This window comes from Vulpes lagopus, chromosome 5 (assembly GCF_018345385.1).
Source record: "Vulpes lagopus strain Blue_001 chromosome 5, ASM1834538v1, whole genome shotgun sequence".
Taxonomy (NCBI): Eukaryota; Metazoa; Chordata; class Mammalia; order Carnivora; family Canidae; genus Vulpes; species Vulpes lagopus.
In genome coordinates this window covers 24195488-24339666 of record NC_054828.1, presented here as the reverse complement: position 1 = coordinate 24339666, position 144179 = coordinate 24195488, and the positions used below count along the sequence as shown (strand labels likewise).

At 40.8% G+C, this 144179-nt stretch overlaps 2 protein-coding genes and 1 non-coding gene across 4 annotated transcripts in view; 1 reads left to right on the top strand and 2 right to left on the bottom strand.

The window, feature by feature from the left end:
* Nucleotides 1-15644: 15644 nt before the first annotated feature.
* LOC121492245 lies at nucleotides 15645-15752 on the bottom strand. Its single transcript, XR_005988155.1, has one exon. It is a non-coding gene; the product is annotated as a U6 spliceosomal RNA (small nuclear RNA).
* Nucleotides 15753-37325: 21573 nt separating this feature from the next.
* On the top strand, nucleotides 37326-132460 carry SLC9A2 (solute carrier family 9 member A2). The gene is made up of 12 exons (XM_041757209.1): nucleotides 37326-37699; nucleotides 72171-72634; nucleotides 79185-79435; nucleotides 98934-99151; nucleotides 99534-99736; nucleotides 110928-111017; nucleotides 111781-111851; nucleotides 117664-117825; nucleotides 123507-123603; nucleotides 125456-125587; nucleotides 127078-127168; nucleotides 128461-132460. Exons 1-12 carry the CDS (start codon nucleotides 37405-37407, stop codon nucleotides 128829-128831), a joined length of 2445 nt encoding a protein of 814 aa, XP_041613143.1. The 5' UTR covers nucleotides 37326-37404; the 3' UTR covers nucleotides 128832-132460.
* Nucleotides 132461-137135: 4675 nt separating this feature from the next.
* MFSD9 (major facilitator superfamily domain containing 9) overlaps nucleotides 137136-144179 on the bottom strand; it is a 15056-nt gene continuing 8012 nt past the window's right edge. Inside the window, exons 5-6 of one of the 2 annotated variants that reach the window (XM_041757207.1) lie at nucleotides 142949-143158; nucleotides 137136-139847 (exon numbers count right to left, since the gene is read on the bottom strand). In XM_041757207.1, the coding sequence (XP_041613141.1) occupies nucleotides 139057-139847; nucleotides 142949-143158 (1001 nt within the window). In that variant the 3' untranslated portion in view covers nucleotides 137136-139056. The remainder of the gene's footprint in view (nucleotides 139848-142948; nucleotides 143159-144179) is intronic. The other variant, XM_041757208.1, reaches the window with a different exon arrangement.

Here is a 144179-nt window from a genome sequence, read left to right as displayed (position 1 = left end):
ACCCCTCCCCTCCTCACTCATGATCTCTCTCAAATAAAGAAATAAAATCTTTAAAAAAAAAAAAAAAAAAGCTTACCAAGGTGAGAAGTTACTGCTGAAAATTGTATAGGAAAATAATTTTCAAATTGTGTGAAATGCCATAATTCTCTCCTTAATGGATACCTATCTTTCAATGATGAGAAGACTTTAAACTTAATATAGAAAATATTCATTAGATCTAATATTTGGCACTGGTATCTTGGAATTAAGAAATCTGTTCATGATTGATACTTTATGTATTTGTATTGTTTCAGATTTTCAACTGAATGAGACAACAGATTAGCCTTATAAATTCAGTATACAATGAATATTTAAATGATTGAAATAGTACCATGATTTTTAAGTAGCCATCTTAGTAAGATTACAAAAGGCAATGGAAGTAAAATTATAATAAGTTTGATTTGTCGGGATCCCTGGGTGGCGCAGTGGTTTGGCACCTGCCTTTGGCCCAGGGTGCGATCCTGGAAACCGGGGATCGAATCCCACGTCGGGCTCCCGGTGCATGGAGCCTGCTTCTCCCTCTGCCTATGTCTCTGCCTCTGTCTCTCTCTGTGACTATCATAATAAAATAAAAATTAAAAAAAAAAATTTTTTTAAAGTTTGATTTGTCAAATGTGGACTGACCTTAAAAGTTTAGAGAAATAGCTGAGCATCTGAATTTTACATTTGTAATTTTAGTAAATTTATTATAGATTTCTTCTGCTACCCAAAAGTAGTGCTCCCATGAAATCTTTCCTAAACTGGCATAAAATGGCATAAAGCGAAGAAACAGTTACTATTCATTTATATGGAAAAAGTTTTGAGCATTCCCAACCGCAAAAATCACCTCTCTTAGGCTTCTTCTGATACCTTAGCACACATCTTACTAACAGATGCACAGAACAAATTGAGATAAAGCCCAGATGCTCACTGACACCGGTCAGAGCTCAGGCGGTGTGATGGTGAAATGCTGAGTGTAGCTCAGGGAGGGGGGCGGTGCAAACTGCCTCTATAGTGGCTCCTGCAAAACCAACAATGAATGCTATTTTCCCTTCTTTTGTAAAAGGAAAAGTCCTTTCTGGATTTCTTTTGGTTAAGGAAATCAAGTACTACTGTAGGTCTTTTGTAAAGGCAAAGTGAGGTAATATGACCTTTCAAAAATCAAGGGATACCTGTATTACCTTTTTAAAACCAAAGGAAACCTCTGAATAGCTTTTCCATGCACAACACTGCCCTGTAGGGCACCAATACACATATATCTATTGTGAGTTAATCTCTTGCTAAGCTTTCTGCGTGTTTGACTTTCCATTTGGCATTTCTTCAAATCCTCCTAGAAAATGCCTTCAGACTTGGGCATGGCGGCATGGGAGCTAGGGACAGAATCACTAGGTGACACGTGAGGATCATGGAGAGTTACCAGATGGGTAAGCACAGCCAGGCTGTAAACTAAGAGAACAGCAGTGACTTTGGGAGTCATCAGTATGCAAGTATTCAAGAGACTTCACCTGACCTCTGACTTTAATTTGGAGAACATCAAATCTTAGACTGAAGTACATGCTGTACCCTTCCACCATAGGGATCCAAGTCCCAATATTTGGTCTTATTATCTTCAATGATAAGGAATTAAGACCTAGAGTGTGTTTCACTCTGAAAGTCAGTGTGAAGGGTTGTTTCTGAGATAATCTTTTGTTAGTCCTTGCTTGTTGGGGTTTTGTCTTTCCCTAAGGGTGAATTCCCTGGCACGATGGCCAGCTCCCTTCTCTATGTGGATGCTTTAGCTGGCAAAAGAACTGAGGTTGAAATTTGAGATTGGCTTTATGGGTGAGGTTCCTGTTTGTTCAAAGCCACCTCCTATCTTTCCCTTCTGAAGCCACCAAAGAAAACTCTGAAAATCCTGGAGTGACCCTTAATTAAGGCAGCTCCGGGAGGAGGTACAGAGTAGCTAAAATAGAATGTCTTTCTTTTTCTGTATAGCAAATATAGTCTGGCTGAAAGGCTTTTATGGACTAATCAGTTTTCCCTGGGTTGATCTACTATCTGACTAAACCGAAACAATCTTTCCTCTGTTCCTTTGAGACAAGGGGCCAGGTTTGAGTGAGTGGGTCCTTTAGCTCCAAATAGCCATGTTTCTGGGAGCACCAGCCATTGTCTCCAAATGGCTGTTCCCTACTCTCGAGGGAAATAAGTGGTAACAGGGTGGGGCTGGTCATGGGAAGTGATGTCGGGGGTCAAGGTCTTCTAAAGGATCCATCTCCTTGTTGCTCAGAACACCCCTCCCTTCCAGACCTCACCCTGCGCCCCCTTCCTTTACCAAAATGCCTCCTTAGGCAAGTTCAGAATAAGCACTTTACATTTTGGTGTGTTAGATCTCTCAGAGCCCTGACTTCTGAGCCTCATTAAAGGAAAATGAGTTTCTGACATCAAAGTAGTTGGAAAGGGTTTTTAGGAATTCCCTCTCACTCACATAAGAAGGGAGGCTTTCTTAAAAGAAAACATGATACATTCAGATCTGTATGCGACTCCATTTTTCCAGAAGAAAAATTGGTCTGAACTAGTAGATAGCTGAACTTGAACTGACTTAAAGCAACCACTTTAAGCAATCTATTGAAGCAAAAACTAGAAAGCACTTAGGAGTCTATTTTAAGCTTAGTTGAAAGGAATGCAAAAATGTGCCATCTTGCTTTTGCCGTGCAATTTTACATTGCCTTTTCTTCTCAGGGAAGTCTTTTGATAGAAGCACTTGGACAGGTAGAAAGGTTAAAAGGGTTATTTTCTGGACATTTGCACATTCCAAATGTTTTCTTAAGAGCAAGGGCAATCACCTGTAAAACGTTGTACCAACATTTTGTCTTAATGATTCTCAGTCTTTATTGTGCATGATAATTACCTGGGGAATTTGTTCAAAGCACAGATTTCTGCACACTCGCTCTCTTCTCCCCCAGATAATCCAACAGGTCTGTGCTGGGGCCCAATAATCTGCATTTTGAGAAATAGGCAACAAAGTTGAACTGGGGAAAAATCACAGGGATTCATTTAACTGGCAGGACTACATAGCTAACTGATTAGATTGGACTGCTCTCTCTCTTTCTTGGCTGTGCCTGGGCCCAGCTCCCTTTGTCCTTCTTTGTCCCCTTTGCCTGTAGTCCTCCTCCCTTCTCTGGGAAGCTAAGCCCTAGGGCACCATACATTGAGTCCCTGATTGTGACTTGGCCCTTTGGGGGAGTGGTCACATGGCAAACAAATGCTCACTTCCTCTGGCTTCATTTCTCCAGGCTAAGCTATCTCTCCTTGAGGAAATGATCACCTTAGAAGCATGTCATGCAGATCTGGTTACTACACTTTAAGAAAAACATAGCAGATCTGATTTCTAAGCTGCAGACATTAAAACAGCACAGAAGGTTTCATGGGAGGCAGAAGAAATAATTACAGGTCTGTACATCTGGGAAGTCAAAAATTCCCCAGGAGGGCTATAGTCTGAGAACCAGTTGGCACCATAGAAATCATGGAATGCTAGTCTCTCAGTTCAGAGTCAGCGGAAAACATGTACATAAGAGCAAACCAATGCAGCCTTACTTCCTAATGAAAAAGACCTATCACAGCTTGGAAGAGATCATTTTGCAAGATAAAAGAAATATATTACCCAACAAGTTCTGGATTAAATGCAGACAACTCATTATTAGCAAATAAATCACATAAAATATTTAAAGAGCAGTCTTGAGATATTGATGCGTGTTGGATATATGAAGAAATAATTTAAAAAATTAACAGTGTTCAGACAGATCTCTAACATTTGAAAGAGACCAGTGCAATCTCTCCCAAATGGATTTCTTTTTCCTCTACTTTTTAAAAAAAGTCACTGGTTTGCTGAAGCCAGGTACTTCTTCAGTCAACAGGTCCAATGAAACCTCAGGACACCTGTAAAGTAATGCACATAGTATAACAAGAAACATGGCATGCAGCTCTCTGGAATGTCCAGTATAGTTGGGAGATATATCAATGAACAGAAAATAACTAAGCATAGCTAAGCCAACAGAATCCAGTAGTTGGGGAAAGGGCCTCAACACCATGACACATAGAATAGTCTAATTAGTCTTTAGAGATAAAAATTGAGATCTAGGGTCACACTTACCAGCTTTGTACTGCAGTTTCTTCATCTTTAACGTAGAGACAATGGTAACAGTAGTACTACCTACTTCATAAGGTTAATATTAAATAGTGCATGTAAAATGTATGATATCCAGTACAAGAGCTTAATAGATAAGATCTTTATTATCACTGTGCCCTTTCTTTTTGAATGTTTTCTACCATGCCATACTTTCTTCTAACCTGCTTAATTCTTACTCACACCTCAAAACCCTGCTCAAATAACACTTCTCTCAGGAAGCTAGCCCTGATTCTTTGATTTGGTTTTGGAGTGCATTACTATCAGCATTGATCACTCAGTCTTTGGCCTCCTCCACTAGATTCCATGGTCTCTGATGACAGAGAGCAGGATTTATTTGACTGTGTCCCCAGGGCTTAATAGCACATTCAACATATCAGAGGTACCGGGTGAACAGTTCTTCATTAAATGAAATGAATTTTTAAAATATTTTATTTATTTGAGAGAGAGAGCGAGAGCAAGAGCGAGAGCACACAAGCAAGGGGGAGGGGCACAGGGAGCCTGACACAGGGCTCCAACCCAGGACCCTGGGATCATGACTTGAGCCAAAGGCAGATGCTTAACCAACTGAGCCACCCAGGGGCCTTGGAATGAATTTCTGAAATAAGGATAGCAAGACTTTATACTAAGTCTAAAGGTCCAGATAAAATCCTAAAGGACAGTGATGAGAAGGGCACAAAATCTCATGAATGATACACTCTTGGTTTATATGCATCTTCAAAGAAACTATAATCCCCTCCTCCTGCTGGTCCATATTCCTCTGTTGGAAATTTACTTACAGGATATAATTTTTAATTTGGGTGTTGATATCTGGATTGTAACTCCACCAGACTAATTTAAAGAAGCCTGACAGAATTTCTGCTTCATAAATTTATTATCGTCATTAAATGTAATAATAAATATTTGGAAGCAGAGTCACCCAATATTAGTGTACCCAGTGTAAGTTCATAGCACTTTTGTTAATCCAGCAAGTCTTTCCTGTCTCACGCTGTGGAATATGAACCCCATGCAGGGACTATCTCTTTCACCATTTTAACCAGAATACTGGCAAGTATTAAGTTCCAAGTAACCATTCAATAAATACTGGTAGATAGAATTCATGAAGAATCACTGAATAAGATGGTATGAACTTTTTTTTTTCCCTCAAGAAAGTGGTTTATTCACACTTCCCCAACATGCCTTCTGCACTCATGGATTTCTCCCCTTTGACTGACCAGTGTTCTATCCATAGCTGGTTAAGAAACTTTACACAAATATCTGCCTGCTGATATCCTCTCAGATTTCATTTTAGATGCCCCCTCCTTCATTCTAGAGCCTTATTAATCCCCCCCAAATAAACTATTGTCTCTGCAACTCAAGTCCTGTAATAATTGTCCCTTCTATTATAGCAAAGCTTGAATGCTGCTTGACTTTTTCTCACCCTTACCCAGGTCTTAAGTAACTTATCTTTGTTCCTTGAGCTTTGTGTAGACTCATTTTTGATCACATGTATGGCATGAGCTTCTGCTATGTTGCTTCACAGTTAATTTTTAAGTCATAAAAGTAATGACTTAAACATATCAACACATCTCAATATGTTATATGTAGATATAATGTCTTATATAATGTATTGTTAAGCATTTAGATTCAATTACTTGCCAAATATTTTCATTTGTGGATATTTAAATAAACATACATTCTTGCTCTATTTCCTTAATCTTAATTTTAAGAAGTATTACTTTTTGGGACACCTGGGTGGTTCAGTCAGTTAAGTGACTGACTCTTGGTTTCAGCTCAAGTCATGGTCTCAGAGCTCGTGGGATTGAGTTCCTCCCTGTGGGAATCCTCCCTTAGCCGGAGTCTGCTTGAGATTCTCTCTCTCTGCTCTCCCCCACTTGCATGCACACACACTCTTTCTCTTTCAAATAAATAGACAAATCTTTGACAAAAAGAAAAAAGAAAAAGTATTACTTTCTTCCCCTTTGAGTTCATAACATAGTGACTTGACAATCGTATATATTACACAATGTTCACCACAGCATGTGTAGTTAAAATTTGTTGCCAGAAAAGGTATTACTTTTTGTGGATTTAAAAAATGATGTTATTATATATATTTATATTATTTTATATATTTCATATATCATATATTATATGTTATTATATTTATATATTTAAAAGTGGTTCTATAATTTGGGCCGGTTCTGATGTCTCAGTGATTTAATTTCCCTGCTTCCCAGTTTTCAAGTTTGTAAGGTCGAGTTTCCTGTCAGTGAACATCACATATGTTATAAAGTTTATTATTCTTTCATAGTATTTAACTATAATACTAAGAACATTGTGTATTATATTGATTCATATTACTTAGAGTATGAATTTTTCAAAGCTGTTGTCAGCATTGTCAAATTATTTTTCAAACATTTTTTTGCCACATTATGTGGTCTCCAGCAATGGACAAATATACCAGTCCCATCCATATTTTCACCTGTACTACATGCTACAATTTTAAAAATAATTTAATAGAGGAAATGAATTTAATTATTGCTTTTGTTTGAGATCTTTCACTAGAAATGGAGTTGAACAATTTTCACTTTACTCAGACATTTTTATTTCCTCCTACTCTTTGCGTACTGTGTCTGGTATGGAAAAAATATTTTAGCAATTTTTATGTATTAAAAATAATCACTACAGATTTCAATAAACTAAATGTTTAAAACAATCTTTTTAATAATACCAATTCTCATCATGCAGTAAGCGTTTACATAGCTCAGAGCTCACTTCAATGAAAAGAATAGTCACGGATTAAGAGAGAAGTCCTAAAAATCAAGTCATGTACCTAGATCTCTTTAACAATCAGCTTCTGTTAATTACAAACCAGGGGCAGAGATGGAGAGACTGTTTCTATTCTAAACCAAACTAAGAGAAAGGGAGGCCACTTATCTGGCGAGCACAAAGCAAATCAGACTCTGCTCCTTTCCCGATTCCACCTTTGTTTGCTTATTTAACCAGGCAAAAGTACTTAACTACACAAAACAGCTTCTACTATATTGACATAAAACTCATTTCACATGACCCACAATAATTGCTGGCAGCCTTCAAAAGGGTACCCGCTCACAACTCCATCGTTTCCTTAAAACTAATTGTGGCAACAGCCCTACATTCAGTTTGTGCAATTTTTCAAAATTTTAGAACCAAATGACCCTTCATTTGTCAAGCAGTTCCCATGAGAAAGATTTTAAAAACCCTAACAACACATTTATTAAAAAATCTCATTTTCAGTGTTAAGCATGAACCCAATTTGATGACCAGGGCTGAGGACATCCTAGGGCACTGGCTCTCATTCGTGGCCTGCACCCTGGAGTCTCCTGGAGCTTTAATAGACACTGATGTTGCCCCCCTGCCGAAGGTTCTGATGGAATCGGCCTGAGATGAAGCCCAGCCATGGGGATTCTTAAAAGAGCCTCAACCAGGAGCCTCAACCTTGCTGCTCTAGAGGAAAGTAATGGATAGAGTTTCTATCCATTATTGCTGTAGCGACTTCTGTTTGTAAAAGGTAATAACACATGTGAGTTTATTTCTCAAAAACAAACAAAAAAAAAAGAGATTCATGAGGATTTTTTGTTGTTTACTTGTTTGTTTGAAGACATGCCTACAAGGTATTTTGAAATACAGAATAAATATGATGCAAATTAATCAAATCTTTTTAAAAAAATAGTTCTTCGGGTTGAAGACTTTATATAACACCGTTAAAGGCAACACTTGCCAGATGTAAATAGGACATCAATGGTTTGGCCATTGATGTTCTGGCACATGGTCACTGTTCTAGCATATTTCCTGGCATCCTCTATTCCTACGCCTCTACATTCCAGTGAAACCAGACTGACTCCTTTATGCACCTCTTTGTTCTTACTGCCTGGCGGTAGTGCCTGACACCATCCACGACATGGTTGTTGACTGCATTTTTCCGTTGTTCCAATAGCTGGCCAGGCTGTTATTAGTAGCAGTGCCACAGTGACCTCTCTTGATGAAACCAGAAAGTGCAGTGAGGAATTCCAGATAGGAGTCCTTGTAACTAACAATAGTCAAGTTGAGGTTGAAATGTGAGCCAGTCCCAGTCTTGGACAAAACTGAGGAGGAAATAATATCAAAGGAGCTTAGAGAACACGGGAAGCAGAACATCACTGTTGGTCTGTTTCCGTAAGTAGGCTGGCCCAGCTTTTTTGTTAACTTGTCTGAATCTTTTCCCTCCATGACCACGGAGAGGCACAAGCTTAAACTCACTCTTGTAAATGACTTTATGGGGTTTTCAACAAAGATTTAAACGTTTTGTACTAGGGATTGATTTTTCATGAGTCACCACAGCATTCTAATCAAGGCAATTAAAAAACCCATACTGCATTTTGGAAGACATAGTCACAATACTTTAGTTTTTTTTTTTTTTTTTAACTCCTTTTAGTTTATATTTATTCTTATTATTTATGTACTGACACATGCTTGGTGTAAATTCAGAGGGAAGAAGAAATGAAAGAGACAGCTCTTGATGCCACAGTCAAGGTGATAACTACTTAAGAAATTAAAGGCAAGAAAACTCTATCCTAGGGCCACCTGGGTGGTGCAGTCTGTTGAGTGTCCAACTCTTGGTTTCAGCTCAGGTCATAATTGGGGTAACGAGATCCAGCCCCACGTCAGTCTCCACACTTAGCATGGAGTCTGCTTAAGATTCTCTCTCCCTACACCTCTCCTCCTTGCCCTCTCTCTCTCTCAAATAAATAAGTAAATCTTAAAAAAAAAAAAAAAAAGAAAATTCATCCTATGAAGCCAGTACAAACGGGAATACTGTCATCAGATCATAAACACTTATGCTATCGGGGGTCAGCCAGCTAACAGCTAACTTGGAGACTCGGGGTTCGGTTTCAACCTTTGCACTGACTGAATCAATTAACTTTCTGCCTAATTAACTCAGCTCTCTTATGAGGCTACACAGAAAGCATCCCATATGGACAATGGCCCTATTTCCCCCTCTACCAACGAGGTATAAAATTGTTTATCTGCATACTGATAACTTACAGGTTAAAGAAAGAGCAGGAGATAGGATGTTTATTTGAATAGAAATATAATATTAACACAAATATTCTTTGAACAAAATGATCATTTTAGAGATGGTAAGAAAGGAAAGAGGATACAACAGCCAGGTGAGGAATTAGAATATTTTCTTCCCTGAATGAAGGACAAAAACACCCTGGTTCCTCACTCCATTGACATTTGAGGGGCTTCACCAACAGGACCACCTTCACAGTGGGCCTACGCTGCACACCTCCTAATAGCAATAAATAGACCTTTAGCCACAAAACCGTTTTAGATGGAATCCAAAACAAATAATTTCCTTATCAAATTACCAAACTATTTTTGTAAGACTGCAGGTTAACTATTTATTTTTCTTCACACACCCTGTCCCCAAGACTTTTAAAGAGTGCTAAAAATGATACAAACCCCAAGAAGATAATAACAATAATAGAGCAGAAGCAACAGAATAAAGGAAAATAAAGATAAAGCCAGAAAACAGAGCCAGAAAAGAGGCTAAAAATATGCATAAACACAGTATGGGTCACAGATGTGACTCTAACCTGCTAGCAGCCACAGTGAATAAAATAGCCTGGTCAAGTGCTCCTGTACAGACTCTTAAAGATAAAAACAAATAAATTTCACCGAAGACAACCAAGTCTTCCTAGTATTTAGACCAGAAAACAAAAACAAAAACAAAAACAAAACCCAACAAAACAAAAACACTTCTGAAAGTGAAAGTCTATTTGTGAAAAAGAAACTAGATGATATAACAAGCAATGTCCTCAACATTATCTTAATACAAAGTTTCATAGGACTTTGCCTTAAAAAAAAAAAAACTCCTCCGGATGGGGTGCCCAGTTTCATCTGAATTTCAGATAAACAAGCCAGATAGACTCCCACTAAACAATTACTCATTGTTTGTCTCTGATTCAAATTTAACTCAGCACCCAGTATATTTATTTGCAAAATTTGGCAACTTAGGGTGAAGGCCTCACATAGAATTGCAAATCCCTACATCTGCGCAGGTTGATAATACTGATCAAAATGTGTGACAGCATTCAGGCACCAGCCATGGGCAGATCAGTGCTACAGTTGAGATCTCTTGAGTATCTAGGGGGAAAATAATCACTGAAACTTAAAAATTAAAACATTTGATGGGAAAGCACTTCCTGGGGTCATTAAGAACTTAAAGAGGTCTTACTAAACAATGCACATAAAGGGGGGTCCCTGGGTGGCTCAGCGGTTTAGCGCCTGCCTTTGGCCTAGAGTGTGGTCCTGGAGTCCCGGGATCCAGGCCCACATCGGGCTCCTGCATGGAGCCTGCTTCTCCCTCTGCCTGTGTCTCCGCCTCTCTCTCTCTCTCTCTCTCTCTTTCTCTTTCCCTCTCTCTCATGAATAAATAAATAAAATATTTTAAGAAAAATGCATGTAAATCTACTGTATTGGCAAGTCATTACTACTCACCTATAGACAATTTGTGGAATATCAGTGGTTTTGCTTGTTTATTTTTTCTGGTTTTGGTGCCATATAAAATTATTGGACACTGACATAGATTAATTATCTTAAAATAGAACTTCTAAATCATTCCTACGGAATGTGAAAACCTAGTAAAATATTCCAAATGCATTTTAAAGCACTAATTAGTGACCAAAAGGCACTTGGCAAAAATAGCACTGTACACATTTTTAAGTGTCTTTGATGATTTTAGATCTGGCTATATGATAGTTCATATATTAAAATAAAGCTCAAAAATATTTCTAAACACTATTAAACTATTTAGTACCAATTCTAAAATAAAATTTAGATGCTTGGAAAGAAAATGCTGTCATCAAACCATTGGATTTCCCTTTTTTCTAAATGAATTGCCCCTTACCATGGTTAGTTGTTGATATCAGGAAGAGTATATAGATCTACTTTATTTGCTTGATAACTTCTCCGATTAATTTTAGTTTGAAATAATTGAATATTGCATCTTCTCACACAATCAAGATGGGGGACTTACTTTCCCTTTTTTCACATTCACCTCTATCTTTTTTTTTTTCCAATTCTATCCTTTTAAAGATAATTTTAAAAATATGACTTAAAATTTTGCATCTCTAATAATGAAATTTACTCCCAACACCTTAGAATTCAAAATGAATCTCTGATTTGACATTCAAGAATTTTACTGAATTCACTATAGATTGTAAATATAAAATTTCTTGATGTTTATTAATCTCTTAAGAAATTGGCCAATGTGGGATCCCTGGGTGGCGCAGCGGTTTAGCGCCTGCCTTTGGCCCAGGGCGCGATCCTGGAGACCCGGGATCGAATCCCACGTCGGGCTCCCGGTGCATGGAGCCTGTTTCTCCCTCTGCCTATGTCTCTGCCTCCCTCCCTCTCTCTCTCTGTGACTATCATAAATAAAAAAAAAAAAAAAAAAAAAAAAGAAATTGGCCAATGGAACGAGCCAAGTTGATGAGTGCCAAGTTTCTCTACAAAGCTACATGGGTATCAGTTAATCAATAGTGAGAAAACAACACAATGTATTTTAATTAAGTTTGTATTGAATCTTAGGGAGAAAATATAGTTGATCTCACAGATCAGTAGTAGCTGAGACAAAAAGGGGATTTGCAGTCTGGTCAGGAATCTGCAAAGCCGGTGATAATTCCTGACCACTTTGGCTGGTTCTGATGTCTCAATTGCTTAACTTCTCTGATCCCTAGTTTTCAAGTTTCTAAGGTGAAGCTTCCTGCCAGTAAACATCATGTATATTGTAAAGTTTAATTTGTATGCCTCATATAAAGGGCTTATAGTTATTATGAATTTTGTATTAATCTAATAATTTTGTAATAATCTATGTTTGTGTAAAGAATTAAACTATTCTCTAAGGGGTTTACTGCAGGTGTTCCTACAGTGAAAAATGTTGGATATTCAGCTTACAAACATTTGCAATGGAAAATTCCTTTTTTTTTTACCTTAATGCAAGAGTAATACATTCATGTTTAAAAAAATAAATAGGATTTTTAAAAAGATTTTATTTATATATTTATTTATTTGAGACAGAGAACTTGAGCCAGGGGAGGAGCAAGCCCACTCCATGATGAGCATGGAGCCTGACATGGGACTCAGGCCCACAATCCCGAGATCATGACCTGGATCTAAACCAAGAGTTGGGTGCTTACCCCACTGAGCCACCCAGGCACCCCTCACTAGGATTTTCACTGAAAGGTGCTCTTTTCTACTCCGAACCTGTAATTCCCTTTCCAGAAAAAAAGCTGATTGACAGGTTCTTGTGAATCCTTTAAGAAAATTCTATGCATGTATACAGCATAGATGTTACACATGCCTCCCTTTTATCCAATCTTCTGTTTTTATCATTTTTATTTTAATGAATGTGTGGATACCATCCACCCTGTTTTACAGCTTGGTTTTTTTTAACACTTAAGAAATTCTTTGAGATCTTTTCATAACTACAAGGTTTTTATACATTGTTTTATTGTTTAGAGGTACTATAATTTATTTGACAAGGTTTGTATTGATCGACACTTAATGCAAATGGTTTCTTGTCTGCCTCTGCCTTATAAACAATGCTGCCAAGATCACCTTTGTAAATCTCTTCTGCAGGTATATGTTAGGATTGCTTTTCAGGGTGCCTGGCTGGATCAGTCATTAGAGCAGGTGACTCTTGATCTGGGGGTTGTGAGTTTGAGCCCCATGTGGAGTATAAAGATTACTTAAAAATAAAATCCCATGCAGGGGGTCGCAGGTGGAGGACAGTCCTTTGGACATTTGGACCCTCTGGGGGAACTGATGTTTAGGAGAATGACCCAAGAGCAAGAGCACTGGTTGATGCCACAGTCATCATGGTGGAAGCTGCAGTGTGAGTGTCTGGTGCCTGCACTGTGACTTTGGCTGTGGTTCTTAGCATTCAGCACTCCAGAGCTCTGTGGCCCTGGTCTGGTTTGGAACATAAGTTTTTACTGCTCTGAGCCCCAGCTATCTCTCCAAGCATCCGTTTCCTTTTTGAGAAAATCAATGTATTCCTTCTGCTTGAAACCACAGATGCTGGCCCAATTGTACCGAGAGAGGTTCTATCTAATTTTCCTCTAAATAGTGAATTTGTTAAATAGTGAGTCTTTCCAGTGCATGAACATGATTTGATCATGGCTTATATACAATTTCCTCAGGAATTCATCAGTGGTATTATGCAAAGTATTAAATCTAAATTACAAAAGAAGAGTGATTAGAGTGAACCCATCTGGAGGGCAGTACTATCAGCTCTCATTAAGGACTGGGGCATTTTAAAACAAAACTATTATACTGTGGTATACAATGGGGTTCAGGTTTGGGGCATGGAACATAGTGATGGAAACTGAAGTTTGTTGATTTCCAGGTTCCAAGATTCATAAAAATGACTCAGCCCTAAATATAAATACTTTTGTCTCAGCTCACTAGCTAATGTGGATGACTATGCCACCTCCAAATATGCTGCTTTGGTATAATGAGAAACAAGAAGACTTTTAAGAGTTTCTCTCATCTGACTCAAAGCAGAAGCTTCTGAAAATGAAAACTACTCCAAATCCCCTTTTCCCAGGGAAGCTCTATGGCCATTTAGAGGATGGAAAGTTTGGCCCCAAAGTGGACCTGCACAAACAAACCTTGCTAAGAGGGCCCTCCTTTTCCATCAGTTTCTCCCATAGAGTCACCCTCTCATAGTCTACAGCCCCTAGAAACCTAACAACCCCTTTCCCTTTGTCTTGTCACTTACCTACAAATTTGTCATTCTTTGTTAAGATGCCATGTAAGTCCACGTCAGCACCACCCCTTTCAGTCGCCCATCACTGAGTTTCTCCCACCCATATACATACTGTTCATATTAATAAATTCTGTTTTTCTCTTGTTCATATGTCTTTTGTCAGTTTGTTTTCAGGTTCTAGCTGGAGAACCTAGGTGGGTAGAGGGCAAAGATTTCCTCCCTTCCCTACGCTAGCACCAAAGACAGTACCGAATAAAAATACCTGTGCCAAGTAAGTAGCTACAGCTGCCCCGGTCTGAAATTCCACCAGGTGCAGAGCCCAGATGAAAGCCATTCCATTCAAGCAAACCTGAAGTCTCGAGAGTTCTATGTGTGCACTGTTAGGCAGGAAAGCACCACGTCTGCCTCAAGTGTCTACTTACCTTGTGATATCTTGTACAGCAATGTCTTGCTATGCAAACTTTGTAGTCTCCTGTGCTCTTGGTGGTTTCAGTGTTCTTACTGCAGCATGGGTCTTCAGGAGAGCAACTACCTCAGAACATATGTAGCAGCCATTCATTCACAAATACCACATCTCCCATAGAAAGTACCATTTCTTTTTGTTATTAAATTGTGGATACGGAGAGCACCATCCCTTATCATCCCTTATCAAATGGTCACAAAACACTACAACTGCCCTCCTGAAGTGTAGTCATAAGTTTTGATTATTTCTCTTCTATTCTCTGTATGTGTCTCTTTCTCACCTGTGTATACATTCTCCCCATCCCCTTTGGCCAGAACAATCTTTTATGGATGTAGCTGTATAATTTACACATGATACATAGATTTTAAGTGTTCATTCTGAAGAGTTTTGTCAATTGTATATACCTGTTTAACCACCATCTGAGGAAATAGAAAGTATTTCCAAAACCCCAGAAAACACTCAAACTTCTTTCTAGTCAGTTCTACACTATTTCCACTAAAACAAAACAAAACAAAACAGAACAGAACACAGGTTTCTAACACATAGATTTGTTTTCCTTTTATTGAAATTCATACAAATTGCATCACAAAATTTGTGCCTTCTTGGTCGGGGGTGGGGGGGTTGATATAATGTTTTTGAAGTTGATCTAAATTGTGTGTGTCAGTAATTCATTCCTTTTTACTAAGAAGCATTCCACTGTATGACTTTACCACAGTGTGTTTATTCATTTACCTGTTGACGGTTATTTGGGTCATTTCCAGTTTGAGGCAATTATGAATAAGGCTGCCAGGAACATTCTTCTCTAAGTCCTTTTGTAAACATATATTTACTTTGCATAAATTCTATACTACTCTACTGGTGTGACACCTGGAAGTGAAATTTCAGGGTCATGGGGCAAATTTAACTTTATGAGAAATTGCAAAGGAGTTTTCCAGTGTGGTAGTTGGACATTTCTATACTCCTGCCAGCAATAGATGAGATTTCTGGTTGCTTCTGATACTCATTAACATTTGTTCTGTCAGGTTTTTTTATAAGAACCCCACTAATGTATGTGAAATGATATCTCATTGTGGTTTGAATTTGCATCCCCTGATTGCTAATGATGTGGAATAGTTTTCCATGTGCTTATTGGCTATTTTGCATACATTTTTGTGAAGTATTTGTTCAAGTGTGGGGTTTTATTTTTTTGGTCATTTTAAATTGGGTTGTTTGTATTTTTTCTTATGAATTCTTTATGCATTTTGCAAATCTGCATTCATCCTTGTGCAGGGGACATGCTAAGCTACTCTGTATTCTTCCAATTTTAGTATATGTACTTTCAAAGCAAGCACAGTTCTTTATGTATTTTGGATTCAATTCTTTAGTTAGATATAGGTACTGTAGATATTTTTTCCAAAACTATTATTTTTTAATGAGCAATATCAAGTACATATCACAACCATTCTCTGGAATAGCTATACCCAAACATTCGAGTGACAGATATACCAGGCAGTTATTGCCATCACAAAAACTTTGGTAATAAAAAACTATCCTAAAACATAGCAGCTTAAAACAATAAGCATTTATATAACAACCAAGGGTAGAGGTCAGTTGAGGTCAGCTGACCTAGGCTGGATTCAGCTAAAGTGTCTTGGCTGGGGTTGTTCTGCTCCATGGGTCTCCTATGGAATCAGTAGGTGGGCACAGCCATTTTTTTCTCGTGGTTTTGGCTGAGCCACAAAAGGACCAGCAGAAACATGCAAGGCCTCTTGAGTCTGAGACTCAGACCAACACTGTGTCACTTTCACATCTACCTGTGGACCACAGCTGAAGTAAGAAATGTGTCTGGCCCACAGTTAGTGACCTTTGTAAAATTACTTGATTAACGGCATAGATACAAGGAGGAGTGAAGAAATGGGAATTAAAGAAATCTGCTGAAAACCTGTAAAAATCATAAGTTTACAAATACATTTTTATTTATTTATTTATTTATTTTTAAGTTTTTTTTTTTTATTTATTCATGATAGTCACACAGAGAGAGCGAGAGAGGCAGAGACACAGGCAGAGGGAGAAGCAGGCTCCATGCACCGGGAGCCCGACGTGGGATTCGATCCCGGGTCTCCAGGATCGCGCCCTGGGCCAAAGACAGGCGCCAAACCGCTGCGCCACCCAGGGATCCCTATAAATACATTTTTAAAGAATATGTGATAGAAAACAGACATTAAGAAAAATTCACAGAATATTTTGCCCTCATTCACTGTCTTACTGAGCATTTGATTTCCCTCCCTAGGCCCAGTTTATTCCATTTAGAATTCAACTAGTCCTAAAACCATGCATTTATGAATTTGTGAATTTATTTAATAATTATTTAGAATATTTTGTCTATGCCAGGTACTGTATGCTAGATTCAGAACCACAACAGTGAACAAAAGAGGCAGAAATTATGAAGTTCAGAATTGGACACAGACAACTGAGTAGGAGATTTCATTCAGTAGGATATTATGAGAGTCCATTAGAAGGGCAGTTTCCAGAATTCTGGTGTGAAGGGAGGTTTTACAAAGAAAATGACATCTAAGCCAAAGCCTAACCAATACATGGGAGTTAAAAAGGCAAAGGTGGAGAAGAAGTAGATTAGCCTGTGCAAGAAGTGATGGAGGGCAAACTGGCTTGGAAGTGAAATAGTTAGATGCAGCCCAGAGTTTGAGTGGAGAGGTGACTATGGCCACAGAATAAAGAGTAGATCAAAGACATGGAGAAAGAGGAGGCAGGGAAGCCACTGCAATGTCTAAGCTACAGGTGATAGTTCAACAACCAAGGGTGGATGTAGCAGGGGTGGAGAGATGGGGATGAATTTCAGTGACATCTTGGAGTCCCAGTGAGGGGGCATGGAGTTTGATTCCATGGAGGATGAATGGAGAGTGAGAGAGCAAGTTTAATGCCCAAATTTCTTGACTAGTCAAATTGATGGTTTTACGTTTAATGAAACAAGAGCCAGAGGAAAGGGTCACATTGGGCTGGTGGGAGAAACAGATCAATAAATTTTATTCTAAAATATTGAATATTTTAGAATTGAATATTCTAAAATATTACCTGGGTTGAAAGGTAAACTGAGGCATAGGAAATATTTTAAGGGTTTATATGAGCAAAAATCAATTGAAATCACGTATCATTTAATCTAGAATACAGAAAGGAGGTCCGAGGAATTGTATAAGAAGGAAGACTTATATGGGCAGAAGGAAGCTGGAACAAGAAAGATGGAGAAGAGGCATATCAGCATGTGCAAGGTTATGGCAAAGTTACTTTTATTTGGGGGATGACAGGGGTTTCTCTGGTAGATTACTTAATTAGTGTTGGTGGGATTATTCCTGATCAACTGGTTTAATATTCCATTTCTGGGAGAGCTGAAACTATAATGAAATTAAGTCTTGGTTTGGTGACAGGGGGCTTAGCATAAGCGACTCTGTTTGGGATCTATTGTCTTATTTTTAACACTTGTGAGATATCTAGGAGGCACTGCTTTCCACTTAGCAGTAAATATGAACCTGAAATTTAGTAGAGAATTTAGGCCTGGTCACAAGTATTTATAGGTCGCAAGTATTGTCAGAATTGAACATCAAGGGAGAGGGTGCAAATGCTCATGGAGAATATACGAAGTAAGAGAGCAGTTGGTGAAGAATATCAGTCAACAGGTCAGCAAGGGGAGGGTGGACAGGTGAGAGGATCTTGCCAGGGAGGCTAAGAATGTGCAGCCTAAGCCATAGGGAGGAAGACTATGGAGGAAGGGTGTATATGCACCTGCAGGGAGGGAGAGGCTGAATAGCAAAGAGCAAGGGAATGATCAGTATGCTGACATTCCTGACAAGACCCAAGAGAATGACATTTGAAGATCAGATGGAAGAATAAAATTTAGATAGCAATCAAGGCCCTCCTCAGTAGGAGAAGAGAAAGAGATGGTATGGAAGCAAATAAATGCTTGATCTGGTGTAGGTGAGACAGTTCTTGTTGATGGTTTGATGGTTTCTTTCCTTCCTTTTTTTTTTTTTTTTAAGAAGAAAAGAGTGGTTTGGGAAGGAGGTAAACAAACTATTATTCCTTAGGAGAGCAGAGCAAGTTTGAAAAAAAAAATGGGAGAGAAAATGATTCTCCTCAAAGCATTTAGGTCTCAGGAGTGGTGAGGTACTGTGAATTTCTCATGTCCCAAATCTTAATGACTTCTCTGTTTTCCATCGTTGTTCAGAAGCACATAAAGGGAAAGCAGACATTTGGCTTGATTCACTCAGGTGGCAGGAAGACAGCAAGAATGTAACAGATGCATTTCCTTTGGTGGTAACCTGATTACCTCTCACCTTTAAGGCCCTTCACTGAAGAATAGCCAGAAGAATTTTGAATTTAAAAATAATCCAAATATTTGTCTTCACGTTATCAATGCTGTGGTATACTCTTAGTGTATTGAAAAATTGAAGAGTAAAAGAAGTATGTTCACTTCTATTCAATCAGTTTGTGTAGCGTCATATAAAGGTTTAAGACTCAGTGTCCATCAAAATGTTTTAGATATGATACTGTTTCTCAAGGGAAGTAAGGATATTTTGTATATTAACTATGCAGAATAAAAAAATGTACTTTACCTTACCTCTGTCAAGTGCAGTGCCTGCCAGAAGGACAATGGAACAAGAGATGTGAGGATAATGGTTTTATTTTGCTCAAAGCCAACTTCTTATTTTGTATTTTAAAAGTGTTCGTAGACTTGATTGAAAATTTCAAAATTTTAGTTAGTTTTTTTAAAGATTTTATTTATTTATTTGAGAGAGAGTACAAGTGGGAGGAGGGGCAGAGGAAGAGAAACACTCCCTGCTGAGCAGGGAGCCTAACTTAGGCTGGTTCCCAGGACCCTAGGATCATGACCTGAGGCAAAGGCAGAGACTTAACCAACTGAGGCACACTGGCAGCCCTGAAGTTTAGATATTTTTGGTCAGCTTCTCAAAAAACAACTAACTCTTTAGTCAGTAGTAAAGAAATAAAGTGAGTTTTCCTTAACAATGCAAATTCATTGCAATCTCTTGCTCAATCTCTTGTTGATAGTCCTAGGTTTGTTTTCAGGTGACTTCAATGGACAAGATTAGTTTGTTTACGGACTTTATTCTCTATGCCCAATACTTTAGGGGCATATCCTGTATGTATGGTAATTTACCATGACTTTTTTTTAATTTACCATGACGTTTTAAACATTTTTGAAAAAAAATCTATATGGATCAACATTAGGAGATACACCTTTAAATAGGTATTATTTCAACCACAGCCTTTTGAATCAAGGTTCAACAATGCCTGATGAAACAGATTCCCACTTCTCAGAGTACAGCACACTTCAGGACAGAAGCACACTGAGATGTTGGTGGAAAACATAAGTATGCCTTTATTTATTTATTTTTTTTAAGGATTTTATTGATTTATTTGAGAGAGAGGGAGACAGAGAGTACAAATGGGTGGAGGGCCAGAGGGAGAGCAGGAAACCTGAAACAGGCCTCTATCCCAGAACCTCAGGACCATGACCTGGGCCAAAGGCAGAAGCTTAGCTGACTGAGCCACCCATGCACCCCCATGATTATACCTTTAAATTAACAAATTATGATAAAGCATCTTTATCAACCCATGTCATCAGTTGTTGAAATGGGAGCAATTTCATTATAAAAGGGGGAACCCAGGTACTAGGAGAAGACTGTAGGTCTGCTGAACAGAGACAGCTACATAATATAATGAGAAGATTTATAGAAGTAGGGCTCTTCTTGGTACAGTCTAATAGAGGAACTGGTTTTACAACTTTGTTTGATGTCTCTGAATTAAACAACAGGTCTTAAAAACAGGTTTATAAGAACTGGTTCTTAAATAGTGAAAGCTAGATTGCACCATAGGCATTTCTGAAGAGTAAACTACCTCTTACCTTGAGTTGAATATACACAGGGTGAGTGAGCCAAAATATTTCATATGCTTTGCTGGTCTTCACCATATAAGTCATATGACTTAGGCAGTGAGCCACCTCAGTTGTTACAAATGATTTAAACATAAGCCAAATAATGTGTTCTTATGAACACAGCTTGGCCACTACTTTTAGATGAATGGGCATATCCTTTTTTCCCCTTTGATGGCTAACTTCTAGGTTTTCCTTGGCACTGTTACAAGCCAAAATCTTATTGTATTACCTTTCTAGGACCTTGGCAAGAATGGTCACGATGGGGAGAAGTTGAGAGTAATCTGAGAGGCTTCTTGACCAATTGAAATGCAATAAAAGCCTGGGGCCAAAGAGACCTGGAGGCGGTTATAAAGAAAAGGAAGCATGCCTCCTTGTTTAGGTGCAGAAAAGTTACAGCACTGGAGAGAGAGAGAAACAGAAGACCGAGTGAGCTAGATATAGCAATACTGTCACCAAATCATCACTGAATTCTCTACGCATGGCTTCAAATTGAGGTGTATGTGTGCGCATGTGCATGTGTGTACCTGTGCATGTGAGAGGAAAGATCCATTAGGGAGAAGGAAGGGGGAGAGGCGGCAGGACAAGGAAGGAGGAAGAGGAGAAGCCAAAGAAGAGAAGGAACAAGAGGAGGAGGGGGAGGAGGAGGAGATATACCAGTAGAAAAAACTATGAAAAGCACATGGCACAGTCCCTGCCCACCCCAGGGGATCATTTCCGGTTCCCTTACTGTCTTTTGCAAAGATACAAAGAGCAAGACAAAACACATAAATATACAGACTTGCATTTATGAATGTATATTATGCACTTAAGAACAATTAATAACAGAGACCATATATAAAAGTAGAGAGTCATGTAGGAATGGGAGCATGACTGCCTTACTTCATTCTTCTAGATAATGACAAAATTTTCCATTTGTCAATAGATGGGTACCTGAAGTCTGGGAATAGTAAGGACATCATTAAGTGAGTAAACAGAGAACAGGGGGGAAAAATGGAGATTTCTTTTCTGATTTTATTTCCTCCCTATCAACAACTATGGAGATTCTTATCGCAGCTGACCTTTGTTCCTACGCTTTAGACTTGGAGGAGACCATTATTCTCAGTCACTGAAAACTTCTCTTCTGCAGCTGTTTTCCCTAAGCAGCGGGGGGGGCAGGCAAGGTTGTGGGAGTCCTGACAGCAGGGCAGGGGAGGCAGCAGGTGCTGGTGTCAGTAAAGGCCCTGCCTGGCTTTTCCCGCTGAGGACTCAGGCCATGGCTGAACTGGAGGGGGTATGTGCAGGCGCATATGCTTGTGTGTGTGTGTGTGTGTGTGTGTGTGTGTGTGTGTGTGTCGCAAAATACAGTTTCTTGGGTTTAGCTAGATTTGATTTCAGCTTCTCAGCGAGCCATTATTTTCACGGCAAATCAACAATAACTTTCCGCAGTTCTTTCTTCTCTGCAGGTAGGAGGGTAGATCACGTTGTGCCTGCATTCTTTGGGATCAGAAAAAATCATTTCACTTTCTCTTCTGTCCCTAGCTATTTCTTTCCTCCGAAATCTCACTGTCCTTGACAAAAATATAATATTTCACAATGGTAATCCAATAGTATGGAAGCTTGTTATGTCTTAGCAACATCTGTGATTATGTTCTATTCATACAGTATCTTTATTTAGGCCAGACATTCACAGGGAAAACTTCCAGTCAATCCCAGATAGATACCAAGAAACATCCAAGGTACATTAACCTGATGGGCTCATCAAGCTACCAGGATTATTAAACTGAATGGGAAGATATCAAGTTGTAAATCAGGTTAGAATTCTTTTCTTGGATATGGTACTGACTTTTTTTAAAATTATTAAGTCAGTGCATGTGTTAGGACTCTTCTGTAAATGCAGGCCTCGGAATAGAAAAGACTGTGCGCGTGTGTGTGTGTGTGTGTGTGTGCAATTAGGAAATTGGAGACGTTATTTCTTAGAACTGACACATGGACATTTCACTTCCCTGTTTCCTTCTCCTTCTTAGCATTGTGGGGACTGTCATACCCCACTCTAAGTATTACTAAAAAGGCATCTGAATCCATTCAGTTTCAGTGATTCATCCGGCTCCAGTTTATAAGCCTGGGTCATCTGGCTCATACCTGTGATGTAACAACTAAACACGAACATCTGGGAAAACAGTGTGCATGCAGGCCAGTGTAACTTTGCACAAGCAGCTGCTTTGGTGGCCACAATGTGTGTTTTTCTACTAAATTGTTGTTGGAAGGCCTTTCTGCTAACCTTTGACTTCAAGGATGACACAGAGTTCCTGGATAATTGAACTGTTAACTCCTGAGCATGGTAACTGCGTCCACATTTTTGAGTCATTGTAGGTGTGAGTCCATGAGTCCATGTAGGTGTGAATTTAATCTAAAACTCAAACCTGGATAGGCCTGAATTTAAACCTGAGTAGGCCTGAAATTAAGTCTAGTAGAACTGAAACTGATTTCTTATTTGCATATGCAATTGGAGTTAGTGATTCTGGATGTCCAGTGTACCTATATAGATCCAAAGGAAAAAAAAAAAAAAGATCCAAAGGAAAATGATGGGCTGAGTACACAGTAAAAACTGGTGCTTTGTTACTCACTCCTCAACCTCATTATTTTCATGTCTTGCTGATTATTTTCATAAGTGCCTAATTAGAAATAGAGAAATAAGGTCACAAGTTAATTTTGAATCATTAAAATATTTGAGTCCCTTGAATACATAAAGGCAAAGAATTTCATTTCTTACCTGTATGTGGGAAGGAGTTATATTTCCTTCAGTTCTGAATGGCATACTTTACATAAGTGAAGTGATGCCAAGTCTAAATATTATTCTTAGGATTCCTTGGGATTCAGGTAAGACTCAAGTGTTATTGAGCAATATCAGTGGTCATTAGGCATTACATGATGTGATACAGAGAATTTTGAGGCTGCTAGGGACTTCCAGTGACTATGTAGGAAGGACAGTTAATATTTATTTAGTGTGTGCTCTGGGCAGACCTGCACTGGGAACTTAACCATACATTTTCACAATCAATCCTGACAGCAGCTCTCTAAAGGAGACAGCATTACTCTAATTGCATATATGAAAAAATAAAGAAATTGATGTTTGTGAAGCTATAAAAATGTACCCACATAGGGACCCTAAGAAGTATCATGCACATTCACTATTACTATGTTGTTGGTGTTGTTTTTTGCCACTCAGGCATTCGTATGTGTATCACATTTTTTTCTCAACTAACTCTAGAATAGAAAAGATATTCACAATTATAAAATGGAAGAACAACTCAGAAATATCAGGATGGGTATAAAATTTATGTGGAACTATCAAAGGAATGTTAACAGTAATAAGCACTGATAAACAATCAAGTCTAGTTTTTGGTCAATTATTCCAGAGAAGGGAATATTTTACATCCTCAATAGAATTCTTAGGAAACCTCACTGCAACGTGAAATTTCGTTTTCAGGGCCAGTGATTGCACATACGTTAGTCATGTATGTTGATGATGCCATACTGACCTCCCTTCATCATTGAATCCCTTTTTGCATGTTTTTAGTCTTTGCCTATTTTATTGGACACACACTATTATAATGCAGTAGGAGAGTACTATTATTATTATTATCATCATTATTTCTAGTATAGGAGACTATTTATTCTAGAGTGAGAGCAAGTGAGAGAGAGCAAGGGGGTGGGTGGGCAGAGGGTGAGGGAGAAGCACACTCTCCTCTGAGCCCGACCTGGGGCTCAATCCCAGGACCCTACCTGGGTTCAGGGATCACTACCTGAACCAAAAGCAGACATTTAACAAACTGAGCCACTCAGGCACCCCTCTGATATAGGAGACTATTCACTACATACTTTGTTATATGTACCTGTTAGTTGGCCTAAGGCATACTTATCTCTTCAAAGTGGTTCCATTATTTTTCATAAAATTAAATCTGTATTATAACCTAGAAGAACATTAAATATATTAAGTGCATACCACAAAATATGTACTTAAAATTAGTTTTAGAGAGTAAAACTTTCTTAATATTTCAAACTTAATTTCTGTGGAAGCCAGACCAAGTATCATTGGAAACAATATATCTGAATTATCTCAATTCTCTAAACCCAGAGTGAGTAAAATATTCTTTCTCTGACATTGTGATATAAGCAAGAAATATTTACTGTTTTCTAAAAATGTAAAAATTGAAAAGGAAAATAGTATATTAATCAAATTAAAAGTGATGTGCAGTATGGATCTGCATTGGTTTCCAATTTCCTTTCTAAGAAGGAGCATCAGGAGCCCTTACATGAGGTGGTAGGAAATGTCTTGGTCCTGATTTCCTTTCATTCCTATTTATTAGGTTCGTCCATTTTGTATCTCCCATTGTCATAATAAATTTAAGATCTAATTTTTGTATATTTAAGGTTTAAAGTACAATGGTTTGACTCATTTGGAAATGTTTGTGAGGACCTACCCTGCTACTGGTATGGTCTTAGCCTCAGAGACCAGCATGCACAGCTCTGGAACTCCAGTGGACTTGAGATGATTGCAATCACAGTGTCCTTTCTTTCTTTCTTTCTTTCTTTCTTTCTTTCTTTCTTTCTTTCTTTCTTTCTTTCTTTCTTTCTTCCTTTCTTTCTTCTTTCTTCTTTCTTCCTTTCTTCCTTTCTTCTTTCTTCTTTCTTCTTTCTTTCTTTTTAAGATTTTTATTTATTTATTCATGAGAGACAGAGAGAGAGAGTCAGAGACACAGGCAGAGGGAGAAGCAGGCTCCATGCAGGGAGCCCAACGTGGGACTCGATCCCAGGACTCCAGGATCATGCCCTGGGCTGAAGGCAGGTGCCAAACCACTAAGCCACCCAGGCATCCCTACAGTGTCATTTCTAGAAGGAGCGGAGAGGTTACATTTTGAATTGAAAATGTTTCATTTTCTGGGGCATCTGGGTGGCTCAGTAGGTTGAACATCTGATTCTTGGTTCTGCTCAGGTTGCAATCTCAGGGTCAGGAGATCGAGCTTCTCCTGGGGCTCTGTGCTCAGCACAGTCGGCTTGAGATTTTCCCTCTCCTTCTCCCCCTGACTCTCCCCCTTCTTGCTCTCTCTCTCTCTCAAATAAATAAATAAATAAATAAATAAATAAATAAATCTTTAAAAAGATTTACCTTAAAAAGAAATTATACGTTGGGATGGCTGGGTGGATCAGCAGTTGAGCACCTGCTTTTGGCTCAGGGAATGATCCCAGGGTCCTGGGATTGAATCCCGCATCAGGCTTCCCCTAGGGAGCCTGCTTCTCCCTCTACCTGTGTCTCTGCCTCTCTCTGTGTCTCTCATGAATAAATAAATAAAATATTTTTTAAAAAAGAAATTATACCTTAAAAAGAGAACAAAAACATTTCCTTTTCTGAAGGAAGTTCTGTAATAACTCCTTTGGATTCAGAGAGGCAAAGGTACTGCTATTCACCTGACTTGTTGTACCTAACTACTTTTCATTGAGGCTTTCATATAAATTGACCATTTCATTACTTTTCAAGTTAGTCAATTGCCTTTGGCATTCCACATAGTCATTTTCACCTAAGGAGGAAGCCACCAGGGCATCATTATAATTGAGAGGACACTCACACACTCCTGAGTAGAAAAAGCCCATTGCAAGCTTAGACTTGCTAGCATATCATTTGGCTCACTTTCCTTCTCTTTATTGGCATAATTTACAATAATGCAAAAAGCATGTAATAAAGACCAAGGAGAGTTGAGATGAAAGTGCAAAGAGCAAACACTGGACAGAAGGACAAAGAGAGTGAAAAATAATTCTCTAAGAATTAAGTAGGACATGTCCAGACAGCAAATCAACTGTTCAGTGATTTTTTTTTTCCCCTTCCAGTCTTAGCTGCCCTCCAGGTGGCAAGATGAGATGTGTGTCAATGGTGAGGACCAGAAGCCTCCTTTGAGCAGCAGTCATTCGAATTCAAGATTTTGGGGGCACTCATTGGATAATAGGTACTAAAGCCATCAAGGAGAATACCAAGATTCTGGCTCTGGTTTGGGGCCCGTGTGGATGTTTAGCAAACATTCAATGGGTCGAATATGCAAATCATATGGCATGTTAGAGGTCAAAATATACTTAAGAGAAAAAAAGAAAAGCAGAGTTGGCTGCCAGGATGGGGTGGGCTGCGACTGTCAGAGATGCACACCTGCCAGGAAGGGCATCCCAGATGGGGAAAAAAAACCCCAATTCAACCACTGGCTGAGTATTTACTATACACTGCCATTCTACCAAAACTCATGGCCTCTCTCAACAGCAGCTCACATTCTTAGAAGGGGTACACACATAGATTGACAGGGACAGAGAATGAATGAACACAGGGAAGAGAGCCATGGACTATCTCATAAGCAAATAATGAAGGGCTATATAAAGTCTTCTGTAAGGATTTTCTCTGTATAATATTCCTCAGAATTGTAGGATTGACAAAACTACTCCTAAGTAATGTCTATGGCTCAGAAGGAAGTAGGTTCCTAGGGCAAACCAGGGCATTGTTTTTAACAGCCTGGGTAAATTCTAGCTCAGGTTAAGCACTGGAAATTTTTTGGAAATACTTTATTGGTATTTAAATCTTGCTTTAAATTTGTACAGTTCTTACTGTGTGTATATATATATATATTCAGTATATATATTTGTACAGTTCTTACTATACATATATTCATATTAGGGATAATTTATTTAATATAAAACAGCCCCTTTTACTCAAGTACAGAATTCTGAAGAAATTCCAAGCCTGTGCAAAAATAAATTGTGATCTATATTGGTATATAAACTTGAGTCTTTAAGACCAGTCTCTTATGGGCTGCTCATTTGCTTCTTTAGTTGGAAAAGTCTTTAAGCTTGAATTACCATGTAAGATTTGTACCAACCCATGAGAAAATGAGCTTTGTTAGTTAAAATACTTCATGTTGTACAATGAGAGTCTCTGTCCCAAAGTCTAAAAGAAGTCAGTTGAATAATCATTTGTCAAATGAAGAAATCAATGTGACCACATTTCACAAATTACATTTAGCTTTTGCAGCCCCCTTTTCATAAATTTAAGTCTATGTGAAAATAAATCCATTAATAAATTCAAATATTAAAATTTCTACTCTCCATGCCCCTTCATATCTCTCAGGTTCATTCCTTCAAATACCCTAACCGTATCAATCCTGGCCTTCACTATGAAACCACAGTATAGGTTAATCTAATCTCTGCCCACTACATGCCTGCACCTGTACAAGAGAATGTGGATCCAGAAAACACACGATTAAACTGACTGGTCCCTTTTTATATTCTGGTTATAAACCTCAGGTGAGGGATCCCTGGGTGGCGCAGTGGTTTGGCACCTGCCTTTGGCCCAGGGCGCGATCCTGGAGACCTGGGATCGAATCCCACGTCAGGCTCCCGGTGCATGGAGCCTGCTTCTCCCTCTGCCTGTGTCTCTGCCTCTCTCTCTCTCTCTGCGTGACTATCATATAAATAAATAAATAAATAAAATAAACCTCAGGTGAGATCTAATTGTGTTTGGAATTCATAACTTATATGCCTCGTCATTTACTCTTCCTTGAACATATGCTTTATATTTTCATTTTTTTCCTTGAATCTCCAATGCTGCTCTCATTAACATCACTCTCATTGAAGAATCAAAGCAATGAGCTCAGAACTTGTTAAGCTGTTGTCATCACAAGTGCTCACTCACCGGTCTGTGTCCTTCTTTCCTGCTGCTGTGAATAGACTGTCCTTGCTCCCAGCCCAGCCCTGTCCTTCCACCTGCACACTGGATACCATCCCTCTCATCTAACCAGGATAGTGCTTCAGTGATTTTTTTTTCTTTCCCTTCCTTAGTGACTGTTGTTGCTTGGGAAAAAACCTGCCCAGTCAGAGATTATATTTCCAAGTTCTCACATCTAATTATGACCACTAGTCTATTTCTTGCCAATGGAATATGAGTAGAAGTAATCTGTACTTCTCAAAAATTTCCCATGGGCATCATTTCTTTTTCCTCTCTACCAGTGGGGTGATGGTACCAATTGGCAAGCCTCGATCAGCCTATCCCTTAGTGACTGTGTGAAACCCTTCCCCTGAGATTTCCCTATTCCCCAGTATGGATCAGACTTTAATGGACTGAGAAATTTCTATTAATTTAAGCCAGTAAGATTTTGCATTTGAGTTTCAGCTCTGGTCACTTAGGGGCTGTGTTTTTCTGTAGTAGCAACAGTATTGCCCTAATTAATACACCAATCTATTAGCTGATGACTCAGATTTATATATACATTCTGAGCTTCTCTCCTAAGTCCCACACCTGAATATTCAACTCTTTTGGACATTTCCACTTGGAGGTCTGCTAGGCACCCTCAGCTTACCATTTCCAAAGTTCCTGATAAACACCCTCTAAAACACCTCCTCCACAAAATTCCTTGTCTGTGTTAAAACAAACAAACCCAGAACTTTCTCCTTTTTTCTTTCTTAAAAGACTTTATTTATGTATTTGAGAAAGAGAGAGAGAAGAGTGAGAAAGGGAGCTTGAGTAGGGGGAGAGGCAAAGGGAGAAGGCGAAGCAGACTCCTCGCTGAGCAGGGAGTCTGATGCAGCCTGATCCCAGCACCCTGGGATCATGACCTGAGCCAAAGGCAGATGCTTAACCAACTGAATCACACAGGCACCCAAAATACAGAACTTTTAAAAGGCAACTCCATTTTCCCAGTGGCTCAGAGAAGATAGCTTACAGTCACTCTAGATTCTTCTTTTTTTCCCACTCTCCAAGTCTGGTGTTTCAGATAATAATGTTCATTCTACCTTCGAAATACACCCATAATTCAAATATACTCAGAATCCAACCACTTTTTACCATCACTACTTCCCCTACGTGGACGCAAACTAGCATCATCTCTCATCTGGTTGATTTTAAAGGTTTCCTAACTTGCATCTCTGCTTTTGTCCCTGCTCTCCTAAACTCCATTGTCAAGGCAAGAACTGGAGAAATCCCGTTTAAATAAAAGTCAGTTGGTCTCATTTATTTCTGTTCAAGCTTTTCAAAGATTTCCCATCTTAGCGCAAATGTCAATGTCCTTGTCAGGGCCTCCAGAGCCCTCGGTGCAATGGTCCCCATTTCTTCCCGGATCCCCACTTCTGAATTCCATAACCTTTATTATTTATTTCTCTTGTGGCTTCTATCACATTTGAGGCATTCTCAATGTATGCACAGCCTACAAAAATGGAAAGAAATTTCTGTTCTCATTTCAGTTCTGTCACTTAGAAGCTGAATAACTTTTGATCAATTTTCTTGTAGCTTTGTGGCACTTCCTATTTCCTGTATCTAAATGAGGATGGGGGAATAGTGCTCATCATATAGGATGCAGTAACTAAAGAAAACATACTGAAAGCTCTACATTCATGTTGACATCATATTTAACATCACCACCACCACCCCACCACCATCATCATCACTGTCATTCATCACTCTCATTCATCATCATGATCATCATTACCTCCATCCATCATGATCACCACCACCATCCATTATGATTATCACCACCATCCTCACCATCATCATGATCACCCACCCCCACCCATCATCACCATTACAATCATCACCACCATTATCACCATCATCATTTTTCTATAGCACAGAGTCTAGTATAGCCTCCAGGGTCAAATTACCTGTACTCAAAACTCAACTAGCTGGCTGACCTTGGGCAAGTTCTATAACTCTTCTGTCTATAGTTTCCTCATTTTTCAAAGGGCTCTACAAATAGTATCTATAATCTTAAGGTGTCAAAAGTATTTAATGAGATGGTAGATACAATCTTTGAGAAGGAGCCTATCTCATTGCATGTCATCAGCAAATGTTAGCTATGGATAGTCTATTGATTCTATAATGGTATATAGTTCCCAAGGGCAAGGTTCATATGGTCTATTTCCTGCAACAATGAGTGCTTAGCACAGAGTCTCAAAAAGTTAAATAAATACTTGAGGCTTGGTTGTACAAATAAATGATTGAATGGATGGATGAAGAAAATATAGGTCAAAGATAGGCAGAGCATAATATAGCACACGTTCAATTTCAAACTAATGTTGTCTCCTTAAGATGTTTTCAAGTTTTAAGGCTGATAAAGAGAACTTTAGAAGGGAGACTGGGGATTCAGAGGCATGTATGCTCTATTTTGCCTTGTACACACTGGGAATCCAGAGAAACAGTTCTCTGTGAACTGTCTGGGCCAGAGTTCAGACTGTTGATGCAGCTGATGAGATTTTCTCAGAGTGAACCCTTAATAAATGAGATCTGCACAAGCATGCCTTTATAGTGATCTTTGGAGAGAGAAATTAAAACTCAAAAAGCAGGATGCCTGGGTGGCTCAGTGGTTGACCTCTGCTTTCGGCTCAGGGTGTGATCCCAGTCTGGGGATCAAGTCCCACATCGGGCTTCCTGCAAGGACCCTTCTTCTCTTTCTGCCTCTCTCTGTGGGTCTCATGAATAAATAAATAAAATAAAATAAAATAAAAACTCAAAAAGCTTTAAGGAATTCTTCAGATCAAAAACAGTAGAAAGTGGATAAAGACACTTGGGTGAAGATTGGTGTTTTATACTCTGCTTCCTTTATTTTCAGGCTTGGGTTTAGTCAGATTTCTATTTCCAGTATGGTAAGCAGTTCTAGAATACTAAACAAAAAATACATTTGCAAGGGTATTCTTCATTTCCAACTGTTTCTAGAAGCATTTCTGCCATGATCCTAAAGAGTAGCAGAATGAATATGCCATCCCCAAATACGCCACTTGGGTACATTGATTATTTTGAGCTGTGGACATTTGAAAAACAGCAGATGCAGGAAGAGGCTTTCTCTGAACTCCCTTTATCTGCCTAAAGACAGATTCTCCAAAAGGAAATTGACTGCCATACATCTTCCTGGGAGTTTCATCAACCAGGGAAGATTGACTTGTTACGGAAAAGGAGACCTGAAGCTGACACCAGACAAACTGTGTCATGAAACTATCATCTCCCATCACTTATTCTAAGGGCCCATTCATCTTCCCTAATAGTCCTAACCCCTCAGGTTACATCTCCCCTTCCCTTTTCCTACAAAGATGGCAGTTCATCCTGAATTCGAAGCCACCCTGGTGAGAGACTCATTTTTCCCTGGATAGCTCCCATGTTTGCATGAGGCACACGTGATAATAAGCTTGTTTTTCTATTGTTAACCTTTTATTATAGAGGTCTCTGCTAAAACCTCAGAAGGGTAGAGGGAAAGTGATTTTCCCTTCCCTACCAAGCCTTGAAGTTCTCCTATTTATTGGGCCCTTAAAGCTTAGCAAGTGCACAGTCTCACTTTATAAATATTTGTTGAATTGGTGAATGGGTGGGCCTTATACATATTAACGGGATGCTATTCAGAAGTCCCCGGGAGGTTGTCTTTTTGCTTTCTGAGTGCTCTGCATATCAGAATTGAGACATAACACAATAGAGCTCAAAGGAGAGGGAACCTCTCCTCCCACACCTGACATCACAGGGCCAGAGGAGGGTGATACAGGATGTAGGTGCATGCCTCTTGTATACAATTGTATTAGATTCAAATCCTAGATTTTAATTAAGCCTTTTGGAAAGACACATAAAGTTCTTTATTCCAAGTCTTTTACACAGGAAAACTGAGGCTCTGAAAAGCTTAGTGGTTGAATATCTGAAGACAGAATCTTATTTTTAAATATACCAGTAGATTTCAATATTAAAAGCACCACTCTTGGGATGCCTGGGTGGCTCAGTGGTTAAGCGACTTCCTCTGGCTCAGGTCGTAATCCCGGGGTCCTGGGCTCGACTCCCACATCGGACTCTCCACAGGGAACCTGCTTCTCCCTCTGCGTATGTCTCTGCCCCTCTCTGTGTGTCTCTCGTGAATAGAGAAATAAAATCTTTAAAAAATATATTTAAAAAAATAAAAGGACCACTCTTGTTTATCTACCTTCAATTTGCAGAACGTAGCTTTTCAGATAGCAAAGCAACTCTCTATTGACATGAAACAAGTATCTTGGCTAAAAAGAGAGAAAAGCATATAATTCCGCATTAAGCATTCACACCACCGCATGATCTTTGTTAGCGCTGTTTGAGAAGAGGGCTCTGGATTTTTGTCGAGGACTGTCTTTAAAAACAAAACAAAAACGAAAGTCGTTTAGACTTTAAGACTTTCAAATACAATAATAAGATTATCAAGTCAATGATACTACAAATGCTGACTTTTTAGAGGCAGAAATTTTGGGTTGAAATCTCACTCTAAAATTAAGGGTCAGTGGTTGTACTACGCAGGTTTCAAAGGAGAACTTAAAATATGAATATGATAAAAAATATGTACAAAATATATAGTGCGAAATGTCAGTTCTAAGCCTTCTGTTAGGAGGGGCTCAGTAGTACCTAACGGGGAGCCCTTCCCTGCTCCCAGCGCACAGCCGCCTGGATCCCCTGGAGCTGAGGCCTGTGGGGAGAGGGCTGGCGCCACCCTGTGGTGCGAGGGAGCCACTGCCACCCACGGACACATCATCTCCTCTGGGTCAGCCTCCACTCTGCTTCTGGAAAGTGGGGTTGATACCCTAAACCTTCTGGAGTCGTGTGCTAGGGTATGGAGATCCCCGCCTGCTCCTCCACCCAGAAGCTCCTGGGGGCTCAACGCTTCACAACCTCGCTTAGCTCCAAGTCCCGTGTGGTAAGCCACCAAGTTAAATCCCAGGACCTCCAGAGCTTTCCAGGGCAGGAGGCAGGGGTTTAAGAACAGCCTTGCCCTAGGCACGATGATCCTGAGCTTCCCTGCAGAGCTCACATTACTGTTTTTAAACGTGCACTTTCTCTTAAGCTAAATTCTAAAGTTCTTGGTGAGTGTGAGTGATGCCAGGGGTACTGACTGGCTTGATGACTGTATGATGCAGGGTTGGTGCCCTTACAGGACTCCACTACATACACTAATATTCCAATAGACCCCTTAAGCTCAGAGGGCAGAGAAAAAGATTCATGTTTCTCTGAAAGTTTATAAGATCCTAGTAAACACTTCTGTGCTACTATGTGACGGTCATGCTCAAATCAGGTAATTATAATAAATGAACGTATTTAGAAATCCTGTCATGTGATTGGATTTTCAAAGTATTTGGGTAGAAAAAAAAGGAGATGTGAGATCATAAAATATGAACCAGGGATCACTGGAGGGAAACATTTCATGTGGAATTGTGCATGTCTGTCCTGCCACTGAGACAACCATGGAAAAGCCTGGGGCCCATATTCCTGAGGCAGGAGAGCTGTCATCTATCTAATACATACTAAGTGATATTTATTCTAGGCACTGTGCTAGGAACTAAGGATAAACAAGTGAATCAAATCAATCATCCTTATCTTCACAGAGCTTTTTTGGGGGGGAGTAAAATGATTAAGTGCTAAGACAGAGAGGTATCAAAGGGCATAAAACAGGACTCTAATTAGTCCAGAAAGGCAGGTGTCAGGTAAGACACCCTTGCATCAGTTACCTTTGAGCAGAGACCCTAGGAGGAATTAACAAGGTGAAGGGCAGAGAGGAGAAAGCACAGAATGTGTAAAGGTCCTGAGGTGAGAGAGAGCCTGGGATTTTGGTCAGAGTTCATAGAGCATTGGTACTGGAGGTTGGGGGAGTGAGGTAGTAGGAGTGAAAGGCAGAGGTCAAATCAGATAAGTCACTGAAGGATTTTAACTTGGTAGAGACATGATCTTGATTTCGGTTACTTCATGGGTACAGTAATGGGTGAGGTCCTTTCAGGACTCAGGGGTTGAGGTCCTAGTCATAGGGCCCTTTGAAAAAAATGGTTCAGTCAAGTCCTCATCAGCATGAAGGCATAGCTTACTTCCTTCTTGTTTGCTTTTTAATTTAATTTTAATTTTTATTTTTTTTAAGTTCATGAGAGACACAGAGAGAGGCAGAGACACAGGCAGAGGGAGAAGCAGGCTCCATGCAGGGAGCCGGACGTGGGACTTGATCCTGGGTCTCTAAGATCAGGCTCTGCGCTAAACCGCTGAGCCACCTGGGCTGCTCTCTTGTTTTGCTTTAGGGGAAAGATGAAAAGATTGTTTTTAAAACTGTGTCTTTCATCTTCCATTTATATACAAGAGTACTTTTGTAAATGTGAGAAAATGTTGATAATCTTTAACTACAGTAACATAGATTTATAAAAGTAAAGTGATACTAGAGTCTATGATTTCCACAGTTACTCTGGGCAGTAAGATCCCAGAAATGTAGATTTATCATTCATCTTCTTGTTTATAATGCACATTCTTTAAAAAAATCTTTTAAATATTTATTTATTTTAGAAAGGAAGGGAGGGGAGAGAGAGAGAGAGAGAGAGAGAGAGAGAGAGAGATAGCATAGTAGTGGGAAGGGCAAAGAGAATCTAAAGCAGACTCGGTGCTGAGCCCGACAGAGGGCTGGATCTCATGACTCTAAGATCACCACCCAAGCTGAAACCCAGAGTCAGATGCCCACCTGCTGTGCCAACCAGGCACCCTGATGCGCAATTGTTTTTAAATTGTTTTTATTTTTTATTATTTTTTTTTTAAATTTTTTAATTTATTTTTTTTTAAATTTTTTTAATTTATTTATGATAGTCACAGAGAGAGAGAGAGAGAGGCAGAGACACAGGCGGAGGGAGAAGCAGGCTCCATGCACCGGGAGCCTGATGTGGGATTCGATCCCGGGTCTCCAGGATCGCGCCCTGGGCCAAAGGCAGGCGCCAAACCGCTGCGCCACCCAGGGATCCCTTTAAATTGTTTTTAAAAGCATTATGTGACTCAAACTCCTAGAAATTATTGTCTGCATGTGTCCTTGCCCTATTATTATTTCACCAAACTTGTAGAACTGGCCTGATTTGCTTACTGCAAATAAAACTTTATTCTGCTATGGCTTTTTTTTTTTTTTTTTTGACATTCCCTAAATTATCCTCTACTGTTATATGTAAAGGCCCTTGAGAAAATAACCTGCCATTTACGGGTAACTGGTTCCCAACTGGAGGGTGGGCTGAAACCAACGTTAGCATGGACAGGCTGTTTAAATGCCTTCTAGACCCTTTTTGATTGGTAAACTTGGATACATCTGTTTGTTTTTAAACATTTCTTCATCTAAAATTCTTTGCTTACAAAATGGGTACAAGAATGTATAATGGATACAAGAGTGTCTATCTCTTTGGGGCTTTGTGATAATCGACAAAGAAACAGATAAAGCGCCTTGCATGGAGCTTCCCATGTTGAGCTACACAGTTCTACAAAGTTATTATTTCCAGTGAATTTAGATAGGGAGGCAGATTTTTGGATGGTTCAATGATTCTTTTTAAGAAGATAGGACGTCCATACATTCAATTCTGTCGCACTTTTGAAACACTAATGCTTTATAAAATGTTAACTGAAGTACTCTGTGTCTTCTCCTAGGATCCTTCTCTAATTTTATCCTGGACTTGTCCCTGCATTATTTTCAGTCTTAAGATGACTGCTCCTTATATGCATCGATCGATTCAGGTGGAGAGTGTCTTTCTTTCCTTTTTTTTTTTCTCTTTTCTTTTCTTTCTTTTTTCTTTTCTTTCTTTTTCTTTCTTTCCTTTTCTTTCTTTTTCTTTCTTTTCTCTTTTCTTTTTTCTTTTCTTTTCTTTTCTTTTCTTTTCTTTTCTTTCTTTTCTTTTCTTTCTTCTTTTCTTTCTCCCCTTGTGTCCTCTGTTGACATCTCATGGATTCCCTACGTTAGAACTTTGAAAGAAAGAAATGCGCTTTAAATTTTGAAATGCCCAGTGCTTAACGGTAGGAGTCACGTTTCGATATTCAAAAAATTTGGAGGGAAGAGAGAGAGAGAGAGAGAGAGAGAGAGAGAGAGAGGATTTCATTTCCTAAATATCGAAGGGGAAATCGAGCGACACCTGGTCTGCTTTTATGTCTTTTTCAGTTTCTGGTGATAAAGATGCTGGGACAGTAAGAGGCAGCGGGCAGAGGCTCCGAGCGCGGGGTGGGGGGGGGGGGGAGCGGCGGCGCCGACGCTCTCCGAGGCCCCCGCGGAGGTTCGCGCGCCCTCTCCTTCCCCTCTTAACCGCAGGCGGCCTGTAATTAGCGGAGCAAGTCGGTCCGAGCGAGGCAAATCACCGGCTTTCCGCGAAATAATTATATTGCTGCAGCTCCCGGACATGTGCACCTCGAAGCCTGAGACGCAGAGAGACGTTTTCCTTCCTCGTGGCCGGGGGCAGGGAGGGACAAGTGGAGGCGGCGGCGCGTCGGCCCCGGTGCAGGGAGCAGAGGGCGCCCCGCGCGGGGAGCAAGCGGGGCCGGGGGCGTGGGAACGCGGCGCACAGCGCCCCGCGCAGGCGGCGCTCGGACCTCCCCGGGGCGCGGCGCGGAACGGGCCCCCCGCGGCCCCCCGTGCGCCCCCGCGGCCCCCCGTGCGCCCCGGCCCCCGCGGCTCCCGGCCCGGCCCGTAGCGCCCCGTCGCCGGAGCCCGCGGGGGAAAGGGCCCCGTGTCGCTGGAGCGACGCCCGACGCGGCCTCCGGGGCGGGGACTGCCGGGCCCCTCGCGCCGTCCCGCCCAGAGCCGGCGCGTTCCGGGGGTGGGGGCCGGGGCGCGCGGTGCCGGCCGGAGCGGAGCGCGGCCCCGCGTCGCCCGCGGCTCGGGCAGGTGCGCGGCGCGTCGGCCCCGGTGCTCGCGCCCCCCCCCCCCCGCGCCGCGGCCCGGGCGCCGCGCCCGCCCCGCCCCGCCCCGCCCCGCCCCCGCCCGCGGGCCGCCCGGGGCAGGGCCTGCAGCTGCGGCCGGCGAGCGGCGAGCGGCGCGCGCGGGGCATGGGCCGGCGGCCGGCGGCGGAGGGCGGCTGAGGGCGGCCGAGGGTGCGCGCCCGGCGGGACCGAGCCGTCGGCGGCACAGAGCCGGCCCCGCGGCGGGCGGCGGGCGCGGGCGCGGGCGCGGGCGGGGGCGCGGGCGGGGGCGGCGGCGGCGCTGCCCTGCCCGGAGCGATGCGCTGAGCGCGCCGGGGGCCGAGCGCGGGGCTCGCCGGCCGCGCGGGGAGCCGACCCCATGGAGCCGGCGCGCACCGGGCGGAGCCTGCGGGCGCCGCCGCCGCCGCCGCCGCTGCTGCTGCTGCTGCTCCTGCAGGTGGCGGGGCCGGCGGGCGCCCTGGCCGAGACCCTGCTGGACGCGTCGCGGGCCGTGGGCGCCAGCTCCAGCCCGCCCAGCCCCGCGAGCGTGGTGGCCCCCGGGACCGCGCCGTTCGAGGAGAGCCGGCTGCCGGTGTTCACCCTGGATTACCCCCACGTGCAGATCCCCTTCGAGATCACCCTGTGGATCCTGCTGGCCTCCCTGGCCAAGATAGGTGAGCGAGCCGGGTCCACCGGCTGGGTGGGGGCGATCGCGAGGAGCCGCGGGTGGGCGTCCGAGCCCGCCGGGTGACCGGGTCGTGGGCCGGGGCAGGGGCGACAGCGCAGCGCAGCTTCTGTGCCAAAGGGACCCCGCGGAGAGCATTTTCACGCGTTGCTTCCTAAGTGGGCATTGGCCTTGAAATAGCCCCAAACTCTCAGCCCCGTACAGACCCCGCTGGGGACTCGCTGCTTGCTTTTGCCTCACATGCCCAGTGGGACAGACCTGTCTGCCGAGGGAGGAGGCGAGGGGGAGAGGCTGCAGCATCGGGAGAGAGGCGCAGGCCAGCGCGGAGGCTACAGCAGGGAAGCCCTGGATGCTCTGGGCAGAGAGAGGCGCCTTGGCCACGACACAGACCCCGCCATGCACCTGACTAATGAAGTGCCTGGGAGGGGACCAGGGACGACCGAGTGCCTGCAGCTGCGACAGAAACAAGCCTCCTCCCTCCTTTGGGCCGAGGCTGTCACTCTCCAGGAAGCGTTTTCTTAGGTGACCTAGGCCAGTGAAACGAGATGCATATTTAAAGATAACCCACTTTCCAAACTATCTCTTTAACTTTCATTTGGAAAGCAGAGGCTCAGAATGTGTTTTCTTATCTTTATAACCCCTTCCCCCCACCCCCCACACATAAACTTTTGTTGTGATCATGGGGCTTTACATTATTTTTACTTGATATTTTAAATACTTTTTCATTTTAAAATATGTCAACTACTGTTGTTGTTAAGATTCAGAGAAGTTACTAGGTCAAAAGAGCGTCTGCGTTATTGCATACATCTTCTGCATTTGTCCTGGGAAAGATCCTGTGCTGTTCAAGTAAGGCAGGTCCCCATAAAGGATGAAGACACCTTGCCTGTCACCCTCCAGCTTATTGATTGGCGGGAGAGATGTCACACACACCGGTGGCCGTAATACAGGGAAGTGCTAAGTAGTGTGACCCAGTCAGAAAAGATAATGTGGCAGTGTAGGAGGCAGAAATCACTTCCTCCTGCAAAGGAAGCATTTAAATGGGGTTTTCAGGGATGACCAGGATATGTCAGTTGGAGATGAAAGGGAACAACGTTCCAGAGAGAAATAAACAAGGCACTCGTTTTGGGGGGGGGGGGGGGAAGGCACAAAGCAAGCAGAAGAGATGGTTTGTACGGGGGTGGAAGTTGAGGTAGGTAAGCTCCATGGCAGAATAAGCTAATTTGATTCTATAAGTGCTGACCAAAGGAGGCACATGCTGTGTTTAAGGACTTTGCAGTCTGCAATTGCCTGGCTTTGACATGGTTGTATTAGTTGTGTGCTTTAATTCCACCTGAGAAACAGAAGCAGAGGAAATGGATTTCCCCACCTATCGAGCAGGTATGCACATTTGCATGAACTTGTTGCCGGTAATGATAAGCTCAGGTACTATCTCCACATATGGTCCTCACAACAGGTGGGAAGAGTAGATATTAATACCGCCCCCCCCCCCCACACATATACTTGGTAGAGGTGGAAACTGAAACTCCAGGGAGTTTACATGAGGTGCCCACAGATATACAAAGTGGGGAGCCCTGTCCACTCTCTCTCCCAGCCTCCATCACTGGCCTAGTGCTTGTGTGCCCTGTTTCCATTACTGCTTCGTGGTTGCCATTTCTATTCAATTACAACTCTTTGTTTTGTTCTTCGCTCTCAATTATTTTAATCTAATTAATTACACTAATAACAGCCGCTGGTAGGCACTTAAGTTCATTATCTCTAATTTTCACAACCATCCTGGGTAAGGATGATTACCCCGTTTCCTATGCAGGGAAGCAGAAGTGGGGAGGTTACCTTGCTGGTGGGTGGGGAGCCAGGATTCCACCCAGGTCGGCCTGATGTCTCATCTTTGTGTCTGTCCTGGAGGCTTGTTTTCTTATATGAGGATTAAATGAGACTACCTATGTTTAACATTCTTAGAAAATCCTGGGCATGGAAGAAGCGCTGAATATTTCATCATTAGCAGGAGTGGAAGAGGAGTGACAGTAGCCTCACGCAGTGCTCTGGCACCGTGTCTCCTTTTCCACTGTGCTGGGCTACCTCCTGCCTTTCTCTGTTTCTGTTTTAGGCTCAGCCTTTTCCAAGTGTTCTTATTTGCATGGATTGCTTTTTCATACTTGGTCTTTTTCTATCATGATCTATTCATCTTGTTTGACCTTATGTTAATTGTGTAATATTTTATTAAAATGCTTGTATGAGTTCATAGTTGTATTTATTGATCTGCCCATTGGTAGGATAGATGATAGATAGATAGATAGATAGATAGATAGATAGATAGATAGATGTGTTTATATTCCCTGGTACTTGCTGTTCTCTGGATCTTTCAGCCCACGCCTCCCACCAAATTCTCAACTTCACTGGCTACTATCTTCTCTTTCTCTCCTGCATCTGGGGTGACACAGAAATAGAAATACAGACAGATGTTCATATGTCCCAACCAGAAGTGTCTGAGTGGAGATTGCCATGGGCGGGGTGAAGGGTATAGTTCCCAAAGCAGCAAGTGTAATTTTTTACAGCACCAAAAGCTGGCCCTTGGAGGTCTTTCCTAGGTTTTTCCTGTATATAGTCCAGCCCTGTCCTCCTGATGTTCCAGGGTCCTCTGTCCTTTGAGGAGCCTGGAAATGCCCAGATATCCCCCACCTAGGCCCTAAACTTTCTGTTGGCTTTGGGGACGACTGTCCTTGTACTGCCTTTCCAACCCATTGAGCCATATCTAGTCATTCAAATTCTATTTTAACTTCTGCACTGGAGAAACTGTTGGGGTGACTTATATGACTACTTATATGACTTATTTTGCTCATATTTGGGGCAGGATGATGAATTGAGCTGTGCAGGGGACTTGACACGATGAGATAACACATGTGTTAACTTATGCGATATGCTGTGGTTTCTATTTGGGGCACTTTTATGCCGTGAACCCAGTGTACCTGAACTTACCTGCCACAGAGAACATGAAGACCCACTGCTAGTGATTAATCTAAATAAAGGTAACAGGGTGCCCCAAATGGAGGCTCCTAATCACATCTGTAGGAGGTTTATATCATTCCTGATGGTAAATTCAGAATAGTTTGCTAGATAGCAGCACAATATAATCTTAGAAATGTTGCAGTCAGAAGTGAGCAAGTGCATTTTTGGCAGAGTGTTGAATGATTCAACTTTTCATTGTTTTACCTGAGTATCAGGGAAACTCAGTTTCTGAATTATTTGGTCAAAAACAAAGTTCTGTAGTCATGATGACAATTCAAATGCATATGTGAAGTAGGTTAAATAAATATAAACATAGCAAATTTAGTACACCTTTGAACAGTCTTAGAATTTTGGGAAGAAACATTTCTCAATTTGTTTTTCACTTAGATCCTTACACATGTGAACTTGTATTGCTCCTTTTAATTTTGAATATTTATATTTTGAATAACTATTGACTTTTTTTTTTAACAGAAACACACGCCTTATTTGGTAAATCCTATACACAGGGGTAGAGTTCTGCAGCATAGAATAATAGCCAAAGAACTAAGAAGAGGAACATTTCCTGGAGTGTTCTAAGATGGTCTTCTCTGATTTCCTTGCCCAAGAAGTGGATCAGTGGAATTTGTCCTAAACTGGGTGAACTTGGGCATGTATTCTTCCCTCTATCAGAGTTCAGGGCCAGAGCATTGGGCCTCTGCTGTTTAAAGCAACGGAACTCTCTTTCTTGTCCACAGTGGCTTCCCAGATGTCCCCTCACTTACCTTGGAGGCTTGAGCTGGCCTGTTTGCCTCTTCCAGGTGTCAGCATGCATTCTGCCCTGTTCATTTCCCTAACCCTTAAACTTGGGGTTAGGATGCAGAATTTTCCACTTCCCTCTACCCTGTTGTCTTGACATTAAACAACTTGTAGTATTGTTTTAAGGAAAAGGCAAAGCAATTTGGTCCATGAAGGTTTCTCCTCTGGGCTCTAGCCTGTCCTGATTTTAAATATGAAACCAGATAATTTCTACAGTTGATATCTATCTGTATTTGCTGAGACCTTGATCTCTTGATCTGGTTCTCTTTGTTGTATTTGGTTTTCCTGAAGCATATAACAGCAGCTGGTTGGTCAGCGGATTAATCTCATGATTTTTACCTATTTTTCTGAACCACATCTCATTTTGAACAAATTTCTGAAGCTGTCTTCCTGATGGCATGTGTTTGTTCTTAATAAAGCTAAAAGGAGAGTTTTGAATTCTTTTTGTCTCAAAGCTTCCATCTTTTCCCTTTCGGTTAACCATATATTTTATGTTTTCTGTGTAAACAGCTCTCTTGTATTCTTTCTACAGATCATTTTAGGTGCCTTTTAGAATTTTATCACTGCCCTCTAATGTAACAGGTAATTTTTCACCAAAAATGTTACTCTCTGTATCAACTTCCACAATGACAATAATAATTGTCATTAATGGGATACTTTTTCCAGAAATTTTCACATATTATGAAACCCTAAAATTATACAAAGAACATTTTGTATAAATATATTTATTTCTTGTAGGGTTGTAAAAAATTACTTGTAAAACCAAATGAATTTGTTGATTTGTATGTGGATAGATTTTTATCAGTAATTCAATTGCCTTTAAAATTTGTAGTTCTACTTGGCTTATCTATCTTTTCTTCAGTCAATTTTAGTATTTATGTTTTAGTTTTTCTGGAAAATCATTATTTAATTTGAGTTTTTAAATTTATAGGAAGGAAATTATTTTGTATTATTTAAAAAGTATCTACATTATCTGCATGTTTTGTCCTACCTTTATATTCCTAAATGTTGTTATTTTTGTTTTTCTTTACCTTGGAAAAATTCTCAGAAGTTTGTCTATTATATACTTTTTCAAAGAACTAGATTTTGATTCGTTTTAGTTTACCAATTTTTTCTCTTTATTATTTAGCTTTTCCTACTGTATTGGCATGTATTTTGTTATTTTCTTTTTCCATTCCTGAATTTAGAGCTTAGCTCGTTAGTTACTGAATTCACTGGTTTTCTAACATATTGATTCCCACTATACAAGGGTAATTAATCCCTGAAAAAGCACTTACAGTTGAAAACATAATTAATATTACTTTCAATAATTTCAATGACAAATATTTTTATAAACTCCTGTGCTCTAAACTTGGCATACTCTTATGTTCAAATGACATCGGTCTTATTAACAGGGACAAAACTACTTCAATAGTTTTTTAGTTATTATAACTCCTAAGAAGCCATTTGTCTTCATCAGTTTCTCCAAAATACAGCTATTTACTTGTTTTCATTAAATTCAAAGCTATGATAAACTGACACTTAAGACTATGTTACAAAGCATAGTCATGGTAATTCTAAGTTTATGTAAATTCATCTTTATTGCAAATTATAAGAGAGTGGCAAAGACTAAAGAATTCAGGGAGGTGATGCAGATGAAATTGTACTTTCCTAATAAATTGCATGAAATCATTTTTGCTAGTAACTGACAAAACATGTATATTCTGAGATGAGAATTTAATACAACATATCAGTGATAAAGCTGGAAAGATGACTGATGTATCTTATGTATCTTATCAGGGGCACTCTGTCACTAATTTAATGTCTGTAAAATCTAATTTAGTCTTTATGAAATCAAAGAAATGCTTCATGAGCTGAAGTAGGAATATTAAAAGAAAGTCTTCTTAAGGGTGGTTTCTCATGATCCAGATGGGTATATCTTAGAGGAATGGCAATCTATGTATTGAAGGCTAGAAATACTTTGTTTTGTCCTATTTTAGTTGCATTGTATAGTTTTGATGTGTAGTTTTCACTATTTAGTTTTCAGTATTTTAAAATCTCCTTGTGATTTTAAAAAAAGATTGTATTTATTTATTTAATACTTCTTTATTTTTGAGAGAGAGGGAATGAGGGAGTATGTGAGCAAAGGGAGGGGCAGAGGAACAGACTTTGAGCTGAGTGTGGAACCTGATGTGGGGTTTAATCTCTTGGTGGTGAGATCAAGACCTGAGCTGAAATTAAGAGTTGGTTGCTTAACTCACTGAGACACCCAGGTCTGCCTTGTGATTTTTTTTTTTATTCTAGCCCAACAATTATTTAGAATTGTATAATTTTTAGTTAGTAAACATATAGCTATATGATAATTTTTTAATTTTTTTCATATTTTATTACATTTTTGGTTAGACAAGCCTGATACTGATTTTTATATTGCTTGGGATATTCTCTGTGATTTAATATGTGGTCCTTTTTAATTTTTATTTAAATTTTAGTTAGCTAACATAAGGTGTAATATTCAGTGATTCATCACCTAATTGTATGGTCCTTTTTAAACTGCATTTTCCATGTTTTCTTGAAAAAGATTTTATGTTCCCTATTTGGTACAGGATTGTATAAAGGCACATGTGCACATATGCATATACACATACACAGATGAAATTGAATTTGTAATTATCATGTTTAGATCTTTAATAGAATTACCAGGGTTTTTTTGGCTATTTTATTAGGTTATATGATACATTAAAATCAGTCTCTGAGATCGTGATGCCAATTACTGTTTATAATTTTAATTTTTGCTTTGTATATTTTGATGCTATGTTATTAGGTGCATACTAGTTTAATATTATATCTCCTGAGTGAATTTGTCCTTTAACTATTAAGTTATGAATTTCTTTATTTTCAATAATATTTTTGTGGCTCATAGTCTGTTTTTTCTGTTACTACTATTACTATTCAAAATAAAACTAGATTTTACACATCTTTTTTCTGTATCTGTTTTCCACATCTATGTTTTCCAGACATATCTTTTCCTATACCATTACTGTCAATCAACTAGATAATTTTCCTTTTGGTATATTTTATTTTTGTCTTGAATTTAAATTTTAATAATACTTGTAATTTCAAAAGAAGTGCAGTTCCATTTATTATGAGTATTATATGTGGGTTTACTTTGTTCTTTACTGTCTTTTACTTGGTGTCTTTAGTTTTCTTGTCATATTTTGGCTTGGTCAATTTTTTCCCTTTATATTTTATATATTATTATACATTCTGTTTCTTTTCCTTTTATAGTTACTCTTTAATTTTAATCTGATTACCTGATTTAAAGGAGCCAGGCCAGATTGCTTTGGCTTACATCCCAATTGCATTTTCCTACATATTTTGTAGTTTTATGATATTGTGTGCATAACTTAAACTCTCTGGGTTCAGTTGCTTTATTGGTTAAATGGGTATTGTAAAAGTACCAGTGTCATAGGCTGTTGTAAAAATCAAATTAGTTAATATATGTAAAATCTTAAAATATTTTTTTGGAACATGGTAAGCATAGTATTTGTATTACTGTTTTATCAAAGTATTGATAAAAAAAATTATTACTTTCTGAGTAATACTTAAACTTTAATTTTTTAAAAAAGATTTTATTCATTTATTCATGAGAGACACAGAGAGGCAGAGAAATAGGCAGAGGGAGAAGAAGGGCCACCTGTTGGGAGCCTGATGTGGGACTCAATCCCAGGGCCCTGGGACCACACCCTGAGCTGAAGACAGAGGCTCAACCACTGAGCCACCCAGGCATCTCTAAACTTTAAAAATTTTGACAGCTTATCTGCCTATTGTAGAATTTTAACTTTTGTCTTATAATCCAGACCTGGCTTATAGTTAACTTCTTCCAAATGAGATTTTAATTCTTAGACCTGGTTTGTATTTAATTGCCTCCAAGTTAGTTTTTAATTTTTAAAAGCAGTGTTTACATTTGCAAACATGCTTACCATTTTTTTTTTTTAAATTTACTTCTTCTGTCTCCCCTTTTCCCCCAGTTGTTTTCTTTTTACTGGAATATGTTCTTTGGTGGATACTTCAGGGAGGGTCTTTGAATGATAAATTCTCTTAATCTTTGACGATGTCTTCATCTTGGTTATTCTCTTGAACAATTATATAACAGAGTATAGGGGTTGGAAATATTATCACTTATTAGTTGAAAGACATTATTTCATTACTTTCTGACCGTTTTTGTTGCTGAGGAGAATTATATTGTCCCTTTCATTGCCCTTTGGAATTAATATGACTTTTCTGTTTGCTTGTATTGAAGAATCTTCATTTGGTTATTTTTGATATTCCTCTCTTTCTTCACTGTGTCTAGGTATTGATTTATTTTATTTTCGTTTTTTGGAACTTGGTATTTCCATGTTTCTTAATGCTGTTTCGTGTTTTTCATCTCTTTGGTTTTCTAATTTTTGGTAGTTTAATCAGATGTTTTTTTCTAGTACCCCATTACTCTTAGAGTGTTTCTGTGCTTAACCTACTCATTGAGTTTTTCATTTTAATTTTCATTTATGCTGTTTTGATTCTTTTTAAAGTGTATCTGCATTTTGTTCATACTTTTCTACTATTTAATTACTTTTTATTCCTCCTTCAGTTTTTTCATTTATTTAAACTATACTCATTTTATAGCTTCTCTTTAGATTTTTCTGTTATTTTTATTTGTTCTTATGTTAATCACATTCCTATGTTTATCACATTTACTGACTTTCCCTTTTGGATATTTATTTCCTTACATAGATTATGTTTTTTATTGTGAGCTTAGCTTCAGCAGGGGATGTTTACTTGGAAGTGGTTTGTTTCCCTTAAGTTATGAATGGTTCTTAGAAAAATGGTTTTGAGTTTTCATGCTGGGACCCAGAGTTTTAGTGGCTGGCTTTTAGTACTAGCTTGGTTTTCCTATATGATTCAAGTGGACTTTATACCTGTATGTGGTGTAAATCTGGAATTTTACAATTCACAGGTAAATTTTCCCTCTGTCCAAGGCCATAAAGAGTTGATGTGTTTCCTTCTATTTTTCCTTGGCTATAGGCATCTTTTAGTATTTATTTATTTGGCACAAAGTAGCTCTTTGAGACTCAGGAATTTATGCATGAATGCTTCCCTTATTGGTCTGATGTCAAATTTCTTGTCTTCATGTAGGTGTTCGAACACTGAGTCCTAGCACATAGGGCAAGTAACTTGTCTGAAATCCACCTAGTTCACTGTGGCTTAAAATCCTACTGTCATCTCTTGCTTTGATTCCTCTCTTTACTTCTGGCCTTCCAGACATTTTCCTTTATTTTGAATGTGGCTAGATAGTAATCTTACATGTTTGAAGTAAGAAGTGGCTTTATCTGTGTTCACATTGTTGGATGGCTCAGTGACATTTTACTTGGCACTTTTTAAACAGATGCTTGCTATATAATGTTTAAAGTCCATGAATATGCTCTACCCCTAAATTATCATAATGGACTTTCTTTGATAAGGTAAGGTGAATGTAATATGTGGTTTCCTAGTTTTTCCATGTGTAGGATGTGAAGATGTGACTATTCTGCTTTTATCTTTTTGTTTTCTTGGTTGGGTAGAAGAGAAATAACTCATCAATTGAAGAAGTGTTGGACCTAAGTTTTGGAAAAGGTGTCCTCAGATTATAAGTAGGAAGACCCTATTGCAATTTGAGTTCTGCCATCAACTTTGTCGTATGACCCTGCCAAGTTTTCAACTATTTGGTTCTCACATTTAATTAGTAGAAGTAGGGATATGTATCTGCCCCATCTGTTTAAAATTTCCATAGGGATAATATGAGATAGTCTGTAGGGGAGGAAGTAATTTATTACAAAGATTTTACTTTTATAGCAAAAGAAACTTAAGCCAAGAGAAGCATGTGTTTATTATATTAAAGTGATGTGCACACATGGGCGTATTGTCATTCCAAATGAGGCATGCACAATTACAGGTTACTCTCTTGCAATTACATCTTTTAAATGTAATGAATCATAATTGATGTACTTCCTGTAACAATCCTGCACATTGTTCATCACTGTCCAAGGGCTTTCTGATTTTGATTTGTAAAATTTTTGAAGATGTATGTATTCCTTTCTCTCTTCAATAATTCCAGGGGAGGGCATGGGAACTCCTTTGAAAGTGATGTGTCTGTGACATAATCATATTTTAAAGGTGAATTTCATGTTATTACTTAGCGTTGACATACAAAGGCTCACATGTAAAACAAGAAAAATCAGATTGACAATTGTATTTAGAAATTTCAACTGAAAATGAGACTGATTGCACATGACTGCCTATATGTGAAAGTGCTCTAAAGAAGCTTTAAAAATTTAGTGATCCATAGAAAGTTCCTCATGGAGTCCGAAGCCGTGGAACAATTGTTTCACCATATTCCTGTGACTCTGCCACTGGCAATTCTGCTACTCCCTATTACTAAGCTTCTTTCTTAGGGATCCTGGAGCTGGGAAATCTGATCAGTGTAATGCAGCCGAGCAGAGTCTTTTACTGTGGCATTGGACGGTGGAGATGGGTGGGCCCAGATAATCCCTCTATCACAGTTTCATTAATAAAATAATAATAGCTAACAAGGATGAAGCATTATTCCATGCCAGGCACTTGGGCCAAGTGTTTCTAACCCATTATCTTATTTAATCTTCACAGCAACTCTGGTTGGTAGGCACCATTATTACCCCCCGTTTTAAAAAATAGATGAGGAAATGGGTTGAGAGAGCTTAGGTAACTGGTCCAGGGTTTCACAGTTCTTAAGTGGTAGATGTGGGATACGTGGCCAGTGTACTTCATCGATCCACTGTATTTCACCCTGGAGAAGAATGTTAAGTTCTAGGCATCTGTCTGTGGTCTCCAGAGCACCTCAATGTGCCTTATCTCCTACACTCTTAACCTTAATCTTGACTGTCTCAGGTTTTTCACTATAAAATCAGACTATGATAATTACATCCTGTTTACTTCACAAGACCATTGTGTGGACCAACTGAAATAATGTTTGGAAGCACATTTGACTCCACGGATAACATTAGTCTCAACTCACTACAGCTCTGTATACTGGTGGGACGGAAGGAGCTATGGGAGTTATGGAAGGCAAGACTCATAAGAGGTATCAGAGCTGGAACTTGAGTCTAGAATTTCTGAATCTTGGTCTGGTTTTTGCCATCATGCATAACTTAGGGAATATAGAATTCTAGTGCTTTTGAAAAAATGTAGATTTAACATGTTGAGATTCATAGGATAAGAGTTCAACTCATCACTTGGGCTACCATGTAAATCTTAATAGGCCAAAGTACAATTTCAACAAGTTTCCAGGAGAGAAGGTGTTAAATCTGTTTTGTGGTTGCACGTGCATGCACATGTGTTGAATTGCATACACACATATGCACCTGCAGATACATGTGTACACATGAATGACATTCATTAGGATGGAAGCTCTATGAGGGAAAGGACTTTGTCTTTTTGACTCGCCATCTAGAACAGTGCTTGTCACACAGCAGGTACTCAGTAAATAAGTGCTGAGAAAATAAATCACTAAATAGTATTCAGAGACACTTTTTGTTTCACCTCAGCTTAATTATGTGGTAATTAAGGTAACTGTGCACCCTGGTTTGTCCATGATACCCATGATTAATTTGAGTTCAATATCCTAGTGCCTGCATTAATAGAGTGCCCTTTACTCTCAAATACACTAGTTCACATGATCATTTATTTGGTCTCTCTACTTGTAAAATATATACTGTTACTGCACATACTTTGGGTGGTAACTTCAGCTCTGTTGCCCAAAATCTGAGCTCTGCCACTTGCTCACTGGGGAGTTTGGGTGAGTTAATAAACCTCTATAACCTCAATCATTTCATCTGTAAAATAGGCTAATGGTAGTAGCTTCCTCTATTAGGTTGTTGTGAGGGTACAGTTAATGCACTTAGAAAACTTGCCACCTTCGGATCTGAGAAATGTGGTTCATGCTTGGATAAGAACAGAGGTCTTGCTTCTGCCTCCAAAGCACAAAGCCATCGCACCAGGAAAGTCTGTTTTTTCTAGTTATTCTGTAGCGAGTTGTTAGATCACCTGGATGGTTCTGTCACCTGCTATTGGGGTTATGCCTGGGTTTAACCCGGCATATATAGATCATATATAGTTCAGTTGTCAGTGCTGCATAAATTAAAAAAAAAAATCTATCTGCTTTTGTAAGTTAATTTGCAATGGGAAAGAAAGGCAGTGCATACGCTTTGTTTGGTCCCAGGGTCCTGTGTTGGAAATTAAAGGGTGAACAGCCAGGTGTAATAGGTGGGGGGCTGAAGAGAGGGCCCCCCACACAGGGCTCCTGGTCCGGTGAGACCTTCTCTGTGAGCTTTCTTGTTGGCCCTTCTCCCAACACCCTCTGAGCTGCTAGGGATATTCAAGTGCCCCCAGGGCCCCCAGATATGTCAGTTCACACACAGGCAGGGGAAATGTGTTTCAGCGGATCATTTCCAAATCCTTTGGTACTTTTTTTTTTTTTTTTTTAAACTGTTTCTTTAGGAATCGAGGGGGGAAAGGATTTTAAAACAAAGTGCTGCCCCAGGTAATCATTACCATTTAAAAACTGTCAACTGGCCCTGCATGTGAGCAGTATTCTAAGGCAGAATCACACACTGGCTGAGTGTCCATTTTCTCGAACGAAACACCAGGATGGTGTGGAAATTGTCACTGCTCCTTTCCATCTGGTTGAAATGTTGGGTCTTGAGGATTGACAAGAATGCACTGTTCATTTCCACCAGTCTTCTTAGGCGAATGGCATCATTCTTTGTGCATCCCCTGGTGACCTGTCTGGAAGGGGCTGAAAATGCTGCCTCTGGCCCGAGGAGCTCACATCTTTAAGAGAACTAGAAAGTATATGTATGCCTGTGTGAAGTAGCTCCTGCCCCGGTCTCCTGGGTCCTGGTGTGTGGGCTGCCTTCCTTCAGCACCTTTATCACTATCTGACATGTGTTTATTTATTCATTAGTCACCTGTGTGTGCTCACTGTCCCTCCCTTCTCAAGTAGAGGCTCTGGGGCTGGGGGCCTTGGGCCTTTTATTTTTGTCTACTTTGGTGGCGCTTAGGAGGCATACAGTTAAAACTAATGATGTCTCCATTCTCAGTACTGTTTTGTATTTTCAGCTGTTTTACATTTATAGCCTATTCTGATACTCACAAGAGCCTTCATTTGGTTTTGTTTTACTGCTGACATTTATCATTCACTCACATGCTTACATTCTAAGCTCAGTGGGTGAATGCTAATGGTTTTGCTAAAGGGATTTGGTTGATAAGACTGCTAATTTATGTATTTAATGACTTTACTCCCTGTGCGGTGATTTTTTTTTTTTTGTCTCTTTTCATTTGGTCTTGATGTCTCAATTTTGTGTTTTGCTTTTTTTTTTTTTTTAAGATTTTATTTTTATTTATTTGAGAGAGAAAGAGAGCATGCACTTGTGCAGAAGCAGAGGTGCAGGGGGAGAAGGAGAGAAGATCTGAAGCAGACTCCATGCTGCGTGTAGAGACCAATGTGGGGCTCGATCTGATGACCCTGCCTGAGATCATGACCTGAGGCAGAACCAAGAGTGGGGCGCTTAACTGGCTGTGCTGCTCAGGCACGCCTCAATTTTGTGTTTTGAAGCCACTGAAACCAGGGGAGTTACTGTTATTACTGAATCTCTGAACAAACATGTATAATTGGCAGGACCCCAGTCTTTCATTTTTCCACTAAATATGTTAGTAATATTGATTATTATTTTACTAAAATGTAATGATTATGACGATGGTGGAACCATAGAATTCTTATGATCTGTACATCTTAAGAATTGAAATTCTCCTGCCCTTTACAACAACAAGCAAATGGAAAGAAACATGGATGTGTAGAGACCACCGAGTTGGTCATCGGAAGCTGGAGAGGAGGCAAAGTGAACAAAAATATGATGATTCTGGAGGTTTAGAAAATAGTGTAATTTACCAAATAGGGCAGTTTCTTTTTTCTTTTCTTTTCTTTTCTTTTCTTTTCTTTTCTTTTCTTTTCTTTTCTTTTCTTTTCTTTTCTTTTCTTTTTTTTTAGGGCAGTTTCTTAATTTAGCTCTAGCCGCTGGTGTGCGCCCAGCTCCCCTCCGTGTAAATAACTGGGGACTACAGCTAAGTGTTAGCAACCACTTAATTGAAAAATGAAATTAGGTAGCAATTACTGGCAATTGTGGGTTCCTCTGCTATACTTTGATCTATTTATTTTAAGCAAGTGGTAAATTTGTTTAGAAGTTGGGCTTTCAGAGGAATAAAAACCAAAAAGGATATAAAACTCCAACACAAGGTGGTTGAGTGGGTGGGGTAGGCTCCCTGGATAACCGTGTACAACTTAATGATCGGTGGGCAAACAACAAAACCAAAATTGGCTTAAATCATTTACTAGCACATGGCTGAAAGAATAGCAAATCTGGGGATTTAACGTCTAGCCCGGGGCAATAGAAAAGAAATTGCTTTCAACTGTTGACCTGCAGGGAAAGTTTTGACTCTCGGGTAGAGTACACCAGAACCCTCATCACCTCTCCTGGACTTCGGATCCTGGGGCCACCTCCCTGTCCTCCTTCCCGATCCGCAGAGGGTCTATTCAGGAATAGTTAGCAGAGCCTAACTCCTTGGATTTTGTCATTCCCTCTAAATAATGCCTACACCCGGGAAAGTTTTCACCCTCGGAAGGATCTGTTTAAATCTAACCCTTTCTTGGCCAATCTCCATCATCAAAGGGTATTACTAAAATGGGGGGGAAAAAAATAAAGACAGAAAGAGAAAAGTGTGGGCCCAGAGCCACAAGGGGGTGAAACTCAGTAAAGATATTTAGAACATGCGGCCTTCGAATCTGCTTCAGAGCTGTAACATCTACACCTGCCGTCCTGACAGATTCAGAACGAGTTCTGCGATGACTTTATGTGTACTTCATGAGAAACATGAGTCGAGGACTTTTCTAAATAAGAATTTGCAGCGTGTCCAAGGGATTCTCTCATCATTTTAACAGCATGGATCTTATTTCCCACCTGGCTACATGAGAAATTCCCCTGGTATCTGTGGATTACTTTACTTGGCATGGGGAGGCACATATTTCACACCCAGACATAAAATATGCGAGAATACTTGGGACACTGTCCAGCATCATTGTTATTTCCTGGTGCAAGGGTTGCTGCCTTGGTGGGAGGTGAGGGTACACCCAAACCAGTTACAATTTCTGGGTTGTGTGGATGGGGCGGTATGTCTCTTCCATCTTGGTTGCATGGCGCTCACAGAACATTCTGCAAAACTCAGAGGACATCATAATCTGAGCATGCTGATAGCAAGAACTGAACATCTTTGAAATCCATCCCCCTGGCCTATCCCACCTGTAGCTTCAAGAAGGAGACTGTGATGCATTAAAAGAAAGTAGTCAAAGATGGTCTCCTCCGGCAGGAAGTAACCAAGATGATGAGGTACATCATTGGTTTTGATCCTCTGAAAACCCGTTAGCGGTAAGCATTCTAATATAAAATTGGAAACCATGAATAACTTTAAATAAAAAGCAAGAGGGCAGCCCTGGTGGCGCAGCAGTTTAAGGCCACCTGCAGCTCAGGGCATGATCCTGGAGACCCGGGATTGAGTCCCACGTCGGGCTCCCTGCATGGAGCCTGCTTCTTCCTCTGTCTGTCTCTGCCTCTCTCTCTCTCTCTCTCTCTCTCTCTCTCTCTCTGTGTGTGTGTGTGTGTCTCAATAAATAAATAAAATCTTTAAAAAAAATTTTTAAAAGAAATATAATTTATAGGAAAACACAGTGTTTATTTTAATTTGTTCTTTCTTCACTGGCTTTCCTGACTCTTTAAGCACAGTTTCTTATCTTGGAAAGGAAGAGCTTGATTTGCTTTTTATAAGGTCATTACACAATGTAATTATGGTAGGTGTACTTTACGTAGATGCTAAGTTAGCTAGCCTCTTGCACGACAGTCTCTCTTAAAATTCTTGGGAAAATAGTGCATTTTTTTTTTTTTTTGGTCACAAGAAGTACCCAAGGAGCATCCAGGGCCTGCGATTGTCACGTCATGGAATTGATTATTTATAGAGATATTGGAGGACTGTGGATATGCTGTGAGGCACAAGCCTGGGAGCCGCATGCTCGCCACTGTGGCTCAGCATCTTTCCCAGCCAGGAGAACTCCTTTCGGGAGTGGCCTGCCCAAAATTGACGTGGGCAGCAAAGTGTGGAGAGGCTCTGGGCCATTTGTTCACCCTCCAGGCCCCTGAGAGCCAAGGGATTCAGTGCCCCCTTCCTGCTCAGGGCATCATTCCTCCCAAACACCTCCATCTGTGGAATCAAAAAATTCTCTGTCCTTTGAAGGGAGAGCTTGCTGTTGTTTCAGTTCATGACTTCCCTTGGAATCCAGAGAGAGAGGGGTTCTCTTCTTTTTTCTTCACCAGATTTCTGAGAGCAGCACCTCCAGTTGGCCCCAGTAAATATATCTTTTGTGGGACATAAAAGTCTTAGTCAGCATTGGATACCGTGTCTTCCACAAGGTGTGGCAAACCAGGAGGACTCACAGATGGCTCTTGTGCATGTGTCTGCGTGTGTTACATGTGCCGCCATATGCGCACACACACAACTTTTAAGTCCATCGTGAGCCATCACAGGGTTGCCAATTAAAAACTGAATATGAACTCTCTGCTCATGGATGTTTGCATAGTCTACACAGCCAAAATACTTTTCCAGCCCTTTGGTTATGGGCTAAGGCTTTTGGCCCGACTTCTTGTAGAAAGGAAAATGTAATACTGAGAATTGATCTTATCTTGAAGATGGCCCAGGAATGCAAATAATGAGTGAGACTGAAGAAAGGGTTTAATGCAAGTGGTAATGAGGCAAGGGCATGAGTCAATCCTGTGCCCAGCCCTGGCTCAGGGGTCAGATGAGGAGGCAGCTATCTTCAACAGAGAGGAAAGCCCACAGCTGGCAGTGCCCTCCAGAAATTCTCTCAGTTTCTGAGACTGAATGTGAACCAACTCTAAGTGTGCTGCATAGGCCCTGTCAGGATGTCCCATTGACAGAAACCAGCCCAGTAAGAACGGGGAGGTACCCCCAAGGAGCTGAGCCCTACTCACTTGCTTCAGAGATGGGAAGCCAATCCTATAAGCCACAGAATCATGGTGCTAAATTGTGTTCTCATTGCTTCAGTTCAAGATTTGTAGTCAGAAGTCTAAAAAGAATGGTGAAGAGAAAGAGAATGAAAAGTTTCCCGCCCTCATCTCCATTGCTGTCTTAGGAGCCTCTGAAGATTGGCTTTCGGACTTGCAGTCTAGTCAGGTAGCAGACAGTGTGGCCCTATGAGATGGGTGGAGGAGGATGCCAGGGGTGGGGGAAGCTGGCGGGCAAAGTGGAGAGCCAGCACTTGCCCTGACGACAGGAAGCGCCCGCCCAGCTCCACCCCATTGCCACCCTGCACAAATTGGGAGACAGAGGGCCCAGTCTGCTGATTTTTCAAGATAAACTAACCAGAGCATTTTAGGTGTGAAAATTCTCGGTTTCCAGAGGCTAGCTCAATATTCAAGAACATCAGCTGAGCAAAGAAAGTAGGTCTGTGGGCCACAATGGGCCCATGGTCCATTGTGTCACCTCTGGTCCAGACTTTTTCACGTTACTTGAAAAGTTGCTTCTACCCTTCATATTTGCTTATAAATGAGGGATCTCAGTCTATTGACTTATGCGCTCAGGATGGGTTGGAACTTGTGAAGTTAATAACAGTCAAAATGAATACCATCCTCCAAATGTGATTGTATCACAAAAAGAGAAATAAGTAAAAGTGATGACGTCCTCTTAGCATTGATAAAAACGGGGAGGCCCTTATGGAATCTCTAAGTTAAAGGTGTTCCCGCTTTACACCTTGAATGAGCAGCACAGGTGTGGGAGGTCAGGCTGCTGGCACATCCCTCTCATGCTGCCTCTGACATTTAGTCGAGTCACACAGCAACCTCATTATTTATGAAAGATAAATCCTGTGGATAAATCAGATGCTATCCTGACAATTGTTAAACAAGACAAGCGTTACTTCCCTTCACTAAAATGTCTGTTTTGTCAATTTAAATAAGAATATCTGGTCTTAGGGTCTCAGCAGATGACCAGGTCCCCTACCAGAGGTGCTTTCCTTTAAAAATGTGTCTGTGAAATAAAAATAAGTGAATTTAACCATTTCAAAGATAATAAAAGCAAATAACATCTTTTGCTGTTGTTCACTGAGCATCATTTCGAATAAACCCATAGGAGTATTGCCGTAATAGACATATGTGCTGTGATGGATTGGGATGTCACAGCAGCATGTTGTACCTCACTCAGGCATGTCCGTTCTTTGATACTTTGCTGCTAGCATTTTTGTAGGAATTAGTTATTTTACCCTTTGCATTGCAGAGAAGTCTGATTTTTTTTTTTTTTGCTTTTTATTTTTGGACAGCCTATGCTTTGCACATTTTGTGGTTCTCAGTCATTTCACCGTAAACTCGTTTGCTGCAAGCGTTTTGCCACATGTCTAATTGGCTGTAAGGCAATTTTGCTATAAAAGAGAAAATCATGAAAAATAACAGGAACATTCATTAAAGAGGACATAATGCAACGTGGAAAAATTAAAGTGCCATAAAGATATTTGCCATAAAAGCTAAAGCCATGAAAAATAAAACAGGGGCATTTAAAAGGACATAATTAAACATGAAAGAATTAATGATAAAGTTCATTATTAATGTCTTCCTTCATTTAGAGAGGTGTCAGTTTTCCAAATACTAGGATGAACATTTGCAACCGAGCCTTTGTATTGCGCTGTGAAAGGCTTCTATGCTGCTATTCATTCTTGACATATTGTCACATGTCAGTTCACAGACTTTCCAGAGTTCTACGGGGAATGTACAAGACATACTAATGCTGTAATGCATTTTTAACTGGGCTTTGTTATCATTGTAACTGAGGTGTTATTTTCTGGTGTAGTACGCAGTCCAGCTTTATCCTCTCTTATTTCCCATTTCCAGTAAGTTTTATCACCGTGTTCTCTGGCCAGTCCATACATTAGTTATCGTCCACTTTGTTAAGACCACCGTGTCTGCTCATCCCTGTATAGAACATTATGGGCTCTAGCCAAGAGTGAGATAATGTCAAAATGGGAACTTTGTCAATGGAGAAAAACCAAAGTGTCAATCAGTTCTTCTGTCTTTTACAGCAGAATTGCCTTATGGTCAATTAGTTAGCAACAAAAATGTCTGCAAGTGAAAATGCTTGTGGCAAGGATGTCTGCAGTGAAAATACCAGACACACGTTTTACATCACCACTCTGAGAGTGGCCTTTCAAGGCCCCATTCAGAGACTGTGGGTCAGCTGATCAGTTGGTTATTTTGGGTTATGTGCCCTGTGGCAGTGCCTATCAGCAGAAATCAGTTTTAGCTACATCTTTTCATACCTGTTTGCTTAGCAGTGTTTGTGCAGCTATATCAATATTTCCTTTTGTTGTGTCATAATTATTTCGTAAGAATGAGTAGCAAAGTGAGACACAAAAGTGAAAATTTGTTTTCTATCATGGGAAAATACACATAACATAAAATTTACCATATTCACCCTAACGAGTACAATTCAGTGGCAGTAAATCCGTTCGCAGTGTTGTACAATCATCACCCCTCCTATCGCCAGAACTTTTCCATCTTCCCAGAAAGAAACTGCCCATGAAGCAATAACTCCTCCATCCTCCATCCTCCCAACCCCTGGGAACCTCTATACTACCCTTCTTCTCTGTGAATCTGACATCTCTAGATACTTCATGGAAGTGGGATCATACAGTAATTGTTCTTCTGTGTTTTCTGGGAGTGAAGTTTTTTTTTTTTTTTTATAAGAAACACTTTGAATGTGTGTGTGTTTTTTTTTAATTTTTTAAAATTTATTTGTGATAGTCACACACAGAGAGAGAGAGAGAGAGAGAGAGAGAGAGGCAGAGACATAGGCAGAGGGAGAAGCAGGCTCCATGCACGGGGAGCCCGACGTGGGATTCGATCCCAGGTCTCCAGGATCGCGCCCTGGGCCAAAGGCAGGCGCCAAACCACTGCACCACCCAGGGATCCCAGGAGTGAAGATTTTTAAGGAGGAACAGCAGAGCTCTTACAACATTAGGGAAATTGAGGCGAAGGTAGAAATTACCATCAGTGATGAAAGCATAAACCTTTAGGGTAATCAGATACAAACCAGTTGGCAGGGCATTCCATGATAAATAAAATAGCAAAACTGCAGATTAGAGAAGATGATAGGAACATTGGAACTGAGAATGTGAGTGGAGACTGTGATAAAAGGCGAGGCCCACAATCCTTGCTGTCAGGTGCTTGACACCCCCAGCCACGGCATGCACATGTGGTGCATTTTTGTGCTGTGTCTGTCCACAGGCATGGACTAAAACCCCTCAAGGAGAAGAGCTAGACCAACGGGAAGGTAAAGAGCTTTTCTCTCTATTGCCATTTCTGTCCACCTGCTCCGAAGTAGGCAGTGCACTCCGAAGGAGTGCAGAATTGAGAAGAACTTGCCACCACCCTGAGAATGTGTCCTAGTGGGTGAAGCAGACCATCAAGTGGATCTGTGCACCCTGCTGCAGTAGGTAGTCTGCTAACAGCCTCTGCACAATGTGACTGAGGACACAGAGGCCCATGAGTCCTCTCTGTCCTCTCAAAACGTTTTATAAACGTCTTTGTGGAGAGTATACCTGTCCTTCACATCATTGCCCGTACTGGGTATTACTACTTCCCAGTACCTTGAGGTAAATCCAAACTATGGGTTACAAGGCCTAGGGCACGTTACTCTCACCCTCTCTTGGATTTCTCGCAGCGCCTCTTACGGGCCACACTTGGTGCCCACCCTAGTGAGCTTTGCACCTGCTGTTCCCTGTGCTTGGAAGCCCCTTCCATGTCTCTGGGCCTTGCCAGTTCCTCCCCCTCATTTTCTTAAGGAGCCCCTCTCCAGTGGGGCAGACAAGATTAAATTGAGACCTTGCAGTGGTTCCACGGTGACTTGTATTCCCTTTTCATAACAAGCATAACATTTGTAACAACTTCTTTGACGTCCTTTGTCCCTGTAGATGGTAGACTCTGTGGACACAGAGCCATCTCTGTTTTGTCTCTGGTGCCTTGTACACTTCATAATGGTGAGTGCTTGGGAATGCTTGTGGGTCAATAAAAGAATAAGTGATCATGTAACTTATTGATCAGTTTTTAGAAAGGATGAAGATTTTCTTTGCAATGATTTTTCCATCATATACATGGTTTCCATTCTAATGATTTACAAGCTGTTCAGTCATTTCTCCAACATATATGTCTCGAGCACCAACTTGGGGTTGTAAAAGTCAGCAGGCCACCTTTCTGCCATCTATGTATTTTTTTGCACAGTAGTTACAACTTGGCATTTGGAATCAGGATTTTGTAGATGATCTTTTATCAATTTCAGAAAGTTCCTTCTATTAGTAGTTTGCAGAGGATCTGTATCATGAACGAACGTTGAATTTTTGCTGAACACTTTTTCCGCATCAATCGCATAACTTTTCCTCTTTATTCTCTTGATCTGATGGGTTACATTGGTTGGTTTCTGAATACTGAGCCCCATTTGCATCCCTGAAATAAACCTCACTTGGTCACAATGTGTAAGTCTTTTTTATATATTGCTGAATTTCTTGCTAAGGATTTTTGCATTTTTTTTTTTAAATTTTATTTATTTATGATAGGCACACAGTGAGAGAGAGAGAGAAGCAGAGACAGGCAGAGGGAGAAGCAGGCTCCTCACAGGGAGCCCGACGTGGGATTCGATCCCGGGTCTCCAGGATCGCGCCCTGGGCCAAAGGCAGGCGCTAAACCGCTGCGCCACCCAGGGATCCCGGATTTTTGCATTTATGCCACAATCCTGCACCCAGTTCCAGCGTCACCAAGCAATTCTTGGACACCACATAGGTTCCCCTACAACTCAGTTCTGCCACCATCTACCAAGAGGTAGTGTCAGATCCCCCAGGTTAAGGGCTCAGTCCCACAAGACTGCCCTCTTATCAAACAAAGCTCTGCACTGGGAAAGGCATTGAAGAACAAATATGTATTTCTTATTATAAATTATCATATCATAATGCTTATAAAGGACATTGGTCTGCTGCTTTATTTTTTTGTACTCTTTGTTTGCTTTTGATATCAGGGTAATACTAGTTTCATAAAATCAACTAGGAAATGTTCCTGCCACTTCTGTCTTTTGGAAGAGATTATATTGAATGGCATTATTTTGTAGAATTCACTAGTAAAACCATCTATGCCTAAATATCTGGGGTTTTTTTAGGAGTTGTAGATTACAAATTCAGCTTTTTTTTTTTTTCTTTGCTAGTTACAAGGCTGTTAAATTAGCCCCTTCATGTTGGGTAAATTGTGGCTGTTTGTGTTTTTCAAGGACTCAGTCAATTTCATCAAAGATGTCAGATGTGTTTGTAAAGTTGTTCATATCCTCATTTTGATGTCAGCAAGGTCTGTAGTGACTGGTTTCTTTCACTTAGCACAATGTTTTCAAGTTTTGTCTATGTTATATCATGTATCAATAGGTCGTAACATTTTATGACCAAATAATATTCCATCTTTTGCCATGTTTTGTTTATCCATTAATCAGTTGATGGGCATTTGGATTGTTTTCATCTTTTGGCTATTATCAACAATGCTGCTATGAATGTTCCTATACATGTTTTTATGTGGACACGTTTTCGTTTCCTTTGGATATGTACCTGAGAATGAAATCTCCTGGCCAAAGAAGTCTGTGTTTAACTTTTTGAGGCACTTCCAGACTGTTTTCCAATATGGCTGTATAGTTTACATCCTAACAGCAGTGGATGAGGGCTCCTGTTTTTCCACATTCTCATTAATATTTGTGATTACCTGTCTTTTTTATTATAGCCATCCTAGTGTGTGTGAAGACCTTTAGGTTATTTAGAAGAGTGTTGTTGAGTGCCTACATTGAGATTTTCCTGTTTTTTTTTTTTTTTATTGTATGTGTTACTGATTTCTATTGACTCTATTGTGATGAGAGAATATATGCTCTATGATTTCAGTTCTTTTTAAGTTTATTGAGGTTTGTTTTTGCGGCCCAGGATATGTTCTATCTCAATATATGTTCTGTGGATTCTTAAATGTGGATTCTGCTGTTGTTGTTTAGAGTCCTCTATAGAATTGATGGTCTAGTTATTCCATCAATTAATTGAGAGTGGGGTATCGAAGTCATGTATTTGTCTATTTCTCCTTTTAATTCCATCACTTTCTGTTTCGTGTATTTGTAGTTTTGTTGTTTGGTGCATATGCATTTAGGCCTGCCATGTCTTGATGAATTGACCCTTTTACAATTATGTAATGGCCTTTCCTGTCTCTGGTAATTTTCTTTGCATCAAAGCTTATTCCTACTTTCTTTTGATTAATGTTTAATGGTATAACTTCATCTGTTATTTTATTTTCAACCCAGCCCATATCCCTGTATTTGAAGGGAGCTTTTTGTAGACAGCATATAGTTGGGTGATACTTTTTCATCTATTCTACTAACAGCTGTCTTTAATTGATGCATTTAAACCATTTACATTTTACACACACACACATATGTATATATATATGTAGGAATGTTTACATATATACATATATGTGTGTGTATGTGTGTTTAAATCTGTGACTTTATTTTTCCTTCTCTGTTTTCTTTTCCTGCCTTCCTGTGGGTTAGGAACATTCTTTAGAATTTCGCTATACTGTGAAATTCTAGTGGGTTATTTGAACATTCTTTAGAATTTCACTATACTGTGAGTTCTAAATCTGTGACTTTATTTTTTTTTTCTGTTTTTCATTTCTCTGTTTTCCTTTCCTGCCTTCCTTTGGGTTATCTGAACATTTTTTAGAACTCCACTTTTATTTATGTATAGTGTTTTTGGGGAGTGCCTCTTTGGGTAACCTCTTTAGTGGTTCCTCTCTATATATATATCTGGTGTAGTCACTTACCACTTTGAGTGAAGTGTAGACCTTACCTCCTGTTACATCTTTTTATTTGCCCCAACTTGTCATATAGTCAGCTTAAACCTTTTCTCTGTATACATTGAGAACCACATCAAGGAGTGTTCCAATTTTGGCTTCCGTGGTCAAACTTAATTTAGAAGATTTAAGAGGAGAAGAAAAATGCATAGAATTTGCCCATATTTTTATTCCTTGTGTTTTTCTTCTTTCCTGATGTTCTAAGATTCCATATTTTATTTTTGAGAATTTTTGTTAATCATTATTTTAAGGCAGGTCTGCTGGCAACAAATTTTCTTAGTTTTCCTTTGGCTGATTAGGTTTGGATTTTCCCTTTATTCCTAAAGGATATTTTCACTGGATATACAATTCTGGGTTGGCAGTTTTTTTTTTTTCTCTCCTGCACACGAATAATGTGTTACTTCCTTATAATCTCCATATTTCTGACAAGAAATCTGATGTTCTATTTTCCTTCCTGTAGAGAAGGTGTCATTTCTCTTTGGCTTTATCATGATTTTTTTCTTTTTTTATATTTTCAAAAGTTTGTGGGATGAATTGATGTAGGTTTCTTTGGATTGATGATATTTGGGGCTCACTCAACTTCTTGATTCTGTAAGTTTATGTCTTCTGCCAGATTTGGGGAGTTCTTTGTCCTTATTTCTTTGAGTACTTTTGTAGCCCTTCCCTGTTTCTTTACCCTCCCTGGGACTCTGATGACAGGAATCTTAGATCTTTTGCCTGTATATCCATAGGTCCCTCAGGCTTTAAGTCTGTTTTCTCTCTATTGTTCAGATTGAGTAATTTCTATCATTCTATCTTCAGGTTGACGAATTCCTTCCTGTCTACCGCATTCCGCTCTTGAGCCCATATAATTAAATTTTTTATTTCAATCATATTTTTCAGTTCTAAAATTTCCATAAGGTTCTTTCTATCTTCTGTTTCTTTGGTCAGGCTTCCTATTTTTTTCATTTGTTTCAAGTATATTTGTAATTGTTCATGAAACATGTTTATCATGGCAGCATTCAAATTTTTTGTCAGCTAAATCTCACATCTCAGTCATCATGGTAGTGATATCTATTAATTTTCTTTTTTCATTCAGTTTGACAATCTTCTTGATCACTGGTACAATGAGTTATCTTCTATTGGAACATGAACATTTGGGGTATTAGTTATGAGACTCTGAATATTATTTTTACTTTCTGTTTTAGATGATTTCTTATGATATTAAGTGGGAGAGGGAGGTGCCATATCATTACTGCCAGTTGGGAGTAGATTTTCAGGTTCCCCCTTTGCTTGCATGGACTACCTGTGGGGAATGGACTGCTCCTCTTTACTATATGAGGGCTGACAATTCTGTATTCTTACTAGCTCTCTCCTGATACCTATTTGGCTGATTGGGGTCAGGAATATCTAATTGCTTTCCTCTGGTGATCTCACTGACACTATAGTGGAGTGGTGGCTTTGTTTCTGTTGGGTGTAAGTGCAAATCCTGACTCCACTTGGCCTCTTTTGACCCACATCAGTGAAGAGGATGTGGGATGCCTCATTATTGCAGGTGGTGGAAGCCTAGATCTTCCACATCATCTTTATTGGCACCATGGAAGGGAGTTACCACCCAGTGGTGACCTCCCTACTTTTTCTTTTCTAACAATACCCCTATAGGGAAGTTGAGGTTTTCCTTATAGTCTAGTGGTTATAGAATCTAGATTTCCTACTCATATTTGGCCAAGACTGGGACCACAGTTTCTTTTTTTTGGTATTCACGAGTAGAGAAGCTATTACCCCAAAGTTTTGTTTTTCCCTGCTGTTTCTTTCCTGGTCCATAGTATAGACAGAGTAGGCTTTTGTTGGGACTTTTGTTTGTGATCAGTGGCATTTTCAGCCCGATGGCTTCTTCAGGTCTGAGATATGAGAGGCAAGAAGAAAATCCAAGAAACTCACAGCTGTGTTGTTCTTCAGATCTCAAGGTCCCTAGCTGGTTTTCCTTCTTCTGTCCACTTTTCAGAATCTCCTTATATTTGTTTTGTATATAATGTCTAGGGATTTTATCTCTCTTTACTTAGTAGGAGGAATAGAGGAAAATGCATACTCCATCTTTCTAGAAGTTGAAGTTGCTTCTTTTCCTTTAATCTTCTTACCTGTCCCCCCCCCCTCCAATCTTTAAAAGGTGAATAATTCAGGCATACCTAAGTTCTGTCCTAATATTCTTTACTTTTGGGTCACTGATTGTAATATATCCCTGCTTTATAAGAGAGATGATTGCAGCATGGGATTTGCTTGTGTGTTTTATAGATTCTTCTTTCTTTCCTTTAATGCTAAATTCTTCAGTCTATATGGAATTTCCCCAAACTCTTGGATTCATCTTTGATTCATCTGTCTCATGGAGAGAAAAACATTGGTTTTTCTCCCTACACTTATACACTTTTGGCCACCAGATGTGTGGGTTTTTCTACACTGAGCAATTCTCCAGTTCTCTGAGGACACCAACTGGGTGTACTATAATTCAGTTTGGTTCTGACGTTATCTATGGAGTTAGTGTCAGAGCCCACTAGTTAAAGGCTCACAAGGTTGTTCCCATTTCAGATGCCAGTTGTAAGTCCCTGGACTTCTTACTGACCAGCAATAAATCAAAGAGTTGCCTCATTAGAACCAAAGACACTTCTATGACCCAGGAAATTCCAAGGGTTTTAAGAGCTCTGTGTCAAGAACTGTGATTAAAGGCCAAATAATAGAAAGATGCTCCTAGCATCTCTATCACTTAGGAAATTACAAAGCTTTTAGGAGCTTGAGATGAAGGCCTGGAGCTTGGGATGAAGACCAATATATATATTCCAACAGATTTTTAATGTTTCTGTTATATTTTCATCTTTTTCCCAATTATTTTATTATGATAAGTTCTTTGCAACCTCATAAGGGGACCAAAATTATTTCTTTGACAGAGAGAGAGAACACAAGCAGGGGCAGCAGCAGGCAGAGGGAGAGGGAGAAGCAGACTCCCCGCTGAGCAGGGAGCCTGATGCAGGGCTCAATACCAGGACCTGCGTGGAAGGCAGATGCTTAACCGACTGAGCCACCTAGGGCCCCCTCACTGCTGCATTCCTAATGCCTGATATGATACCTGGCACATAGTAGAGTCCCAGCATAATGTATAAGGAATGAGAAATTTGATTGGATGACACTGATCATTTGTATTGCTTCTGAATTTTCCCTATCATATATCATTTTGCAATATAGCAGTTCCCTGTTAAAATATAAGTGTTATTTTTCATTACTATGTAATTGTGCTGAGCCTCCTCTCAGACTTCCCTTTCTAAGATAGATAGATCCCTTTGGAGTTTGGGCTCTTAGCCTTTTTAGTCACATATTTGCATCAACATCTTATTTATTTTCACTGATGGCTAATCAAATCCATCTGGTGTAAAACTTTCATTTGGCAGGCTTCATCACCTCATTTCCAAATTCCAGTCTCTGTTCTCTGGGGGGTGGGGGGGGTGGGCTTGTGCCCCTTCACTCCATGTATGGAAGACAAGGATGGTTCAGAGACACCTTCATTAGTTCCCCCTTGCCCAAAGAACAGAGGCAGGTCTTCAGAGATTAGCCCTCCAGGCCTTCTGTGGTGTGGCCACTCCCTGTTTGATTGGTTCATCTCTTCCTTGCTGTACACACTTTGTAGCCAGGTCGTTGTGCCATGCCTTCCTCATGGTGCCTAGGCTTTCCTCGTGCCTTCCTTGTGCCTCATTCCCCCTGAAACCTAAATATTCATGGCCAGTTATCTCAGTGCCACCTCCGTGAATCTCCTCATCTGTAATTGCCTTCCCTTCCCTACTCCTCTAGTACTTACTACATCTCTTCCTTCCTATCATGTATGATAACTACTTGTGTTCCTATCTTATCTTCTGTACCAAATACAAGTTTATGGACGATATAGCCCACCTGGGATCCAATACTGGCTCCCTCAGATCCTTGTGCAGAGAAGGGATTCAACAGTCTGATGAAGGGTATAAGTCTTTGTTCCTTTTCAGAATTCTTCATGGACAGACTGTATTCATTTTGTTTTTCTTTTCTTTGCAAGTAGTCATGTCATTTGGAAAAATTAAATGTCATCTAAGTTCTGCTTTGGAATAATTCCAACAGATTTTTAATGTTTCTGTTATATTTTCATCTTTTTCCCAATTATTTTATTATGATAAGTTCTTTGCAACCTCATAAGGGGACCATTTTTAAAACCCCTACAGAGGTATTGCAGATATTGCAGACCACTACAATAAAGCGACTAGTTCAATAAAGCAAGTGAGATGAATTTTTTGGTGTCCTGGTGCATATAAAAGTTATATTTATACCATATTGTAGTCTACTACTAAATGTTCAATAGCATTATATGTAAAATAATAATATACTTTAATTTAAAAATATCTTTTTATTATTATTATTATTTACTTAAGAGAGACACACAGAGAGGCAGAGACATAGGCAGAGGGAGAAACAGGCTCCATGCAGGGAGCCCGATGTGGGACTTGATCCCTGAACTCCAGGATCATGCCCTGAAGCCGAAGGCAGACACCCAACTGCTGAGCCACCCAGGCGTCTCCCCCTACCTTTTTTTTTTTTATAATTAAAAAGTATCTTATTGCTAAAAAATGTTCACCATCATCTGAACTTTGAGCAAGTTACAATCACTGATCATAGATCACCATAACAAATATAATAATATTATAAAAGTTTTAAATATCAGGAGAATTAGCAAAATGTGCTATAGAGACATGAAGTGAGTAAATGCTGTTGGAGAAATAATATTTCTAAAAAGTTTGAAATATCGGAGGAATTAGCAAAATGTGCTACAGAGACATGAAGTGAGCAAATGCTGTTGGAGAAATGGTGCCAATTGACTTGCTCAAGGACACAGAACTGCCACAAACCTTCAATTTATAAAGAATGCAGTATCTGCACAACACAAGAAGGCAAAGTACAGTAAGAAAAGGTTTGGTGTCGTATTCATAGTTGCACTATTTTTTAGTGGGGAGAAATTAAATGTATCTTTTAGCTCTAGCATATGACTAAATGTTGTAAGAATGTGTTACTGGGTCACTGACATGAATCAGTTAATTCTTTTTGTCTTTATGTATTTATTTCCATATTTTTATTGTTTATTTACTCAGTTTGATTCTGTTTATTTTTATTTATTTATTTTTAAAATATTTTATTTATTTATTTGAGAGTAAGAGAGTGAGAAAGAGAGAGTGCGCATCAGCAGGGGAGGGGCAGAGGGAGAAGCAGACTCCCTCCTGAGCAGGGAGCCTGATGTGGGGCTCAATCCTGATATTCCAGGATGAGGACCTGAGCTGAAGGCAGATGCTTACCTGACTGAGCCACCCAGGTGACTTTGCATTTATTTTTAGGACTGAATTCCTACACTCAGTCTTTGTCTACTTAGTATTATCATGCAATGATGGCAGCTTGTTGCTGTAGCAGATCAAAATGATGTTTCTCACTATTTCCTGTTTCTCCTTATCTATTGCTTATTGCAATTCTGTTTTTTAAAAATGTGTATTTGAAAAAAAAATAAAAATAAAAATGTGTATTTGGTTGCTATATACAGGGGAATAGATGAACCCAGCATTTTTACCATTGAGTTCACTTGCTTATTTCTCTTAATACTTAAAAACAAGTTCAATGTACCCTGTAAATATTTACCTCCTCCCCCCCCCAGCCCCCCCCCTTCCAGCGCCAGCCAAAGAGGCATGACTTATTTTAGAATATTCTTTGTTAAATCCAGTGTTTCCCAGGGGTGCTTCAAGAAGGAGCAGCCCGGGAAGCTAGTTCTGAATCACACTGCTTCTGCTGACTTTGTTTCCAAGGGTACTTGTCCCCAACTCAACCTGAGCTTGGAAAATATTTGTAGATCGAATACATGTCGTTATTTATTCTGTAGGCTCTTGTAAAATATGGAACATTAATTGGATAATTTGTGTTTGCACCTGGAGGATGTGCTTCCTCTCCTGAGGGGTTTGTCCCTGCTCACCTCTGCTAGGTTCCCCCTTTCTCTTCTGGCTGTGTCTCCTGGTAATTAGAAGTGTATATCATTTTTGAGACTTATTCTGTATAGCTTTTTTTTGGTTATTGTTGTTGATGGTAGTGGTTCTCAGGGATTCAGATTTTTACATTGTTGCTCTTTTGTTTATCCTGCTATCTTGAAGCTTCCTGTCCTCTCTTCTCAGCATTTGACCAATAGATTATTTCAAGTATGATGAGAAAACAGAGTGAATCAATGGCTTTGTACTTAGCTATCCATAGATCTTTAATTAGCTTTTAAGCTCAATTCGTTTCAACGCTTGTGTGCAAAAGAAATGAAAATAGCTTCATTCTAAGAGAGGATTGTCTTAACTGTATGTTTTGTATGAGAGTCCAATCCTATTCCCCTTCCCAGTTGGTGAATTTCTATAGCAATTAAAGTAAAATTTTAAAGTACCCATCCTCATGGACTTTTGTGTATGAATAATAAAAGGCGAATGACATGAGTACAATGCTCCAGATACTACAAAGTAGAAGTTAGCAAAAAGTACAAAGAACAAACTAAAACAGGGGGAGGAAAACCACAGCCTAGGAGCCAAGCATGACCCCCACCCTGGTTTTGTATGGCCTGTTAGATTTTTAAACTGTTAAACAAAATCAAAAGAAGAATGCTATTCTGTGACATGAAAACTAGTAGGAAATTCTAGTTTCCATGTCCCCAAGTAACGATTCATTAGAACACAGCCACATTCATACACTTAGGTATTATTTCTGGCTCCTTTTGTACTACAACTGCAGAGTAAAATATGGCCTGCAAGCTGGAAATATTTACTATCTGGTTTTTTATAGAGAAAAGTTAGATGACCTCTGGACTGACCAGTAGATTATACTTGCGGTAGCTCATGTTCAGCCTTGTAAAAACCATCAAAAACTTTACCCCCGCCCCCTTGTAAGTGGTCTGTTTCTCCATAACATTTGTTGAGATAATGACTCTGGAGAGCCAGAGGTGCCTGAGTGGCTCAGTGGTTGAGCATCTACCTTAGGCTCTGGTCATGATCTCGGGGTCCTGGGATAGAGCCCCACATCGGGCTCCCTGCAGGGAGCCTACTTCTCCCTCTGCCTGTGTCTCTGCCTCTCAGTGTGTGTCTCTCATGAATAAATAAATAAAATCTTTTTAAAAAATGACTCTGAAGAGCAAATTCGATTCAAGTTGACTTACCCTCTGAGTAGTTGGGAGTGGGAGAGCTGTAAATGAACGCACATTTGCAAATAATGGATTTACTTGTTTTATTCTGTGAACAATGAATTTGAAGAAGACTTTTGGTTAATTATTTTGCTGGCCCGTTGGACTCCTGTCATTTATAAGCCATACACACTTACACACAAAACCTTCCATGGTCGCAGAGAGTGTTCGAAGATTCAGCGTCTCTGCTTTTACGTTCACCAAAAAGCACGGAGCTAAGGTCTCTGGTGACCACCTTCATTTAATCCTTCCTTGCTCCTGGAAGGGCTGGGCAGATTCAGTGACTACCAGTTTCAGGCAAGGGTGACCTAGCATTCATGAAGGAGAGGAGAACAGTGTTTTTGAAATGTAAACATAGGGTTGGTTTGTCGCTGCTCTTTCCTGATATTTGCTGCAGCCAGATGTCCCCTCCTGCTCCCCTGGTCTCCTGTCCCGGTGGCCCTTCTGTCTGAGGGCATCCTGCACGTCTGCCGCTGCCTTGCCCTGGGGTCCGTCCTCGCAGGTCCTGGTCAGGATCCATCGCAGCGCTGGAGCGTGGCAGGCCTGGTCCTGCAAGATGCACACACGCAGCCTGTTTCCTCCTCTCTTCCATCGGCCGTGTTCCCCACGCTCCCTCCTTAGGAATGGGGGCCTCCTTTCAGCACAGTGCCAGGAGGTGGCACCCATGTGGGAGAGAGCCCTGGGACCCGGGCCGGGTGGAGGAAGAGGAGAGCGGGAGGCCGGCGCACGAGTGGGGAGCCGCCAGGGTGCAAGAGGCGCTGCTTGCTCTTCAGTCCATCTGTGCACATCCTATTCCTTGCTTTTGTGCATTTTTCTAGAACTGTTTCCTCTTGCATCTTCATGTTGGACAGGGGGAGGAAACCAAAACTGGGGGGGGGGGGGCCTTTGTGACGTCACAGGCACAGTGGTGACTCCTTATTGTTCAATCCTTGTCGTGGCGGGTGCATTTGTCCCCATTTTGCAGGTGAGCAACCCGGACCCGGGCCTGGGTGTCACCTCTCCTTGGCAGCACAGAGTGTGGGCGACTGGATCGGAGGCCACATGGCACCCATTAAGGCCCGGGCACGTGGCACCTTTGGGTTGGGCCTTCGTGTCCTGCATTCCAGAAAGGAGCTCATTTCCCTTAGACTCCAGGGGGCCGTGCAGGGCAGGCACATCCTTATCACACAGGCAACGTTGCATGTAGAAGCTGGACTCAGTGTGAGGAGGGGTTACAAAGGTGGGGTCATCAGGGGATCCCCTTAGAGTCTCTGTTCGGCACAGAGGTCAGCAGGACAGAGGTCATGGGGGCAGAGCGGCCCAACCAGCTGAGTACATTCATCCTCCAGCAATGACTGGGGCCTTCTGTGACCTGGATAAGAAAACCATCGGTGCTGGTGGGGTGATTTGAAACCCCAAACTGTTCACTTTATTATTTAGAAATCCTTCAGAGCTCTTGAGATCATGACGTTTCCTTTTATGCTCTTTTTCACAGGCTGTTCCATGCCATGTCTTTAGTGCAGTTGGTCGGCTCTAAAGGGTTTACTTAGTAAACTCCCTGTGATCCTGAGTTTCTAAGGACACATTCTGACGTTTTAACATCACGTTCCTGTAGGTCAGATAACATCCACATGCTGCTTTCATCCTAAAGCGTGCGAGGTGCCCTCAGGATGGGCTGCTGTGTCGGTATGGACAGTCCCCCCGAAGCCTTATCAGGGGGCCTTCTTGTGTGAACCTGCTTCCCTGTCAGCCCGTGTGCCATCTCCCCCTGCTGCCCGCCTCCCCCTGACACAGTCGTTGCATCACAGCCACACTGGGCTCCCCCATGAATTAGGAGATGGATAGTTTCCTCCAATTGCTCACTTCCTGGGAGGCTCTTTGTGCCTTCTCTGTGTATTTAATGTCTGTCTGTCCTTCCAGGAAGCCCCACCAGAGGCTGCCTCCTCCGTGATGCCCTAGCTGATTTCCTCCCTCCCTCCTCCCCTAGCACTAGTGTGGGGTCTCCTCACAGTGGGTCGTAAACACATCTGTTCCATGGTCTTGACTAGAAGCTCTGAGCCTGGAGGTCATGGTGGTTTACATCTCTCAAGTCGTAATTGGCTGAAGTGTCTTCAAAGCATTGATTGGGTTGTCCCTGAAGGAGCAGACCTCTGAAAAATTAAACATACTTAGTGTTCCAAGTGAAGTAGTCTGAAATTTTTAAACATTTAAAAAAGACTTCTTTATTTATTTGAGAGAGAGAGAGCGTGCATCATGCATGCACGTACATGCAAGCACATGCAATGAGGGGGCAGATGGAGGAGCAGAGAGAGAATTCCAAGCAGATTCCCCGTTGAGCAAGGAGCCTGATGCAGGGCTCAATCTCATGACCCTGAGATCATGATCTGAGCCAAAATCAAGAGTTGGAAGCTTAACCCCTGGAGCCACCTAGGCGGCCCTGAAATTTAAAAAAAGAATTTTTTTTAAAGATTTTCATTTATTTATTCATGAGACACACAGAGAGAGGCAGAGACACAGGCAGAGGGAGAAGCAGGCTCCTGGAAGAGAGCCTGATGCTGCGGGACTTGATCCCAGGACCCTGGGATCATGATCTGAGCCAAAGTCAGATGCTCAACCACTGAGCCACCCAGGTGCCCCTGAAAGTAAAAGTATTAAATACGTTGCAAACTCTTCTCAGTACCAGAGGGGGCAGTGGTAACCTGAAAGCTGGTGTGTGATCCGGCCATCTTGACAAGACCGTGTATCTCTTTGAGCCTCAGTTTCCACTTAAATAAATATATCTGAAAAGGTGAAAATAACTGCCTTGCCTCCTCTTAAAGTTTTTGTGAGGATGAAATGAGATATCACCTTTGAAAATGTGTTAGAAATCACAAAACTGCTTCAAATATAAAATCACATGGTTGTATTTAAGAACACTTCACTGGAATTTAGACGACAGCCGTGCTGTGGAAGAACTATGCACCTCTGTCATTCAACTTCTTTTTTTTTTTTAATTTTATTTATTTATTTATTTATGATAGTGAGAGAGAGAGGCAGAGAAACAGGCAGAGGGAGAAGCAGGCTCCATGCAGGGAGCCTGACGTGGGACTCGATCCCGGGTCTCCAGGATCGCACCCTGGGCCAAAGGCAGGTGCCAAACCGCTGCGCCACCCAGGGATCCCTGTCATTCAACTTCTGATGTAAAGTTGCACTTATGCCTACCCCATACAACATGAATAGTCTTAAGGAGATCATCTGACTTTTGCATCATACTCTGCAAAGCCAGTCTGTAGCCGACCGATTATGCTCACCTGGGAGGTTTTGAGATAGAATCTATCAGTTCTGGCAAAGAGAACCAATTTACTTTCGCCCTATGTCTTGCACAACCCAAATGTTTTTTCTTTATCTTTTTTCCTTTACAGGCTTCCATCTGTATCACAAGTTGCCCACGATAGTGCCAGAGAGCTGCCTTCTTATAATGGTTGGCCTGCTGCTAGGAGGGATTATTTTTGGGGTCGATGAAAAGTCCCCCCCTGCGATGAAGACTGATGTGTTTTTCTTGTATCTCCTCCCACCCATTGTGCTTGACGCGGGCTATTTCATGCCCACACGCCCATTCTTTGAGAACATTGGCACCATATTCTGGTATGCTGTGGTAGGGACCCTTTGGAATTCCATTGGCATCGGGGTGTCTTTGTATGGTATCTGCCAGATTGAAGCCTTTGGCCTGAGTGACATCACCCTGCTCCAGAATCTGCTCTTCGGCAGCTTGATCTCAGCCGTGGACCCCGTGGCCGTGCTCGCTGTCTTCGAGAACATTCATGTCAATGAGCAGCTCTACATCCTGGTCTTCGGAGAGTCTCTGCTGAATGATGCAGTGACAGTGGTGAGTAGCATGTTCACGCTGCGTCCCTCCAACACCACTGGGCGCCACCGGTCTGCGTCAGCTTTCTGATAATGACAGCTGAGGTGAGACCCTCACACAGCTCTGCACTGAGACGGCCCCTCACTCAGCTTAATGCTCTGGTATTGCTGCCTTGAAATGCTGTGTAACATTCTCTTTATTGACTGTTGACTTTTTAAATTCATTATTACACAGTGGGCCCCTCATTTTTGTTTTGCACTGGGTCACACAATCTATGTAGCTGGTCTCTACTTGCAAGGTCCTGCTGGTGCCAGGGGGGCATCAAAGTGATCGTGGCCTTTCTACCTCTGAAGATTTCTCAGTTGGCATTTTCAAAAGTGATGGGCTTTGATCAGACTCGAAGGACTTCAGGTCCCAGAATTCTTTGTGAGACGTGATGCTGGCAGTCTACTATGTGTAATAGAAATGAAACAACAATACCTACCAAGTGCCATTCTGTGTCTGGGGATGGTTTATTTATTATTTTGTTATTTTAGGCCAGTTTTCCATTACATTCTCACTTTCTGTTACTACTCAGCCAGCTGATTTCCGGTCCTCACCATTTTCCCCATAACTGGGTATTTATTCAGAGAATGCAAATTTATTTTTAATTCTCACTAATTAACACATAATTAGAGTCAGAGGCTGTTATGATCTTAATGTTAACAGAATTTACCTCTGCCCTGCTTCCTGAGCTCCGGCAAAATGTGGAGAAGTGGTAAGGAAGCCTCTCTCCACCACCCATGAGGCCTACAGGTTGTTCCTCCATCAGTGAAAGACACACAGGTGACCCTGTATCAGTAAACCAGTTAGGGAGCACCAGTGATGCGGTTTTATGCTGGCCCCTATTCTGCAGTGATGATGCATAATTGTCCGCATCGCTGTGAACCTCTTGTGAATGCCTACATTGTGCTCGGGTCTTTACAACTATGTAGTAATTATTTTTCTCATTTGGTAGGTAAGACACTTGAGGCAGAGAAAAATATTAAAAGATTTTAGGTAACTAGTTTATAGTACCCCCTCCATTAGTTCCTTTCATTAAAATATTATTCCTGATTCATTTAAAAGTCTGCATAGATACCAACATCACCCTCCATGAGCTTGTATGCAGACCCCCAAACTGCATAAAATGTCATTTTGAAGGATGTCCATTAGCTCCCTGTGGACGTTATTGGGTAGAAAGTAATTGATAAGGAAATCCCGTTTTTTTAGAATAGCTGCTAAGATAGCTATTTTAAGGCAGCTAAGGTACCTCATTCAAGTAACAAAATACACTCCATTTATTCCATTATTCATTAACAGTGATTTGTCCTTGACTTAGCAATTTTAAATTATAACTGAGAGACTACCATGGTGATGAAGACATTTTGTAATTCTAATTTCCAGAGGCATCAAGGTTTTCATGGTGATTTAGGTTTGATAGATACATGTTACCCTTGTTGAGGTAGATTGTGGACATTTTTTTTTTTAGATGTGGACATTTTTTTTTTTAGATGTGGACATTTTTAATAAGGATTTCTTGGATCTCTTTCTTGTATAGGAAACTTTATAAAGAAATAGTAACAGCCCTGCTGCACTCATTCTAGGGCAGTCTAGCAAGTCCAGCTCAGTTTCAGTGTGATATGCCATGCCTTTACCCTGCTTTCCCTTCTCTTAAAAAAAAAAAAATTCTCATTCAGAAACCTCAGTGTCCATTCTTTGAGTTTGTCAGGAATCAGACCTGAGGAAACAATCTGGCTAAACCACCATTCAAAGTGTGCAAAGGCCCCAGGTTTTCCAGAGGTACATCTGTTGCCTCCTGTCAAGAGACCCCAAGCCATCCAATGTGGTTTTATGGACAGAGAGGGAGTCCCTGACCCAGAGAAGGCAGCGGGCCAGATTGAGGGCACTGTTCAATAGAGGAAAGAGGGCAAGGACATAGAAAGGGCGTGGCTGCTCTTTAGATGTAGAAGCCCTTGTTACAGGCCAAAGCCTGTAAGTCAGAATGACTGTAAGGATTTCCCGTGTATGGACCTTCCTCACGTTATATACCCAGGGCTCGGAGCCCCATGGACCCACACCTACAAGCTAGCAGGAATGCCTGAGGGTTTTGCCCTCCTAAAGGTGAAGAAGAAGCTTCCTGGTATCATAGTCACTGAAATGCCTGAATAGTGGACTGAACGGATCAGGTGTTAGGAATGATTAGAACCACATTGTTAAAAAAAAAAAAAAAAAAAAAGATCATTTTGCCTCCTAGTCAGGTACTCTTGGAGTACAGAGGTAGAATCCATGTTTTATGGATTCTTTGACTTCTCGTCTTATCTCTAGGAGAGGTTTAAGGAACTCACGGGGTAGGGAAAGGCATGAAAAGTATGGACCCTGCTGCATACGGTGAAGATGATGAGTCACTAGGAGTTGCAATGAGAAGGGTAAAGATTAAACAGGAAGAATTCATGTTAAAAATGTAGTCTGGAGGAGGAGTAAAATTAAAGGTCAATGCGATTCATTCTGTCCCCAAATCTTGGTAGATACAATACTGAGGGAGCAGCGTTAAGGGGAGAAACCTACCGTAAAAATGTTTTGGTGCGAAGAGAAATGAATGCTGTATAAATTGCAGTCCAGCCGTGCCATTGTCCACGGCTGTGTAGATTGGAATCAGCTGGAGAAATGACAGCTGAAGGAGCAAAGGTCAGATTTTTAAATAGAATTTCTGTGCTTTCCTTTACCATAAATATTTTAGGAAAACTTTTCAAAATTTTCCTTATTAGGCCAGGATCGCTCAGGGTCTTAGTTGTCAGATCAGCCCTGCCATCCCACAGTCATGCAGAATCAAGTGACTTAAGCTCGCGTGGTCATTTCCAACATCATTTCTAGAACATTTTAATAATGCAACCATTGAATAATCTAACGCATTTTCCAAGAAGACTTAAAGAATTTCCTCAATCTGCCACAACGAGGCATGGTTAGGGAGAACTGGCTCTTTGGAACCGGGCAGCAGACGGGCTTCATCGCCCAGGCATTATGTGCTGTGCACTGGTATTTAACTTCAGGAAGCTGGAAGATAAACAGTAACCACTTGCTACTCATTTTTGCTCTTGCAAATAGTAGAATATATTTAAAATTCCTATGCAAAAATGATTGTTTCTTGTATTTCATATTAAAAAAAAAGTGACCCAAAAGCTATTTTTCTGGAACAGAGCTATTCTCATAAAGAACTTGGTATTGTTTGCATCTTTGTGTGTTACATGATTTCACTGTCTCACACCTTTTAAATCAAAGATCAAAATAGATAATTTCTAATTCATACATATATATATATATATATATATTTTAGGAGTCTCCTACTCTACCAACTGAGCTAGCTGGGTGCTTATATAAGTATTTAAGAAATCACAATAATGAGTAGAATGATTTGAAAGTACTCAACTGTCGAATTAGTCCACTATAAAATAAAGTCAGTGCTGGTATCTGGGTCTTTGAAAAACACAGTTGTCAAGTTGAGGTCAATTTTGCACAGAGCAACTAGAGACATAATTGTAGCCAACATACCTAGTATATATGCATATGCAGATGTAATTTATAACCCCAACAGTACTTTTCTACATAGATTCCCTTGTGTTACGATGAAAGCATTTAACTAGAATGAACTAACTATGGATTATGGCCAGTGGTAACTAAAAAGAATTTTATCTTGTGCTGATCACTGGGTATCAGGTTCATTGTAAGGCAGGTTGGAGGGTATGGAAAGCTTTCTGGTTGTCAAGGCAACGTCTCTACCTAAGACATTGCCCCGTAACATTGCCCTGGCATCTGAGGCAGTAGAATGATCGAACTGGAGCTTCTGGCCCATGTACTGAAACTTCAGTGCCTATGACTCAGCAAAACCTAAGGAGATATTTAAAACCAGCCTGTGCCTTTGATAGATTTGTTTTCTGCAAAACCTAAAGAGATTAAAACCACCCTGCCCCTTTGACAGACTTGGTGGATTGAGTTTCCAGGAAAACGCCTCCGGAAAGACTATGACTGTGAGGTTGTTCCTTAGGGACACAGGCCTGAGTCTCCTTTGGAAGCCTCATAAATGTGCTTGATGGGGTGGGGAAGGGAGATACAAGAGAGGAGGAGGAGGAGAAGCGGGTTCTTTGCAGGAGGACTCTTTAATTTTGCAGGGAAATGAGGTGGGCAACCAGGAGGCAGCACCCACAATGCAAGATGGCAGGTCCCCAAAGCCTGACTGGTATGGAAGATCACCTTTGTTGCAGGAGGGCAACAGGTGATTTGAAGGAGCTGTAGGAGTTCAGGAAGGCTCTTGAGGGGAGCAGCGGCTTCAGCTGGGCCATGGAAGACAGATAATGTCTCCCTGGGCTTAGGGGCTGGGTTCCTCCTGAAAGAAACCACAAGGAGGGAACCAGGGGCAGTGATGAATTATGGTATGTTTTGTGGAGCTGTGCTTTGACTCTCCCAGGCTGAAGGGTGTTGGAAAGCAGTAAGAAGAAGAAGGAGAAGGAGAAGGAGAAGGAGAAGGAGAGAAAGAAGAAAGAAGAAAGAAGAAAAGAAAGAAAGAAGAAGCTGCCGCCAGATATTGAGCTTTCCTAAAGTCAAGGATTTTAAACTTGAGAGTGACAAATGGAATAACATTATTTAAAGGAAGTGAGTCTTGCATTGGCCATAGGGAGCATGGGAGCCAGGGCAGCTGAGATTTGCCGGTGTAGGCGGGAGTGGGGAGCGGGGGCAGAAGCCTGGGAGTCTAGGGACAGACCAGCAGGGACCAAGTGGCCTGGGGGCTGTTGGGGGGGAGCTGTCTGTGCAGAGTGGGCTGGCAGGGAAAGCCGGCTCTCTCCTCTGGCAGCAGGTGACTGTCACCCTTCGGCCTTGGCTCTTCGGAGACAAGGGGTATATATAGCACATCTCTGACCTCCGGGAGCCACCACGGCTGCAGATGCTCACAGGATCCATGTGCAGCAAGCCTCTGGCCGGAAGCAGAAGAGGCTGCTGCTACACATCAGTTTCTCTTCCGGCAAGTGATGATACTCTCAAGGCATTGAAATCCTCAGGGGAAGGAGCTGCTTTTCCTCCCCCCTCTTACTCAAGTCATTCTCAACGGTACAATAGCAAATGCTCTTGGATGTCACGCCAACGATCACGAGAAAAGAAAAGCCCACTCACATCTAAGCATAACCTGCTGCTTTCTTCAAAGTTGGCGGACATTTATTGTCATCTCCCAGGCAGCACGGAAAAGGCAAATCATAATAAGGAATGAACCTTGAGCACAAGGAGCTTATGATCCAGCAGAAAAGACGGAAAAATTACATAAAAACCTGCAGCTGTGGTGGGCCCTAACGGACCTTCCGTGAGGCCAAGAGTGGAGTCGACTCTCCCCAGATCACACGCTGGCTCCCAGGGGCAGAACCTGACTCATCCTCCCATGGTTGAACCTTGAAAAACTCACCCAGAAGGTCAGGAGACCTGGATTTTCGTATCGCGTCTGACATTTTGCGTGACCATGGACCAATGGGTTCAATTTTAGTTTCTCAGAAACCAAATAAAGGTGTAGCACGGCCTGTACCGTAAAAGGCCTTCATCCCAGTGTCCTGCCAGCCAGCTCCCCTGGAGATTCTGGCTGTAAATAACACAATGAAAAGAAGCAGGGCACCTGCTGGACTCATATTTTCCCTGCTGGCTTTGTAAAACATGTGGTAGGGCCTAAGCCATCACTTCCTGTTTCAGTTGGCACAGTGGCCCTTAGAAACAGGCTTGTGAGCATATTCCCTAACAGACGTGAAGTGCCTAGCATTTTTGAAGCTTAATTAGACTAAGACCATGTAAAGACTGTGTGGATTTTTCAGAAGCCAAACAGCCATGAAGGCTCATTACTTTTAAAAAGGGACAAAATATGTATGAAATTACAGCACACGTACACACAACACACACATGTACACAGCACAGGTGGCTGCCTCTTGGCTTTAAGAAAGAGGCTTTGGATCTCATGTTATAGCAGATGTGTGTGTGTGTGGGGGGGGGTTGGGGAATGGGGTGAAGTGAAGAGGGAAGACCTCAGTGTCCTGGGAGGAAGATATCTTCAGGTGGGGTACCTGTACTGATGGCTGGGGCCCCTTCCATGGCAAGACCCATAAGAGAGCCTTGCAAAGTTACTAAATTCACAGCAAGCTTGACCAGCTTTCTCTCTGACCAACTACTTCCCCAGCATCGGTAACACAGCAAGGCCTGTTGGATGGCAGCCAAATCATTTAAATTATCTTTTAGATGGTATCTTAAGAATAATATTTAGGAGTCAGTGGCATCATAATCACGAACTCTCTTCTCTCTCACTTTGAGAAATAGCTTTCCGGGCAACATACTTTTATCATAGCTTTTTGTTCAAAGTTATTCAATATCATATTAAAGCATGAGAGAGAGCAATACATTGATTGTCACTGATCATCAACTTGGGTGTACAGAAGAAATGTCCTTGTTAGAAGGCCAGCTGAATTTTTCTGTGAATGTAGTGAAAACGGTGAAGTTGGAGTCTTGACCATGGCCTCTCTTTCTCCCACAGGTCCTGTACAACTTGTTCAAGTCTTTTTGCCAGATGAAAACCATTGAGACCATTGACGTGTTTGCTGGAATTGCAAACTTCTTTGTTGTGGGAATTGGTGGGGTGTTGATTGGCATCTTCCTGGGATTTATAGCAGCATTTACTACTCGGTTCACGCATAACATCCGAGTGATTGAGCCACTCTTTGTCTTCCTGTACAGTTATTTGTCCTATATAACAGCCGAAATGTTTCACCTCTCTGGTATCATGGCGTAAGTATTTACCTCCTTGTTAAAACCACTTAATTTCATTAAATTTAAGTATTCTAAGCCAAGATGCTAAGGTCAAATAAGTTTTATAAAAGAGGTTCTCTTGAATTCTTCTCAAAAAAATTAAAAATGAATTTTCCTTACTCTTTGTGTCAAAGAAATGAAGAAATTCTGCTAAATTTATACTAAAGTGATCTCATACTAGAATGGAAAGCTACCTAAAAATTATCTCTTGACTCTCATATGAAAACTGACAATAAACTGTCAGGGTGGATTGTCAGGCACGAAAACTTTTCTGAGTTTGATGCCCACTCAGGGTAGTCCATGTGGGAAGTTCTGTGCTTGTTCCAGCAAGGTCATATCACCTAAACTGCATCTGGAATTCTAGAATTGCTTATGGATATTCATTTGAATGATATTAGTGGTAGGGAACCTTCACTTTGTGTGCTAGATTTGATTTGAAATAATGGCGTTCAGTCATTCACAGCAGAATCCAATGAATAAGGCACGTAATCATGTCATTCTGGCTTTAGCTTTTTAAATAAAGAGGCATGATTATAAAGCAAGAAATTCTTTATTACAGATGCAGTTAGTGTATCATTCACTAACCGATTTGGAAGGACGTTCTCAAGAAGCTCTGCAAGTGGGCTGAAGATGGGTGGTGTTGGGATCTGATTCTAGACTTCCGAGCATCCCTTTGAAGGAGGTTCCTTGTTGGGCGTGGAAGTTTTTGTAACAAAGCTTCCAAGAACAAGTCTATTTTATTATGGTCACACCCCATATAGGGTTGGTGAGAAATACTTAGTAATGAAAAGCCTTTATACGTTTTCATTTTGGCAGATACTTACAGCTCGGTAGGTGCTGGGCTCTATGCGAGGGCCAGCTATATATCAAGTTTTTGAGTGGTAAACATAGGTCTGCAGCCTGATTCAGGCATTGCTTTAAGGACGATTTGTCTTTCACCTCTTTTGTATGGGAAGCAGATTAGATTTGTGGTGGAAGAGGTCAGGTGCCTCTCCCTGAGGAGAGTGAGACCCATTATAATGCTAGCCATGAGGTAAAGGCTGTATGGTTTTCTGTTTCACAGAGAACCTAAATAAAGCAACATATTAATCCAGTTTGACCCAGTCATGAAATGTTCTGTATCTTCCTGGTTGCTATTCATATCATTTGTATGACTTCCAGTTGCTTCACTGTTCTTTGACCAGTGTCTTTGAAAGTGTGTGAGCACTTTCAAGGTCTCTAAAGAATGATGGGGGTGGGACTTTGTGGCTGCATTCCAGCAGTGTTCTAATAGCAGTTTGTGTGAGTACCTTGAATATATTTGGACCATATGCATAAGCAGTAAATGTTCTAGAACACTCATATGGTTGTCTGAATACATGTGTCAATTGGCTTGAGGTTGGGGGCAGGAACTGTGATGGGAAGACCCAGAGTACGGGATGGGGGTTAAAGTGTTGGAAGGAGTTGGGGTTGGTGCATCTTGCTTAGCGATGTCCATGAGGGCCAGAGTCCACAGAGATTGGAGGCTGGTGCTTCATCAAGATCCCGACCTCCCGTGAAGATGGGATTATTATGCATTTACTCGCTCTGGGAATTAGGAAATAAGGGGCAAATAGGACACCGTGTTCCTGGTAAACAGCACAGATAATTCTCTGCATGATTTGTTGGTGGAAAAAAACATCCCCTCTGTTTCCAACTTCAAAGTGAACATTTATTTTACAGCTTAGCATACAGAAAGGTCCTTTATTACATTTGAACTAATATTGTCATTGCACACAGTGCGCTAAAATAAGGTAGCTCTTAAATGAGATATTATGAGAGGTTTAAAACATTTTTGGGGGTCTGGAATTACCATGCACACCCATTACCTGCTGATAGCCAGTGAAGGGACAGATTGACATTGGAGTGTGTGTGTTCTCAGAAGTAATGCCCTGTTTTCTAATGTGAGGCGATTAGCATGATATTCAGAACTCACCCACGTGTGCTGTGTGCTGCTTCTGTATGGTGTACATTGTAGATGCGAGTGACCCCCGCTTTGAACAACATGCACTTCCACATTTTAAGTACCGTCCTGACCTTGGGATGTTGGTCCAGAGGATCCACTGTAACGATGCAATTAAAATTGCATACCGGTGTGCACTTCTTTTATAGAACTAGTGATTTTTCCACATTTCAGTTGCACTGAGTTTAGGATTCCTATCATACTTCTATAATTGCACTCTTTTGCCATTTAAAAACAAATTTTAAGGTAAATGGGAGGGAAGGCATGTGACATGATGAGCATGCTCAGTAATTTCCCTTGTTTGCTTAAGAGAAGTGGGTGGCCACACAGAAAGGAAAAGAAGCACTGAGGTTAGGCAGCCGGGGGGCAGAGAGGGTAAAGCCCCTCTCAGAAACTGTAAAACAGTGTAGCGACGTGACTCTGCCTGCCTGAGTTTTGCAAGTTCTCCTCCCTGTCTCCCTCTTCTCCTTCCTTCTTTCCATCTCTACTTCCTCTCCCTTCCCCTTTGGATTGCCTCTCAGATCCAATCCTCTAACCCCCTGTGCTTTCAGCTTTGTCTTGGGCTGGCTCTTAGATTGAGATCACACTCAATGAACAGGAAGTTAACACGAAAGTCTGGTTAAACACAAAACAAAACAGAGCACTGGGTGTTATATGCAACTGATGAACTAGTGAAAACTACGTCTGAAACTAATGATGAACTATATTTTGGCTAATTGAATATAAATTTAAAAAAGAAAGAAAGAAAAGAAACATCCGTCTGCAGAACAGAAGAGTGGGGTCTGGGTTCAAAATGCAAATCAGTCTCTTAGATAGGAAAGCTCTGGGCAGGACTGCAGCATCTTCGTTTCTTTGGAGAGATGTCGGAAGCGATGTACCTCAGGTAATCACAAAACTCTACTTGCAACTATTGATTTTGCGTCATGGAATTGTGGTGTGATGGGATTTTCACCAAAAATAAGTAAGTGACATAATACGAGGTGGCGTTCTATCTACCTTCTGCTCCTCTGTCTTATGAAAGCTATTTTGAGGGGTTCCTGGAGGTGCAGTTAATTGAAGGTCTGACTCTTGGTTTCAGAAAAATACTCAGAGTTAAAACACTGACGAGTCCCCATTGTCCCCTTACTTTAACCAAAGACACAAAAACAAATGTCTAAGATGATTCTCCCTCCCCTCCAAAAAATTCCTTAAATCAGATCCATAAAGAAGTGAACTGAAATAGGACTTTATTCCCTTCTTGTGAATGGCAGGCACCTTTTCTGGTCCTCATCTGTACCCCAGCACAGTCTCCTGTATTGTAGTCAATAAGACATCGAAAATACAGGGTCACAAAGGAGGGGATGCTTGGTCTCCACGGCAGCTTGCAGCCTGTGGGGATGTGCGGATTTCTCTTTGAGGTGCTCTAGGCATTTCAAAAAATGGCTAGGTCATCCTTTGGATAGGGGAGAGTAAGCACCCAATATTTCTAACTTTGAAAAACATTTTATTTATTTGTTTATTTGAGGGGGGAAGAGAGCATGAGTGGGGGTGGGGGCTTGGAAGGTGGAGCTGGTGAGGAGCAGAGGGAGAGGGACAAGCAGACTTTGTGTTGAGCATGGAGCCTGATGTAGGGCTCAATCCTATGACCCTGAGATCATGACCTGGGCAGAAATTGAGAGTCAGATGCTCAACCAGCTGAGCCACTCAGGTGGCTCACTTATTTGTTTTCACAGATTCATAATTCCTTAGTCTTCCCTCTCTTGGGGGGTATATAAGATGTTTTCCATTTGCTGTTTTAATTATTCTAGCAGTAAAGAAAATAGGAAATGGTAAATATTAGTCCTGTCTGATGAATGAGTAAATTGAGGCTCAGATGGGCAAAAAACATGGCTACGGATGAGTCTGTGGAAGTTGGGCCTAGACCACAGGTCTCTAGTTGTCAGGCCAGGCCAGCATGTGTCCTAGCATCCACTTAAGAAAAGAAAAGCAAGTACATTTCAATGAAAATTTTTAAGCGAGACTTTTAGCAGGAATTTCCAGAATGGTAAGCTCAGGCATGAAATCTAGGAGCAGGCCACGCTAGCAGGACTAAGGCAGTCACCACTGCAGATGTGAAGACCAGATTCTCTCTCCTTCTTGTTTCTTTCTGTATGAGCTGGTAATTGTCATCCATTTCAAACTTGGAGAAAAATAGGAAAGCATGTCTCCGTTCACCATTTTGAAGCTTCCACCTGGTCCCTATGGGGAGAAAATGTACACGACATTGAAGGACAATCATAAAACCTTATACAAGTTTCTTATGTAAGTACAGATATATGTGTATTTATATGTATGTAAGACAGGATCCTTTTATTAGCTTTTTCCCAGATTTGTCTCATGTTTACTGAATGTTTTTCTCAGTGTACAAATATGACCTGGAGCTTTAACAAATCAATCTGGATAATGTAACCTGGATAAATACTTGCCTGCCGGCAAGTCATCAGCTATTATGCACTCTCTGGCTTGGCCTCCATGCAAATCCAATTGGTCTTAAAGCCTGTTGAAACAGAGCAAGCAGATCACATCAGCTTATTTCTAGTTTGAACTTCAAACTTCAAATGCACTCCCTCATACTCCCCCTCCCCCCCACACACACAAGGAAGAAATGGCCTTTAAGTACTGTGTCTGCTGCATAAGAATTAGCTTATCCTGCAGCCAACACTTGAAAGTTAGTTATTGGTTTCATTGCAGGCCAGCTGGAGCTCTGAAGGCAGGGCAGGTCAAGAATGGACGAGGGATGCTCTAAGGACAGGCCCAGGTTTGGTGCCACTTGGCTTTTAGGCATGCATGTTGCAGCCTATCTATACTTGCACCTTCCTCCTCTCTAAGCCGTGTTTCCCTATAGCACTTTAGAGCTTGTAACACTAACATTTTGGGATATAGAGATGGACAGAAATTGATTCTAAATAAGCAAAGTATATTCTTATTTCTAACAGCATCAGCTAAATGAACAGAGAGGTACTCTGTTTTATAAAATATCAATTATTACAAAGTTCCAAATGTGACTGGCAAAGGTTATAACCATTTCTAAGGCAGGTACCAGCTCTGGCCTCTACCACAGGCTTCCCTCTGAGTCTCTAAAATGTCCCACTGCTATCAACACTGCCCCAAAGGTCAGTTCCAGGGAATGCTTTGGTGCACCCTCACATCAGCTGCACAGTAAGAATGAGGCATGGATAATGCTGGGCACCACACTTCTTTAACACTAATTTCAGATTTTCAGATTCATCCGGTACAATCCAGTGTATCTTAGTATTTTGTATGATGTCAGCTGTTTGGCATGTACGAATTGGACAAATTGGTAGATTCGTGACAGATAGTAACACTTAATGCACAAGTGATTGTGAACGAGCCTGACAAAAATTCTTGTCCTCTCATTAGGGCTCTGATCTATACCTCAGATTTACATAGAACATCTCCCAGCTGAATAAGCAGGCTAGGATACAAATCTTTATGCCACAATTAACAAGCATCAATCCTTGGTTACATTTACCATGTCTTTGTTCCAAAAAACACATCTACCCATCTAACCTACTGAAGCGAAAATTATTTAGACTTTGATGCTTGGGGTTTCAGTAAACACAATTCCAGGAAGAGCCTCCCGCTCTCATATCCTTCATTGCTCTAGGTGACAGGGTCTGTTTTCTTAAGAGCAGTGCACAGCATTTATAATGGGGGCTCCTTTATTGAGGGAAGGAGAGAGGGGAGTGGAAGTGGAGATGAAGTGGGAAGAAGCTCAAACCATACTTTTGTTGTTCTGCTATGTTAACCCACATTGCATCGTGCTCTAGCCCTCAGAATTAGAGCATCATGGTTATCACACACTTTCAAATATGCAGTGCCACTTGACTCACAGCATCAACCCTTTGGGTTCTGAAGAAAAGCAGGGAGAGTAGAGTTTGGATGGGAGGACAGAGGGGACCAAGATGGTAGCCTTAGATCTCTGGTTTTGGGTTTTCACTGGCTCTGCGCTTTTCATTGGCTCATTATACCTTCTATTGCCTTGGCAAATCAAAGCTTTAGTTTTGATTTTGGTGCATGCCTTCACTGTGACTCTGACTGGCCCAAACTGACCTCTTTCAAATCTCATGTGACCACCTGAAACACAAATGCTAAATGGTGGGGGTTTGGAAGGAGGTAGTAAAATGAGGCATGAGATTAGTCAAGTAATGAGAAAATAAATCATTATCTTCCTTAATTTTTGGGCACATTCAAGGAACAGTAAAAACAAACAAATGAAAAGCTTATTATTTTTATTTTTTAAGATTTTTATTTATTCATGACAGAGAGAGAGAGAGAGAGAGAGGCAGAGACACAGGCAGAGGGAGAAGCAGGCTCCATGCACCGGGATCCTGACGTGGGACTCGATCCCGGGTCTCCAGGATCACGCCCTGGGCCAAAGGCAGGCGCCAGACCGCTGCGCCACCCAGGGATCCCTTATTATTTTTTATTACCACTCACATGTCTTTTATTTCTTTTTTCCTTTTGTACAACTTTGCCTCAATTGAGGGATAAAACTAGAAAAGGCAGAAGGGAATATGAAAGTGTAAACTCCCCCCCCACACACACTGTAGCTTTATAATTGGCATGCGTACGTTTAAAGTATATAGCATGATGACTTAATATATGTATATACTACAAAATGATTACCACAATTAGGTTAGTTAACACATCAATCACATCCCACAGTGACTGTTGTATGTGTGGTAAGAACTTTTGAGATCTAATCCCTTAGAAACTTTCAAGTATGCAATACCATATTATTAACTATAGTCACCATACTGTACATTAAATCCCATAACTTATTCAATAATCTTATAGGGGAAGTTTGTATACTTGGCCACCTTTATCCATTTCCCTCATCTCCTCCCCCACCACCCCACAGCTCTCTGCGCTTGATAACAACTGGTCTACTCTCTGTTTTTATGACTTTGGTTTTTTAATATATATATATATATATAAGATTTTATTTATTCATTTGAGAGAGAGAGAGGGCAGGGGGGAGGAGCAGAGAGAGAGAGGGACAAGCAGCCTCCACATTGAGCATGGAGCCCATCTCGGGGCTCGAGCTCATGACCCTGAGATCATGACCTGAGCCAAAATCAAGCATTGGACCTTAATGGACTGAGCCACCCAGACGCCCCTATGACTTTGGTTTTTTTCGTTCCCCTACATGAATGAGATCATGCCATATTTGTTCATAGTAGTGGAAGTGGTTCATGAAATTACTCAGATTTATTTTTATGGTTTAAACTGTTAAATTAAATAGATTCAGTTGATAGACTCCAGCATTTGCTTGGTTTTTCTGAAGAAGGTGCAGAATCAGTGGCCTGTCACTTTTTTCCTCGCTGCTGTCCAGCATGATGACCATCAGTGACGTATGGCTTTTGAGTCCTTCAAATGTGGCTAGTCTAAATTGAGATGTGCTCTAAGTTTAAAATCTACACCAGATTTTTAAGACTTAGTAGGAAAAGATTATAGAAATTCCCATTAATGATTTTTATATTGATTCCATGTTGATATGGAATTTGTTGAGTAAAATGAATACATTAGGAAAATCAGCTTCACCAGTTTGTTTTTACACTTTTAACCATGACTACTAGGAAATTTAAAAATATAAATATGACTTGTGTTATATATTTTTATTAGCATTTTTCTCCAGGGTTCACCATTAGTTTTTAGTTTTTGCTATTGGGATATTTGAAGACTTGTTGAAATGTATTTTTTTTTTCCCTCTTGATGAAGTAAAAGAAAAAAAAAAGCATGAAAAGATGGAGGAAAAAACAGAATAGAAATGCATTCCCTTCATTGATGTTAATCATGCTGTTTATAAAGAACATTTCTTTGAGAGTAGGGGAGATTAGAAAGCAAAAGACGAATAACTGAAGGGAAGGCAGAAGCAACTGTGAACAAAGGAAAAATGTTACCCCAAGATCCACATTTGGTGGTTGTGATATAAACTCTTCAAAACCTGGGTGAGGGATGGGACTCTCCCTGAGAACAAGTTGCCATAGCTATAGGAATGAGCAAAGTCCATTGAAACAGATTCCCTGAGGTTGGATATTTCACATTTTTCACAAAGTGAAATTATATTTATTCAGTGTTCAAAATAATATATTTTTATGCCTCATCTTCTTATAAGTAAAAGAACATTAAGAACATCATAATCATCTATATGGGGAATATCATTCATATAATCCGTGAATTGTCAACCACAGGAGTGGTATATGATTCACTTACCCAGTTTGTAATTAGGTATTTCCAGATACGGTAAGAATGCAGGAAATAGCATATGGGGTATTTCATAGTACCTGAAAACAGTATAAAAATTAAAAAGAGCTGTTACAATAAATGCCAGCATAAGAGAGTTTCATTTTAGGATCCCTTGGGAGTGGCTCAGTTAACCATCTGACTCTTGATTTTCAGCTCAGGTCATGATCTCAGAGTCTTGAGATCAAGCCCTGCGCTGTGCCGGGCATGGAGCCTGTTTTAATATTCTCTCTCTCTGCCTCGCCCCCCTCTCTCTTTCTCATAAAAAAAAATAATAATTTCATTTTGTGAAACGCATTTTACGGATTACTTCTTAAGAGCAAATGAATAAAATGCTATAATTTAATTTGGGGCTTTCCTCACTGAAGGGCTTTCATGGCTCTTAGGTATGTCATTTTCAAGCACCTTTATTCTAGGGAACGCATTTGGTATTTGCCTGGTGAATTTAAATTACATGCAACTTTAACAACTTCTCCTGAACTAAGGACCCCTTCCCTGAGATCTTTTTGAGGAATGGAGGTTCTAGATAATAACCAGCAACTGGATAATACTGGCTTTATTCTCATTTTTTTCTTTTGACCGTTTCTTAACCATTCTTAGTGTTTAAGTAAAAATGATTATGTCATTGTATCATTAGGTTACTCTTTGTCCCGAGCTGACTATTTATTTATTTATTTATTTTTCCGAGCTATTTAAAGTAGAGTTTCTCTCTTTCAGACTTTCAGGTGTAAGTAAATTGCAATAGTAAGGCTAAAATTATTTCCTAGTAATACATAGGCCAAAACATTAGCAATAGGATTGTAAATAGGAAATGTGAATGTTGTATAATTGCTGAGAAGTAATTACCTTTTTTGTCTTAATGAAAATGTTTTCAGAAAGCTGATACTGAGAGGACACGTGTAGGTACCTCCCAGCTAGTCCTTCTGAGTAGGACACTGGCCTTTGGACACAAGTTAGGGTGCCATTCCCTTCATCAGCGAGTTCAGCCATGGGAGTCAAGATGGGCTCTTTCAAGAACAGGATAGGTGCCCTAAGGAAACCTGCTTCTCTTTCACTTGCTTTAACAAATCTTGGCGTACTTGTCAGCAGTTCTCTGTGTGGGGGAGGAAGCTAGCCTGGTGTAAACCCAGAGGCATTTTCTGTTAGTGTTTTAGGCACAGAGCAGCTGCGAGTCGCTCCTTTTGATGCTGTAATGTGTTCTCTCAGTGTGCTTTCTTCTTTGCTGCCACTTTTCCCTTACATCAATCATATCTCAGGTCTTTTATGATGTTCCCAGGGGACCTAGTCAAGTGTCTAAGATTCTTTTTCCCATGTGCACCCTCACAGTTAATCCTCAGCTAGTCGAGAAGTCGAGTCACCTAGGATCGTTGTAAGCAGGAGCTCAAGCTCAGACAGTAGAGGGAGACTCTGTGTGAGCAAGGGAAACCCATATTAAACCAGATTATTGGCTACTCAGGGAAGCGCAAATCAGACCAGGTTCATTGGCTCATATAAATAAATTCATTTTGGGGTGAATGGACCCCAGGCCAGAACCACTTCTCTCTGTGTCTCATCTTCCTTCTGCTGGGCCAACCATCTCTAAAACATCAAACAAGGCTCACAGATTGGGCTTCCTATCTCTGCAGCTCTTGTCTCTACAGAGTACAGAGTTCTACCTGCCAGCTCCTGTCAAAGGACATTTCAAAGGAAGGATTGTGATTGGCTCAGGGATTTGGAGATCTGTGATTGGATCAGATGGTGTCACTTGACCAGCCCTGTGGCATGAGAAGTACTGGTAGAAGGCAGTCAAGTTAAATTTACTTTGAGTGGACCAGCCTCATAATCTATGTTGAGGACAAGGTATCAGGGAAGCCTCAGTCCTTTATAGTATGGTGGGGGTTGGCCTGGTGATATATTGAGTTGAAGCCTCAGTGATGAAGAGAAGGGCACTATGTGTTGAGGCTGGTGTGGGGCTGAGGACTCCAAACTGAAAAGCTCTGGTACATCCAGGGAGTGGAGCCTCAGGGTGCTGAGAAAGGTAGTAGAAGCTTGGCCTAGCTGTGTTTTGTTCTGTAGGTAGTCCAGAACTTTGGAAGCTTTGAGCAAAGAGGTGACACAATTGTACATCTGTTTCATAGTGAAGATTGGAGTGCCTCCAAAGCTTTCTTGCATCATTACATAGAAAACTGATAGTGTTTTCATAGCACTCTGAAGTGACAGTGGCCGTCATGGCCTCAGGTTCATTGGATGCCCCCAGGGCCAGGGAATCCCTGTCTGGGTAGAAGGAGACGGAAGAGCTGCTGGCAGCAGGGTGAAGGCACCCAGGTGGAGACACGTCAGGAAAGGAATGTGTGCAGACTCCTACCTACTAATCCAGGCAAGAGGAGATGGAGCCTGCACCCAGCACAAGTAATGGAAATTGGGAGAAGGGAAAGAAAAATTAGGTAGCAAAATCCTCACATCTCATGTTGGCCCTTATTTTCACTCTTCAATAAAATTGTAAATAAAATGATTCAAGTTTCAGCTCTCCCTCATTCACTTCTCCTCCCCTGAACCCGCTGCCTATAACCCCTTTTGCTTACCTCAACCTTGGATGTATTTAGGAATCACCTGGAAAGGTTGTTACATCTACAGAAGTCCAGGGCCCAGCCAGAGATTCTGATTCTGTAGGTCTGGGATGGAGCCCAGGAATTTGCATTTTTTTCCAAGAATTTCTAATAATTAAAGAAAAGCCATACTTTTATAAAAGAAACACAAAGCCTTTGCCAACATTTTCCAACTAAAGTCAGTGGACTCTGTGGGTCCTTTGATGCTTTGTGTGTCATTACACTATTGACGGTGAGCTGTGTTTCTGTATGTGCTCTTTCCATAAAATCATGACTGACTTAAGTGTCAGTCAGTGAACTGTAAACATTAGTTGAATTGAGTTGAAAACCTGTAAAGAAGAAGAGACAAAAGATGTGGAAAATCTGGGAAATGGGCAAGACTATATGAATAATCAGGCATTTATCATAGTTTAAGTTTTGTTTTGTTTTTTTTTTGTATTTTAAGAAAAGTTTAATTTTTATGCTTGGGTCCTCTCAAAAACAAATTTTTGAGTGTCTTAGTCAGTTAAGTGTCCAACTCTTGATTTTCTCTCAGGTCATGATCTCAGGTCAGGTCATGAGATGGAGCCTCATATTGGGCTCTGTGCTGGACATGGAACCTCCCTAAGATTCTCTCTCTCTCTCTCTCTCTCTCTCTGTGCCCCTGCCCCTACCCCACTCACATACTCTCACTCTCTCAAAAACAAAACAAAACAAAACAAAGCAAAAACAAATTTTGTTTGCTTTTTTTTTTTTTCATATATCAGACTCTCTCTTGGTTGTCAGGTTTCTTAGAAGAGGCGATCCATTATACGGTAAATTCATGCCCTAGAATAAGTAATTTACCTCACATAAGTGAATACTTTATTTTGAGAGCATACAGTTTACCCCGAGTTACCATAAGACCTGGCTTTAATCAATGCAGAGAAAGCTTTTTAATTGTCCTTTGTCATTCCTAATGCTTAACACTGATTAGTGGAGTATGCTTTCATATCTGGCAAAGTCTTTATTGAGAATATACAACTCTATTTGGACCGTATTTGGACAGTCTACAATTGGATCCATACTTTTTAAGTTCATATATAGAGATAGAATAGGAGCAAAAGAACTTTGCAACATTCTTCTTATCTGTTTAACTTAAATTCTAAGCAGTTCTGATTACAGAAGACCTCTCCTCATCTGGGAATGGAAATTAGAGAATTGACCACACCTGAAAAAAATGAAAGCACTTGTATTTAGAAACTGAATTCCCTGAGGCATGGCCTCACCTCATGAACATAAACAGACAAGATATATATTGTTTATCTTCACAACGAGCAATCTGCTGTCTCTCCCTGCCTTCAGTTTATTAATGCTGGTCCCTTTGGTTCTACAGATCACAGCCATCTAAATGAAGGGTTCTGGACCTTCATTAAACTAAAATCAGCCAGTATAATTTGAACCTGCATCTCAGTACCATGACATGCAGGGAACCATGGTAAACATAGATGAATGCTAGTCCTGCTCTTTCAACGCATACATTCTTGTAGAAGGAAATGAACATTTATGGAGAGTGGCTTCATGGACTGGTGGGATGGACTCACGGAGTAGTACAGAGAAAAGTGTTTGTTGAAATTTTTCTATACAGAAATTGTCAAATGACAGATCATCTAAATACAAAGTCTATTTATCCCCCCCAAAGACACCGCTGAGATGGTATTGGCTGGCATGAATTTCTTGTGTGCTGTATATAGCATGACATAGCGATGAAGAAAACCTCAACTGCTGGTGAACGTAAAAACCACTAATTATAGTGCTTTAGCTTCTCGGTCTCTAAATTGGTGATAATCACCATACACTTATGTTGAGATGTGATGTGAGGTAAGGTAATAACAAAGCAGAAAGCACCCATGCATTCTGCACATACCTTACCTCCATGTGGCCCCACAGAATGGAAGCTGACACCTGTCAAAACAGAGACATATTTTGGGATATTTTGTGGGCCAGGTAGGTGCTACAATGGATTCTGCAAACAAAATGAAGACCAGTGCAGGAAATGAGTTGACTCCTGCCTCTAGTTTCGTGTCCCTCCAAATCTGTTCCCCATAATTCCTTCAGGGTTCTCTTTCTAAAACACAAAATCGTCCACACCACAACACCATCCCCATGAACAATTCTTCAATGCAATCATTGATTCAAATCATATTTTGGGCACCTGTTGGGCACTATGCTAAACATCAATGACACTTTTTTTTTTCTCATGAAACTGTAAGTTGATTTGGGGAAATAGACATTAATTATATGATCAAAGATAAACTCTCACTTTATCCCTCCAGCCTCTGGAATAAAGTTGAAACTCCTAAGCTTACATAGTGTATAGCTGTATCATTGTCATCATCTGGCCCATACTTCCTTTCATCCTTGCCCTTTAACATCATCATCCCTCTCTTCTCTGGCTAACAGAATCAGTGCCCATTTCCTGAGTATGCCAACCTGTCTCTTGCTTTCTTTCATGCCTTTGCACATGGCCACTTCATTTTCTTGGTTTTCTTCTTCCTGCTTGGTGAGCTCTTCACTTAGCCATGGAAATGTTGCTCAAAGGGACCCCCTTCTGTGGCAGAAGTAGTGGTTTCCTTCCCTGTGCTCCCAAAGCCTTGTTTCTCATCTCCATTGCTGACATTTGCACTGTTCTATCATGATATTTTTGGGACCCTTTCTCTTCTGAGACTGTGAACCCTTGAAAGTAGAAGCTGTGTCTTACTTGATTTTATCTTCCTAGACCCCAGCACAGAACTCAACCCAGAGTAGATGCTAAGAAAATGTTGGTTGATATTAAATGTTTTTTCATAATCCTATTAGCTAAATATGGAGACTAGTAAAGAGAGACATGCATGGAAAGAGGGGGACGACTCCGTGACATAGGCAAGTAAAAGTAAGGTCATATTGCTAAAGGGCAATAGTTCTATATATGAAGGATCTTTAGAGTTAAGAAGTTCAACTGGAAGGGTGCCTGGGTGGCACAGTTGGTTGAGTGTCTGGCTTTTAATTTTGGCTCAGGTTGTCATCCCAGGGTCGTGAGATCCAGTCCTGCATTGGGCTCTGTGCTTGGTGCTGAGGCTGCTTCAGATTCTCTCTCCCTCTCCCTTTCTCACTCATGTGTGCATTCTCTCTCTCTCTCTCTCTCTCTCTCCCTCTCTCTCTCTCTCTCTCGGGAAAATAAATCTTTAAAGAAAAAAATTCAACTAGAATTTTCTAAAATGTAGAGTCTCTTTAGGTTATTATTCTATTGTGGATATTATCTAACGCATCGATGTTCAGAATGAAAAGCCATGGATTTCAGGCATGAAATCCTCATGAGTTTCCATTACTGATGGAGGAAGAAATCCCATTTCTCTGTAAAGACAGTGCTTCTGGGATATGCTTTTACATGACCTTGTCCCCAAGGACACTCCTGGCTAGGCACTTTGGACCCAGTGAGACTGAGGGCAGTCAGATACCAGCCAGCACCATTCCCATCTCATAAGTTTCATGTAGTTCTTTTAGAAAAATAAAGAAGAAGCAAATTTATGGTACTAAGACTAATAGCTGTAGATGATGATCAATGCAGAGGGAGAAAGGTTTCTATTCTTCTCTACTTCTGGGAGACTGTATTGTGTTTGCCTCCCTAACTGGTAGTTTTGTGTACTTGCGATGGTATTGCAGTGAGGTGGTTTGGCTTCAGGTCAGAGTATACCACAACAAAAAAACCTTTGCAATGAAAACACCTGCTGGCCTTTGCTTTGAGGGGCCACGTGCATTAAGCTGTATGTGGCAGACCACAACAGGGACCTTTAGAGCATTTGTCCCCAGCCTGTAGAGTGCATCAATGTCGTAGACATGCCTAGGCTTCCTGAGCGGGGCACTCCCAGATGCAGAGGCCTCTGGTACCCACTGGGGCCATTCTTCTCTCTGCAGGGTCTCACTGTGCTGGTAGGAAATAGCTTTAAGTTACAGCGAGGTGTCTGGCAGACATGAGCATCACCACTGGTGTCACGTTAAGGACACAGAGCAGTGGAAATCGATCCTGTGGACATTCATGTAAAATTCATTTATTCTTTTTATTCTTACACCGAAGCTTTATTTTTGATAATTTCTGAATAGAATTTTTATTGAATTGCTCACATAATGAACTGAAAATGACTCTTTACCCGTATGGTTTATGTTTTGCCCAGTGACTGATGGAAACATGGTCTTAGAGGGAAATGTTTATCATATACGCAAAAACAATATTCTTCAGCCTTTCAAAAATCGCTTTTTGAATGATAAAAAGAAAAGCCAATGCCAGGAGAGAGAGAGGGAGATGGGGTAGTATGAAAAACATAGGGATTTAAACTCTAAAGCTGATGTTTTATTTTAAAAAATAAAAGGATTAGAAAGAGCTGGGTAGTGGGTACTTTGGTGTTTATTCTCTGTATTTGTCTCTAAGCTTAAATGCTCTGTAATAAAATCATTTGGAGGCACCTTTTGCATAGCATTAGAGCATGTCAGGAGGTAATATGACCATCATAATTAATTTTTGTTACAAATCTTCAACTTGATAAAATTTAGGAGCGGCCCATTAGTTTGTGTTGCTGGGTATCTCTCTCTCTCTCTCTCTCTTTTTATAAAAACATATGCTTTAGAATCTTAATCAGTTTAATTGGGCTTTTGCCTTCATATTGGGTGAATCTAACTTTTTCAAGTCTGGTTAAGGAAAAATCAAACCAAGATATGAAAGGAGAAGGTGTTCAAAACCGTAGTTAACAATGGTTTTTATTCCAGTGGGAGACTGGCAAGATGCCCTAGCGTAGGCTTACTCAGAGAGATGCCACGTGCCCTTCTGCTCTCCCCTGTCTCTTATCTGCTGGTGGAGGTTCTAGCCCTTTGATTCAAGTCAGCATGACAGAGCATCTGTTAGCTGCTTCTGTTACCAAGCACACTGGAGCAGCCCTGGCCACGCTCCTCTGGAGACACGTGCTTGATTGTGCCCATCACACCAGGGAGGTGAATCCAGCAATAGTGTGATCCACTGAACACGGGCCCCTAAAGATTCTCATCCCTAGACCCTCCTTGTAAACATGTTACCTTAATGGCAGAAGGGACTTCACAGGTGTGATTAAGTTAGAGTCTTGAGATGGGGAGATGACACTGGATTAGGTGAGTGGTTGGATAGCATCACACAGACACTGAGGAGAGGGTAGTAGGAAGGTCCAGGTCAGAGGGAGATGTGGCCAAGGAGGCAAAGGTGAGCTAAGGCATGGGAGCAGCCTCCAGACTGGAAAAAAGTGAGGAACAATCTCCCCGGCACAGAGCCCTATCAGCACCTTGATTTTAGCCCAGTGAAAGTGGTTTTAGACTGCTGAGCCCTGAAAGTGTTGCAGTCACTAAGTTCTGGCTAATTTCTTACTGCAGCTGATGGAACCTAATACAGATAGTCTTGCACTTGAGAAAGGTTGAGCAAGGGCTTGGCAGAGGAGCAAGACTTCTTCCCCATCAGAGGTAACCAGGCTCACTGAGAGCTTGGACAGAGCTCGGCGGTGCTGGCTTTGAGTCCGACTGCTTGAGTCAAAATCCTGGCACCACCATTTATTAGCAGTGTCATCTTGAATAAGTGGACCTCTGTCTGCCTTTGTTCTCTCATCTGTAAAATGGGAATGATAACAGAACTTGCTTCAGAGGCTTGTAATGAAGTTAACTGGCATAATCCACACAGAGCGCTTGCATAGTACCTGGCACAGAGCAGGGGTGCTATAAAGGTTGACTATTATTATATAAGCCCTCGGCTATTCAAGGCTTTGCCCTGTGTTTGTGGTTGCTGAAATTTATTGGCTTATGTAATAAGGCACTCATTCTTTTGGGAACCACATGAATTATGCATTCCTCCCTCATAAACACCCAAAAGAAGTACCCACTCATTCTGGGGGCAGTGACATCTTGGCTAAATGCATGAGTCCTGACCTGGTGGGGTCTTTGTTTTCTCTTAATAGGGGCACACAAACAAATTTATATTTGTTTGTGTGTATGAAACCGATCTTTTTCTTGCAGGGAAATATGTTCATGATTACCCGTTTAGGTCTTCACTCAGAGAGCCCTTGGGTTTGTGTTCTTCTTCCTTTCCTTGTGCTTGCAGTAGGAGGATTTTCCTAACATAAAAATAAAATCTCAGGGTAAGGAGGACTACATGCAGTGTTTGGGAGCAGGGTGCATTTAGGGTCATTGCAGCTCTGAAGTTACGAGAATGGGGAAAACTTGACAGATCATGACCTGTAGTTGGCTGATAGCATGGTGATCACTCATGGAAGGCAGACGCTCACTCAAATTCTGTCTTCCTTCACCTAGAACACCTTCTGATAATGAAGTCGTCTGATACTTTCTAATATCCATGTCTATGTATATATTTTTTTACCATTTAACTTTTCTTTCATCATGATAAGTGTACTCTTTAATGCCCATCCCCTATGTTCCCCATCCCCCCACCTGCCTCCCCTCCAGTAACCATCAGTTTGTTTTCTATAGTTATGAGTCTGTTTCTTGGTTTGTCTCTTTGTCTTTTTTTATCCTTGTTTGTTTCTTAAATTCCACATATGAGTGAAACATATGGTATTTGTCTTTCTCTGACTGACTTATTGGGCTTAACATTATACTCTCTAGCTCCATCCATGTCGTTGCAAATGGCAAGAGTTCATTCATTTTTATGGCCAAGGACTATTTGATTGTATGTACATACCACCTCTTCTTTATGCATTCATCTATTGATGGACACTTGGGCTGCTTCCATAGTTTGGCTATTGTGAATAATGGTACTATAAACACGGGGATGCATGTATCCCTTTGAATTAGTGTTTCTGTATTTTTAAGGTAAATACTGACTAGTGTGATTCCTGGGTCATAGAATAGTTCTATTTTTAACATCCTGAGGAACCTCCATGCTAGTTTCCGGAGTGGCTGTACCAGTTTGGCTTCCTACCAACAGTACGTGGTAGGTTCCCCTTTCTCCACATCCTTGCCAAGCCTGTTATTTCTTATGGTTTTGATTTTAGCCATTCTGACAGGTGTGAGGTGATATCTCATTGTGGTTTTGATTTGCATTTTCCAGTCGTGTTGAGCATTTTTTCATGTGTCTGCTGGCCATTTGTATGTCATCTTTGGACAAATGTCTGTTCATGTCTTCTGCCCATTTATAATTGGGTTATTTGTTTTGGGGGTATTGATATAGAAGTAAAATATATATAACTTCTTTATATATTTTGGATACTAACCCTTTATTGGCTGTGCCATTTGCAGACATCTCCCATTTGGCAGGTGGCCCTTTGGTTTTATTGATTGCTTTCTTCCTTGTGCAGAAGCTTTTCATTTTGATAGTCTCAGTATTTTTTGTTTTTTTACTTTTTATTTGCCTTGCCTCAGGAGATATATCTAGACAAATGTTGCTACAGCTGATTTCTGGTATCAGTGTCTCTTTAGAGAGAACCTGGGAGGGCAGCCCGGGTGGCTCAGCCGTTTAGCGCTGCCTTCAGCCCAGGGCATGATCCTGGAGACCTGGGATCAAGTCCCACGTCAGGCTCCCTGTTTGGAGCCTGCTTCTCCCTCTGCCTGTGTCTCTGCCTCTCTCTCTCTTTCTCTGTCTCTCATGAATGAATAAATAAAATCTTAAAAAAAAAAAAAGAACCTGGGATGAGCTGTCAGCCACCTCATACTGAATTTCCCTCTGTAGGGACTTTTGAGATGGTCAGGGGAGCATTTCAGCCAGAGAGGAGCTTATGCACAGAGTGAGGCAAGAAGATAGCAAAGAGCAGGGCGTATTGGGGAAATTATAGTCGAGGTATATGGTGTATGCTGGGTGGAGAGGGAGTAGGAGGTGAAACTGGATTTGTCTACTGAGGGAAGAGTGTGAAGAGCTTCAGATGTCCACCTTAGGAGTGTGGCTGTGACCTTAGAGCCCTTCCCTTACCAGAATGTGCACATGCTCTATTAAAATAGATATGGTTGGAGGGGAAATCAGAGCTCTGTGGTCCTGGAGTTTTGGAGATTATGGGAGAAACAGGAAAAAAAAGTTTCTTTTCTTTGGGTGTTCTCAGAACCTATGAATACATTGTGAATTTTCCAGAAGTGGAAACAAAGGCACTGGGATTAAAAAAAAAAAAAAAAGAGTTAGTGGGTCCAAGAGATACTCAGGATGAAGGGTAAAAAACAATTGGTGACCAATGAGATGGTGGCGGGTGGGGGGGGGGGCACAGGAGAGGTGTGGCAAGGGAGAAAAGGCATGAGACTAGTTTCAAGTTTAGGCTTTTAGGCAATGCCTTAGCATTTTTGGCACTAGAGGGATGGAGAAGATGAAACTGCTTTTATAGGAAGTTAGTAGGTTTTGAGTTTATTGTGGACTGCTTTCCTTGTGATGTTGGCAGGTGCCGATGCCCACAGACTACAAAGCTGGGCAGAGCCGAGAATTTCAAACCAGTTGGTACTGATGAAGACTTCTAGAGTTAGGTCCCAACGATGCAAATCACATTCATTTATACAAGTCAACCAGTAATGTTCTAGTGACGGGTGGAAGGGTAGAGGCCTCACTTAGCTCTTAAATGCTGACTGTTACATGCCGATTAGGCCCGTTGTCATGTTTATATAGAAGCTGTATCTTCTCTTGCAGAATCACTGCTTGTGCAATGACTATGAATAAGTATGTGGAAGAAAACGTATCTCAAAAGTCCTACACAACCATCAAGTATTTCATGAAGATGCTGAGCAGTGTCAGCGAGACCCTGATCTTCATCTTCATGGGCGTGTCCACTGTCGGGAAGAACCACGAATGGAACTGGGCCTTCGTGTGCTTCACACTTGCCTTCTGTCTCATCTGGAGAGCACTGGGTAATGGTGCTTGTTTCCCAAAGGGACATCCGGCAACACTCACTAGAAGAATGGGGCTTGCTTCTTCTCATGGCTTGCCCTTGGCTGCAGCTACTTCATCTTCTTCCTCTCCCTCTCCTCCTCATCTCCCCCATTCCACATGGATTCTTTTCATCCCCAAGTACCTTCATGACTCTGCCATCAGACTGACCTCCCTTGGCCTCCTTGAGTTCACATTTTCACCTGTTATCCCAGAACAACAAACACCAAGGAAGGGTGAAAAGACCGTGGGGCTTGTTAGATGCTTTGTCCTGTCACAGAAGCGCAGAGAATGAGTCTCACTGGTTTCGTGTTCTGGACTCACACCATCTGTTTTTCTTTGGTTTTTGCTTTTCATTCTCAGGTGTCTTTGTCCTGACTCAGGTCATTAACTGGTTCCGGACGATCCCCCTGACCTTTAAGGATCAGTTCATCATCGCCTATGGAGGGCTCCGAGGTGCCATCTGCTTTGCGCTTGTGTTTCTCCTACCTGCTGCTGTGTTTCCTAGGAAAAAGCTGTTCATTACAGCGGCGATTGTTGTCATATTCTTTACTGTCTTCATCCTGGTGAGTAAAACTCTCTCTTCTGGCAAAGTCTCTGGTTACTGGGAGAGGAGACAAGACCTGTCAGGCTATCAGGATGAACTCCTTTTACAGGAGGCAAAGTGGCACAGGCTTGTCGAAGCTCTGGTGGTTATGATGTTAAGGAAAATATTGCTTCCTTGTGTCACCTGATTATGCAGGGGCCTAAGAGAATCCAATTTGGTCACTTGGCCCACACGAATTCTTATTTAAGGAAACTCAGCTAAGTGATCTAAGCATACTGCTGGAAACTTATGAACTGAGCTTACTAATCCTTGTCATTTGTCGAACTCTCTGACCTAGTAAATGTACTCATTAAATGCTACTTGTGTGATGACCTTCCAACAGCAATTTGACATTACTTGACTGCATAGCAGTGTGTCCCTTGAAAGGGTGGGATGCGTGAATATATGCTTAGTACCAGAGACAGAAAGTGTGGTAGGAAGAATGCAGGTTGGCATCAAGATCTGCACTTTGTCTATCAATCTCTAAGTCAATAAGCCAGCCCTTCGGGGATTATATTTTGCAGATACTCATGTAGTAAATGTGTATTGGACTCTTGCTATATGTCAGACCGCCCTCTAGGTACTCAGAATCCGTGAGTGAACAAGATGCAGAAATATCCCTGTCCCTGTGAACTTACATCCCAGAGGGGATGCCAGATGCCTGACACTAGACATACTAAGTGAGTAAATATTATAGAGGAGATAAGAAGGTGAAAGGTTCTGTGCAATAAGAAGTGGAATGGTGAGTGAGGGGGAGTTCACTCACTAAATAGAATTGTCATGGAAGACAATGAAAAAATGACATTTGAGCAAAGGCTTATGGGTGGGGGAGTGAAGGAATTAGCTAAGCCAAAGAACGGTTCAGGCAGATAGGCCCAAAGGTATGCAGGCAGTACGTTCCTGGCCAGTGTGGCTGGAGAGATGAGGATGAAAACAGTGAGGGGGAGTCTCACTATCCTATGTCCTACATAGGATAAGGCCACACAAGCCCACGTAGGGACTGGCTCTTCACCACGTGGAATGGAAGCCATCAGGTTCTGTACAGAAGCATGTGTTTTGATTGACTTTGTAAAAGGATCACCTGGACATTGGGAGAACAGGCTCCTAAGGGAGTATAGACACAGTATAGACACGGAAAACGTAGTGTGGAGGCCAGTGCAATCACCGAGCAAGACCAGCGCCCAGAAGGGTTGAGATCCTTGGATCCATTCTGAAGGTGGAACCTACAGGATCCCTGATGGGTTAGACATCGATGTGAGGGCCAGAGCTGTCCCAGGGGACTCTGGGGCTTTTGGCCTGAGCAGCTGGGAGGAGAGATTTCCTCTCAGGTGAGAAGGGAGGGGTGTGGGTGGAGGGGATGGGACTCAGTCACAGGCATGCCAGGTTAGGGGTGTCAATTAGACCTACAAGCAGAGGGATGAGTAGACGGCAGGATCCTGGCTGGGTCTGGACTTCAGGAGACAGCTTGGTCATCCTCACAGAGCTGGCATTTGAAATCCTGAGCCTGACAGGATTCTCAAAGGAGTGAACATATATCAAAGAAGCCAGTACACAGGACCAGGAGCTGGTCTCTAGGGCAGCCCAACCTTAAGACTGGAGAGAAGAGGAAGGCAGCCAAGGGCTAGTGATAATGACAGAGGGGAAAAGCCAGGAGGTAACTGTTTATTTTTTATTTATTTTTATTTTGTCTATTTTTAGGAGTACTTTTTATTTATTTATTCTTTGTTTTAAAGATTTATTTAGTGGGTGGCTCAATTGGTTAAACATCTGCCTTTGGCTCAGGTCATGATTCCAGGGTCCTGGGATCGAGCCAGGCATCGGGCTCCCTGCTTTGGGGGGAATCTCCTTTTCCCTCTGCCTCTACCCTTCCCCCTCCTTGTATGCTCTCTCTCTCAAATAAATAAAATCTTTTAAAAGAACAAAGATTTATTTACTTTTTTGAGAGAGATAGAGAGGTAGGAAGGGCAGAGAGGGTGGGAAAGGGACAAGCAGACTCCTTGCTGAGTGCAGAGCCAGACTTGAGATCCCAGCCTGAGCTGAAACGAAGAGTCAGTTGCTTAACTGAAGGCGCCCCTTCAGGAGGTACTTTTTATTTATTTATTTTTTAAAAAGATTTTATTTACTGACTCATGAGAGAGAGATTGAGATTGAGAGAGAGAAGCAGAGACACAGGCAGAAGGAGAAGCAGGCTCCATGTGGGGAGCCTGACATGGGACTTGATCCCGGGTCTCCAGGATCAGGACCTGGGCTAAAGGCGGTGCCAAACCACTGAGCCACCAGGGCTGCCCTTGGAGGTACTTAAAAAAATTTTTTTTTTCTGTTTAACAGTTCATCACAGAATACTTTCTAGGTGGCTGACTCAGGCCCAAGCTCTTTTTATATAATCTCATTTAATCCTCATAACACTTCTGTGGCACAGAACTCTATCACTGAGGACACTGAGGCACCGAGCCTGTACTCCAGTGCCTTTCCCAAGTCTGCACAGATAGTAAAAGGTGGAACGGGGGCCAGTTCATTCGTACCTCTGAATAAAGTGCATAGTCGTTGTTCAATATTGTGACTCACTGTGCTCCTCCTCCTCTGCCATTCATCAGTTCCCTGAAGAGCAGTTTATCCTTCATCCATCCATACCTCCTGTGCTGGGGACAGTGGGTTGTCCTGTGTGAGGAATCCTGGAGAAGAAGGCCTTGGGAGCCCCTGTCCTAAGTCAAGAAGTGGCCACTTCCTGTTACTATTTTTATCACCAGTGCCCTCCTACTGCACGTACCCACCAGTGATGGCTTACTTGTGCCGGGCACTCGGACAAGGCCTTCCCTATGTGTATTATCTCATTTCATCCTCACAAAACCTTTGAGAAGGAACCCTGTGAGGCAGAAAGAGAGAAAGGAGGCTGACCCAAGGGCACACGAATGTCAATGAGAAAAGCTGAGGTTGAGCCTGGGACTCTGACCCACAGATGTGCTCAGAACTACTGAATGCCAGTGACTTCACTCAGGAGACGTGATTTACCAGGTCATGGTTGGTAACAGTTTCAGTTACAGGAACACATATGAGTTTTGCTTCAGATACCCCATGGCCTTCTTATACACCTGAGAGAAGCAAATGCCCCTGTCTTTATCTGTTTAGTAGAGTGTTTATAGGATCCTTGTAAAAAGTCCTCCAATTTGCTACTCCCACACTTTACCTGGGGCAGAATGGTGCATTGAATCCATTTTGCCTTGAGCCTTTTAATCTCTCAGTAGCACCCTAGAGCATCAGGCTTGAGGGGAACAGTCAGGCGGGGGTGAGTGACTCACCACCTCTCCTAGGCCAGCTGCCTTGTCCTTAGCGCTCCCAGCGATCCCTGCCAAGGCTTAGTCAGTGCTCTCAGAACTTAAGGTGTCAAATACAAAAATAGAACCATGTTAGTCTAGTGTAACTAGGAACTGGGTCATTTGGAGATGTATATATCAGCTGCTAATCATCCACATAAGTGTTTCTCAAACATCTATAGTGCAGAACCAGCCCCCTCCTCTGGCATCAAGGACATATGCATTTGTAAAATCCAAGAAAAATGACCAGAAGGGAAGATGTAATTCAGGAGAGGACATACAAAAGACAAGCTGAAATTTTTTAGTTAGTAGACCCAACAGACATAAAATCACATTTCTTCAATTAGAACAAGCATAGCGTAGGGAAAAGGAAAGAATTACAGAAAAGTATACTGTTTTTCAATGAATGTGTGCGTAGGTGATTAATATAGAGTATCATTATTCTATTTATAATATCTTGGCTTTTGGGAATTGTAAATCAACCAGAAGATATGGGTGAAGTTTAGATTCCCCATCTTCAAAGCCTACGCACCCACTTTGAATGAATGAATAGTGTGTCTATCAATATTTAACTGTGATTAACAGTTTTTGATGTGACAAATGAAAAAAAAAACAGAGGCTACAAACAGAGTAGTTTAGATGTATTGGCTGTATTTGGCACCGTAAACATATTAAATTAACCCTTTAGAGATTTTTCAGGGAGTCCATAGTTGGAGTCTGTAAGCATACCCCATGGACAGTCTTCTCCTCTAATTAGGTTTAAGCTGGCAAAGCTCTGTCTGATGCTCACTTGGAAGAGGAATTTCTGTAGTTCCACAAACTGTAATCTCCTGCACTGTTGTCTGACTCACCCCTTTGTGTGTACAGATTGGAGACTAATGGATCTGGCTCTTAAGAGGCTCTGGGTTATGAACACACATGTGCATACACACACAAATGCACACAACACTCCCTTCAGTTAGGATCTTTTTTCTCAGAATACATCAATAATTTTTTTTTAATTTTTATTTATGATAGTCACACAGAGAGAGAGAGAGAGAGAGGCAGAGGCACAGGCAGAGGGAGAAGCAAGCTCCACGCACCGGGAGCCCGACGTGGGACTCGATCCCCGGTCTCCAGGATCATGTCCTGGGCCAAAGGCAGGCGCCAAACCGCTGCACCACCCAGGGATCCCCAGAATACATCAATAATTAAGGAACTCGGAGAAAAGCTGAAAGAAAATAGTTAATGGGTTATAAACATAGTAGGAATAATTAATTGTAATCTATGCATAACATGTTGCCTTCTGATTAAGGACTATGCATTCTTTTTCAAGTGACAACTTTTATGTTGATGGATCTATCATTAAACTTCTAAATGTCTTCCCCCCCTTTTATTTCAATATTTCTTATACAGTAGGTCTTCCATCCCAGTATTATTGAGTTAGCACTGTCTTCTAGAATAGAATTCCACGTGACATATGGTTTATTATCTGACACTTAGATTTATAATGAGAATTTTTTTAACACTCCTTGAATCATATTGATAATTAGGAGAGTAACCTCTTGATGAAGAACATTAACATGTTACCAGAATACAGTCTTGCTTGTGGAATATTTAATGAGTAAACAATTGTGATTCTTTGGGCACGTGAATTCATTTTCTTTTAGATAAGATTGGTAACATTACATAAAATATAAGCTGTCTCTCGTTTTAAATTTATATTCAAGATTGGGGACAAGGTAGAGTCCAGTAGTAGAAAACACAGACGTTGGAGCAAGGCTGTCCTGGGTTGACATTCTGGTTAATATTCTGATAGTTATTGCCCAGAACAACCTCTGTGAGCTTCTTTTGACTTTAGGGGCTCTACACTAGGCCTGGAGCCTGCTAGAGATTCTCTCTTTCCCTCTCCTTCTCTGTCTGCCCCTTCCCCTCCCAATAAAAAAATAAAAATTAAAGATCCAGATAATGGTACCTTCCTCCTAGGCAATAGAGAAGAAATTTGCATGTAAACATAGTAGTTAATGCAAACAACTTGCCTGATGATTTAACCTGATGATTTGCTTTGTTTTAATTATGACATTAAGTAAAATCGTAGTTGAAAGAAGAAAGACAATGCCTTTTGATGTACTTTTCTTTTCTTTGAAAGGAAAAATGATTGCAGAACACTCCAACAATCTGGTCATTATTTAATGAATCCCTATAATCATGTAGCAGACCCTCTGGAAATCCATCTAGCAGCCCGGCAGGTAGCAAAGTTGACTGGAATTCAAGAGAGGACAGTCCCTTTTTGCCTCCATGGCAGATCTGTGTTGTGTCTTTTGTAAGTCATTGTCCAGAAGTATGAAGTATCTAAGATTTTACCCTATTTGCAAGTTAACAAGTTTAACTTGCCTGTAAAATCTCCATGGATGCTTGCAGAAGACACCTGACTCCTGCGTCATAGACAAAGGGCTTTGTTACTCAAGGCAAAAGCAGTAGTCAGAGGTGGGTGTTGGTTTGTGTCAGTATTCCACACCCCAGGTACCCCCGCCCCCCACAGAGGTCTCAGGATGGATGTCTACACATGCAGCGGGCAACATTACAGGAGACTGGCCCAGGGCTTGAGGATCTATCATTCTTTGTCTCGAGGGTGACATGACTTCATCTCTCAATGTTGCTCATTGCAAATGCAACCCTGGAAAATGACCTGGGTAAAGGCAGTTGAGGCACTGCATCATTGACACCCCCACCCTGCAAGAGTGTGTGGGACCTCAGGACCCAGGGTGGGCAGACCTTTCCCAATAATCAAATACTTCTGGAAGTGCCTGGGTAGCTCAGTGGATTAAGTGTCTGACTCTTGATTTCAGCTCAGGTCATGATCTCAAGGTGGTGAGATTAAGTCCTACGTGGGGCTCTGCACTAGGCCTGGAGCGTACTAAAGATTCTCTCTTTCCCTCTCCCTCTCCCTCTGCCCCTCCCCCCCAATAAAAAAAAAAAAAAAAAAACCTTGCTGACTTAGCCTGTCAAACTAGGGTGATGATGCCAACTATTTTATAGGCATTGTATTTTAGTTTATCAAATGAACGGTCATATTTAAGATATGTAGATAGTGTAGCAATGACACATTCCTATATTTAATTAACATACTAAATGGAGTTCTGGAATTAACAGACATTCATTCTGGTACTACAATAAAATGAGTAAGATGATCAGGATTTTTTGAGATTAAAAAAAATGTATATAAATAATTTAGGCTGTAAGAGAAAGTACAAAGATAGCTCCCAGGGTTTCAGACTGAGCAACTAGGTAAAAGAAGGTGATGTTTAATTTAGCATCAGGGGAGTATTGGGTTTGAAGGGTGGAGAATCAGGTGTTTGGTTTTAGACACACACCTCTTGGACATGCATATCTGCCTATTAGACATCCAGGTGGAGGTACTGGCGAGGCAATTGTATGTATGGGTCTAGAATTGATGGAAGAAGACAGAGTGGGAAATAGAAATTTGAGACACATTGGTATATAGATGGTCTGTAAAACATGAGTCTGAAAGAAGCAATTCAGGAACAAGCACAGGAAGAGTATAGAAAAGGAAGTGTACCAATATTGAGAAGTCATGAAAATGTTCAGGAACTAGGCAAGGAGAGGAAAAAGGTGAATAGTAAAATGGGAGAAAAATCACGAGGAGTTCATCTAGAAGTGAAAAAAATGTTCAGGAAGAAGAGAGTTCTAGCAACTGTGACAAATGGGATCACAGTCAGGCAAGGTGGGAGCAGAGAGCGAACTACTGGATGCAGCAAGCCCATGATGAGTGGACATCTTCACAAGAGCGCTGGGGTCAGATGGTGAGGAATTTCTGATCAGTTGGATTCCAGGGAGAAGGATAAAGAGAGATTGGAGACGGGAGATACAAGACAAAGTCTGGTGAGGTCTGGGAGAGGACAGGGGTGGTAGTGAGAGGGGAATGTGTGCCAGAAGAGGGCTTTTGTTTGTGTTTTTCAAAGATGAGAGCCATAGGAGCATGCCTGAGTGCTTGCTGGTGGCACAGTAAAGAGAAAGCCATGATTTAGGGGAAGAGACACATCTGACAGCCAGTTTGAGCACAATGCGGTTAAGTCTGGAAAGAAAGAGGCTGGGAGATGGCACAAAGAGCATGAAAAACCACTTATATGGTTCTTGCCCACTTACCCATTCAACAATAAACACTGTGTGTGCAACCAGGCTTAAGATCTCTGCGATCAAGTCTGTGATCATAGGATATGGTATAGTAGAGCAATGATAGCGACATTTTTGTTGTTGTTGTTGTTGTTGTTAGAGAGTTCCTTTAAGTTTTTCTAGAAGTTGTCTACTACATAGCAGAGAAATATAAGGTAGTTCCTTCCACCTTTTTTTTTTTCCCCAAAAAATTTAATTAAAAAAAGAAAACCAACAAGAAATCCTTTTCTTCCAAAAGCTCAAACCAAAAGAATGTTCACCAGACAGCAGTTCTTTTTTGAGGAAAAAAAGCAGGCAGGGCAGGTGGAGACAGAGGTGGCACAGGGGAAAACATAGCTCACCTGGCTGTCCTGTTCATTCCTGCTGTTAAATGACTCCCTTCCATCAGGTCTGGCCCTGAGGTATTGTGTATGTTTGTGCCAAAGCCAAATGAACGGGTAAACATTTCATTTGTATCTTGCAAATATGTTTTTCAATGGTTTGATGGAAAACCAAGGGTTCCTTTATTGTTTAAACCTACTTGGATGGTAACAAGCTATTTTTCTAAGCCTTGTTAGGCTGCTTCCCAGTTGACTTGAATTGGAAATTTTCCAATGTGGTTATAAAATAAGGTGCCTTCTCAAAAGTTGGTTGTTGGTTTTGTTTTTGCTTTTCCTTTATTTCTTCCACCCCAAGACCCAGGGCTCCTAGAGTATAGCTTCCAGCTTGGGGAACTTAATATGACACTCACAGATGTCATGTCCTCTGCCTCCAAAATAGATGGATTGAGGAAGGAAGGAAAAAGAGGGAGAGGAACCTATCACATCATTCCTGTTGATATGACATGACAACTGCAAATACTTCAGAGAGCAAATAGGAGACTCTTAAAGGAGCTGTTTAAATACCGGTTATTCAGAGGCAGTGTCAGTGATCCATGGCATATAACCAATATATTTTATTAATCATAAACTACAATATGTGATATATTTAGAAACTGGAGTTGCTCTAGGCAGCAAGCCACACTTGCTTCCTGTAGTTGATCAGTTTTGTTTTATTGTTGTTTAATTTGTGATGGTGCATTAACTTCTAAATCTAGAAGGATTATCTATCCAGTGGAAGGAGTCTGCATCCGGATTGGGGCCTGTGTCCTATCTTTACTTTTCTGTCCCATATTTACAACTGTTGGGCCCTCATAGAATTTTTTTTTTTAAATGAATACTGATAGGAAAAAAAAAAGCATACGAAACAACAGTTAACATCCTTAGAACACATTATGTAGTTTCAACGTTGGATTGATTTTGTTGATTTTTTTTTTTTTTCCTGGAGTGGTAATTAAACCAGTGGCTTCATGGAATCTGGAATTTAGTAAACCACATGTTTACACCCATTTTCATTTACATAAGTTAAAAATTACAGAATATATGTTGATTGGAAAACTGTTTATTACCTCCTGTATTATTTCAAAGTGGCAGACTGAATTGCAAATAGAACATAAGGTGTGTCTTATCCCAAATTTGGTCAAAATTGGCTCACACTCCAGAAAGATAAAGTCAAGCTTAAAAATGCCTGAAGCTGGATTGATGGAGCACATTGAATGACCTCCTTTGAAAAACGTGTATGGGGGCACCTGGGTGGCTTAAGCATCTGCCTTCAGCTCAGGTTATGATCCCAGGGTTCTGGGATCAAGCCCCGCATCGGGCTCCCCATTCAGTAGGGAGTCTGCTTATCTCTCTCCCTCTGCTCCTCTACCTAGCCTGTGCTTGCCTTCTATCACTCTCTCTCTCTTCAAATACATAAGTAAAATCTTAAAAAAAAAGTGTGTATGTATGTCACAGTTTACATTATCAAAAGCATTCTTAAATAAAGACATGCAGAAAGGTGAGATGAAATCAAATGCATGGCAGGGAACATTATCTCAATATATGCATCCCCTCCCACCCCCCCCAATCCAGTTACCCCCTCCCCACCATGCATGTGTTCCCCATGTCAAGAATGGCCGGCCACCTGCTACCACGCAGGAGTCTTAGGGATCTTCCTTGACCACCCATTCTCACCCCTCTTCACTTGGCCCAATTTAGTGCTACTGTGTTATAATTTTAAGTATATTCGCTGGTTGTTTTGATATCTGTGAGTTCTCCTGTCACTGTTTTTTTCCTAAATTTTTTTGATTACCTTTACTGCTCCAGACTAATTTAGAGCTGCCCTCTCAAGTTCTGTTAATAAAAATCCTTTGAAAAAGGTCACTGGAATTTTATTGCAAATACTGAGATAAAGTTGTCAACATAATATTGCTATGTAATCCCATTTGGGAACTGTGTTTTAAAAATTCAGATCTTTTGAATATCCTTTTACCAAGTTTTATAGTTCTTTTTGTAAAGGTTTTATGCATTCCATGATAGGATTACATATTATATATATATATATATATATATGTATATAAGTATATACACATCTTATATAATATGTAAAATATATATTACATATTATTATGTGTTAGTACACGTCAATTATATATATGTATTTTCTTTCATGTAGGTGTTTATTCTGATTCTTTTTTTAAATTAGTATATGGGGTGGATTTCTGTATGTTGATTTTGTGTTTAATCACTTAATTAAAATTTCTTGGTATTTTTATTTTATTTTATATTATTTTATTTTATTTTATTTTTTCTTGGTATTTTTAAATGAAAAAAATTGTCTTAGATATTTTAGGACAAACACTAGATCATTCATGGGCAACAGAAATCTTATTATTTCATTTTTAGTGTCTATACTTCTCCCTCTCTCTTTTTTTTTTTTTTTTTTTTGTTTTTGTTTTTTTTTCCCTCTCTCTTATTTAACTGACTGGGACAGGCAGGACTGTGTCAAGTTCTAATGGAAAAGCTTTTAATGTTTAATTATTAAGTTCAGATGTTCACTATAGATTTCTGGCAGATAGCTTTTTTTTTTTATCATGTTAAGGAAATATTTTTTTTCTCTTCTTAGATTACTAAATAGCTTATGGTTCTCTCCATTTTTCAAGTTCACAAACATGCCCAAACTCCTCTGTACCCTCTTTCACCACTGATTCTTTGCTCATGGTTGGTCCCTGCTATGATATCCTTTCAACATCTTTTAAGACTACTCTTCAGTGTTGCCTCTCTATAAGGCCTTTCTGGACCAGCTTCCTGTGTCTCTCTTATCCTTCCTTTGCATATTTTTAACTTTTTTTGGCATATCCTTCTCCCTTTAAAACTACAAAATCCTAGGACTGAGTGCCTTAACCATTTAACTTTTTTGTATCCCAAATGCCAAAGACACATGTGCAGCAGAAGTACCATTAACATGGTTTTAGTAAATAATGAATATAAGAATTATTAAAAAGTTTTCTATGGATGATGCAAGTAGGTGAATCCCCTTATTTGGATAATACTTTATTGTTTTCTGGAATTTCTTTCTCTGTTTCTTAGAATTACTTAGAAGTAGTTTGCAATTTCTTCAACTTTGTCCATTGTTTGTTTTCTAGTAGAACATGCTAGGACATGGCCCTCTGAAAATATGCCAGTTATTGGAGAGGAGGAAAAATTAACAAAATGTTGCATATGTTCTGTTAAATCTTGAGAGGAGGATATCTTTTTGTTGGTTACCAAAGCTCAGAAGAATAAAAGTTGTTCTTGAATTTTTCACTTAATTTTATTAGAAGATACACCTTTGCTTTTTTCTGTGCAGGGAATTACTATCCGACCACTAGTGGAATTTCTTGATGTTAAGAGGTCCAATAAGAAACAGCAAGCAGTCAGTGAAGAAATCCATTGCCGGGTAAGTGTTAATGTAGTAATAATGATTTAAATGATAGAAGAAAAACTTGGTGGATTCAGTTGACAGCATATTCTGGCACTCCTTTCCTGAAGGAGAAGGGAATGGCAGAGGGGAAAAGGGAGAGAGGGCCAAGAAGGGCATGAGTTGGGGGGGCCCCAGGGTGCCTTCTCCAGATTAATCTGCTAGACCCATCGGGAATGCGAGAACAAGGAATCCTTTTTTTTTTTTTTTTAAGATTGTATTTTAGAGAGAGAGAATGAGAGATCACAAGCAAGGGAAGGGGCAAAGAGCAAGGGAGAGTGAGAATCCCAAGCAGAATCCCTGCTTAGCTCAGAACCTGACTCGGGCTCAATCCTGTGACCCTGAGGTCATGACCTGAGTAGAAACCAAGAGCTGGCTGCTCAACCCACTAAGCCACCCAGGCACCCCAGGAACAAGGAATCCCTCTTGTAACTTCCTTCAATCTGAAAATGTTTCCACTGGAAAAGTATAATATTTCATATTTTCCGAAATTATGAACAGACTGTTATGAGGAGAAAAATAACCTGAGAATTATCTAATACTGATATAATAAAATCAGTGTATTTAGAGATGAATCATTGTTTCATTGCTTTTAGTAAAAATAAAACAAAACAAACAAAAACCCAACAACAAGAAGAAGCAAAAACAGTCAGGGTCTTTGAAGTTTAGGCATCCTATAAGTAGAGTGCAAATTACTGATTTCGGGTAAAAATTAATCAGTAGCCTACTTTTTCTGTTTTAGTTTTTTGATCATGTGAAGACTGGGATTGAAGATGTTTGTGGACATTGGGGTCACAACTTTTGGAGAGACAAGTAAGAAGGTCTTCCGCCATTATATTATGAAGTGGCTCTGGCTCACTCTGGAAGCAGGACTTACTGACCTGTGTTTTTTTTTCAGAGTTGCAAAATCTTTCCTGTGTTGTGCCATAGTGTGTCCTTTAAGATAAAGTTCAGCAAATCACAGAGACCTGGAGCAAGATAGAGGCTTATTTTGTTCCCCTGTAAGAAGCCAGAGCTCTGTAGCTAATGTAGGTGTAATAGATGAACTTTGCTCCACACACACCTCATGGTCTCAGGACGCTTCTGTCCTGGTGAATCCACTAACATCTTCCATTTCCAAGGTTGACTCTTAGACCAGAATGGGTGCTCCACCATTAGCCATCATGCATACGGTCCAGGCTGCATGTAGGAAGAAAGATAATGTGGAGACAAAGAACATGTACTGGCTTCCTCTTAACTGAAGTTATCAGAAGCTTTCATGCAATTCTTCCAGTTACACACGTGGCCTGGCCTTCTGTGGCTAGCACTCAGCCATGTAGGCATTTCTCACTGCAAGGGAGGCTGAGGAATGCAGTCTATTTGGTGAAAAACTGAGGATTCTGTTCCTATTTGTTCTCCCACACATGTTGAGGGGCTTTGTCAGATGCAGAGCTTGGAGCACCTAATATTATAAATAGACTAACAAGTATTTTACAAATACATTTTAAATACAAATATTGTAACAAATAGAAGTAACAAATATTCCTAAAGCTAAATTTTTAAAGATTATATGTGCTTATGTAAATGTGTCTATCTAGTTCTTTTTGTTGTTGTTGTTGTTGTTGTTGTTGTTGTTGTTTTAATCTTAAATGGCTTTGTGGTGGATAAATAGAAATCAGTGCCTGTCTTCAAGGATCTCATAGTTGAAATGGACGAGGTGTCCTAGCTGGGCAGAATTAGGTATGTGCTTGAAAATAAACTGAAAAGCAGACTTATGGGATTGATTTTGACAGCAGGGTCAGGGACCACGAAGTGTAGGAGCTGGCTCACCTGGCCCCCAGGAGCTGACAGTGAGCCTCATTCACAAGGGTAGGGGTAGCTCGAGGCAGCCATGGTGGGGGTGTGCCGTGGAACTGACAGATGTTATAAACCAGGGCCTTTTTTCATCCCCATAAAGCAATTTGTGAACATTTATCAGCACATCACTGGTTAGGAAGGCCTTTGGAAGGAGACAGATGACAGATTTAAACTCTATTTTGGTAGCTCCCTCTTGCCTTCTTGCCTTGGCTTTCCTCACTTGCTAATAGTTTCTGGCCCTCCCCTCTGCAAATTTACGTGAAGTTGACCAGCCTCCCAGTGTATGTAGTTTAACAGAAGGGTGCTGTTGAGTGCTCATTGTCTGTTCACGTGTTCTGACGTGATACTGGATTATATGAGAAGTATAAACCATAGACTCAGAACTTTAAAATTTTAACAATATAATAAAGGCCACAAAACAGTCACACAGCAAATGTGTGTATGTGTGTGTATGTGCGTGTGTATGTAAGATATCATTAAGTGATGAGATGCATTGCAGAGATTTTAAGTGCTAAAACAACCTTTACAAACCTGACCACACTGTTTACTAATATGGAAAAGCCTCTTGGACCTTGTGTTACCGTAATATGTAAAGAAAAAAATATTTTATTCGTATGGAGAGAGCACCCAGTTAGTTACATGGGGGCAGAAAGTAATAAAGCAAACTAAGCTCTCCATTGTAAAAATATGGGAAAAAGATGACCATTTATCTTGGGCGGAATTTACATTTTTGAAGGCAGGAGGTAGGTGAGAGAACCCTACCCATCTGCCCTGTGACTTTCTATGCCACCCTGCTTTACGTCCCCGGGACCTTCCTACCTAACAAAGATGGATCCTTGTCTTTGCCAAGCCAGCGATTCAGACTTTTTCTGCCTCCCATTCTGTTTTTTTTTTTTTTTTTTTTAATCCTCAGCCAGGTCTATTTTCCACTTACATCCTCCCTTTCCACCTGACTGCTTTTCTTCCTTCTCCAGCATTCCATCATCAGTCCTTCCCTGGAGGGACAAGAGAGAACAGTCACCCGGAACAGTTGGTCCCTTTCCAATGGGGAGACTGGGTTAAGGATTTATACCACTCTTCTGCCTCCCAGACAAGGGTAAATAGATGTGAGTAGATGTAGGCATCAGGGCAGCAGTCCCTGGGGCAGTGTTAGGAGAAAGTAGTAGACTCTGTGATCATGTGGATTTGGTCTGGAACCTTTGGTAAAAGAACTTCAGGGAAAGTCTGGCTACATTCTATCTTTCAGGCAGAGATACTGTGTCTCTGGGGTACCTGAGTCTGTGCAGGCAAGCATCTACAGCCTGCCAGGCTAATTGGACCATAAATACTAAAGGTGGCAGAGCCAACTCTGATTTCATGTCTGAAAGGTAATATGGCTATGTGTCTCACATTTTTCTCTGCAGCGTACATACTTCACTCAACCCCTGTATATTTCCATGCATGACATTCTCCAGGTAAGGTTCACATAATTCCCTGGATTGTCAAGCACACTGTATATCGCAGGTAGAGCAGAGAAGTGTGTGTGAGTATGGAGGAATTTGGTGCTGACGCAGGTCATTTTTAAAATTAGCTCTGCTCAGATCCTATCTCTGGTATGTACATAATTGTTGATGTTACTGAAGATCACATATAAAGAAGAGGATTGTTTTAGGTATGTTGGGTATCTTTCCATTTCTTCTGGAATCCTTAATGCTGTGGATTTCTAGTGGTCTTGCCAGAGAATTTGTGAGGCATCTGATCCTTGGAGAAACGGTAAGGCTTTTTGATTAGGCAAGTTTCTCAAACTTGGTAAAAGGAGTCTAATGATGGAGAAAGAGAGTGCCTCAGTGTAGGTTGGCAGAGAAATGAAAGGTGTGAAAATAGAGTACAGGGTTCCTATGCTAAATGGGTCAGATGCTCTTGCCCTTAATGCTTATTCTTCCTTTTGTTTCTCTCCAGTGAAAAGCCAAAACAATAATAAAAATAACAGAAGTTTAAAGAGTCCTGGCCCAATGGCCTAGTGTGAAATTCAGAATAAACTTCAAAAAAACTTGGCCCCTGTCTATCATAGTGGCCAGTTGAATGGATGACTCTTAAATTATTCATCACCCTCCAGTGTAGAAACAAAGGACTAGTAACAAGAATGTGGGCTCACCTTGTTTCCTTTCATAGCACAGGTGTACCTGTAAACCTCCTTGGGCTAATGGTAATCACTGTAATGCATTTCTTTCTTTCTCAACAAATACTCATTGCATGCTGTTTTGCTTACCTGTTAGCATAATGATGTTACATAACAAACCACCCTGATACTTAGCTGCTCAAACAACAGTCACATTATTAAAGCCCATGAGTCACGAGTCTGAGAGTCCAGAATCTGGGCTGTGCTGGGCTGATGCGGCCCAGGCTTGCTCATGCTTCAGAGGCTTGGTTGGTTGTCAGCTGATCCCAGCTGGCCTTCTCTGATGTGACTGGAGGGACTGAACTTTATTTCATGTGGCATTCCCCTTTGTCCTGGGACTAAAGAGTCACTCCACCCATATCCTTCTCATGGTAATTGTGGAAAGAGAGGTAAGCTTAATATGCAAGCTCATTTTAAGCCTCTGCTCTAATTGTCTTGTCTGCTAGAGGTCATTGACCAGAGCAGGGAACATTATTGGGGCCAGTGGCAGGAAATAGGACAGCACAGGCCACCTAGGCCATGGTAGAAGGACATTGCCAAGTATTATGGCAGAGGGTATCGTATACAGGGAGGAATTGAGACCAAATGATCCATTCTACAATCTGCGCTTACAGTGTGCCTGGCACTGTCCTAGGCACTGGGGATATGGGAAAAAGTGGAAAAAAAATTCTTGCCCATATGTATCATTCTAGTGCTAGAGGACAGAAAGGAAGATAAATTGTATAGCGTGTTAGAAAATGATAATTGCTGTGGGAAAAAATACATCTGCAGGTAGAATAGGAATCCAGGTAGTTGGAGGAGGCATGCAGTTCTAATGGGATGGACGGGAAAGGCTCTTTTGAAAAATGACTGCTGAGGAAAGACTTAAACGGAGGGTCTGCAACAGAGCCCTGAAGGTGTATTGGGGGAGGATCTTCTTGGTGGAAGGAACACCAGGTATCAAGGCCCATGGTTGGGAGCAGAGCTGGTGAGTTTCCAGGGAAGGAAGGATATCAGTGAGGCTGGACGTGAGAAGCACAGTGCTAAGATAGGCAGCTCCAAATTGTGTAGGGTCTCCAGGTTGTTGTACACGTTCTCAAGAGAGATGTAGAGTTTTAGGTGGTTTGACTTATATTTTATCAGGATCACTCTGGCTACTGTGTCGAGTAGTCTGTAGGAATGCTGTGGTGGAAGCAGGGACACCAGTTGGGTGCCTGTTGCAAGAATCCCCTGAGGGATGATGATGTCTTAGACCAGGGTAGATCCAAGAGATAGGAGTATAGAAGGGGTGAAGAAGCATGGTTTGATTGTGTGTGTTGATGGTGGAACTAACAGAAATTGCCAACAGAGTGGATATGGAGTATTAGTTTTCTAGAGTTGCTACAACAAAGTGCCACCGATTGGGTGGTTTAAACAGTAGAAATTTATTTTCTCACACTTGTGTGGGCTAGAAGTCCAAGATCAAAATATCAGCAGAGTTGGTTCCTTCTGTGGGCTGCAAGGGAAACATGTGTTACAGGCCTTTCTCTTAGGCTTGCAGATAGCTGCCTTCCTGCCTCTTTATGTGTCTATGTCCAAATTGCCTTTAGTCATAGAGACAACAGTCCTATTGGTTTGAGAACCACCCTAATGACCTCATATTAAACCCCATCCCCAAATACAGTCACAGTCTGAGGTACTAGGGGTGAGGACTTCAACCTGTGAATATTTAAGGGCACACCATTCAGGCCATAACGTGGAATGTGAAAGAAGGAGAAGGATCAGAGGTGGCATCAGGTTTTTTGATCTGGTAGAGTGGTCATTAATTGAAATGGTGAGGACTACAGGAGAAGATACGTTCAATCTGGGAACATCAAGTTTGAGAACTAGACATCCAAGTGGGGGTGTTAACTAGGCAGCTGAATATTCATTTCTGGGGCTTGGGTGTGAGGCTGAGGCAGGAGATACAAATGTGGGAGTCACTGGCACAGAGATGCCATTAAAATCATGAGACTGGGCAACATGGCCAGAGAGCGAGTGGAGGTAAATAGGATCAAGAGGCCAGAAAGAAGAAAAAGACCCAACCAAAGAGTCTGAGAAAGAGGTAGGGGGAACCTAAGGTAGTGTGACATTCTGGAAGGTGATGTGTTTAAGCAGGAGAGGTCAGGAAAGGTGAGGACTAACGATTGGCCATTGGACTTACACTGTGGGGGTCACTGATGACCTCAATACAAGTAGCTTCAGTGGAGTATTGTGGGCAAAAGCCTAACTTGTGAATGTTCAAGAGAAAATCAGAGGAGAGGAATAGACGTAGGAAATATTAATACTTTTGAGTAATGTTGCTGAAAGGAGAAGCAGCAAAAACGTAAATGTTAAGTATATAGATATATTTTAATATATAATTGGTGAATATTAGATATATGTCTATCATGACTATATAAAAAATGTACCGATAGTAACATTTACATATACATATATTTTTACATATGTATATATTCAGGTATGCACATATGAAAATATATATAATCAGACAAGCTAAACACTACTACTCAATTTATCCCTGGATGTGGTAGAAATGATGGTAAAACAGGCTTATGTTTTGGTTTTGCTTTATTTTGTTTTTTGGTCATTGTAGTATTAATTAATTGAAGCTTGGATTTGCTTTATTTCCAGGTTTAAGAAGTTCGATGACAAATACCTGCGGAAGCTTTTGATTCGAGAAAACCAACCCAAATCAAGCATTGTGTCTTTATATAAAAAGCTTGAAATAAAACATGCCATTGAGATGGCGGAGACGGGGATGATAAGTGCTGTTCCTTCTTTTGCATCTCTGAAGTAAGTACTGTTTTGAAAATTAAAGTTAGTATTACTAAGTATGTCTTAATAGTTTTTTGAGACCAGTGATGGTAACAAATTTCACTCATGTCCTAGACCTCATGGAAGAATGAGATTCTGTTTAAAATGTGAAGCCTCGAAATGTATACCTTATGTTATGTCACATCAGGTAACATCTTGTTATTTTAGAATTGACTAGTCAGAAAATACTTTGTCATATTTAGGATAATTATGCCTGTATTATATTTTCTTGAGGTCATTCATTGCTTTGTAAAAGTACCTCTTTAGCAAGTATTTTGAAATGGAATATCTTAAGGTATGTTATTGTAAATATGCATGTAATTTATAGTTATTTCCTCATGAATTATTCATGCAATCATATTTTAAGGCTTGCAAAGAACATCAGGGATCATCTGGTATAGTGGTTATCAACCCCGGCTGTATATTACAAATACCTTAGGAGCATTAAATAATATGATGACCAGGCCCATGATAAGGCCTAGGTGTAGGTATATTTTATTTATCAGTTTTTCAGATATTTTCAATATGCAGTCAGGATTGAAAGCCACTGATCTACTGTGTCTCCCTAATTTTAAAAATGAGGAAATGAAGATTCAGAATGGTAAAGTGACTTACCCAGAATCTTATTGCAAATCCTCAGTAAATGCTCAGTTAACAGTAGGTCATTTTATCATGTAAGCATCAATTCTTCCCTACCACAAAAAATGATAGAAATTATGGGTTCTGCTGACTTCTTTCACTGATGAGCTTGAAATGCACTTAAAATACATGTCACTTAGTTAAAATACTGTCTATGGGAGAGCTGAAATGAGACAGGAAATGCCAAATCACACTCAACCATATAAACTAGGAGGATTTTTACTAAGACTGTAAATCCTCTATTAAAATTATGGAAGTTTACACAATCCAGAATAAAAAGAAACAGTGATCAGGATGGCTTGGAGGTAAAGATATTATACTGCACTTAAAAACAGTAGTGGATTGAACAGAGTGACTGGTTTATAGTCCTACCCTGCAGTAATTCACTGTGTGACCTTAGACTGGTTCATCTATTGCCCTGAGATTGAGTTTCTTCAAGTAGAAAATGGGACAAGACTTGATCTTTGTTGCCATCTAGCTTTACAAGTTAATGATCTTTCTTATGCACTATTCCATTTGCAATTGTAGCAAGGGATAATTCAATTATTCAGCTTCACAAAGGAGAGCCATTGTCTTTGTGATCACAGAAGAAAAAATCTTAGTTTTCCGCTCTGTTTATAGTTCTTTTGGAAGCTGGCAGTAAGCAGAACAAAGGCAAAGGTTTAAGGTTATGGAAGTAGGTAGCACAATTAATGGTCAGCTGCATAGTTAGATAAATGAATACCAACCATATTGACCATTCCACATCTCTTGAAATGTTTTCTTTAGGGGAAATTAGAAGTGAAAAGGGAGGAAATAAGGTATTATATTTCTGACAGTGATGGATTAAGTGTTCTAGAGGAAACTATCCTATGAAAACAGCTAGAAAAAAAAAGACAAATATGTTTTAAAAATCTGCTTAAAAGCTGGAAAGTACCAGTACAGTAAGGAATTTCTTGACCAAGAGTCAACAGAGAAGGGAAGTCCAAGAAGATGGAACCGGCATTTGGTGCCCTTTCTTCCCTGGATCACAGAAAAGTCTAAAAGGCTAAAACAGAAGTTTTGATAGACTGATTGGTCTTTGAGAATACATACAATTGGAAATCAGGACCTACCAGGAAGGAGGAGCTCTTATACTCAGCTATAGGTTATTACTTCAGAATTCTACAACTTAACCCTCAAAGAAGAGAAGTCTAGCCTAGAATTATCTCAATTCATGATTGCTGAAATCTGAGATTGATATTACTTTTATCCCAGCTGATTGAGAGAAATAAACTTAACTTTTCTTTGGAGGAAAATAAGATGATAGTCTTAAACTACCTCCATGATTTTTCATGCATAATGTCTAGCAACCAATCAAAAGCATGTGAGTAAATAAGGAAATGTTATTGAAAACTTAGAGAAAAAAAAGATAAAAACAGAGTAGTAACAGACACAAATGGATGGCAGATAATTGAATATAAGGGTGGCTTAAGAGTAAAAAATCAATCCGTTATTTGCCATATTTTCAGTTCTTCTCAAATTGATCTATAGATTCAAAGCAATTCCATTAAAAATCCCAGTGTGTTTGTGTGTGTGTATCATTAGACAGTCTGGTCCTAAAGTTTCTATGGAAATGTAAAGGGCCCAAATTAACCAAGACAAGAATTGTCTTCAAAACTGAAGAACAGGGATCCCTGAGTGGCGCAGCGGTTTGGCGCCTGCCTTTGGCCCAGGGCGCGATCCTGGAGACCCAGGATCGAATCCCACGTCGGGCTCCCGGTGCATGGAGCCTGCTTCTCCCTCTGCCTGTGTCTCTGCCTCTCTCTCTCTCTCTCTCTGTGACTATCATAAATAAATAAAAAAATTAAAAAAAAAAAAAAAAACTGAAGAACAAATTTAAAGGATTCACACTATTAGGTAGCAAGACTTTCTGTAAAGCTCCCATGACTGAGACAGTGTCTTTTGCAAAGACAAAAGGACAAATAGACCAGCAGAATGAAGTAAGAGTTTGGAGTAGACCTACACTTACTGGATATGGATACTTAACTAATGGCAAAGTTTACAGTAGTACAAAGCAGTAGGGAAAAGATGGCCTGAAAAAACAAAAAAACAAAAACTGGTCCTGGGTCAATTAGGGATCCATATGGAGATAAAGTGAAATTGACCACTAGGTCACATTGTATCAAGCCAAGGAGTATCATAGGTATGCATGTGAGCAGTGAAACAGCACAGCTTTTGAAAATCATATGAGAGAATATCCTCTTACTGTTTTGATAGGAAAAGATTTCATTGAAGGAATGAAAGGCAAGCCATAAAATGGGAGAAGATACTTGCCTCACATAAAACTGACAAAGGTCTTAAAAAAAAAAAGAAAAGATAGTCCTATGGAAATATGGACAAGGGACTTGTTCAGGCAGTTTACAAAAGAAGGTATCCAAATGGTCAATAATCATATGTGTTCCAAAATACGTATAAGAGAATACTTACAAAAACATTGTCATATCCAAAAGTTAGAAATAACGCAAATACCCATCAACAGTAAAATGGACAAATCATTACATATTCATGTGATGGAATATTATACAATGAGTAAAATGAACAAACCAAGTTACATGTCATAACACAGATGCATCTAAATGCAATGCCTAAGCAAAAGAAGCTAAGTTTAAAAGACTATTATTAAAAAATACATCCATCCATCCATACATACATATACTTATTGCATTTAAAAGACTCCATTTATAGAGAATTCAGACTTGGGTACAACTGTTCCGTCAACTCAGAAATTAGGATAGTGGTTGTTTTTGTCAAAGAAGGAGGAAGTAGTGATTATTGGGGGGCAAAATATGACGTGGTTTCTGGGGTTCTAGTTCATGTTTTTTTACTTTAATAGTGGTTGCACAAGTACATTCACTTTGTGATAGTTCATTGAGCCATACGTGGCAGATTCACATATTTTTCTATTTTTGTATTATATTCCAATAGAATAAATTTAAATGTATGCTTCATTGTGCACTTAACACTAGAGTTACACAAACATTTGTTGGATACAACTTGGTGGGAACATTGTTATAAGAATGCAAGATCCATTGCTCCAAAATTGTTACCTCTTGACCTTTTAAATCTTTCTAAAAATTCTGTGAATTAACTTTGCTGATCAAAAACCTGATTAGAAACCTAGACAGCAATTTGAATAACAATGCCTTAGTCTAAGAAGATGCTTCTTAAAAACTCACCCAAGCAATTGAGGTTGAGGTGAAAATGAATCATATATATCTACAGAAGTCTGCCCTGATGAAGCCTTAGATTTATATGTTTATTCCTTTGTGTTTCTCCATTACCTTATGGGCATAGGTAATTAATATCATGTTTATTTTTTGTAAACAAGTTTGCATTTAAAAAAAAATAAGAGAACTGTGCTCTTCAATTGGTGTGTTCCTAGCCCATCTTCTGTTTAGATCTGCATTAATAGGGACACCTGGGTTGCTCAGTGGTTGAGCATCTGCCTTTGGTTCAGGTCATGATCTCAGGGTCCTAGGGTCGAGTCCCGTATTGGGCTCCCTGCCTGTTTCTCCCTCTGCCGATGTCTCTGCTTCTTTCTGGTGTCTCTCATGAATAAATAAAATCTTTTTAAAAATCTGCATTAATATATATAAACTTCTCAGCTTTTTCTTAATTTATCTTCTTATGTATTTTATTGTACTATATATTTTTGTAGGCCCCCCCAAGGCCTTTTTGAAGAAGTTAGGATAAAACTGTACAAATACAGTTGGTTCTCATTGTTGCAGTAGTTATGTTCTATTAAATTGCCCTGAATGCTGATTTGTGAATACTGAACCCTTGCTTCTAAGGGAAATACAGGGTTAGGTTCTTGGTGAGCCGCTGGTCACAACATTTTCATCAACCAATTGATATATAACCTTATTTTATGTGTGCTTCTATTTAAAGACACCTTATTTAAAAAAAAAATAAAGACACCTTATTTAATATTTATTGTTTCATTAACATTCCACTCATGGCCAACAGCACCATAACTCATGCTTGAACAAAGCTCATGTGACATGACTTTTCTCTGGAAGGTACATCACAGCTTTCTTTTGCTTAGGAACATTCAGCAGCACTTCGGACCTATGCTTGGGGGCCATTTAAAATAGTGAAGTCACCAACAGCACGGAAATATGAAAAATGTGTCATTAAATAGACTGTGAAAAGGATATTTGTTTATAGTAGAAGAAGGTGCTGAAACAGGAAGGCAGAGCATCATCATATTTAGCCTCATCTAGGAACCTGTGCAATGGGGAACTCAAATTTTCCCCCACTTAGTGCATGTTTATGAAAAAGTATCATGTGTACTGACACCATGTTTAGGTGACTTTGCAAATATGAAATCCTTGAATAATGATGATTGATTGTATATACGTACATATTATAAATGGTGTCTTTGCAAATATTTCTAATGAAGTGTTTAAAACACTAGGCCTTGATAGCAAAATGTAGGTAATTGAGTTTCTGTTAGAACAAACCCAGTTGTATATTACCTTATTAGAGAGTATTAAAAATAATAAAGTGACAGCATTATAAGCTACTACAGTTTTTCTTCCTTAAAAAATATTTGTGTGGAAAAAAAGAAGTAATTGTGTGAACAGACTCTGAAAACTTGTGCATGATTAAACTCGTTTTGAATAATTTTGACACTGAAAAGTTTTAGAATTTGGAGTTATTTTACTTTTTAGACTTTTTAAAAAGAGTTTTTATTTATTCATGAGAGACACAGAGATAGAGGCAGGGACAAAGATAGAGGGAGAAGCAGGCTCCCTCTCGGGAGCCCAATGTGGGAGTCGATCCCAGGCCTCCGGGATCACGACCTGAGCGGAAAGCAGACACTCAACTACTGAGCCACCCAGGTGTCCCTGGAGTTATTTAAAAATATTGAATACTCCCTAAGTGTTATTCTTTAAGTTAAGATTCTTCTTAAATGATATTGTATCTCCAAAAAGGAAAAAATATGATTTCAATATCTGTTGAATAGTAAAATATATTCTTTTTCTAACCTTTCACAGTGATTGCCGGGAAGAAAAAATAAGGAAGCTCACACCTGGTGAAATGGATGAAATTCGAGAAATATTATCCAGAAATCTCTATCAAATCCGTCAGCGAGTGAGAATAATTTATTTAGCAAAATGTTTCCTTGCCTTTGGCTAAAAATATGCCTTCTCATTTCGTGCTACTCCGTTGTAGCAGAGATTGCCCAACCATTTACGCCAGCCTTTTGCATGTTGCACATCAGGCATCTTCTCTTCTCTGAGAGTCCTATCTTATTAGGGTACACTCCCTCTCAGACACCATGGGGAAAGTGTGGGAGTCCCCAGGAGTTCTGCTACTGTGGATTTGGAGATAAAAGCATCTGAGTTAGTTAGTTGTGGCTCTCATTTAATTTTTTTTTTATAAATAAAATCTCTTTAGAGCTTAAAGAAAACTTAAGAGCTTTAAGAAAACTTATTAAAACGTATTTAATTTTCATTACTCATAAAGTACTATAGTTTCTTCCTTTAATGTATCTCCTAAGTGCTGTTCCATTGTTAATACCTCCTTCTAACAATTGGCTAACAACATAGCTAACATTTCCAGGATGCATACAATTGGCCATGCCCCATTTCAGCATATATTAACTCAGTCTTCCAAGTGGTGTTACTACTGTTTCCACTTTATAGATGAATCGATTAAAGTACTGGGAGGGGAGGTGGCACACAGACCACATAGCTGGTCAGAAACCTTCCTCACTCATGTTGGGGTCATTTCTGTGCCTTCTTAGCTGGTCTCCCCAGATGCGATCCCCAGTCCCTCCTGAGTTATGGTTGCTCCGCCGCCTTCTTCACAGAACCTTTAATGGCAGCATTCTCTTATTTAAAATGAAACAAGAAACAGTTGTGGCTTATAGGCTAAATTATTCTTTCAGAATTCGGGATCTCTAATTCTCAGTTCTGCTGTGTCTGGCCTCACATCTCCCTTCCCTCCCCAAATGCCCAGGTTCTGTCTTCCTTCCTTGGCCTGGGTTCCTCTCTTTTCTGTCTCTACATGGAACGTCCCACTGGTTCCTGTTAGTTGTTCCACATCCTCCAATTTTTAAGGTTTCCTTAACAACTTCCATATTATCTCCAGCCCTGTCTTTAAATGGGATAGCACTCGGAGTTCACACCATACCACAGTTTTAGCACTTCATGATTTGTATTATTTCGTTAGCCTTTGAGGTCCATCTAGCTAGCAGATTTCTCAAGGCAGGCTTGAGCCCTCTTCTCTAACATTTTCTCATATTTCTTTGAGATTTAATATAGTTCAGGACACAGGAATATTCCCAAGAAATATATATTTATTCTATCAGAAAATGAACTTAATTACTAATTGCAATTCATTATAGGAAACTTATAAAACTAAAAATGTATGTCACTCAGAGGCCTGGTTTAGAAATTTTACTGTCTAGCACATGGTTAATGTGGGTTCTAGCAACAGCCTTTTCAATTTGACAACCCAGTTGAAAGGAAGTGTTCTTAATTGAAAGGACATGGCACCACCAAGTGGCTCAAAGTGGTTTGTTTTTGTACCGGTAATTCCTATTCAGTAAAGAATGTGTAAAGATGAATTGTATTTCTTCCCCAGCTGCTAATGATGGCTAAATACATACAGAGTACTTCAAGGTAGACAAAGTATGAATGATGATGAATTCCATCATATTCTGATTTATGAAGATCGCACTTCTCAATGAAAGATAACTGGCAAACTTCTATTAGAAGACAAATGCTTTCAAATTTTGAACAAATGTTAACCTTTTTTTTTTTTATCTCCCATACACATTAATTTTTATAGTTTTTTAAAATTTATTTTTCTGCTCTGCATGTTGGTTGTTAAGTGCCTCGCTGAGGTACAGAGAGCCAAAGCAGCACAGTAAAGTTTGGGAATCTCTGGGGTAGCAATCAGTTTTTCTTGTAAGATGTCTCTTGTGTTTTCATTTCAGACTTTGTCCTACAACAGACACAATCTGACGACCGACACAAGTGAGCGACAAGCTAAAGAGATTCTGATCCGACGAAGGCACAGTTTGCGAGAAAGCATCAGGAAAGACAGCAGCTTGAACCATGAGCGCAGGGTAACTGGCGTTTGTTAACCATTTGTCTGCGGTGAGGAAGGGTTCCAGGAGTAGAGTCAGCAGCCATTCCAGAGGCTCTTGTGACTGGATGGCCACTGAGGGTTGATTCATAGGAATTCTGGGATGGAATTAATTGTAAAGTCTTTCCGGATGTTTCTACAACACCTATTGTGTCTGGGCACTGTTCTAGGCACTTGGTATATGTTGGTGAATGAAAGTGACCAAGATATCTTTGCTTGTAGAATTCATATCCTAGTGGGGAGAAGATGCCCAGCAATCGAGTAAATTATCTATTATGTTAGTAGACAGGGAGTGCTGTGGAGAAAAACAGTGCTTGGAGAAGGAGACTGGGGGTACAAGGAAGGGTCAAGTTACAAATTTAAATAGCATGGCTGGACCATGCTTCATTTGATGAGTCATGTTGGATCTCTCTGGGGAGAGGTTGTGGCCAGAAGATAGGCAAGCTGCAGGTACTAGAACTGCAAAATCACAGCAGTTGGGGGGTGTGAATGTTCACCTTCTCACTTGGTCCAAGGCATTGTCAACAAGATAAGGAAAATCATTTTTAAATGACATTACAATTGATTGACTTCACAGCAGTATTTGCATCTTAGTATTATTTTTGTGAGTATAACAGACATACAAGGTTGCATTAGTTTTAGGATTGCATCTCATTTTTAGTAATATTCTGTGTTGGTCATCAGAGACTAAAATGGTAGTATGTAAAGAGGTAGATTATCCTTTTTTTAATTTTTATTTTTATTTATTTATTTTTTAAAGATTTTATTTATTTATTCATGATAGTCACAGAGAGAGAGACAGGGAGGCAGAGACACAGACAGAGGGAGAAGCAGGCTCCATGAAGAGAGCCCGACGTGGGATTCGATCCCGGGTCTCCAGGATCGCGCCCTGGGCCAAAGGCAGGCGCCAAACCGCTGCGCCACCCAAGGATCCCATCTTTTTTTTTTAAATGTGAAAATGTGGCAGCCCTGATTAAAAGTTAAAGTATGACACAATTGAATTGTCAGCCAATTAGCTATGGTAATACTTTTCATTCTATCATTTCAAGACTTACTAAAGTAACTAAAAGTTAAATATGCTACATTTTTCATATATTTTCTTTCCATATGTATAGGTTCTACTTTTTTAGTAATACTCTTATTAATAGGTGTTTCCATAGCTTCTCTTTAAGAAGTCTCAATGGTTTTCATTATTATTTCATTATTCTTATTTCTAACGGTCCCACTTTATTTTCATTTTCCTTAATACTGATTTTGGTTACATTTTAGAAGAGATTTAGTTGTTTTAAGTGAAATAATTATTGCTCAGAACTTTATTCACCATCCCCACAGCCCCTCACACAGTAATTTTATAATAGAGAAGTACAATTTTAATTTTTAACATCAGGGTTTGATATAAAATTTTAAATTTCTGATATACAGTAACTGACCTCTGCATAGTCTAAATAAGATTTTCCATGTTTTCCACAGGCTTCCACTTCAGCCTCTCGATATTTATCCTTACCAAAAAATACAAAGCTTCCAGAAAAGCTACAAAAGAAAAAGAATATTTCCAATACAGGTAATGATTTCAGTTGGAGCAGAATGAGTAAGTTTATTTCCTAATATTCATAAAGTAGAGAAATTTCCCCATTCTTTTTCTTCATTGAGGACAATGAGTTTAATAGTTTGCAAGTCTAAAATAATAATATGGTGACTTATTATTAGCATTATAAGCTTTTTGGATGGAGCTGCTGTACACATTATGAATGAGTTCATTATTTTCTATAATGATTCTATTTGATATAGCAAAAGCAAATGCTGTCACCTGTGGTTAGTGAGCAGGTAAACAGCAAGTTGTAAATTTGCAAAGGTGTATTTAAATTTTTGCAATTTCCATATATTTTCATAAAGGCAGCCATAAATTTTACTGCCTGAAATCATTAAGGCTTTGACATAAAGTCTCATATCTCTTTATTTAATGATAATCTTTGCATAGACTCCAAGCCATCTACTGTGAACCCCAGAGGAAGTATGTTAGGTACCATGTTATTAAAATGTGGGATGTAACAATTACCTCCCCTACCCCTTTATTTTTGCTTATTTATTTAATTAACCAAGAAGAGGAAAGTCAAATGACTGCTGGTGGTGATGACTGGTGAGATGAGAAATGAGAAGGGAGGCCTGAATGTTTAGAGCAGTGGGCCTTGTCACCACCGCATGTCCACCAGAACATTCTTTTTGCCCCAAGAATCTCAGCTCCCACCAGCTGTCCTACCCAGTTCTCTAGGACTTGAATTCTGACAACAGCTAGTTCTGATCATGTATCTCCCCATTGTTTGGAGAGTGCATATTGGTACTACAGCCCTTTTATGAAAATATAAAGGAGATAAAGAAGGTTGTCTCTGAGATTCCAGATCAAGACAAGCATTTTCATAATAGCAGCCAAGTGCTGGTTTGCTTTCTGTGTGCCAGACACAGAGCTGAGCCCTCCTGGGATTGTTCTGATGGGGCAAGTGGGAACATAGCTGCCACCGCCAGAGCACCTCACTTTGATAGCCAGCTCCACCACTTATACTGTCTCTTGAACTTCAGTTACTCCACCTGTCAGATGGGTAACTATGAGGATTAAATAGGTTAATGAGTTTAACAGTGCTTAGGACAGTTGTCTGGCACAGTGAACTCTTCAGTGTGTGAACATTCAACATTAAGGCCCACAGAGATGATGTCTTATGCCCAGGTTTGGTGGGCTAGAGAGAGTGAGCCCTCTGACCCTCCGCTGCCCAATTCTCAGCAGGTGTTGGCCCCAATCATGCATTGCGTGATTCTCTCTCAAACGCATGCCCATGTTGTCCTTCTTTTGCTCTGTGGTAGGTGGCAATAGCAGTGACTCAGACACAGATGTCGGGACCACTGTCCTCAATTTGCAGCCCCGAGCAAGGCGCTTCTTGCCAGAACAGTTCTCAAAGAAAGCCCCGCAGTCCTGTAAAATGGAATGGAAGAATGAGGTAGACGTTGATTCGGGACAGGGGCAGCCTTGTACCCCCGCAGCTCCCCACAGCAAAGAGGGGGGCACCCAGACCCCAGGCATGCTCCGGCAGCCCCTTCTCTCCAAAGGCCAGTTTGGCCCAGTGCAGGAAGACAGTGTGACTGAAGGTATCCGACCCAAGCCGCCACCCAGGCTGGTCCGGAGGGCATCGGAGCCTGGCAACCGGAAAGCACGATTTGGAAGTGAGAAGCCTTAATGGAAATGGCCAAAGCAGACCTGGGGTGACTGACCCAGCACCCCTGGCATTGGTTACCCTGAAACCTGACACAACAGTGGGATCCATTTCATACCCTCTATGCATCTAAATCCTTTCTATGGGTAGAAGAGTCATACCATTGATTTATGGGATGGATGCTTAACCCAAGAAGAGGAAAAATCAAAGAAAAAAAAGCCCTATAAAATGCCTTTTATGACTTTTTGCTAGCAGTTGTATTCTTCACAAGCCTAAAGAAAGAAAATTGTGTGCCTTTATTGAACTTGAATGACAGAACTTGAAGTTTTTAACACACCTGTGCTGGTGAAAATTTTAATATATACATATATGCCTCACATTTTATTTATGAAAACCTATGGATATCTGTAATCAGTTTTTAAGCAAAGGGCGCTAAAAATACTCAACATCTCTCCAAGGTGTAAAGGGTAGCTCCCGGAGGATGGTGGGCCATCTGCTCAGAGTCAAGGTGTTTCCCCATCTTGAGCTGCTGACCACTTGGTAAAGGACGAGCACAGCATGGAGCAGGGATTCTTGGTGAACTCAGGCTGGGGAGGGAGTCAGAACATCTAGGCAGATGAGGAGGCCTGGCTCCCATAGCGCAGATTCCCATAAATAATGAGTCTACTGGATTTAATTTATTTGTTACTGTACGTTTGAGGGTAACGTATAGATTCTATCTCTTGTTTGTGTTTGAATGGTGCAAAGAGAAAGACTGTGTGGGTGACACGATGGGTGACAGACTTGGTGGCAGCTCTGGACGAAGTTCCAGCATGTGGGCCTCATGGTATATGCGGGGAGACACCTGCTTACATTTTGTTGGCAGGTTTTATATTGTGCAATACTGGGAAGAGGATGCAGGAGATTCCCTTTCATGCCCATCTATGACTACCGGCTTTAGAATTTTTCTTAGAACATTCTAGAACTTTGAATACAGGTCAGAAGCTCCAAGCAGACCATTTAGATAAACATAGTCCAATGTTTAATAAACTGGTGAGAGTTCGGGTTTTGAAATTTATTCAGGAAGTACTTTGGAGAATGTAGGAGTTCTTTTTTTTAATTTTTTGCACTAGTCTGTAATTTGTTACTTCTTGCCCCTCAATAAAGTAGTGACAAATTCTTCATATAAAAATGGATTCTACTCATCTGAGTACTTTTTAAAAGTACAACAGAAAGACAAGAAGTGGAATATAATCATTAAAGAGTAATATTTGAATTTTTGTCTCAAGCTGTAGATTTTATTGGCCTTTTTTTTTTTTTTTTTAACCCCTGAAAAACTCCTTAAAACTGGACTGGAATGAGACTCTAAATGTCTGGGTTTAAATATAAATGAGGCCACACGATAGTCTACTGAGAGCACATTAGAGGTGCAGCAAAGGATACAAACGACCATCGGATTGTTAGTGGGAAAACATGAATAAATTAAACAGGAAGATTCAGGACTCAGAAATCCCCAGCAGTGCTTCTCTTATCTCCCTCCTCTACCCCCACCAATGTGGAGAAATAAATCTTTTACCCTTTCTCTTATCTTCTACAGTCTTGGAATAGTGCTAAGATTGTTGGGTGTGAGGCAGAGGAAAAGATAAACATACAAGGTACAATTTCCTTCCCAAACTCTTCCACGTTGATAAGTGGAAAGCAGTATAGACACCTTTGAAAACTGTAAGCTTAGGATTCTGTGCCAAATATCTTAATTTTAACTGAAAATATTTATATTAAAAATATATATATTTCATCTGCTGAAAAGAAATTAAAATGACTTTTAACTTAGAATTTTATTATAGGAATGTGATTCATCCAGAGATGGGATGTATATTTTTGAGAATGCCAAGAGTAAATTTTTAGAACTTAATGAAATCTGAAAAGAAAGGTTAAAGTAAAATGACCTTAAAAATAAAGTTCCTGATTTTTTTCTGTTGTCCTAGAATACTGAATATTATAATAAGTCTAATTTTCTGGAACCGAAGAAGAAAATATGAAAATCTTTTTACATTTCTTGTTAAACAGGTATACCAAATTTAGCTTACACTGATTAAAAGTCAATAAAGAATCTGGTGGACATGGTGTAAATTTAAAAAAGCACTTATGTCATTATCAGTTTAACGATTTTTGTATTTTTGAATGACAAAAGCAATGAAAAATAAATGGGACTTCATTTTGTTTTTTCTCCATACTTTTTTTCTCATAAAATTATTAAGTTCTAGACACTACAGGAGAGCATATGAAACCCTTAAATATTGAAACAGTCTCAATATTCTGTGGTAGAGACCCATCCCTGACCCTTTGTAAATGACTCGCTAATGCAAGCAATACTTGATCCAACCAAAGTTCCAGTGTGACTATAGAATTTTGATGGGTCTTTGGTATTTAACAATTTTGACTTGAACTACCTGCAAGTGCAAAGTGTAGGCTTATTTCTTTACCTGTAATGCTAAGGGCTGATTGTTGGGAACAGTTAGGCCAGTTAGCAAACAACTAGAAATTGACTCCAAAGCTCGATACTTTTAAAAAAATGTGCGTTTTGTGGATTAGACCCCAGAATATCTGGGACAAAATTCCCTTGGCTTTTACTAATTTTCGTGGTGGGTAAGGGGAATGTTTATTTATGTAAAAAGCATAGAGAAGTTATTTATTACATGTCTCAGTATGTTTTCCATTTGTTGCACTACCCAAGTCATGTTTATGTTAAAACTGGCATTTTATAAACAAGTGTGAGAATTGTAATATTTTGATAGTTCAAAGTTCACACTTGACTTTCTTCTCTGAAGAGTGATTAAAAAGATTTCTTTGTCTGGTTGAAGTAGCTATTGGCATTATCTGCCCAAGCCTGAACATTGTATGTTGATTCCCTTTGTCAAGATGAACGAGAAAGGCTTATGACTCAACTGTCTGATGATCTGAGATTTTGCGTGTGTATGTGTGTGCTTAACTTTTAGAGCAAAATGTGTAGCTTGCTGTTACTTTATATCTGACATTTTAACCAGGTCCTTTCTTCAGTCTATTTGTAAGGCAGTGAGAGCCCATTTGGGTAACTGATGCCTGGCTGTGACCACAGCTCTTTGTTCAAGAGAAATGACACCTCCCTTCAGAATTTTTTTCCAATGTCATTCACTCCACGTGGCTTGACATCCTTAAACGTGGTCACCCACTACAGATGTGCAGACGAAGCACCCACATGATTAGTTTTGAACGTCTCTACTGTTGTAATGGTACATAGTTTTTTGATCCCTTTTGTCTTCTTTCTACAATTTTTTTCAAAGAAAATTCTATTTTACTACCTCTAAAAATAGTCGATAATGGTGGTCAGTTCTCTTACCTGTCCGGTCAGAGAAAGAAGTGTTTCTATGTGTAGAGTTAATGTATCTACTGTAAATGGATTATCAGATTTTCAATCTGCAGAGCATATTGATGATTTTGAATGGCTCAGAACCTACTTCAGGGCTTTTATGTCACAGATGTTTCATGGGGATCTGTTATCCTTGTATTGTACGATATGGAAATGTCCCTCCATGAGATGGCCAGTAGACAGGATGCCAGACACATCGGCGGTGACTTTTCTGATTTTCACTACTGTAACAAAACACCCTGAATTAAATATGCAAATGTTTTTCTCCCTTTTCTTTTTTTATTTCACTGGGTCCTGTTATGTCATCAGTACATGTGGTAACAAAATTTGTAATTTAAATGAGGCTCTCCGCGTCCAGAGTTTGGATTGCCAAATAGAAATTTTATATATGTATACCAACAAAGAATTTTTCTTGGTTTCTGTGAAATGTACAAAAGTCTAAGTGTTAAATCAGTGTGGAGTGGAAACATTTAATGGAATAAACATAGATGAAAATATTTAATCACTATGGATAATGCATCACAAGAAACCAGGACAGCCCCCAATTCCAATTTTTACATTTATATATCAAAACCATTCTCATTTGTGCTAAAATTGGGGTCATATAGCTGGAATTAGTGAAAGGTAAGAATTTAAAAGTATTAAAAATTTCAGGTGCCTTAGCTTCAAATATACATAATATTTCAAACAGGGTAAACACTGTTACTGTGTTAAAGAAACTTAATGAAGATTATAACTGGTCCATTAATATTCTACATGTAAACAGACTCTTGTAAAGGGTTCAAAGATAATGCATGCTCTGGAATATTAAGTGCTGCCTTCCCAAGCCAACCCAAGCAAGACAAATTATTTTCATCCACTGTCTTTACCAAATGGCTTTTAAACATTATGCAGGATTCTGAGATAATGCTCAAAACTGTTTACTGTATTTGCTACTATAAGTTTCTGACTGTTGGGCATCCAGTTTAAGTTCTTACCTTTAGCTGGAAGGTTATTCTGAATGTGCTACAACTTGGCATACTTGATTGTTTTGTTCATTCCAAAAAGATGGCACAGTGAAGGTGCTTTGAAGGTGGCCAGGGAGAAAATGCTCACCCTTAACCCTGTCATGACCGCCTGACTCTGTCAGAAATTGGCTTCGTGATGCCCAGGCCTGTGTTTCAGCCGGCAGCACAGACCAAAGCAAGCCCAGGACACGTACCCATTCACGTGCCGTCAGACCCACAGGGGCCAGACTCCATAGTCAGCAGCAAATGCATTTATTATATCAGTTCATTCTGGATAGTTCATGTGGTTTTAGTTCCATTAGGAAAACTCAGGATAGGTTTAGGTGGGTCTAAGGTATCACACAATAAAATAATTCTCAGAAAAAAAAATAATTCTCAGTCTGGGGAAGCACCTGAGTTCCAGCGATTCAAACTGGAAGAGATTCTTTGATAAGCCCAAAGAAAGGTCATTTCCTTTTCAGTGTTGTAAACTGCAACTATTAATAGGTATTTTAACTACTTTTTCCCCCATAGTATATGCTTTTGAAAAAGGATTTTTATTTATCAGGATATAGTATAGTTTAAATCAAGACTGATCAAAATACAATTTTTTATTCTAACAAGATCCCTATAGTCCACTTTTATGCTATAATTTATGCTATATAATTACTGATAATAATTAATACCTCCTTCCTTAATGTTTATAATTATCTTTTCCCCTTGAGGAACAGCACAAGCTGTTTAAGAGTATCCAATTCCAAATTAAAATCAGCATTATTTCTTAAAATGTACTGAATCAGGAAAACAAAAATTGTCTATATTGTCTTCATGCACACCTGTCTGTAAAGTGGTGCGTCTAGGCGATCTGGGAAAAATGAGAAATCTAAAGTAAAATAATGTTTTAAAATAAGTTGGTATTTGTGTACTTGATAAAAAATAAATCATACTGATGAGATGTCATCTTAAAATGATTTGCTTGCCAAAGATGTGCAATAAATTTCAGATTATGTATACATTTGGCTTTAGCATATGGTTTGAAAAGCCAAGAGCTTCTTGTTCTTACAAGAATGTGTTGTAAGCATAACTGAAGGTTAACATTTTCAAGTGCTTCTGGACTCTGACCTAACATATACATCAGGATATAGCAATAGCTCCCAAAAACTACAATCAGAATAAATGATAGCACCTCATTATAACTTTAAAGGGATTGTATTGCTAAAGAAAATTATTACCATGTAACTAGCAAGTTCTTCAGGAAAAATAAAAATTTAGGACAGAAAAATGATTTTTTCAGTCCATTACCCTGTTCTGAGAAGAGCCACACTGTACATCATCCTGGCTAGAGCTGTGGTAACCTTATTTCAGAGACTCCTTAACGGCTAAGGTTTCCAGGGGGAATAGGGCACCAGAATCACCATGCTGGCTTTTACTATACATTCCAAATAAAAAGTTATCCTCTCTAATCAGTTCCCAAATGCCTGAAATTTCCCCTAAGTGGGTTGACTTCTCTCTCCCCACAGATGTCTAAATTTCTTAAAGAAGTGTCCTCAGGAAAAGGTGTCTTAATGATTTGAATATGCAGAGCCCAAATTCCCATAAATGCCCACATTGTTCTCGGCCAGTTAACACAGATAGGGCAGGATGTCTCAACACTCATCACCAGCTAACCTGATAGTGAACAGGCCTTTCAGATTTTTGTGCCCTGATTCCCTTAGTGTGCATGACTTCTCCCTCACATTCCTTTTAGATTACTGCCCTCAAGGGATCTTTAACATAAAGTCCAACATTCTCCATCATGAATTCCTCTGTGGTTCCCCCTCACCCGTGAGAGTAAGAGCTCACTCCTGAGCATGGTACATGAGGCCCTTCATGATCTAACAACCCAGGGACTCTCAACGCTGGGGCACTTTGGAGTCTGGTCCTAGAGGTCTAGGGCAGGTGACTCTAACATGCAGCCAGAACCATTGATTTCAGCCCCTTCTGTTTATTGCAGGCATAACTCTTGACCCACCCGGCCTGGGCTTTGGCGTCTTGCACATTACTGCCCTGGCTAGGCATTCTGATTTTTTTTTTTTTAAAGATTTTTTAATTTATTCATTCGTGAGACACACACACACACACACACACACACACACAGAGAGAGAGAGAGAGAGAGAGAGAAAGAGAGAGAGAGAGGCAGAGACATACACAGAGGGAGAACCAGGCTCCATGCAGGGAGCCTGATGCAGGACTTGATCCTGGGACTCCAGGATCACACCCTGAGCGGAAGGCAGATGCTCAAACGCTGAGCCACCCAGGTTTCCTGGCATTCTGACTTTTGCTCATCTGCTGGACATGAGGGCAGAGGTATACCTTCCCTCTGTGGAGAAGGCCAAAGTCTTCTAGAACCCCAAACACTGAGGCTGATTCACAGAACTTACCAATTGTGGCTAGCATAATGCTGAAAGAGTGCCATATCCTTCATAAACTTCTCAGTCAAGTTCAATGCCCCTAAAATAAGATTCCATATAATATTAAGTTGAACCAGGGACACCTTTTAAAAAAGGCAAAAAAAAAAAAAAATCCATTTCTCTTAACACTGAGGTAGTAACAAAGTCGGTTCTAAAAATCTACCTCTCAGGGCACCCGGGTGGCTCAGCAGTTGAGCGTCTGCCTTCGGCTCAGGGCATAATCCCAAGTCTGGGGATCAAGTCCTACATCGGGCTCCCTGTGAGGAACCCGATTCTCCCTCTGCCTATGTCTCTGCTTCTCTCTGTGTCTCTCATGAATAAATAAGTAAAATCTTTTAAAAAAATACATTAAGTTGAACCATGTGAAACTGCAGGTAATTTTGACTTAGAAAAATAGCAATTCCATGTGGCTCAACCTAAATACTTAGGAAATTATTACAGAAGCTTCCCAAGAACTCAAAAACAGAACAACACAAACTTTAGTTGAGCAGATTTAATTTCCCTGAGATAATATTCCATCAAGTATACAAATACTGTCTATAGACCAGTGGTTTTCAAAGTTTACTGTGCATAAAAAGTATCTGGATATCTTGTGAGAATGGTTCTCAGCAGGTCTATGTGGGGTGTGAATGTCTGCATGTTTAACAAGCTCCAGGGAATGTGGACAATGTTGGTTCTGGAACTCACTTTTAAATATCCACACATCAGACTTTTTAAGGGGAACTACAGGCATACATCAGAGATATTGTGGGCTGGTTCTAGACCACCGCGATAAAGTAAATATTGCAATAATGTGAGTCAAATAAATTTTTTGGTTTTCCAGCATACATAAAAATTATGTTTATACTATACTGGAGTCTATTTACAGTAGCATTATGTCTAAAAAGCAATGTACATACCTAATGAAAAAGACTTTATTGCTAAAAAATGCCAACCATCATCTGACCTTTCAGCAGGTGGCAATCTTTTTGCTGGTGGAGGGTCTTTTCTCAGTGTTGATCAGGGTGGTGCGTGTTCAAGGTTGGGGTGGCTGTGGCAATTTTAAAAAATCAGACGGCAATGAAGTTTTCCACGTCAACTGACACTTCCTTTCACTTGAACACTTAGGGGCCACTATAGGGTTGTTAACTGGCCTGCCTTCAATATTGTAGCGTCTGAAGAAATGGGAAGACCAAGAAGAGGGCAAGAGACGGGTGACCAGCCAGTCGGAACACATACATTTAACGATTAAATTCACTATCTTATATGGGTACGGTTCACGATGCCCCAAAACAATTATAGTAATGTCAAAGATCACTGATCACATATAACAATACCAAATATAATGAAAAAGTTTGAAATATTGTGACAATTACCAAAATGTGACATAGAGACACAAAGTGAGCAAATGCTGGTGGAAAAAATGGTGCCGATAAACCCCTTGACACAGGGTTGCTATGAACCTTTGACTGGTAAAAAACACAGTATCTGTGATGCATAATAAGATGAAGTGCAATAAAACGAGGTATGCCTGTATAATATTTATTTTTTTAAAAAGCCACATGAGTGTGGAGAATAATCAAAATGTTTCTCTACTCTCTATACTAAAATCAACCCTGGTTTTCAGTATTTCCATGTGTCTGATTAACTGTAAAGCCCTAATAAATTTATAGGCTTTATTTAACTTCAAAAGTAAAGTGCTATGATTTGAAAAATTTAATAATGACTATATTAAGGAATGTCTAAGAAACCTGTCTACTTCTGAGTGCAGAGAAAAGATATAATCTTCAGAGAGATTCTATTTCATTGAATAAACCCATGATTACATCTTGTCCTATGAGTCTAACCTCTATGATGATTTAATGTGCTCCTTAAGGGTCATGCCATTTTACATTATATTTTGGTTTCCTCAAAAGGACTTGTTGCTCGCATAAAAGTTCACAATTATGGCACTTAATAAAAGGTTAATATTTTCCTTGTAGCTGGACAGGAGAAAGGACAATCTTCAAACATCCAATTAATTCTTTATCATAAATACTTGGGTTTATCCCACACACAACTTCTAAAACTAGAGAAAACATTGTTTTCCTGCTTTACATACAATACCATTTACAATTATACATGTGTTAGGTTGAAAACAGGAATGATTTTCTAGTGGACCAATCAAAAAGAATGAAAGGAATGTGAAGTTTGATAATTCACAGGAGGAAAAGCGAGGGGGCTTCAAAATAATTACCAATAGGTGACATCATCTAAGTAGCAAGAGCCTTACAAATGCTTCCTTGTGAGTTTGTGCTAAACTTCACTCTGGGCCTCTCAGCTGGACCCTGGGATGCTACTTTTGGAATGACTGTTGAGGCCTAGAAAAAGGCAAATCAAAACATTTCCCTGTAGATCAGTGTTGCTCTTTCATTCTCAGGTGTGATATGAAAATGAGAGAAAGAAAATGACCTTCACCATAAGACACTGTAGATTAGTCCCTCTGATGAGACTTCACTCTCTTACACTGCATGAGATGTTCATCCTAAAGGCATTCCTGTGCTCTGTCTTTTCCACTGGGCTCTACCACCATTCAATCAATGCAGCCCAACAGCATGGGCTTCTGGAAGCAGTTCAGGCCTGATATCCAGGGAGAACTGGCCACACTGACAACCTCAGCTCCTGGAAGAGCATGGGGCCTCCAAAGCTGTGGACACAGGGTAGAGGCCCCATGAACCTGTTTCTCCTATTATGGAGCATGACTGCCAGGAGCTGGGGAGAAGGTGTAATACACTGCAATCACATAATTTTAATAGTTCAAACTGAGTTAGCTATTCATAAACACAAACAAGTCTCTGGCTTTGACTTTAATCAAAACCAGCGTCTCTGAATGATCCCTTTTCTGTCTCCTTGAGAAAGTGCAAGTGTTGCTTATTAAATACAGGTTCCTTGGCCTCCCCTAGGCCCGCAGAATCAGTATCTGGGGGTGAGGCCGGCCATCTGATTTTCCCCCAGCTCACCAGGGGGAACCTTGTTATAACTTGAGAAAGTGACAAGCTCGTTTCAATATAGTGGCTTATTCAATCTCTAGGATTCTGATAGCAGAAAACTGCCCTCTTAGCTTATGCAACTTGACATGAAACCCGTGTCTCAGCAGATCATTTTATTAATGGGTTACCCTCCTTTTTACTTAGCAGGGGAGCCTATCATGGGTTATCCCAGCACATCTTCCTGTCCTGAAGCTGCTAGCATTTCCCCCTGGAAAACTTGAACCCCACTGGCCACGTTCAAAGAGGAGACTTCTAAATAATGTTTAATACCTTCTCCTTTGACAAGGCTCTGACTTCTGATGTGCCCGCAGGCTGGACCTTGGTGTCTATGAACCGAGCACATCCGCTGGGAGACCATCCGTCCTGGCCTCTGTCCCTTCCTCACGTCCTCCGAGTTGGCTTCCTCCATCCGGTTCCATTCTACTCACTTTTTAATTTGTCCCTCCCGCCGCCACGGTGGCGGGCTCTGTTCAGAGACATCAGGAAAATGGCCACCAGGGCCAGGGCAGCTCCGAGGCTGGGGGGCCCGCACGGGCTCACCTCCTGCGCAAGCCCCGAGAGGAGCGGGGCGACGATCCGGCCCACGGCCGTCACCGACTGCCCCACGCCGATGACCGTGCCGCCGGCCCGCGCCCCGCCGGCGGCCAGCTGCAGGTCGGTGACGCAGGTCCTGCCCACGGCCGTGGAGACGGCCAGCAGCGAGGTGCAGAGCGCGGCCAGGGCGGCCGAGCGGGCGGCGGCGTGCAGCAGCAGCAGCAGGCAGGTGAGCGCGCTCGAGCGCAGCAGGACGGCGCGCCCGTCGTGCCCGTACAGCCGCAGGAGCGGGCCCAGCGCCAGGCCGCCCAGGGCGCCCAGGGCGCTGCTGTAGCTGATGAGGCAGCCCGCCGCCCGCGGCCGCACCCCGAAGCGCTCCTCCAGGGCCAGCACGAAGTTACTGTAGTAGAGCATCACCGCCACGGCCATCAGCAAGCGCACCGCGAAGATGTCCCACATTTCGGAAAATATCAGGCTCTTCATGTCGCGCAGGGTGGACGCGACCTCCGCCCAGGGCGGCCCGGCAGGCCTGGTGCTGGCGGTGCTCCAGCGCAGGGTGGCTGTCTGCTGCTCGGGAGGGTCCGTCCTCCCCCAGGGAGCAGGGTTGTCACCGGCCGGCCGGCCTTGCTCCGTCCCGGAGAGCTTTGCTTCACGCCAGGGAAACAGCCAAACAAGACCTGGAAGATAGCAGAGGACCGGTCAAGGCAGGCTGCGTGCCCTGAATCCCACGGTGCCCCCGCGGGGGATGAGCAGTTATTTGCATGCGATTACGATTCTGTATTTTTGTATTAGTCCGTTTACTAATCTGTGTTTTCGAATCCAGTGTTTAACTATTCCCACAGCCACTTCTACTCCATTTTTGATAGAACTCTGCTATTCGCCTCAAAAAAAAAAAAAAAAATCTACACCTACAAAATGTTCACTTTTTTCTCTGCTCATGAGCCCATGATGGTTTCCTATTATCATTTAATATTGAAATTCTCATGCTTTCTAATTCTCTGCGATCCACCATCTGCCTACCCATCCATCCACCAAACCATCCATTCACCACTTGTACTTCATTCCGAACACTTAATATTTATGCTTCCTAAATAGGACTATATTAACCAATAAGACAAGGCCTATAAAAATCTCTGCCCTCAAAGAATTTAACTCGAAAAAGGGATTTGGACAAGTAAAACACAGCAATTGGATTATAGGGTAAGTGCTACGTTAGGGGAAGCACAGGGTGCTGTAAACACCCACCCTTGCCTTGTGGAGAAGAGAGGGGCAGCTGCACGCTACTGACCTTCAGGAACCACCTGCTTGGAACTGCCCCTGGTCAGGGCCACCATGTACTTTTGCAAGTCACAACTCATAATCTCCGGGGGTGCCATTCTCATGGACCATGATGCATGACCTTACAGAGCAGCTCAATTCCTATTCAGATAATCCCATCTCCACCCTTGGGACTGGCACATTCCTGCCTTGGTCGTTTTATTTATCCCATGCCATCCAAGTAGAATGACCTACTGCCAGTCCATGCCCCCAAATTTCTTCAAACCGAATTCCAGCTTGCCATTCTAGGACATCTCTTCCAAACTCATCCTGCTGGATTTTTAGTCCTTCCACACTTATATTCAACTTAGACCAGGGGCCATTCAGACTGCTTTATGCTGTTTTCAGCAACCATATCTGTGTATGTTGTTTCTCCACAGTACAGGCAGATGATTCGCCAGGGACTAATTTGTGACAGAAAACTAACTACACGAGAATGCAGGCCTCGACTTTCTACCTCTTATCACCTTTAAAAGTGCCTCTGGACACTTTACAGAATCTCAATAAAAATGTAAAAGGACTCGCTGGTGGACTGAGAGGAAGAGTATAATTAAAATAATAAAAATGATAGTGATGACAGCAACTGATGTTTAGTGAGAACTCAGCGTACTTAACGCAGTGGGGTGAACTCACATGTACGATCTCCAACTCCCATCCTAGTAAGCCTGGGAGTGTTGTTGCCCCGTTTTATGGATGAGGAGACTGAGGCAACTTGCCCAAAGCCCACGCTAAAGAGTGGCACAGCAGGATCTGAATCCATGTCTGCCAGACTCCAGAGTCTGAGTTTTTAACCAGGAAAACAGAAATCATGGACAAAAAAGATATAAAAGTCCTTTCCCAAGCAAAGTGGATGATCAGAGTGAGGATCTAAGAAGCTGAAGGTGGAAAAGGGGTTGGGGAAAACAGTTGAAGGCATTTAAGGGAAAAAATGCAATATACTGTGTTCATTGCACTGGAAGGCCAAACCCCGGCGTGAGACATGTCTGCTGGCCTGCCTCTGCTATTGCCTGCGTCAGCTTGGCCTGCTGACCTCCACATTTCTTAAGAATGCACAAGAAATCCCTATTACTATTTTTAGCTATTGTGGTTGAGAACACTTGCAGCTGAACTATCCCTGACTGACCCAGATCCATTCACAGGCTTAGGTTAGGGCATGATACTAAGCAGCATCATTGCAGGAGAATCCAGAACAGAACTCCATCATCATAGTCTTCGTTTATACACTGACTTCTGACTTTGAGAACTATCACATTCATCACATTCCTTCACGGGGGAAGGTACCTGGCCATACCAGCTGGTCATGTGCTTCAAGTATTTTATCTAGATTTACACTAATCCATTAGACCTCATCTCCTGGTTGAGGTCACAGGTTAAACTTCTGGTAGGAAATCATAAAGTATTCCTATGAGAATTGACATTGAACTCCTGAACTCTGCTTCCCGAGTGTGATAGCTCAACATGGAATCCATCATTCACCCTGGAGCCTTGAATACAAAGACTGAAAAAGATGAAGTAGAGTAGACTCTCATTAAATTTAAGGAAAACCGAGTAACATGAACCAATCCTCTTGTTTATAAAGTTGCTTATCTAAGGGTCAGCCAGGTACCAGTCTCTGGGCAAATTCATCCTCTTTGCTTTAGGCAACTGGCCCTGCTCATAGTCCAGTATGTATCCTTCTATTCATCAGATATTATTGAACATCAGCTTTATGCCTGGCCAGTTCTGGGCAGGAGTGACAACAGTGAGCAAATCTCTACTCTTATGGCATTTACTTTCTAATGGTAGGTATGGAGAGATAGGGAGGAGAGGCGGAGAGAATATAAGCAAGAAAACAAATTGAGAGTAAAATCTGAGAAGTGCTATGAAGAAAACGCAGTCATTTTAAACAGAATCATCAGGAAAGGTCTTTCCAAGGAAGCAAATATTTGACACTTGAATGGTAAGAAAGACCCAGTAAAGATATGTGGGAAGAATGTTGTAGGTAAATGAAAAAGCAAACTGCAGTACCCATCTGTGGGAATAAGCCTGGCACATGTAAGGCTGACTAGGAAGCCAGTTGGCTGGAACACACAGGAGGCAGAGAGAGGAGCAGGGCCAGCCCACCATATGCCATGTGAGACACAAACGTGCTTTAGCATGCTGGGGAGATATGGGCAGGTGGTCTGCAGCAGGGGAGGAGGTGGTCCAACTTTGAAAAATAAGTCTGCCTATTCTAAGGTGAAGGGAATGAAGAATACAGTTATCAGGATAAACACTGTGTGATGTACAGAATTGCTGGACCACTGTATTGTACACCTGAAACTAATATAGCAATGTGTATTACCTATCCTGGAACAACACCACCAAAAAGTCTGCCAATTTCAGGAACCATGAATTGTAAGGAGATAAAAGTAAAATAGGTAGGTTGGTCAGTAGGAGTGCATAAACCAAATGGTCTTCTTATGATGAAATGTCAACTTACCAGCATTGAGAAGGAAGACACAACAACAGATGAAGGCTGTCAGATAAAATCCACCGTCTAACTCAGTAAGATATCCACCAACCATGGGGCCCAAGATGAAGCCCACACTAGATGCTGCATTGAATTGTCCGATTACTAGCGGCCGTTCTTTCTCTGAAACCAGATCAGAAAGCAGAGCCCTTGAAATGGAGAGTGTATGTTTAAAAATACCTGCAAGGAGAGAAGAAACATGCTTTGTAACATTTTTTGGACCAAAAGAATTGTGCATGTGATCTTGCATTTCATCTCTGTCACTGATAGAGTTCTGGTCTCCACTGAACCTCTAAAGTCTGCAGTTTCATCCTGCCATGACTGGACTCCTGGTCTAGCCTCACAGTCCTAGCTGACCACCTTATTCCTGGTAGCCACGCCCTGAGTCCTCTGCTTTCCCTCCTTGTACCAGGACATCCCAGTATCTCCAGTTTTCTGTTACCCAAGTGCAATTAATTCATGGGTGGCTTCTACACATAGATGTATCATTCTTTTTTCATTTGCTCAGTGAATAAACATTCACTGCACGCTTACTATATATCCAGCATTAACCTTAACCCTGACCCTGAAGTTAATGCAAGGAACAGAGAGCAAAATGGACACAAACATATGCTTCACAGACTTTGTGAGTGTGCATGCACATGCGCATGTGTGTGCACGTATGTAAAGGAGATAACTGCTAGAGAGCACCAGGGCAGGAAAAGATAGGGAGTAAAAATATAAAAATATGATGACATGGTCATCTATACACTATCAACTGCCTTTCTACTAGCAAGAGGTTTGTGAATTGGTTAACTAAACAAACTGAAAGGTGGGATAAGAGATTTAAGTGTATGGAACAGCTTATAGTCCTCATACTTCTGCTGATGTACTTGACTCGTCTGCACACATACACCCATATGTTGAATACAGACTGATGGGTTCTGGTAGCATAGGTTGCCCACAGTGTTGATCAAAACATGGCAGGAACTCAATCAGCACTGCTGGTGGGTCAGCCTAAAGTGTTCTACCGGTTATGCAACATGGTGGCTTCCGGTGATCTCTGTGAAGTTAATATCACTCTGTATGTCACTCTGCCTGCATGCTGATCCTGGGTTCTATACCCAACTGTGTCTAAAATTAGAGCAGGCATTTGCCTGTAACCAGCCTTTTTGGGAAGCAAACTTATAAAGCTCTTTTGGAGTTAGGCAGAAAGACTCTC

Bases quoted from the DNA above. Each gene is read 5' to 3' on its own strand.
- SLC9A2 (XM_041757209.1), top strand. From the start codon at position 37,405: ATGGAGCCGGCGCGCACCGGGCGGAGCCTGCGGGCGCCGCCGCCGCCG. The intron at 117,826-123,506 runs GTAAGTACTGTT...AACCTTTCACAG, and splicing joins CCTTCTTTTGCATCTCTGAA to TGATTGCCGGGAAGAAAAAA. The intron at 127,169-128,460 runs GTAATGATTTCA...GCTCTGTGGTAG, and splicing joins AAAGAATATTTCCAATACAG to GTGGCAATAGCAGTGACTCA.